This window comes from Anopheles ziemanni, chromosome 3, assembly GCF_943734765.1.
Source record: "Anopheles ziemanni chromosome 3, idAnoZiCoDA_A2_x.2, whole genome shotgun sequence".
Lineage (NCBI taxonomy): Eukaryota > Metazoa > Arthropoda > Insecta > Diptera > Culicidae > Anopheles > Anopheles ziemanni.
The window spans coordinates 27,482,045-27,626,223 of record NC_080706.1 but is presented as its reverse complement, the minus strand read 5'-3'; the positions used below and the strand labels follow the sequence as shown (position 1 = coordinate 27,626,223).

Here is a 144,179-nt window from a genome sequence, read left to right as displayed (position 1 = left end):
GCGCTTTTGTGTTTGTGTGTGTCCGTGTGTGTATGTGTGTAGATAGAACAGACGAACCCGGAGCATGCGGGTGGGGGGCGGTAATGATAGCAGATTTTGAGCACAGAATAATCTTCGAACGACCGGCGAAAATGACGCGCACGAAAGAAGGATTCGTTTCGTTGGCCTGAAAGAAGAGGTTCTTTGGCTTTTCGATATGCGATAAGAAGTGGCACTCATTTTCCTGGAAGCTGAGGAAGCTGGATTGGAGAATGGTTTGGCCGTTAGTGCTGAAGTCAGCAGGAATCTGCTCGAAATGACGGCACATGTTGTTTAGCTAGCACACAAACTCTGTTTTATATTTTGTCAAACACTTCCAGTGTGTGTATGTTTGCTAATTTAATAATTAAAACTTTAATTGTTGCTGGTTATATTTAAAAAAACTTTTTAATCATTTAAATTTACCTTATTTTAAAAATGTTTTCCACCAAAATCCACCGACTTTTGCATTCCGAACCATAATTGGCAATGACAGCTACTTAGTAAACAGCCCCCGGAAGCTACATCCGCACGAAATCATGGCGACATTGTTTGGTAACTATCCAGAACCACTGACGCCGTCAGCAGCTTTCCATCCCATTTTCCCCATTCCCCTTCTCCTAGTCATATCCCACACCCTCCTCCTCCGCCGCAAACATGACACGATTTTCACATTCGCTATTGATTGCTTGTTGCCAACATTCCACTCGAATTGCTGTCATCATGTCTTTCGCAAGTGCAATTAATCATGTCAAGATTCCTGTGTCATTAATTTTCACTTGTTCTTCGAGGCAAGCCTCTCCCGGATCGGTCCTCTCGCTGGCGTATTTTCGAGTCCTCGCAACAACGGGACCACTTTCAACATCTTTCGATGGGAAGCGTTTGTGATGCGGCCCCAAGGACGACCGAGGAGTGTGCCTCCCGATGCCCGAAAATATCGTTACATAATTTGCCTGCAAATGTGTACCAGCGACGGGGTTTTGCTTGCGTTCTGCCGATGTGTGCTGCCAACTGCCATCGTTTATCGTAGACGATGTAAGGACCTTCCGCTTGCCCCAAAAACGCCCGGCGTACCCGCGCGTGTGTGTATGTGTGTTCTTGTATGTCTGTGGGAAGCTGTTTGGCGGTGAATGATGATCGCAGTCCCATCAAACGACAATGCCCTTCGAATCGGCGAACCTTGGGATGGTGCCGGAACCGAAAGGACATCATTCGGGGAAATGGGGAATGAACCATCTTTTCGCAGCCCGTGTTGTCCCGATTTTCTTTGGCCTTTGGTTCGCTCGAATCGCTTTCAAAGAAGTTAAATCTTACGACGTCGCCCCATGCCGTCGGGATGGAGATGTACCAGTCGGTCGAGTTAGTTCGCGTAATCGATGGTGACAGTGACGGAAAACGGACGGAAATCTGACACAAGGTTACGTGGTCGGAGGCTAACGGTGGTCGGCCCGTGGCGAGGGAGAGAACGAGGGGCTAAGGACTGAACGAGACTCGTGTCGGAAATTTGAAGTATTTGGAAGGATGTTTTTCCGGTCCCCGGGATGAGTGGACAGATTTCTCATCCGCATAATTGAACGAAGGATTTGGTTGGAACTTCTTTTTGCCATACATTTTTGTAACACAATTGACTTAGCTGAAAATGTAAATTTAAACATTTTTAACTGCCTCAAGTCAATAAAAATTAAACGTGTTTAAACTTGCTCTTCACTACGATTTAAAATAATAAACAAATGGTTTGCAAAATGGTACTTTTTTTTGAAGTAAATTAAACGACACTTTTCTTAGATGTTATGATATGTTGCTACGGTTTAAATAACAATTGTTGCTACTGCAAACAATTAAGCTTCACAGCATTATCTACAACTACGCCAGGGACAGATTTGGATTTAATTTGAACAACTTACTTTCGTTGTACCACTTCCGGGAGCCCATGAAACCCCGTACGGGTTGGGAGTGGCCCGGCACGAACGCGTCACCTCCGGATGGCGCTGCTGGTTGTAGTAATTGAATTTTATCGCCCTCCCTTCAGCATAATTGCGTGTACATTGTCAGACCGGAAACGGGCCGCCAAGAACGCCCGGCCCATGGGCTTCTTGCGTGCGCTAGGTGCCGGCATTCCGCCACGGAGTCGACCACCGTCGGCGCCGAAGGATTAAGAAGCGAAGTGAATCGTCCTCCCTTCGGGCCAACTGCTCGAATCTGGCTAATCCTAATTTAATTGAGACTGATGGCACAACGGAACGTGACCACTTGGGGGCCGGGGGTAGGGTGGGCCAGTACCTCCGGGCCTCGAAAGCACGCGACACCGCCGGAATGAAGTTCTTGGCCGTATGTTGGTTGGAGTCGTGACTTTCTTTATGGCGCGTGCCGTCAAGCTTGCAGAGTTTTTGAAAGTGGCCTGATTGTCGGCGGATGTGCGTTTTTTTTAAAACCTGGTTCCCAACACAGCCACACAGAATTACCTTTTTGTGGGAGAAAAAAGTCTCTTCTTGCCAACACAAAAAAAAGGATTAAGCTTCCATACTGCCGGCTACCAAATGGTGGAAATTACTTCACTCGTTGCCATACATTATTCCATTTTTTTTTGTCTTGCTATGCTTTCCAGTCTCTGCAGAACACCATTCTAGTTGCGTCAACTGTTCCCGCGAAACCGGGAAGTGGAGGGTTCACTAAAATGCCACCGCACCGGGCGCATCCGATGGGCGTCAGATAAGCCAGCCAACCATCCAGGGTGGACGGTAAACGACGCCTTTTTAAGTGGAATTTATGCTGCGGTCAGGATGCCGTGCTGGAAGCGGATGTTTTGTGCATATTTGTTTTCTTTTGACCTCTCAACAAATTCACCACCCAACCGGACAGTTGTTGAATAGAAAGTTGTTTGTGGACAGTTTAGAATGGATTTTTTTTTTAAAGGGAGCGAAAACGAGGGAAGAGAAGGAAAAAACACTGCCCTCATGAAGTAAATGATTTACTCGGCTGCGAGGGCCGATGGTACGTGACTTTTCCCGAGATGGGCCATCTTTATGGGAAAATCTGCCGTGCTGTGGGCCTAATGCCTTCTTTCCCAAGCACACGCCAACGGGCCATCATTTTGCTTCGGGTCCTTTTTCCTCGAAAAAGCAACCGCTAAAGCGTGGCGTGGGAGTTTTCTGTAACTCCATAGCCAATTTTCATTCGACAGTAATCGGCTGTGATGTTAAAATAAATTTTCATTCCCAATAAAGTGGGTGTAAAATCCGAACATGGTATTTATGTAAGTTGATAATTGGAGTAAAATGTAAAATCAAGTAAAATCATGCTCGAAAAAGCAGAAGTTCAGGTAGGATAGTTTTAGAAATATTGTTTTCCCTTGTTATCATTCTAGAAATCTCCTTTTTATTATCAAAGGTCGTCCTTTGACGGAACCAGAAAGATTAAATGTATTGCTTGTTACAGCGAAATTTTTTTTTATTTTGAAACATGGCAAAGCTAAGATGACATTAGATGTAGATAATGATCAGATAATTAAACGTGAATTGAATGAAGGAGAAAATTTAATGGAAACTTGTTTTTATCTTTGGGTTTCAACCTACCCTTCGTTACAGGATGAAAATTCATGCTTATTTCTGGTTACAATAGTTTATGAAATGAAAAAAATAATTTCATCACCTCGTTTCGACAGTGTTTCATTTTGTACAACGCCGAAACGGTACCGATTCGATTACGCAAGAATCAATGTCAAACTTTGAGGCGCAAACAGAAAAAAGGCGTCGCCAATTTGATATGGCCCCCCAAAAACGAAAAACAAACGTCCCCCGGACAATCAAACAGGACACGAACGAGAGCAAATTCATTGCGCTCGGCTCGCTGGGTGGCTAATTTCATCGCCCTTGACCCATAAACTCTAACAAGTACGCTCTCCGAAATAAGTCCGCGCTCGATGGTTCGGCCGAAGTGGTGCTCAACAGTTGCCCATAATTGGCCGATTGCCAAACGAACCGGGTGGCGCCGGCCGGGGGAGCGTTTCCTCCGAACGCGCACTAGAAACCGGATGACCGGGAAAACTTTGGAAAGGGCTGGACTTTTTTTTTTTGGTTGGGCACTACGTTTCACGGCCGCTTTCCCGGGTTGTGCTCATTCTGGGACGAAACTAATTTCGGAATTAGCTAAAACCAATGGGGATGGGTGAAGCTAGAATCAGTTCAGCTTTGGCAATGCTTTTTCGAATTTAGTTGTCGGAATTGAAGTGAATGTTGCATAGAGCGACACGGTATGGTAAAGTATGTTTACACTTAAGCAGAAGAGAGTATTCAATGATGTACATTACAGGCTTTAACACCAAAATAATATGTATATTCTAATGAACCATTTTTATAAATGATTAACATAAAAGGATATCTGTTCAATTTTCCCAGGACACCAATTCTTCATCTTTCACAAAAAAAGGACAAAAAAGTCAATTGTATAACGATGGAAAGCGATTGTCATTACTGCATCATCTCTTGCTGCCAATCTGGCCTCAGCGTCCTTCAATCCTCTTGGGAGACCTCTCGTATGACGACTGGTACTCGTACCCCCTCAATGGCTCTGACGGCAAAGGGCGGGAACATTCAGTCTCAAGGTTACCGAACTAATCGTTCCTTCCGCTCGGCACAGAACTGCGTCAAAGTGCGTTTCCGGTGGAGGAAAACGACGACAGAATTACCGGAAATGCGTCCCAGCAGGCAGAAGTGTTGCCTGGTGAGGATAAAAGGAGTCGTTACGGGAAACACTTGTGCGCAGCAAGGAGGCCTTTGGAAAAAAAATGCGCGATAACTGTCCTCGTGGGTGTGTTGGGAAATCAGTGGGAAGAAAAAAAAATATTTTCTTCGTAAAAAAATCCTATCGAAGTGGTCCATGCTTTTCCCGACTTCGCTACGAGTTTACTTCAAGTTTCGGGCATCGACCGCAATTTAAAATAATCTTACGTCGTTTCGCCTTGCGGTAGGTACTTTTGAATTTTTCCCACCCCTTCCCCCCACCTGCGTTGTGTAATGATTTCCCGATGGTATTGATTTGAGACTGAGTCTGGAAGGAAATTCCGTTTCCGGGCCGACTAGTTAATTTTTTCCTCGAACCGCCCGTACCGATCAATAGAGGGCGCCACCTGCATAATGAACACTGGGTTTCTACGGAAACTACGAGGAAGCCGTTCTGTTTCGACTTTCCCTTTGTGCGTGTGTGTGTGTCTGTGTGTTTGTGTGTGTTAATTAATTTTTCGGGACTTCATACTTCCGAAGACCGATCGAAGGTTAGAAATTCATTAAAGCCCAACGAGCCGGCAGGGAAAGGCGAATGGGGAGACGGTGCACGCCGGGTTCGTTCCTTCGAGGGTCCTTTTCGTGCCCAAGGAGCAAAACTCACTTCCAAACCGGTGTGCACAAGGGTGTCGCCGGGAAAAAGCTTACGGGGCCCCATCAAACTTTGCCCATCCCATGTACAGCACGTCGTCGAAGAAAGGAAAACGGGGGCCATTCATCGTAAATTGAGATAAGTTTTAATGATCTGCTGCCTCGCCTTGTGTAACCACCGCCGGCTCGGTCGATGTGGCGTTGCAAAAAGGGGTTTTGCTGTTTGTATAATTTATTAACACTAACGTTGCTGCCGAAATGGAACTCAATTTCGATTGTTGATCAGTCAACGTCACTCCGTCCGGGGCCATCATAAATCATCCCCGGGTGAAAAGCGATTTGAAAACCGCCCCTGTAACACGGAAGCGGAAAATAAAGTACGAATAAGCTACAACAGGCCGGGTTTGCGTCCCACAATTATTTGCAATTGAATTTTTCAATGCAAATGAGCACAATTTTCCTCTTAAATCGTAGCGTGTGCACGTGTTTATAAAAGGTGCAAAATGGTTTATTCCACGTCATATATTTCCCTTTCGATCGGTGAATCTACTCCACCGTTTGCCCATTTCCCAATTTTGCCTTTCGTCCATTCGTCCTCGCGATCCACTTCCTATCGACCCGCAACCGTTCCCTTAGGATATGGTTATTTACTGTTTTCCGATACGACACGATGCGAATGAAACTATTCCTTCGTCGGAAACAACACAATACGAAGCGGAGGAAATTGGAATCCTTTCCTTCGCTTCCCCGCTGGTTGCGCTCCCTCCCTCCCCGCTGATGAAAGTGGTCGTGTTCGTGCTCCTCCTGGTGGATACCTTGGATGTTATACGAGCCCTTTTTCTGAATTTGTTTTCTCCCTCCCGTTCCGGTTCGCTTTTTCCGGTCGGCCAGTCCGTGTGCGCGCTTCCGCGCCGGGAAATCTATTTTCCACCGGCAGGGACTTTTCGCTCGGTGAAGAAAAAGTTGCTCCAGCTCGGATTGCGATTGCAAATGAATGGTGGTGCTGATTGAAGTTGCGACGGCGAGTTGAAGGACGTAGCATAAAAATGATATGCTCAGGTGTGCTCAACCTCCAGGCAGCTTCCGATGGAAAGGTCTGCTCAATCGGCACCTATATCGTCACGTTGAGCAACCGTTTCAAACGTTCGCGGTGTACAGTGTGATATGTATCGGGTAACAGCTGGAAAACCTATTTACGGGCCAAACCGCACAGTACAAATGGAACAAATAGTGAATTAATATTTGAGCATCCCATAATAGTTAATTTGTACGAGTTGATTGAGAGCATTGAGGCGCCACTGATTATCGCCGCATTACCTACCGTACCCCATTATCATTTATTGCACTGTTCGAAACCAGTCAACCCGAAGCGGTGGCTTACGAAAAATGTCCAATAGTTGCATCTTTATGTGGTTGTTGCGTTGGCGATGCGGGATCCGGTGCTTAATGATGTGAATAATTCCGCGCTGGATAGCTCGGCTCCATTTTGCCCGTATCACATGTCATGTAACGTTGGCTTTATGGTTATTTTTACGACTGTCATGTGCAATGTGCACCACCAGCGCCGTCGTTATAGAAAGCAGGTCCGCACCATCCGTGTTTGTGGCATTCGCACGGATAGAGTTTTATGTCACGCTGTTGGACCCGGTGTTGGGTGCTCCGCCGGTTTCGTTCGTTCGTTCGTTGCAGGATTTAAACCCCTTTCAATGTGTTGTTTGGTTGTGTGGTACGTCCGTGCACTTGAGCCACAATGGTGGAAAAAATCGTCGTGGGAAAACCGTCAGCCATCGCAAGTGACCGATCCTAACCTGTCAATCATGGGCCACATTTGTGGCATGCTTTTAAATTAAATGTATCAGATAAATTTTCAACAACATTTCCTTCATCAACAATGTATTTTTCGTGGCTTATTTATAAAACTGTTTTTTCTCTCTTTTATTTCAGGTGAGTGAACGCGTCGTCTAAAAATAACACGTGCTGTCAAATAACTCTCTAGCATGCTTTTGGTACGTTGGATGTTTTTTGTCTACTCTATGTTGTTGCTTACGTTCACTGTGAGCATGATGTCCTGGAGCATCAACGTAAGATAAAATAGCATTGCCTTAGTATCATTATATCTTCAGTCATTTCATCGTTTTTTCTTATCATTAGCCACACAAGTTGTTCATACAATGTTTAGAATTAAAATCATTTGAACTGAGTTACACCTTTTTGGTTATGTCTTCTTTAATTTAAGATATTTGTCATGGGAGAATATCCACCAGGTTGGTGTGGTATCAGTTTCCTAATATAATTGCATTCATGATGTTTATCTTTAAATGCAGTGTTTCAAACAAACAAAGTTACGGAATCGGTTTTTAGAAGTATTTTTATGAAAATCTTATGCAATAAGTAAAATGAGCAACGGAAAAATTATATCCGCATGATGACGGAATGCTTAAGGATGTTACTGGGTGGCTACACTTGTTCAAGGTTTCTGGCGGGACCTTGTTTATGGTTTCCATGTTCCCCATTACGTCCGTAACTGTTCATTTCAGATTCACATTGGCATCAGCTCGTAAGCATTCCGGCTAGCAGCAAACTTATGTTGAATCTAGTTTGGTTTATATACACAAATATTCAATCATACCATTCCGACCTTAAAGGTTTATTTGGTACACTACTACTATATGTGTTGCCAACATATAACCTTATTAACACGCATGACTTTTCTAAGCAAAATATATCAAATTTTTAACAATTTTTTTCGTAGTATCTCTTTCGATATCTTTCTATGATATTATTTCGTTTTTATTCAATCAAATTTACTCTTCGTATTAACAATTTCTATATTTACCTTACTATTGATTCTTTATTGTTCTTCAATATGTTTATATTACCTTGATCATTTTATACAACTTTGAAATATGTGTTATTCTTATCTGGTTCAACATAATAAAAATTTGAAGTTTGCAATGTACTTTAGAAGTTATAGTAGAAAAGTTCTTCTCAGCGAGAATTTCTTATCGCCATATTAACTGGCTGCACCGTAGAAAAGGACACACCCAGCTGTGCATTAAACTTCTCCACGAACTTTAGCTCCTTTCTGTCCATGTCTTCTGCACAAAGTGTTATCACGTACCGTCTCAGGACGGAATGGCCGAACCTAGATTTTCGTGTAAATAAACACTATACAACCCATTTCTACTGGTTGGGACGTATGCGTAATAGATTTTAACTCTGGTTATTTAATGGCACCTCCGACATACTGCTCACGAAACGATCGTTTTGGTTCATGCAACAGTTTGTTTTTGCCTTTGAGGAGGTGTTCCGTTTTATTGAATGTTTGTTTGTTCTCTTCTATGTATGTACATTTTGAATTTAATACTTTACCACTTGCTCTTGCGATTGATTTCCATATGAAATGTTTTCCTTTTTATTGACGTTCCTTAAACATTAACTAAATTTTAACAAATTTTTGTCTATTTTTCTCTTTGTCTTTTGGTTTTCTTCTCTTTCAATTTATTTGGAATTCTCCTTTCTTTCAGGACCGAACAATTGGCTACCGATTCCGATTGGGTTACCATTCGCGCAAAAAGAATTTAAAAACGTTCCCTTTGTGTTAACTTTCTGTACCAGGCAGTTGTGCCAAGGTATCGCTGCCCTTAAGTTACTTGCACCAAGAGCCACACGTGTTTATCTGATGAACATCGTTAGGGAAAAGAGAATGGGACAATTTGTTTGCTATTAACCAATATTGGTTGCTTTTCCTCTGTTGTATCGAATTATTGGATTGATATAATTAGACAAAATTCATCAACATTTTTCACCTATTAAACAAAGTGATTACGCTTTCATCCTGTGCACACTACACGTGACAACATAAACAAAGGAGGAAACAACGTTGATAACATTTTGTACCCTATACTTTAAGTCTGACGTCCATCGACAGTGTGTTTGAAATCGGCACAGGCAGGTCATTTGCGGGAGAAAAGAAAGCACTCGCGTTTATTCACAATCGACACCAGGCGCCTCCATCGATTCACTGCAGCATCCACAGATGTATGTGTTTCATTCCTCTTCTATCTCATTTTCTTATAATCAAAATCGTTCCATCCATAACCTTCTATCTTAAGTCGGAATTTACTTTCATCTTCAACATCTATTTACCATATCCTGATGCGAATTGTATCCGTTACGCTGTTTCTGCTTACTTGTTTAATTTTTAAACTGTGTCGTTGCCTTTGAATCTGTTATTTCACAGATTTGTTAAACACTCTTCTTCTCTTTCCTCTTTCCCTCCATCTTATACTTTCTATACTTCTCTTCCTCTATTTCATGTCTTCTATCTGTGCCTCTGGTATTGTTCTTTCGTGACTTTCGCTGAACACTGCCTCATCTTCGCTTTTCATTATTTGTGACGTTTTGCGGTTCACTTTCATTATCATTGGCATTTTGCTTCACTGCGCTTCGCCGGTTCGCCTATTGTTGCGTGCTGTACTTGTCTCGTGTTAGTGTTTTGTGTTGTATTCGTTTAGTCTTCGTACTTTATTTGAACTGGTTATGTTGCTTTCCGGTCACAGTTAATAATTGTGGCTCACTACTCCTGTCGAAAGTGTCATTTTTGTTGATCCAAATTCTGCCAGCTACTTCCCCCGGTTCAGAAGACGAAATTTACCGTCGCTGAACCGATTTGGACGTGTGACCTCTCGTATTCAGGGCTTTTTAGCGCACACAACTTGGTAGAAAATAAGATTTTCCCATCGGTTCTAGTTTTTGAGGAAATTAAGTGAATAGGCCTTTTAAGAAAAATAAGCGCCAAAAAGTATGCAAATGTATGTAATTGAATAGAAACGCCCAACAGTATGTAATCTTTTGTGCTGTTTTCGAACTTCATTTTCTTGAATTTGAAACCGAAACCGACTCAAGTTAACAGTTCCATTTCCTTTTCGCTTATTTGGTTGTGTCACGAAAGCGGTAATATTTCCATACAAACCGTTTAACTAATCAATGGAAATAATGCGATTAGAAAAGTTGTTCAATCAATTCCACTGTCGTTTCGTATGATGCATTACCGACGGGGCTTAGATCGTTGGATAATAGACGCTTCTATCCATGCCGGCCCGTTATCCTGTTTGTTTGTAAAAGTTTTCACATAACCACGTCGTTACGCTCCATCTCATACAAATGTGTATTCGCATTTCTTAGGCACAAAGTTTCTGTTAAAATGACTCTTTCATATCGATTCATTTCATTGTACGACAAAGCGACAAGGAATAGGCTCTTCCGACTTTCGAAGGAAATACATACTAGTTTTGAATTGTGGCTTTTTGTAACTGGTTAGTTTTCTTTCAGCAGAGCAATGTTTGTATTTTTGATTAAATGATCAAGTTGAGAATGAGATGGTATGAGACAGACGTTGTGAGACAGAGATCAAGACGTGTATTAAAATGCCGCTCGGGATATAACGCCCAGTTGAATCTTCCCATCCGAAGTGTTTACCGTAACTTGAGGTAGCTTATCTGCCGAAACGAGGACCGAAATAAAACCCATCTTACGGTAAGCATACAGACACGGTGTGCGTGTGATTGAACCCATTTTTTCACAGCCCAAGCTCATGCCCATGCTTTCCCACACCTTTGCTTCTCGGTATATCGGTATCCTTATTTCTGCGTGACGCCCCGCCGCACTCACCAGCTCGTCGGCGCCTCACCCCCACCACTCCCCGCTGCCTCCTTTATCCTGCCGCATCCGTTCGGGCATCTCGTGCCATCCAGTGCTAAGCTTCGCTTGGGAATTATACACACTTTCGCTCATCCGGCGGTGCTAAGCGGCCGGCCGGCCGATCCTTCATTCGCGCTTGGCCTCCCCATCCCTTTGGCCCTCCTCAGCCATGACAACGCCATCCCGCGACTGTTCGCCGAAGCAGCGCACGTTCAGTACGCACACCTCGTCCACCTCATCGCTCGCCTCGTCGACCGCGGGCAACGCTAACTCCATCGATTCTTCGCTTTCGTTCGCCAGCGGTACGTTTTGCTTGCCCCGTAGTTGTTCTTGTGTTCGGTAGAGGTTTTTTCTTGAGTATATTTTAGATATTTTTTTTCTTCCGTTCACAATTTTGTTCCTTTCGCTCAAGCGCATCTTTTCCCGTTTCATCGCCATCATCCATCGTTACGCATCGTGCCTTACGTTCCCTCGCCAATTTTCCCAGAGATGATTGCCAAAAGGCATTAAGCCATTTAGTTGCTTGCTATCTCCAGTTCATGCGCAGCAAATAAAAACAAATCCAGATGAGATGATTGTCCTTTCTTCTTTTTTCGAGAAACATGATTTGGCGTTGCAATTGTTTTACTAGCATGTTTCTGATACCGGGAAGTCACATTCCCTTGCCGCCCTTGTAGTGGAACCGGGATAAGAGGGTTCTTCATTTCATTTTTTAATGTGTCTGTCATGGTCAGACGTTGATAATGACATCCTTCATGCTCCATTTTTTTGTTAGATATTATTGTTTAAGAAAAACCGATCTACTCTCGTCTTCTGATGATGTGCTTGAAGAAGCAATCTTGACTGTGTTGTTTCCCCTTTCTTTTTGAGCCCTCACTGCTGTTCGGTGGAGAAGCGTGATTGATTTGGTGTTTTATGTTGTGTTTAATGCGTTATCGTTTTTTTTTTCACCCCTTTAACGTTGATTTTATTCCACATCGTTGCCGGTACCGGTACTCTTGTGATTGAATGGCTTCGATTGATGGAAAACAAATACCGCCACAAAACCCCCGCACACGCCAAACAACAACCACCTTACTTACGCCTGATCTCATCATCATTCGCAACATTCGCGTGCCCGGTTTCGCGTCGCCCCCCCCCCCCCCCCCCCCATCGCCTCCGTGTCCGTTGATGCATACATAAAACGAAAACCAAAAAACAACATTTCGCGTGTTCGGAAACCAAAAAAAAAAAAATGAATCCCTTGGACACGCCGAAACCGCCAACAACGCTCGCGCCACCACAACAGTCAGCGGTAGCCCGACGAAGCTATCACTCTTCGGTAGCAATAAAATGTCGACGACTGGCAGCCCACCGACGCTACCGACCGGGCCCGGGCCGAGCCGGCAGCGGTCCCTGCGAGATCGGCTGCGCGAGGGCATTACCGGAAGTCTCACCTGGCAGTAAGTTTTCCATTTTGTTTTCCGTTTTTTGTCGCTGTACATTTACTCCTTCACCCCCCACCGCACGCGTCTTATGACGTGCCGCACGTGGGGGGATGGGGGGAGTGGAACGTTAGAACTTGTAGAGCATTATTGCCGTAGTGCGAATAGAACACGAACATTTTTCTCTTCTCTTCTCGTTGTGTAATACTTGCATTTCACCGGTAGCACTTTTGCGCAGTACTCTTAGGTAGTAAATTATTTCAGGTAGCTCCAACGCGCGTGTGTGTGGGGCCATTCTGAGTGCCCGCGCGTTGATCGTTGTTTTAGTAGCAAATTTCTTAACATACCTAGTATATCATCCATCTGGCAGTCAATCTCGCAATGATGTGCTCGTATGCTCGGTGGAGGTAATGTTTTTTTTTGTGAATCTTCTTGATGGAACATTTTTGCACCGACATCTTTTGAGCACATTTAAATCTTTCACATTTACGCAGCGATATAGAATAGATTTGGAAACATTTTTCAACTTTATACAGTTTTGTCCATAGTTTCATCGTTAAGTTAGTAGCTTAACATGTTTTCTTCCGTAGTGGTTGTGGTTTTGAACGGAGCCGCCAAAAATCCACCATCGTAAAAGGGGGCCAATTCTGGGGATCACGTTCGGGTTACGATTTCACACTTCGTCTTCTGCTTTCACATTCATCGATCACCATTTGCGCCCATCAGGATAGGTGTGAACATTTCCAACAGCCTCGAAATTCACCACCCATTCCTCCCTTTTAACGATGAAATGTTTGATTGATTTGATTGGTTTTTATTTGTTTGTTCAACAGGAATCATCATGTTGCTTTGTACTGGCCGCGTGTTTTATACGGGCTTCTTGGGTGTATATTTGATTTTGATTTTTTGTTTTGCTAACGTCCAACGTTCTGGTATAATAAACCAGGTTTTATTTATCGTTTCCGATCGGATCGCGCAAAGCGTTATGCGTTCGAACCGTTCGGCTGTCTCTTGATGTGTTGATTTTTGCTTCCATTTCGATGTGCTTTCAACCCCTTAGAACCACTGTTGCCTGTGTATAGAGTTGTTTGTGTGTGTTTGCGTATGTTGATATTATGATCGCCAAATTTCATACCAGCGTATGCCAGCCTAGCATATGTGACGTCATGTACTAGCTGGTCACTGAATAATTATTTTGCTTTCCAACGCTCCAAGGTGTCACGAAAAAGTATCCATTTGTTTCATACCGTAATAACATGATCAACAGATTTAGACGTAAGTAAGTACATGCTATGTTTTAGTAAACGAAAAACAGATTGTTTTGGTACTATTGATGAATGTTTACAAATACAGGTTCGAGGTACGATGAAGAAGGGATTGACAATAGAGTTATGGTTTTAACTCTTTACATGAGTGTTATGATTTAATTTAATAGTTACGATAACGACATATTAAAAATGGTTGATATTTCATCGATTTCTCCGTGTTATATAAACCCTGTTGTACTACTTTGATGGATACACCTTGACATATGTGTATATGCTTGTTTTGTTTGTGTTGATAAAAGTTAGTTTCAACTGTAAAATTGAGGTGATTTTATGAAAAAAATAACGATCAAACAAATGTTCAACAACATCCGCAGTGCGTAAACAAAATCTATGGATTGTTTTAGAATCGACGGTCCAGTATTGGTCGAGGTTTTTAGTGTACACAAAACTCCATAAACTCCATGCATAAATAAAAGCTAAAATATGTAACAGATGAAAAGAAGAGTGTAGTAACATTTTATCAGCACATATAGCTGGTGTCAGCCACAAGCTTTGGGAAACAAGCGCCCGTCAACAAAGTGTTGAGTGAATCTATTGCATTCTACTTCAATTTAACCTCTGATATTAAAATAATCAAACAAAATTCAATCGTAACGTACTAGAATTTGGACTGTCTCATGTCCAATTTTGTGTTTCTGTCAAGTATTCCAGTGGTGTTTTACTATTGCCCCCTCCTTCGAGGTGGCGTAGTGCTTCCCCCGTCGTTCGAGACTGGTTCTTTGTTTTGCCTCCGACAACAACGTCTGCCGGAGAGATTTGCCACCCTTGACGCGATTGTAAGGGTGGCGCGTGTCAAAAGGATCGTTGCCGCACCCGTTGCTTGGTAGGAAGTGAGAAGCGTTTGTTTTTATTGACCAGCGTGATTGAAATATCATTTTCAATTTATCCTACCCTCAACCTCTGGCCCCTGGCAGAGGGCCGGGGAGGAAGACCAGCTTCTAAGGAGCTTCAAACAGGAGGAGGTAGTTGGGTGCAGTTTGCCAATTTTGTCCAATCAGCGAACCGGAGCTCGCGGGCCCGAAGTGCCCAACAATGTGCCCCCCTCGTTTGACGTTCCAACGCAATTCCATCGCTCAATTGAACTCGGCCAGAAGGTGCGTAGGGCGCAGGAACGGGGCCCGGGGGGGAATGGTTGTGTTTGTTTTTTTTATTTCGCCAATGTCCGCTGGATGAACGTGACTTGTCACATTTCGGTGACGCTCAAGTGACGCTCTCTAAACAATTCAAAGCAGACGAACCAGGAACTTAGAACGCACATCCGCGCTTGTGTGGGGAGTGTGTTTTTGTGATTTAAATTCCTCTCCAATCCTGTTCTTTGTGTCTTTTGCAGCGACCCGCGCTCGCATGGCACGCTTCTGCGTATGGGGTGGGTTTCGTTAATCGTGCGTGCCTGAAAAACACCGTGCACGCTAGAGTGATTAAGAATATTAAATCGGGCCCGCCATGACGGGAGCTCCGTCCGAAATTTACTACCGCGGGTTGATGACGTTGCATTTCAAACCGGCCTCACGCAATCCAGTTTGCGACACTTTGGCTAGCGAACGACAAAATTGGCTCAAGTCGACGACTGACGGTTGCTTTGACGCAAGGTATCCAAACGAGAAAACGGTTGGTATATTATTTTTTTCCTTTCTTCTGACATTTGCTAATCCGTTGTTTCCGTCAATCGACGAAGGGAAAAAAACTTCAAATCGCTGCAGTGATGTCTTCCGGTGCTCGGATCCCAGACTGAAAAGAACCCACCGGACGCATACGCGAACACCTCGGCCAACAATTTCAGCCAACAACGGTTGTCGACAGGTGGGTGGGTAACGGGACCGGCAACAAACGAACCCCGTTGTTGGCAATAACAAAAAGCTGAGCAACGGATCATTTTAAACTGACGTATCTGACTGTCACGCTGACGAAGGGTGAACAGGCGGTCGGCCACGCTAACGCCACGACCAAAGGATGTCCTTGACTAAAGCCCCAGCCAACCACGCCGGTATATGGGGGCCAGTAAGCCCTTTTGCGGTTCGCCCAACAATCTCGTTGGGCGCTGACAGAAATGAGTTTTGTGAACTCCTCAACGGATCTTGTTTTGTCTGTGCCGGGATGTCGATCGCGTCGAGTGCTCGCCGGTACGACATGATGCGGCAATCTTCAGTCCTCGCCTAAGCTCCCGATATCGCGTGATTGTCAAATTCTAATGCCCTTTTTCAATGCCAAGCGCACTCGGCGTAGGTTCACGGATGTAGGTTGAAGGGCTCGGAGTACTCTGTTGTGGTGGTTCTTTATGGCTCACGTTATGTTCCGTTTACCGCAACGGGGTTTGCAAGTGACAAAAAACCCCTTTAAGACTGAAATGAGCAGTCAATGCGAGGTCATTACACCACCGGAAGCAGAAGATGTTGCACGGTTGTTTTGATTAGCACCAGACTTCCAGTTCCTAGTTGTGTGTGTGTACAACACGTGGTAAAACTACATATATTTATTAACTTCGATGGTTTTGTGTGTGCGAATGATTCCCCGTGAATCATAACCACCCAAACGATTCATGAAACGTTCGTCGGAGATGAACGTCGTGATCATTAAATGGCATGGCACGTTAATTCATTTGTATGATCATTGTTACCTTACAGTCGTTGCCACCTATCTTTGCCTCCAACCCACCCATGATCGAAATAGTACATCAACGTCTGTCTCTAACACACCCGTGTTTGGCAATAACTCGTTAGGTTTTGTTACCCGATGGATATTTTGTCCCTATCTAAAATTTTGGTTAAGAATTAATATAAATATGAATATTTTTGTTCGTACTAAAAATAATTTTATAAAGCTACATAAAAAAGGAAATGAAACAAAATTATTAATAAACTAAAAACATATTACTTAACAAAAGTTTTAAAATATACGAAATGTTTGTAAACAAACAAAACAAGTGACGTTTAGCAGCTCAACAAGTGACGTTTAGCTTCTGCTAGCAGCAGAAGGCACCGCTTGTGTGTGAATTTCGCAATGGCCAAAGAAAATGTGTTTAAAAAAAGACACAAGTTAGTTTTAAAGCATTAATTAATCAATGTTTGTTGTTGGTATAGCGTAATAATTCAGGAAACCCATAATTATTCTTTTTATTTTCTTGTTTTTGACTAGAGACAAAACCTCATGAGTTAGAGACAAACCAAAATGCTTTAGAGACAAAAGTGGTTGCGCTATTCGAAAACTAGGTGCCTTTCGAGAAGTTTTGTGGCAACGGCTCTATTCCATTTGTATTAAAAAAAAAAACACCACCGACCCTGTGCTGTGTCGCTCTCAACGTTAATGTTATCCATAACGACAAGCAATAAACAATTCATATCCGGCCATAGCCGGATGAGTTCCGAGAGAGAAGGAGGGCTTTTTAAACGTCTCGTGCCATTTAATCTAAACCCTGGATTTATCGCTGCACAAACTACCCGTGACCTACGCTGAAATACAACCTCGCCTCGGTGGTTTGTGTTATTTTTCATTTGCATACGGATTGCACTTGAATCGTTTGCGGAAGGACAAAAAGGAACCAAACAGATGACCCACCGGGACCATTAAATCGTCTGTAAATTGTGGCGATAAGACGCGCTTTCTTGAAGATACTTTGCGTGGCATACTTTATAGCCGCTCCGAGATGTGCCAGCAGAACATGGATAAAATTGCATCTTACACGCGTTTACACCCAGCGTGAGGTGCCTTTTTTTCTTCCCAAACAGTCAGCGTTATGTTCCCTGGAGAGTTTGCATGTGTAGGCCAGAGTTTTTTGTAAAACCAAAACATATTCCCCTTTCCATTCGTGTCCTGATTCCATCGGATTTGCACGAACTGCAATGCCTGCATCCAGCCGGATTGAACACCGTCGGATGCGTGTAAAATCTGGAGCATAAACCAATTGACCTTTGGCTTCTTGGCTCGAACCGTTTCATTTGCCTTCCTCCCGTCTCCCCGGTACCATCGGGCGGTGACAGTGGGAATTACCGACAAGCCCTATCTGCGGTCGGCAGCGCCAATCACCGACGCCCGCGAATGATTTAAAGTTCAATGCAATTCATCGACCTTCGTCGTCCGTTCGGAACCAGAACAAAAATGCACTGCCCCGGCTGTGGGATGGTGGAAAAATGTTAATTTTCCCCTCGGCTCGATTACACGGCACTCTTTTATAAACCTCTTTAGGCATGCATTTCTTGTCGTGCCGCTGTTTTCGTCCTTTCGCACCATTGAACTCCCTGGGTTTCGCGTTGTAACTCGATCACCGATTTGCCACGATTATGCGATAACAATTACGGATTATTAGCATCATTGTTTGGTACTTTTCTGTTCTGTGCTTTGTTGTTTTGTTTATTTGCATGCTCTTTGTAACACTCAAGTGCCGTGGCGGATTGTGGCGCGGTAGTAGCCTTAAGGCACGATTTATGTGCGTGCTTCTTGAGCAGCAAAAGTAGTTAATCCTCGTGAATTCCAACCAATGCTGTCTGAGCGGTATCCTAAGTGGAAAATTGGAAGGCGCGATTGTTGGTAAAGGGCTACAAACGGGCCTTGTCACGTATAGATTATCCGTTATTATGAACAATCGAATGAAATAGGTTTAAGGACGTTAAAAATAGTGTAATGCAATAAAATTTATTATAAGTATACTCTTTATGATATTGTGTAAACCCTCGACAAGCTGTGTAACGAATATGTTTGATGCATATTTGGAACATTCACGAAATCGTTTACAGTATCCCGCGGGCACTAATTGTCGTTCTTATCTACGGCTGCCGGTCGAGTGCTCTTTCATTAGTCCGATGCAAAATTCCCCTGTAATTTGCGCGCCACTCGGATTTCCAACATAAAAGGCGATGCAGAAAGAGTGCGTATTGTAGGTTGGGGTGAGAAAACTCAACGGCTCGCAACCGCCGTGTCCTTCGGACCAATCGATCCATCGTATCGATCGATCAGTTCTGCGTACGGGCGTAAAACCAATCCGGTCCGGATAATAATCCATTTCCTTCCAATCAGAACCAGTGCGCGACCTGGTAAAATAAAATTATAACGCAAAGAAACTTTAAAAAAAAAATACCCTCAAACGAACGGCACCACCATCGCGACCTCGCGTTGCCCTCTGACCCCACACAGCCAGCACGTGGTGGACCTGCCGCGCCGCTGCACCGGGGAGGGTGGAAGGTCACCTACGGCGAGCCAGGTTGCGCGCCGGTTCATAACTTAATCAATTTCAATATTAACTTAACCATTATGGCCGTTGAATTATTCATAAGAGTCCCCCCGGTCGTGCGTCTCGCCGGTTGGCCAGGCTAGCGGGGGGAGCCGGGCGTGCGAGAGCATGTGTTTGCCATCGGAGTCGATTGGCGTGTCACGCCGGTGATCGTACTACTTGCGGGAAAATCTCGTTAAAATTGCATCGTCGCGTTCGGGTGGGAAGCTCGCTCGAGCGTCGAGTTCTTAGACGGTGTTGGGGGCAAAGGGACAAATGGGAGAACACGGGCGGGCACTAGGCTGCCAACAAGTTTAACATCGACCCCCAACCGTTTGCGATGCACAGGAATGTTGCGAAACTAGTACCCAGGAGAAGAAAAGTCCTTCCTTCGTTCAATAGAAAACCATCACCACAATGGGTTTTGTGCCTTCCTGGCCAACTATTGGCCCTAGGAAAATTTACCTCACCCCGCGTCACCATTGGGAAAATGTGCATCCCGCTCGGCTGGGAATAAAAAGTAGGGAAAACGTTATTCATACTCTGGAGCACATAATTTCAAATGTATTATGTTCGTACAGCAGTCGACAATAATTAGTTTTCCCAGCACGTGTTGTGTAATTATTTTAAGCTAGTTTGACAAGTCTTATACTGAAAATGAATCCTTGTTTGAAAAACGTTGTTTAGGAGATGAGCATCATGCATTGTTATTCTTTTTAGAAAAAAATACGAAACATGTTATGTAAAAATTAACTCCCAGAAATTTTTAAATAGAGGAAATGAAAATTTTTATCGAAAAATATATACATTCAGGCATGAGGAACGTGGATCGGTTATTATTATTATTTCATTATAGTTAAATATTAAAAACTAATCTTGCACAACTTCTCAAAATGCAGATTAATGGTCCTTTCAATAGGATTTACATGAAATGAAACTTTTCAGGTGCGCGATCGCATAACGAACGCTCCTTCCCGTAATGAACGAGAAAATCGAATTCAAAAGTCATCCTTCGTTAATGGCAACCAACCCAGTTCGCAGCGTGTCTACCTTTCAGGTCCGCGCACAGGACACATCTAGCGTTACTGATGATGATAATGCACTAAACCGACCTGTTGCTGCCTGAACGGGAAATTTCGCACTACGCTCCATTTATCCCGCAGAACATTTGACTTTCCAACTCCTCCTTCCCCACAAGGGGCAATGGTGTGGGTGGCCGATGGGAATGTTTTCCCAGGGTAGACGACACGGGCCTTCCACTCGGCGTAACGAAATTTGGTTGGCAATTAAATGCAGTGGCTTGGTCGGACGGAAAATGTCGCCCGGTGACCGCGACGATGCACACAAATCCCCGACGGCTTGCCAGCTTGCACCAGCATCATCCGCGTGGGCTGGATTAGATTGATGGACGTAATCAAATCAGATGGCTCGAACAAGACGCCCAACGTTGGTTCTTTTGTTACATTTTTTTCGTTTTTGCTTGTCTTTTAGCCCCAAATGTAGTGGGACTGTTGGTTTCGCAAGAAGAAATGCCCTGGTTAGCAGAAGGCCGTACGTCATCAGGTGGACACGCGCCCTGTTTCGATATAATTCCACGTCATTCCATGCCCACTCATCCAGCCGCAGAGTGCACTAAATAATGTTTGTGTCGGATTCAATTATGTCTGCCATTTTTCACGTCCAATTTACGCCGTTTGTTTCATTGGCGCTGGCGTTGTAGGTTTTTGTTTGACGACTACGAACGCACGGATATACGATTATTTCTTTTATTTGCACTTTTCAAATGTAAAATAAACATGAATACCTCGGTTGTGAAATAAAGGATATGCTATAAAAGTAAGGAAGGAAGGAAAGGAAGGTTACGTAATAAATTCAATTTAAACTCTTGGTATAATTTTAAGCCGAACCACGAGTTCCGTAGAGCCTCTCGAGCCCGTTTAGATCTTGATAGGAAAACATATTTCTGCCATCCAACCATTCGGCGAAATAGGATGGCACACGATTTCAAATCAAATCGCAATATTTGCGCCCCAACCGGGCACCAGGCTTTTTTGTGTGCAACCGTGTTTGAACCGTGTGTTTTAATACAAGTTCCCCGTGTGCGTTACCGGTCTCGGATGGTTTCGCATTTGGTCGGCATTCTTTTCGCCTTTTTTTGCATTTATTTCTCCGCCGATAGCGGTAACGCTCGTAACGAATACATTTGCATCTCATCAGGGCCTGGAAGTTGGATTGTTGTTCCGGTTCACCATCGGTTAGTTGGACGCGTCGTCGGGCCTAACTGCGCCATCCGACCAACATCGAAGAAATAACATTTTATGCTCGCACACCCCCTCGCATGCTCACCCTACCGACGCGTCGGCCGGATGTGTCAGCACCGGTGGCCGAGGGTGGACGATGACACACCCACCACCCGGCCTAATGACGGATAGAACGATGCGGTTATGCTGTTTTGTTGTTTCCTTTTGGTTTCGCTGGGTAACGCTCGTTTTATCTTTCCGGCTGTGCGCTCTGCGAGCCGCGCGCGGAATTCTAATTGCGCGCCCATAATCTGCCCGGCCACCAATCCTTCGCAACCCCGTCGACCGTTTCCACCGGCGAGGCGTGTTTGCATATACTTTAGATCCACCCTGGGGCGCAAGTAATTACGCACTCTACGTGTGGCAGAATGTGCAGCATTCGGTATCATCTGGGATGGGTCGTTTTTCCGTCCTCTTCGTGGTGGCACACTCTTGCTCCCAGCGGGTAAACGATGCTGCTCTGCTGCGCAATGCATTTAGAGGACATCGTTAGCTGCTCTACGTGGCGTCCGAACACTTATTGCTTATTGCGAACAGCTTTTTCATTGGAGGAATTCAAACATTTTCTGGGTAATCAAGGAACGAAATAAGAGATGGAAAATTATGTCCTGCTTACAGTGACCGCGAACCTCCAAGGGTCAAGTTCACAAGATTTATATTCAAACAAATATACTATAGAATGCTTCAGCATTGTTTAATGTTCGACGGGTAATACATTGGAACGGAGACAGTCGTAGAATAATGGGTAATTTTACTGTATCCTGTAAAAATCAATGCCATAACAAAATAATGTCCGGTATATAATCAGAGTCGAAGAGATTAAATAGTTTAATAGTAAATCGAAAGCAACAAACATGTATTTGCATCAAAACAACAAGGTTTTCGAAAACATCATTTTTAACATATTCTGTTAATTGTTGTCATACTTTTGAACCCATTCCGAATGAAAACAGTTATTCGTTCTAAAACTAGGTACTTAGTTAAACGAGTACTTTTAGTGGATCTTAATCGAGAAGTACATATAATGACATAATTTTCCTATCCTTTTCAATGAATAAGAATTGTTAGACAAAATTGGCAATATCAAATATCCCGTCGATGTTTGAAAACCACATGAAAATGTATTGCTTGTGGAAAAAAGGTATCATTGAATTTGTTGAAAACCATATAAGCATAGAAGCAAAGCAAGACGAAAATCTAAATACGAGGTAGAGTGTAAACCCGATAATTTAAATTGATTTTGTTTATTGTTTCAAAATAAACAACAGCAGGTTATTTAAAGAATCTAGCATATTTATTATTCAAACGGGCTGAAATATTTCGTATGAGAATGAATTTCATAAAATACATGAACATGTTCTAGTGTGGACAAAATTTAATCGAAAAATTAATGTTAATAACACAAGCAATTAAGCATGAAAATAGTTTAACCACTTGAAATAACCAATCATTTTTCTTCATAATTGATTTGAACTGGATGCGAAGCAGTCCGACTACGATCCTCATGCACAGATCAGGTCGGCTTAGTCGCCGCAACCACATGCGCTCATCCATGCGCACAAGGGCATCGGGGAAATTCTATACGCATTGCCTAACCCCACGCCCAGCCGACCTTGAGCCCTTGCTGAACCGCCTGGCGAGATGCACGGTGGGTTGCAACACTTTTCCTCCCGCCGAGAGCGAGAGTCAAGAAAAGCTTCCCCATCCCCGTCGGCGTCCCCGACGATGGATGCCCTCCGGCGGACGTTCACCCCGTGTATTCACGCACCCACCCGCCACCTTGTGCCACACCGCGCAGCCGAAGAAGGGTTGTTTTACACGGTGTGAACCCCGGGCGCGCACGCAAAAAGCCGGCGAAAACGGTCTCCGATCTCGATCCGTTGGAGACAAATCGTGTGCGACTGGTTTAAGATTGTTATACATTTCGTTTTGCGTGCATATTGCATCTTGTTTACGAACGGGCCACTGTCGTTCGCGGGCGACAGCAGGAGCGGTAACAAAACCACGCACTCGAAGAATGATAGTTACCCTTTCAACAGGAGTTTTACATGTAAATCAAATCAATGAACATTTTAATGGCGACAAAACCGACTCGTTTCATTAATGGTCGAAGGGTCCTTCTTCTTCCACCGCTTGGTTACTATCTTTATCGCCTTGGAAGCTACCAGTAACGATCGGTAAAATGCAAGGAAATTAATTATGTTTCGAAAACGAACGAGAGAACCCGATCGTTTTCGGCTGGTTGGAGTGTGATTGGTATTGATTGGGAACGCTGCTGTATAAGTAATCGAATAATCAATGTTCAAGTTCAGTATAAACCCTCAAATGTGAACAATTTTAGCTTATTGTATGTGCTTTATTAATCAAAATAATATTTAGTTTATTAACAATGTAATATTAAGAAGGAAACATTATAACGATTGGTCGTACAATTGGATTATGTAGTCCTATGTCAAACATATACCAAACTGTAAGGGTTAAACTGCACTTCAATTCACCTAGATCTGGGAATCCCTCAATGCTGGTCGAGTCAGTCGTTCTAGAATGTTAAGTTGTTTCGCTCCGATACTGGTTTAGTTCCGCCGGTCCTGAGGCAGACAGGAAGCTGTCGGAAATCGCGCAAACTTCGCGGCGTAATTAATTACGCACGTCGGCGTGCAGCATGGAATTACACGGCATTACTGAGAAGCGAGTGGCGAATTGCGCAGCTTCGAGACGGAATTACGTCGACGGTTTTGTTGAACCACAGCACCTTTTGATCCGGTGCAATGTGTATTGTAAATTGACCAAAAATTCTTGTTTTACGACAGTACGAAGTTTAATTGAAAAGATGAAGAATTTAATAAGCAGTCACCTGATCTCGCGTGTGACGCGTCCCATCTGAACAACAAGTGACGCAAATCATTAAAAAAAAGCGACCTCTCGTAACCTTTTCCGATTGCTAAGTCCAAGCCGGTCTATTTTATAGCTCAAAATTCGAAGCATTGGGGGTTAAAAGATGAAGAACCATAAAAACTCGTGCGCAATAGAAATGGTTCGCTTGCCGGCTTGATGGCGCAATACTTTGTAATCAAATTTAAGTTCAAAGTGGTTCACAAACAAACAACAGCCGAACCGTTACGGTTGTGGGGCACGCACGTGTTGAAAGCGTCCCCATTTAAAATCGTTCCAAACAACCGTGATTGGCACGTCGATTGCAAAGCGAACGTTAACTTGTTTATATTGTTTTTATTTTTTGTAGTTAACTTTTTTTCATATGTTGACCGGTGCGTTTACCACGACGATCTATTTCGTGTTCGATCAACCAATAGGGCTGGCATTTTCTTTGTGTGTTTCGAAGGGAACGGACGGCGTCCGGCCGGCTCGAAATAAATTGAAGTCGATCGAAACCGATCGCAACCCGCGTCAAGACACGATCGTGCTGCCCCCCCCCCCCCCCCCCCCCCTTTCGCCGATCGCAAACGAACCGTTGACAGTGAACATGAAAGATTGTTGTTAGCGAAAAGTGCATAGGTTGCGGCGCACGCACCGCGTTTCGCCCGGGCGGTCCGCGAAATCACGAAGTGCATCAGGGGGAGAGGGGGGACAGCATCGATCGCAAGGTTTATGCGCTCGTAAATCGTCCACCGCCGAAGGGACGGGAACCATTTTTCATCCCCCAATCGCCGTCGCCGCGCCCGAAAGAATTATGTCCGCGTCCACACGCCGGACACATTTATGATGGTCCGTTTAATTAAATCCGGTCCGCTCCCGTAACCCACGCCGTGGCCGCATCCATCCGAGTAAAGGGCCCCACCGGGTGATCGTCGCTCGAAGAAGGCCCATTAAAAAATAGAGCAAAAGTCAATGTCAAATGTTGAACTGCAAAAACCTTCGGCCATCCGGTGGGCTCTGCAGTTTTTCGTACTTCGCCCCCGTCACGTGTCACAGCAGCGTACAGCAGACGTACGCTAGAAGCTGACGATGCGACCTCGGCCGCGGCCGGTCGGAGAATTGAAACGGCTTTGCACCGGTTTGCCGGACCCTGGTGCCACCTTGAACCGGGCCGGGTTTTTCTTCACCAACAGGCAACACATCCTCCGACGGCGTCGCGCTGTGACGTCCGTCCGACCGGAAGACCTTTGGCTGCGTTCAGGGCCCCCCGAACTCGACAACGTCTCAGCAGCGCGCGCTGGTTGGATTAATTGATCGAAATTGTTTGGACAGCGCACACAAAAACTACCAAAGCCCAAAAGATGCTGCTGAACGGAAACGGAAAGAAGAAAATATAACATCACGTGCGCGAATGGTGGTGTTTGCGCCGAAATGCGGAACTGCTTGCCAGCTGGAGTCGGCGGCTTCCAATCGGCGCTTAATTGGTGACAAACCACAACAGAGCCTAATAAATGGCGGTCATAAATTGGATGCAATCAAACCTAACTATGTTGCGAATCGTCGCTCCGCGTACCTTGGGGCCTTTTTTCGAGTCAAAACAAATGCTTATTGGTGGTCGAAACATCTAAACTAGCTTTTTATGTACCTCGTCCAATGTTAATATTTGACGAAAGATTTGCTACCAAACTCAGTCACGATTTTTTGTGGTGGCAACCATCAAATCTCCATTTTAATTTTAATTTACTTTAATGACTTCAGAATACAAACCCTCTTAGAACGTGTGAACAACTAATTTTTATTAAAGCCCAACACGTTGTTAAAAAAAAATTAAGCAAGATTTTCAAATTGCTCATTTTTTTTGAACGATTTTTTTTTATCTCAGAAGTTCGCATTCTGCCTCCAAATTCTTCCAGTCCAATTAATCACTCGATGGATCAAGGCATTCAAGGTGTGCGACCGGATTGTTTGTCACCGAGAAAACCATCTTTCGCACCACCATCTCCCGGTTTAAAAAACCGTTCACCTACACGAGAGACGTTGTTTGTTGTTTACCACCACCATTCACCTCGGTGACAACGCTGACAAAGACCTGTCCACGCGGGGCCCGTTCGCCGGCTTAGATTAATCCCGCTGAACAAAATGTTTCGTCCTTGAACTCACGTGTCACACGGTGCCTGCTACTGCTTGCTCTATGTACTGGGGAGGGGGGTAGCTAGAAAACATTACGATAGTGAATGACGGGGCGAAGGCAGGTTGACGGAGGCTGGAAAAGGACCACAGAGTATGGTATAAGGCGACAGCCCGCACGATTCACTACGAATTGCTCCAGTAAAAGGCTGGCACATTTTGCGTGGTACGATGATTATTTGTAACCGGTGCTCGCAGCGCCATCTGCTACGGAGTGGTGGGAAGTGGAGGGGAGAGAAAGAAAGAAATCCGAACGACCATGTGCCGGACGGACGGATTCCTTCGCAATGATGATCAAAAGCTTTGCGAGGTGTCGCTTCCGGGGAGACAAGCCTGGCTGTCATTCCGCCGAGCTTCCAACCGACCGCATGGAAGCAAAACAGGATGCCATACGGAGGAGAGGTTGGTGGTGGTACCACAAACCCGGCCACGGTTCCATTTCCGACATTCCGACAAAGACACACAAAGACCGGTGAGAGTGCGTGCCATGGATGGGGGAGGCGCTCACACAAGACCAAGGTGAAGCAATGGCGGCATTCGAAAGGAGTAGTTCTGGTACCCGTGCGGGGATAGCCCCCGGTGGAGTGTTCTGGTGTGGAGGAGTTCCCGCGAGGTGACTATTGTTTGGGGTGGCAGAATAATCATATGCAAAGCGTATGCATCCGCTCCGGCGCAAGCGACATACTTTTGCATACATTAATAAATCGATTTGTCCGACCCGTTGGCTGAGGAGCTGACGGATGTCGGAGGACTTAGCGCTTCAGTTCTACCGAGTGCCGGAGAGCTGGAAACGGGGCAAAGGCCTGGTGGATGGTGTGGATGAGAATTACCATACCTTTCCTTTCGCGCAACAACAACAACACACTTCGAAACTCCACCACAACCGCCACATCGGAGTTCGGAGGGCAACCCCATCTGTCGACCCGGCTGTGATTCGGTCTCGTGGGGCTTTTAGTCAGACCGCTGGAAGGGCGGTCAGGGTTATGATTCCAGGAAACGAATAAAAAGCAAGTAGCCTGACCCTGCCACGGCTCCAGGAATCATTACCAGTGCGTCGCCAAAGGAAGCCTGTGGAAGGGAGTTTTTATTTCTACGAAGGAGAGATGCCTCTTAAGTAACGGACGGCGTCCGACGATGCCGCACGTGTCCTTGAGTGTTGAGTTGGACTAAAACTTTGGAAGAACGTTGTTTTGCTCTTGGGGTAGGGGGGGATTAACTTTTGCACGAGGATAGAATCGCATGCTACAATTAGCCCATCGGAAGGATTACTCAAGTTTTAAGACACGTGCAGATCCCTGAGCTCTCTTTAATGGACGAGAGACTAAAAGGCAGTTCCGTGTTGGGGAATCCAACCATAATCTTTATCGGAACTACGTAAAAGAATCTGCACAAATGCTGTTTTAATGTACTTGTTAATTGCACTTGGAAGAGAATTCCGTTGTTGGTTATAGGCATCTTTATACCCATTAACTCATCGACCTTTATCCCAATATCTTGTTCCTCCTCCCAAGATTTCGTGCTATTTCGATCGCGAATTCGTACGCGATACACATCCCGTGCCGATGGAGATAAGGGAAACGAAATCCCAGAATGCTACCTTGCTTATTGCGTGCACTTGCGAGGATTACTCAGAAGAAGTGCGCACGTGACCAACCACCACCTCCACCGGCCCGATACGATTCGTCGTTCGGCGGTTTGAATGTCACGGCAATTAATCACACACGGGGCGGATTCGGAAGAGGTGGCGGCCAGTCGCGACTTCTCCACATTGTTCCTCGCTCCGGATCGCTCGATCAAACTCCGCTCGTCATATCGCTCGGTGATCTTTATCCAGGGTTACCGTCGCCGATCCTACCATCGATCATCGGCGGCCTGCCACGGCAGGTGCGCGTCCCTCACCTCACCTCTCCCCCCCCCCCCCCCCCCGCGACCATTCCGGCGAGATGAAATCACGGTTCGGTCGACAAGGTTTTCCGGGGACCACGGAGACGCTGGATCGCGCGCAGACCTTGCGTAGGCGCAAAGCCGCCCTGATCCTCGACCTGCACCGGGGGTTTCATTCAACTCCGACGCAGCTCCGGATCGACCGATACGAACGGGCTTTGGAAGTGTTGAACGCTTCTCTAGGTCAACCTCAACCTCTAAGTGTATGCAGGTCTGTGTGTGTGTGTACCTTCACTAGGACCACCGGAATCGTAAAGGGTGCTGTCATAATTTGATCAAGGATATGTGCTTTAGCTATCTCAAACCGACTACACCTCCACATCAGACTCTCCAGAGACACCACCTCCTTCCTCAGACCCTAAGACGTCTCTCAGGACAAGTGTCAGGTGTTATTTGCGAATCGCAGAATCGTACCAAATTGCTGTCTCCTCCCCCCATTCCGCCTGGAGCAGGTTCCATTCTAGTACGTTCGCGATTGTGCGAACACGCTCCGCACCGCGTGCGTTATTGAAACCACTTCCGACTGTTTAACGTCACGGATTAAAGAGGTAAATAATTATCTGCTCATTAATCACCTTGTCGATCGGGTTGGATATATGGATTCGTTTGTTTTTCCCCTTCATTGAGCCATTAAGATATCTTTTTATTGCGTTGCAAATTGATAAATTAAATGTCATTCACTTTAGATTGGCGAATGTCCTACAGACACCTGAAACACTGGTTGTTGTAGGAGTTTTACATTTAAAGTTAGTTATTATGATTTTGTAGCAGAGGAATTCATTAGAAATCTCAATATGGAGCAGATGCATTCAAAACAGGGAGAAATGTTACCTTTTCAAAACTTCTCTTAAAGATCTGGTTAACGAATACCCATCCGGCGTAGCTTTGGGTTGGAATAGGACACACTACCACTGAGCGCGATTACGTCAGGCGTTGTTTGGTCATGGTTTTCCTTTTCTTCCCGCTAGTAATCGCTTCGTTTAATCTCTTCCAAAACTCTTTTCTCCGCAACCGCGAAGTTCAACAAACGATTCGCCACACCAAAGGGTTTCCAATGGGCTGTCGAAGCTCATAATGTCTGTCAAATATGGCGTCCCGGCAAAGGTGTCGAGTGGCTCGTTGTACCATTAAACACCACGAAAAACCGTTACACAAATCGATTACCCCCGCTATTTTCATTCCACCCCTTGGCAAGCCAACCGGTGACAAACATTTGTCATTGCGAAACCCAGCACACTCACACACACACACATAATCGTACGCAAGTGGCCAACATTAAAATCGATCGCTTGATGACCGCGTTCCGCGATCGGTTACGGTTTTTTTTTCCTCCGTTACCTTCCGGCCTGCCGTTAGCCTTCCGTGTGTCGGCCGAGGGTGCCGGCGGAGGGCTCGTAAAACCGTCTGACATAATTATGGCCGCGCTTTGCGCCCCGTGCACCGCATGACTCCCACCCCCGTGCGCGAGTGTCGTAATTGATTTGATTTTATAATTAATTTATCGCCGAACGTTAGCCGAAGGTGGACTGTCGGGAAATTATTGCTGGCGATTTTTAACTTTTTACGCACCGTACGACCGAAACGTACGCCGAGGTGATTGAACTTCAGGAGTCGGCAAGGCCATCCGAAAGAGGACCCTACAGGGAATAGTTTGTCCACCACATTTACGGGTAGCAGCGTAGGTAAACAACCCCGTGACGTCGTTTCAGTGTTATACAAGTTTTTCCCTTTTCCTTGTTCGTCAACGTTTGCCATCACGTACGAAACACTGTAAAAACAAACCGCGAGCTTCCGAACAGTTTATAACCGAATGAACTCTCAAATGTGGGGCAAGTGTGAGCCAAGTCGGTCCTGACGATGCAACAGATGCACGAAACCCGTGAGTCAATTTGAGCAATGTTGTTGCCAAAATTCCGCGGAGGGACAAAACCCATACTGCACTCTACTGATAAGGTGAGCCTTCGAAAACACCGGGCTAGAACAATGATTTATTGCAATGTACGAAAACAAGAAAGAAAAAACTGGAACCCCAAATAGGCAAATTCATAAGTTTAATATGTACAGGCGTCGGAAAAGATATCCACGAGCTGCTCTAAATAATCTGCAACTGTCATACGAAGGCTTTCGCCATACTGCAAACATTAAAGCTCCACGCGTAGGATCCCTGTCTTCCTTCCCCTGTAGCGTCCGGTTTTGCAAACGGTGGAGCCCTTTTTCTCGCGCCGCTCGCTTTTCCTTCTCATCGTGCATCTGCGCGGGGTGGTAGTGTGTGTTCTGTTTGCCGGGTTGATTGAAATGATTGATTGGCCGCAGGGATGTTGACTGATGAGTCGTCGCTCTTCCACCAAGCACCCCTTCTTCCCGCGTGGTGCGCAAATACGCACTCCGTCACGCCACCCCATTGAGGGGTGGTTTTATTTGCGCTCATATAACGAGAAATTGCAACTGCTGCCAATTGCCGTGGGCAGTGGGTGTGAGCTGTGTGCAACCCTGCTGCGAGGGAGGGTGCGAAGGGGAATTGGCACATCTTTGCAGAGGCTGGTAAAATATTGAACCATCCCGGACCGTAAGGGCCACTACAGCTCCTCTGTATCAGCAGGAGACGAGACACCGGCCACGATGGTGGTGGTACAAAGTGCTGCACCACGTGCGCGGAACCGTATCGGAACGCAAATGGTTTGCAACGTTTCCGGTATGACTTTCTTGCGCCACGAATCAATCAAGCGATGAATTCCGCCCTGCCATGTTGCTATTGACGGCAATTCGTTTGGTGCGAGACGTTCGGTGCACATTGTTGGTCAATCAATAAAAGCAATAATCGAATGAATGGATGGAAGTATCTTATCAAATTTCTCATTGGGCACTTGAACCGCAGCACTCGTTGAATAAAGCGAAGCAAAACTAGAGAATGTTTTCGAACAATCGCATCTTACATAACTTCGCTAAACTATATATATTTTAATCTGGTCTATCAACTCCAAACGTTGCCTTCATATAAACCATAGTCCAGGTGTTTATGAGAAAAATTCTGTCACATAATCTGTAGAAAACAATAATTGTTTTTATGTAGGACGACATCCTTTAATGGGACAAGAGCGAAGAGAACGCTTTCTGTGACCGAAAAACGGTATATAGATCGGTAGTTAGCCGTTCGTAATACCGGAAGGGTGCCAGACTCGAGATTCGATCCCACACCTGTGGCGTGATGTTTCCTCGCTCTACCGCTGCGCCATGGGCACCCTCAGAAAACAAAAAATATTTACCTTTTAATATACTGCTGATGATAATGTAATTAATTAATTGATGTAATTAATCTCACAAAAAAGGATCAATTTTAGACGCTTACCTTTATTTGACTGTGTTTAATGCTCCCACTTTTAACTGATTTATTAATTAAAATTATTTAACTTTTCTACTGTCCCTTCCGCCCTCTTAATCACCAAAGTGATCAACTATAATTATCTAAAGCAATCCGTTTTATAGGGTTTGTAGTTCGTTTTGCTTCCTCCTTAAAGTCAGATACCAAAAAAAAAAAATACTGTCGCATGCTCGGCAGAAGTGAAAACGCTAAATTGTAATTTACTGCCTTAAATACCAAGTGTTCGTCGTGCGTCTAAATCTAATCAACAGTAGCTTGTCGACAGAGAGGTGCCATATAACCTCATTAGGACTAATGCTAATGCTCGCTCAGGATGATCCTTGTGGTTCAGTAAATTGTACAAACAACGGCTGAGAAATACTTCTCCCGATCGTCCTTCACTGAGTCGGAAGCCAACATTAGTTAGTAAAGAGGCAAGTACCCACTTGCCAAGGACAACGAGCATAATGTGTCCGTTTTCCGATCGCCACGATCGCGTTTGTTCGCCAGAGTCCGCGCATTACGCATGCGAAACACGAGCGCACGCGTACTTCTCCAATGCTAACAACATAATCATGCGCCAGTGCGACCAGCCAGCTTCCCGCGCGACTGTAGGAAATAAGTTCCAGCTAGTGGAAGAACGACCAGACAAAAGCTTAACCACTGTCCGCGCCCTTCCTTCCCCCTTTTTACCTACGCCAATGAGGAACGGGCGGTCAGAAAGTGCAACCATCATGTCATTACCATCGCGTAAGTAATCGCCAGTCTGACTGATTGCTCCTGCATTACCATAATTGATAATTTGATCGTATTCTATAAATTTTGCACCCTCTGCGGCTGCCAAAATGCCGCCCTTTCCCCGCCGTTTCGTCGCTAAGGCGCCGGAAGTTGGCTTAATTTATGTTATTAATGTCCTCCGACCGCCATTAGTAGGGATACATTAATCGTTTGCATCCAATTCTGGCGTATCAATTACAGAAGCAGAAACCTTAAAGGTTCAGTTAGTTTCTACTCAGTACACGTGGCAGACACACGTTAAGGGGTTTTATCTTAAAGGTCCAACTTTAGTTACAAACATCGTCAAGGGAGCTATACAATCGATGAGTTAGTTTCCGTACCCCGAGCTACTCACCGCAGCGACTTACATTGGTCCACTACAGAAGTCAAAACGAGATTGAGCACGTCCATTTATCAACGCCAGTGCGACTCGCTTGACCCAAATGTGTAATGCAAATAGTCGTGTATCAAGGATTCCGGTCCCCGGGACATAAACGGGGCGGGACGGGACGGTTCCCTCCACCCCGGATATGGGAGGTGGTTTCCCGAGCGCAACTGTTTGTTTGTGCACTCCTCGAAGCCATATCGGCCGCGGTACCGATGCTACTTGCCACCTTCAACCGGTATCTGTTCGCACGAGGGCTTTACTTTAGCTCGAGTGTCTGACCAAGAAGGGAGGATGGGGAGGGGTGGAGGGAAGCCGTGTCCATAGCACAAAGTAGATCGACACCGCACGACAGCCCGTGGACCGTGGTCGCGCGTTTCACCCGGATGACCTTATGACCGGCTCTCTCCGTCGGCCCTCCCGAAGTCGATCTCTACCCTCCCGACCGTATCCCTTTTCACCGGGGGCCGGGGTTGGTTTTTGCTTTTTCCTCGCGTGCGCATGCCCTTTGCTTGTGCTTGCTCCAAGCATTCGTTTCGTGCGCCGGAGGTGAAGGTCGTATCCTCCAGGTCGGTCGCTCGAGCCGGGTTACACCAGCATTACGCTGCCATCGTTGAGGTATTGGGTTCCTTATGCAAGGATTTGATGTTCATATGCGTTGAGAGCTGTGTTGTAATTCTAAATGTAATTTTAGAAGTACCAGTAGCACATTTTCTTGTTTTATTACAACTCCGAAATGACTTAAACCATCTTTTATATATAATATATTTCTCGGAATTTGAACATGATCATACGATGAGGAACATGTGAACATTCACGTGAACATCAACAACGCTATGTGCCCCACCAGACGATGTTTAAGGCTTCAAAACATATTTCATGGCATGTAGTTATTTTGGTACAATATGTCTCAATATATAGTAAAAACAAATGGTAACTAGTTAACATTACAAAAGTGAAAACAACGAGTGGAATGATAATAAAACTGAGCCAACACTTGTCCAAATGCAGTTGATGTTCACATTATTCATTGGCCTGAGGATCCTCCAGGATATAGCTTAGCCTCGTCAACATTGCTCGTCAATCTATTAAGCTTATCCATCGATCCATGGATAGCTTGTCAATTCGTTCGTCCATCCATAGATAGCTTGTCAAAGAAATCGTGCACGTATACGGTAAACGTCAACATTGCCAAAAAGATTGCCATCGTTTGGCGGAACTTTATCATAAGCTAGGAAAACTACTTTACAAATTTCTCTCAAATCTTGAAAAATTCATACCAAAAAATGACCTCCGTCGGGTGTAGCAGACTGCCAGACGTTGCATAAAATGGCGAGAATCGCCACAAACAGAAACCCTGTGATGCAGTGCACAACTAAACCCATTCGCAGACGCGCTCCACCCTTTTCGCTCGAAGCGAACTTTGTGCCTGCTTACGGCTACATGTGCTACGGCTTACGTGTACCCTCAGAATGCACCCTAAGATCCATTGCCGCCGGGTTGGTGGGCCACCCGTTGTTGTCGGTGTGTTGTGTCCGCCAACTACTCACCCCCAACTCCTACCCCACCGAACTGCAGGCACGTTTCTCGAAGATATAAATATTGCACCGTGGCAAAAAACAGAGACACGGTGCGGTCGGACGATGGTGTAGCTGCACGGACCAGCGAACAAATGTTCTACCACGTTGGCGCGACACGAGCATTTCAGCATTCTACCACCGTGTTGGGGTGGAGGTGATTTTCACCCTTTCTCCACTACACGAATTATTTTTAAACCCCGCTCAACCGGCGGAACATTAGAAAAGCAACGAAGTAGATGATAAACAAACGTAGGAAAATGTAATGAGGATTCTATTTGAATCCTTGTTGGGTTTTACCGTGGAAATCGACCCGGTCTTTCCTCGTATTCCTCAAAAAAAAAAGATTACCGTCTCGGTGGTTTGAACTGGTATTTTATTTGACCGTAATCGTGTGGTAATGTAAAGTTGTCATGTTTCACTATGGGACTTAAATAGTTACTTATCGCCCTACCGACACAATGTGTAGAACCCATTCCCGATCCTTTGCAATTCAACTTGTATTGTCACCAATTTTTAAAACCCGATTTAAAAACTGCTCATAAAAAATCGCAAACAAATAAAAACCCCATTCCGGTGTCATAAATTCGCTCGGTCTTCAGAGGACAAGCGAAACATATCCAGTCCGCTTTGGTAGCAGCACGCTTTACTATTTGTTCGAAAAATCCGTCCATTTCGGTCGATAAAAGGGCGGGCGGGGAGGTGAAAAACAAAAACATTCATAAACGAACCGAACCGAAATGCAACCGTCTCCGGCGAACGCCCCGGACATGCATACACCCCGCAGGGTGCAGGGTTGCAGTAGCGCACGGGGAAAGTGGAGAAATATTACGTTACAAGTGTGTTCGGTGGTTCGGTGCGGTTGGCTCATGGAGCAAGCAAATCGGGGACAGCGAAAGCGGAGAAGGCGATTGGAGGGAGCTTTAAATGGCAATAGTGGCATACCGAAAATACTTCAACTTGCAACCCGAGCTGCCGTTGCCTTTTCCCACCCTCCTGTCCGTCTACCTCTCAGTGTTTCAGGGTCGACGGGAGTGCTATCAACGTAAAAACCCTGGTACGGAGTTTAACACGAGTCCATTGATCGAAAATTCCCCTGCCGAAACCGAAACAACGGCCCTCCGGTGTCCATTATTTTCGTTTGGACCATCGGAAGGAGAAGAGTTACTCCTGCTGCTGCTGATGACGATGATGTTGATGATGCACCATTGCAACCCATCGGCACGTTTGTTTATTGTGTGAAAATGCCCATAAAAGCCACGCTTGGCGTACCTCTCGAGTGGATCTCGAGTCGAAAAACAAAACACCCCGGGAGAGAGAGAGCGAGGTGGTTGGAGGATGGTCAGCGTGATTATGTGGCGCATATTTAAGACAACAGCCACTTGCATTTGCTGTGAGTCCCACGGTCGAGTAGTGGACCGTTGAGAAAAAAAAAAAACAACTAGATAACATACGGACGCATTTTTTGGTGATTGTTTTCTTCTTCGGTTTTGCCTTCATGCTGTCCAACCGGTAGCTGTAATTCTGTAAGACCAGCTTTAAAGTACTGCTACCCCGTGGATGGGGATTTACAGCGACGGGGGTTTACACTCCTGGCGATGGGAATTCCATACGAGTCGAGAACATATTGCCCCGCCCTTACGTGGTTCGGACCATTCGGTACGAACCCATGGTTTCGGTTCCCTGACAGATGGACAAGATTTATGACCCCGGCGGACCAATGGGCAACTCCTGCCCGGGGGTCTTATCCATGCAGAATCTATACACACCATGGTCCGCTGGGAGCCGTGCAGTTGATGCAGTTTAGTTGCAGCAGTAACACGATTCGAGTCCCCTCGCGTGTCCCCGCTGGACCGTCGGAAGGCGGAACGGAAGGAGAAGAAAATTCTGCATTACCACCGGAAACACTGATGCACTTGCCAGCTCAACAGCCGGAGGTTGGTGCTCCGTCGCACGCTTTACGACCTGCTGAACCCGCTCAACTGCTGGCCGAATAATTTATCGACTTTCGCCGACCGACGGTGGTAGAATATTTCTTGACATGTTTTTCAGGAAGAAATTATTTATTACAGTCAACCCTCCTAATCTCTTTTTAGTTTAGTTGGTTACGGAGTGTGGAGGAAAATAAGTGTGGTTGATGTTTCAAAAACACTAGCACGCATGGACGAAGCCTTAAATTGACCGTTCTGTTATGGTTACTGTTAGGTTACGTTTGTAACCTGCTTGGTCTGTAACCTTGTAACTAATTAGGGAACGCGACTAGAGCGACATATGGTAGATATAATGGCAATGAGTTTCCACCGGAAAACGGATAAGATCTTTTTCACACCTTGGTCGAGATCGGGTTGTTCCGGTGGCTATCGAGAAATTTGTCGCACAATCAAAGGACACATCACTCACTCCGCATGCCTGTACTCTACATTGACGAACACTGTACGGCACTTTGAGCATCGGCTGTGGTCAGGTAGGAAGCTGGCCCGGTGAGGAGTCGTGAAAACGCAAACACTATTAATCACCGCACCGTGAAGCGCGTTGTGCGCGTGCCACATAAGCCACGTTGCCTGCACACACACACACACACACCGGAGGTTCGCATCGTGATCGTCACGAGTCCCGTGCCGTTGGCACGTTGGGGTTCGTGCTCTTCCTGGCGTTCGAGTTTATTTAACGCTCCAATCAAGTGTGACCTTTACGGAAGTAAAGGAACGCATGGAAAATTGCAAAACAAAAAATAAAACAAACAAACAAAAGTAACGCATATCTCAGCCGACTGAAGTGGCTGAACGAAATAATAATCATCATCGTCGGCATCGTTGCCGACTTCGGAGGGTGCATCCTCCGGGAGCCGGGAGAGGACGTGCACGTGCAGGGATGTTATTTATCGTTCAAGGATCAAGGGTACGATCATCGCCGGGCTCCCGCCATTGGCCTTTTCAGCGCACTGCCCCACCAGGCCCCACGAGAGGGTGCATCGTATTTTTAGCACCGGTAATCACCGGATGATAGCACGTTTTGCATTTTACAACCTGTTCGTTGCGGTGACCTCCGTCCCGGTGCATTTTAATGTTATTGTTTATCGGTCGTTGCAAAAACAAACAATTGCACAAAATGACTGTATTATTGCCGCCGTTGTTTCGTGGCTCGTGAAACGCGCCGATGGTTCAGAGCATAATCGATCGATAAGACATTTTATACAAATTCTTTCGAGCACACATCTCGCTTTTATCTCATCTCGCGGCAACTTATAATGGCCTCGCAAATCGGGTCCATCGTGCAGCGAAGTGTATGATTATGAAGCAATCAAAGGGTCACCCCGAACATGATTCGTTACAATCTTTCATCTGCTAATGTTGCGATTGGTGAAACCCTTCTCGAGAGAACCAAGTCCCGTCTAAACAAACTCTCGGACAGTACTTGCATGGCCGGCCTATTTTGAACCGTTCTTGCCCGGGGTTAGGTTGTTCGAAAAGTTTGACACATTCCTCTCAGTTGTAGCACCTGAAGGGAGCTGCACTTTGCCGTGGCAAGGGATCGGAACCCGCTTTTCTGACAACCTCCTCCAACCGTTGTGCTATAAATTGGTCGCTCAGAAGTGACAAGCTGCCAGCGGTTTGAAGCGTTTAGCTTAACAAAGTTAGCCAGCCCCGCCTTCGCCCCCTCCCCTAACGCGCACATGGGTGAGAAGTGTGCCGGCCCACGGACGGGTCCGCCTTAGATCACGTACACGAGCGCACGGCACAAGCGGTGGAAGCTCACGATTGAGGCGAACAAATTGCACAAATTTGCGTGAGAACAACAACACTCCACCACCTGGGTGCAGCGTTATGGGTAATAACCAACACCGTCCGCTTCCAAACGGATTGGGGGGGAGCTGAGTGGGGTAGATGCTAATAATGGAGGGTATTGGGGTGGAAACTAGGTTTTTGCATAGGTGGCGCCTTCTACTGTCTGCCGCTGCACCGTTGTTGCACCGAAGCATCTACGAGCACTAGAAATATGGTCAGAGGTAAAGTGACCGTCTCTGTCTGGTGGCCACGTGAACCTACCTTTCACTTTCCGGCCAGCGCACACGGGCAATAGAGGGCGCAACGCACGAAGCCTGCAGAACACTGGCCGGCGCATGCATCTATAGTTCAAAGTCCGCCGACTACTTGTTGGAACTTGTTGTCTAGACACAAAAAACAGACCCATTTAGAAAAGAATGCTCGATACACCTCCAGGTAACAATGTTGTACAACTGATCGAAGATTTTCTTTAAAGCACGACGGCAAGAGTTCTCGACCCCGCCACCAAGGTGACCCAACAGGTGACCGGACCATTCCACCCCGAGGGAAAACACTTAATTGACCCTTTTGTCCTGACCGAAGCGATAAGTTGTGATATAGTTCGAAAGCACTACAATGTTATGATGCTAAATGATACATTTCATCAGAATAACCATTTCGAAAGCAAACTGAACATGAAATATAGTTTTGACGCAAAGGTCGTTAAATAAATGTGCCAACTATTTTTAGTAAGATGATTTAAAATCAATTAGAAATAGCTATCACGATAAAAAGCTTTTCTCAGGTTTAATACAAAGACAAAGATCGTGATAACTCTCTGACCATTTACACAATTTTAGACTTACCTGAGTCGTTTTAAAATATAGACAATCACAAACAAAGAACATCTTGGGTCACCAAAACTCCAGGGAGCAAACAAATAATTTATGTATGCAATGATGATTGAAATTAAAAATGTAAACGACACAGCAAACCATCATGAGCATGAGTTATCTGCATACAACGCAGATAAAACAGTACCAGACAACAGTACAATAGAACAACGTATGAGTTGTTTACTCATCACACGATCGTAACAATCAGTGCGTTTAAACGATGAGATTACTTCAAACGTAAAAGTTTGCGATCACTGATCCCGGTGTTATCAAGCTGCATTAAATTGCGGTCGAGATCTGCACGCTTTGGCGGCGACCCGCGTTGGGGCAGGGTGAGTGAACGATCACATGAGAGTACACGCAGCGCCGTACGTGGTACCGCGCAGCATCCGCAACAAAACAAAACAACAAACAAAAAGGAAAAAAATCGTTTTAAGCGATCGCACTCAAAAGCTCCCCATGAGGGCCCCTCCGAACCGTGAGTGCGCGTTGGGGCGCGCACCGCGAGTTCTCCGAATCGCGCGAAGCTTTTATCCCCCCGTGGCGCGGTGAGTTCCGCGAAGAACCGATCGTGGGCCGATCTTCGCCTTCGTGTCTTGCGTCTTGTGCCGCCTTCACGCGGGCGCCCCGCTCCACCGGGCAAGATCGAGTGCGGCGTTCGGGCTATTAAACATTTTCGAACGGCAGCGGCACCGTTTAGTGTCCAACCAGTTGCCCGACCGAACGCAGGCGCTAGCAAAAGGCTCTCTCTACCTCTTTGGCTGTCAGTTGGTTTTTTTTTGTTTAATTATTTTTCCTATCCCCCTCGCTCCTCCGATCTCCGGCGGGAGGCTTGTGTGTCCTGCCAGTGGTTCACCAAAAAAAGTTGTGTGGCGACGGAATCTATCGACTTCCGTGGCCCGATCCGCAAACGCAATGCAAACCGTGGAGTAACAAATCGAAACAGCGCAACCTCGCCCGTGTGGCGCTTCCTTTGCCGTGCGTGCGCCCGGTGTGTCGTTCCGGTAAATGACCAGAGTTTGCAGAAGGAGGGGAAACAAAATACCCAACGTGAAGATCGGTACGTGCGTGGCCGCGCGTGTCCAGTTCGTAATCAAAGTGCAAAACGAGAGGCTTGTGTTTTTTTTTGCCGCTTCTGTTCACCAGCCTTCAGCTGGTATCCGGCTGGCGGAAGTGTCGGTTTGGTTCGCCGTCCGGATATCGTGTGCGTGTTGTGTGCGTTCCGACTCATCGGTGAAGCTGTCAAGGCGTGTGTACTACTGGCCGAAAGTGGATCCAGTGCCGTTCTCAACGGACTACTGATGATCGTGGCTTCATTTTTCATCTGTCAAATTTGTGTGGCAAACCCGAAACCGTAGCACCGTTGCCTCAAAAATGGACCTTTGTGCGATGGAGCCGCCTTTGTTGGCCGGGCGAGTGGTTAACAGCAGGTTTTCATCTCAGTTTCTATATTTGTACTTTTTTTTCGATGTCAGTGACAGCTAGCGGGACCCCGGTTTCACGCGTAGACACGGGTACGCCTGGTCGGATTGCAGTTTACCCACGGCCCGACGATCCCAGCCAGCGTTGTTGCGTCCAACGACTTCTGGCTGTCGGAATGTTTTCGTTATCGTAGTGCGGCATGAAGAGAGCACGTCCGTTGAGCCATCACCGACGTGTATCGGTGCCGCTGGGAGGGGGGCCGTTTTGCAGACTGCTGCTGGCCACTCTTTTGCAAGTGAAAGTTAGATGGGCATGAGATGGGGCCACGCAGTTTGCCTGTCGCGCACGGCGGTGGAGGCTTCTCCGGCCTGGCGGCGCTGGTGTGTGAGTGTGTGGTTTTTCATGCGCGGCCGCATGCCGATCATCATGGTTCTTTTTCAAACCGATATCTTTCGCGCTCGCTTTCGAGCGCTCCGATATCAGCACGAATACATGTTGCGCCTGTTGTGCAGAAGGGCGAAGATAGACGTAGCTGCAGCCATGGCTTAGGTGTGGTACGCCAGCGTACTCTCAGATGTAGTAGAAGAGGCAGAAACAGTTCTTGAGCCCGGTGCGAAAGCTGGATCCGAACAGCCACGAGGAGTTCGATCTGGTGTACAAATGTAAGCTTTGGGCAACTTATGTCAAACTTCTGCAGTGTAGTTACGAACTCTTCGTTGCGAGAACCATTTCTTTCTATTAGGACTTCTTTTGAGACTTGAATTAACGTACATCGTCAAAAGGTCGGTTTCTTACTCTTTCACAAGAAAGTGTAATAATTTTTCTTGTTTCCTCACACAGTGCAAAGAAAACCAACAAATGATTACTAGTGCAATGTGACTGCCAACACCAACATACTAACGTAAAAAAAAAAGAAATTCGACTGGCCCTTTTGTGCCACGAAAAGTGTCCCTCCAACTTCGACGCCGCCACTTTTATACTAATTAGGAGTGTGTGCAAGAGTGTTATCCCGATTTTGTGCTAGTGTGCACGTTTGAATTGTATTTTGTGTGTGTCTGAATTTGTGTGCCCGTCTACCATCTTCTGGCATCCTAGCCACGAGGGTGTAGGTCGGTGTGTGGATCCTTCCACACTTCGTGTCCGTGTTCGAAAATACAGTGAATGCAGTGGCCGGTGACATCCAAAACAGCCGAACGCCATTTGTAACACGTTGATCGCAGCAGGCTAGGACGACCATTTACGATACCCGATCCTGACCTAACCAACCTTATTGCTGCCGTGTCTTATCTGTGTGTTCTGTGTGCCATACTGCGACGAAACGTCACCATCCTCACCAACGTCAAACATCCTTCGATACGGAGCAGACAGCATCCACTTTTGAAAACGAAATCGACGAATACACTAACCACGAGCTGTCGAATACCAGTCAAGCTCCTGAGAAGTGAAGACCGCATCCGTACGTTTTCAACTTGACCGAACCGTTAATTGTTTCCTTTGTCTGTGACACCGAACCGGCGATACATCGTCCAGCGTAGATAGTGACCGATCTTCGAACTCGGAGTGTTTCATTTGTTTAACTGAAGTGAGTTTTTGGTTATACATTAAGTGTGCAATTTTATGTATTTTTATTTTACATAATACATCGATAATGCTCCAACGTTACAGCTGCAAACGATCGTACTTTAATTCTTTCGAACGAATTTTATTGTGAAAAATGATGCTAGGGTATACAGTTTTATGTTCCGATAGATAAGGAGATTCCGCAAACGACCGAATCCTTCCTGGCCTTCCTTTTGGGGGAATACATTCCGAGCACTTTTCAAATACAAAATAAATCAACCTCTAACCCGTACAATCGGATTTCATTTGCCTCGTTCAGCTGTTCAGCAGCCTGACGACGTCACCTTAAGCGAACATCTGATTGCCAGGCGCGAGTAGAAAGCCAGCCCCGGATGGTATTGGTACCCTTCACAGGTCGGCTAATAAACTCACACATCCCAACGACTTTTGCCGGTTAAGTATTACACTTACCAACGAGCCTGCGCAAGAGCCCCGCTCCGCAGCACGAGACTTCGGTCCCGTGACGCAAAGTGATCGCGTGGAGCTACCCGACCGGGTCCGAGATCCGTCCGGCTGGAAAAGGGAGGAAAGTCCATCCGTCTAACGCCGTGGCACGCACAGTGTCCGGATCAATCCGGTCTGTGTCTCTCGGGGGATGAAATTAACGGTGGATGGCCCGACGAGTTGGCTAGCGCGGACGAGCGCAGATCGTGACCAGTTTCCGATGGGGCTCGTTTCGTTCCCTGCGAGTGGCCTGCGATCTGAAGAACACGATGAGCATACGGGCCTTAAATATTTCCATTTCGAAAGAGAGGGTGAACGTGTTCTATATAATATATTTGCCAGAATATCTCCAGAGTGGCATATTTGAAATTTTCTACCGCTGGTTAGGTTGTTAATCTTTATGTCCTGATTTGAATGCTGTCTATCTTAACTACTTTTCAAACATAGACCATGTGTATGGCATTCCGATTCTCTCATTATCATAGTTTGGCAATTAATTTAAAATCAATCTTAACATTTTCTAGCCGAAGTTCATTCTAATCGTGTCTATTCTGCACACACTGGACTGGACTATACGCCACCCAATAGTGCACGGATCGGTAGACATCGCAACTCAACGACGCGCGTTAACTTAATCTGGACACATTTGAAAGCAGGTTTTCGTCTACTGCTCCAACCTGCCTGCTTTCCGTACTCAGCTGCGTAGTCCGTTCGCTCGGTTATGTACGGTGCGATTTGTTGTTTGGTTTTTGCTCCTTCTTCCTGTTTGCTGCACGGTTTCGCAGGGTCGGTCCACTAGAAACCGCCAAACCGTGTGTTTCAACGCACCGCATCGCCGTTTGGAGCCGGGCCCCGCGAGAAATTAAAGCAAAGAAAAACAACCCCATTCCCTCCCACGAGACGCACGAAAACCTGTTGCCGTGCGGTAGTTTCGGTCCGATTCGATGCCGAAATAACATCCCTAGTGTGGCTAGTTGTCTTCTTTTTCCCGCACGAGAAAACGCACGTGGAAATCTTGAACACACGGGCACACCATGCGCGCGCTTCGTCACGCCCGGCCGGTTGGTGTGTTGGTGAAATCGGTCGATTTACCGATATCTTCGAGACGGGTGGTGCGCATTGTGGCGATGGCATCAGGAGGTTCTTGTACACAAAGAATCGAGTTTGGTTTGGAACCGGCCCCGCGAGACCACATCCGCGAACGAAAGGTCAGCCTGCAGTCGTAGTTTAACGAGTTTTAAACTACCTCTCGCGGAGGCCGGAACGATCGTCGTCAGATCGTGTAGTAAGCGCTCCGTCTCGGATGTGTCCATCGGTGGAGTGTCTGGCTAGATCAACATTCCTCGACTGAGAAGCACTCCAGCGGGGAGGTCGAGAATCTTCAGCAATACATTCAATGCCGCATGAGGAGTTTAGAGGCGTGTGTAAGGTGCATAGCTCCTCAAAAATTTTGAACAGATCTCATACTTGTATATATGGAGTTGAATTGACACGGAGTTCCGTTGCTTATGATGTGGTCATCGTTCGTGCTTCGTGGCGTCCAGTAGTTCATTTGAAGGTTGAGTATTCAACTACACGCTGATGGAACGAGGAATTTGAGACAAACAAATCGTTATGCATCATCGGATGATACTGAAAGACCACAGATTGGTTTCAAAAGGGATGCTGTACATAGGTACACCTGCTCAACCAAATGATGTACGATGAAGAAAAAGAAGGGTGCGATGGTGCGATTCGATTGCTTTTTCGATTCCGTACGGCAGATTACGACTGCAGTCGTTGAACGGGCAGCAAATGCCATTCGTTACACCAGTGAGAACAAACACTGAGTGACGCAGAGTCTTAGTGATTTTTTTTTCGAGATCACTGCGAAGTCGGCAACCACCGACTTAGCAGGGATCAAGTTTTTCGACGTCATCACAGGTTCCTTCTTACTGTATAAGAATAAACTTCGTTCGACTTCGATTTCATTTCACTTTATTTAATATGGATCACAGGGGTTCCTTCAATAATACCTCTGCTCCATGTCCCTGTTTATAACGTCTGAATATTAATGATGCACACTAGTTCTAACACCAACGGGATTATTGAATAATCCTTACCTTAATCGTATCCAAGAAAGATCGCTCAGCGCTTCACGGCCATACAGCTTGGACATTTCGAATGGCTTAAAAGGGGATGGCCAGCATGTTGAAATTTGTCACTCCCATCAGAACCGATGACGTAAACAACGTGGAAGATTGAAAAGAAAGGCTCCAGAGAAAATCCCCTATCAAACCTTTGCGGTCGGTGCCCTTGGGCTGGGTGATTCCCTATCCGAGTCATAGTTTTCAAAGTTGAATTCTGCGTTATGACTGCTTGCCTGTCTCCAGCGGTGACGCTTAAGCTTTTGGGAACAGAACTTTTATTTTAGAACTTTTGTTTTAGAACACAACTCCACTAATACTAGATCACACTCCCTTAAATGACCCTTAACATCGCTACGAGCCATGGCGATTAGCACGGTACGCTTCACTTTCGACGGAGGGCGCTCGAGACAAAGTGGCTGACCCTTGGCAGAAGGTGTGCAACCTTCACGTGCCTCAATTCCAATGCATACCACCCGACTCGCCATAGATACCAGCTCGCGTACCTGGTCGTGCCACAAGTAGCAGCAATTGCGACGCTCAAAGTATCACGGTGTTCGCACCGATCGACAGAACCTGATGACGTCCGGTGACAATAAGAGCACGGCCTAACGTGCGCACGCATATTGAACTCGCGATGTCTATATCCACAAGCTCTCGTGCGTCGTGCGACCATCCGATCCGCAAAGCAAAGTGGCGACAAACCGTGCACCTCGCTGGTCCCAGGTCAGGTGCAGTAATCCGTGGCCACGGAAATAAATCCGCGTATAGGCGCGCATGCCCGTGTATGCGTGTGTGTCTGTCGCGATGAACTGAACTTTTACTGCGGGGCCACTAATTAGCACCGGTTAGCGTTAATTATCGCTTCCTGGCTTGCGGGGCAAGGAACGCGCCCGCACTGAAGAGAGATACAAATAAGGTCTCATATTGGCCTACGGAGTGGAACGACGCACACTGAACCGCACAGAGATGAAAATATCACCCCATTAGCACACTCCCGGCCGCATGGGGGAAACCCTTACCCGATGGGCTACAAAATCTGTCCAGTTCGAACCAAACCACCGGCGGGCACTCGACTTCGGTGTTTGCGCTGATGATGAGACGGTTAGCGCACCCGACGGCAATCGAAAGCGAAAGGACAACCACATCTCTCCATTCGAGGCTGAGCGGGTCATTTAAGTCCGTTTGGATTTTACTGCCGCGCTCGGTGCGCTTCTCGTGTCCTTTGTTCTCGGTCAACTCACTAAGCGGGATTGGTGGGTTTTTGAAAAATGGATTCCAATTTGCGAAAGCACACCACCATACTGTTGTCTGTACAGCAGTATCGCAACCTGCTCGTCCTCGAGCAAACTAACATTGAACCGTCAGGGACGGACATTAGACATACTTTGTTGGATTTAAATCCCAAAATTATTCAGAGGGCTTGGCCATAGCCAGGATTCGATCATCTAGTCGCTGCAGCAACGCTCACATGGTGTAGAATATTTCTTCAAACCTGTTCCATGACAAAGACATTCGTAATGCCTTCATTAAACCGCACACCAGTACTCCCAAAGTGCAGACCAACGGTACCATTCGGAGCATGATGAATCCATAAACAGTATTTTCTTCCCACGCCGAGGAGGGGTGGGACGGTTGTAAATATCAGGCAAAGGATGCTGAACTTTACTACAACCAATAAGCAGTTTAAATTCACTTAAATCCAACCTTGAACGACCCGCCAATGGTTGGCGAACAACTGCTCGAATCGCGCTCGACCAGCCTGGCGCGCTCCATAAAGTAGTCGCTTGCAGTCGTAAAGTATGACTTTAAGGTGCATATTATTTCCATGGATATATTGAGCTGCAGGGATCCCCACGACGCGCCCGCAAACTGTTGCGCCCCTTCCGCAATCGCGTCATACTGTGGTGGACCAGAAGTACCGTTACCTCTACGCTTGTGCTCCCACCTACCCTTTAGGTGGACGAACTCAAAACCCCCCAATGTCAGGTGTGGAAAATAAACCCCATACAGCCGGTAAACCACAAATCCGACCCCGAGAGGACGCTCCGGTTGCCGGTACGAGCCCGTTTCCACCAGGTTGCGCTTGTTCTTTTTACCCCACACGAAAGAGGTAGTGAACGGGAGGGGAAGTTCTCGCGATCGCGCCCTCGATTAGCGGTTCCGCGGAAATATGAAGCCGGCCGTTACCTTGAAAAGTGCAGCGACAGCAGTTTGCCGACTCGTTCTTTCGGATCGGTCTGCGTCGGTTCGAGCACGGTTTTAATTGATCCGCGCGACTACGGTATGAATTTATCGATCTGCGATACGTACCTCCAAGCATCCTATAGACCTAGCTTGCCCATCAAACCCGAGCGCAACCGAACCGGTGACCGGAAAAGGAAAAGACCTAACTCTAGGGTGAGCTTTAAAATCGCCATCAAAAACCAAAACTGCTGCCCCCCCGGGTGATTCCGGTGTCCGATAAATCCATCCACTTCGATAGGGCACTTGAATTTTATCGATTTATTTTCATTAATCTTAACTGACAACCGTGTCGAAATTGGAAATGAGCTAGTGTGTTCCGTCCTGGGGGCAAATGTTCACCTAATGACATTTATCCACAAGAGCAACACCTCCCGCCGCGTCGGGGGGCAGACATTGATTTTATCTCCGCCGAATTGGTATGCTGGATTTCGTGTTGTTTTTTTCTTGTTCATTAGCCGGTGCGTGATTAGAATGTGACGATTTTTGAAACCGTTGGAAGGTGAAAAACATTTGTTAATCAGAGGGTTGTGCACAATAAAACATAGATTTAAAAATCATAAAAGATATCTCTATCTTAGGTTGGTTCAGCAAACGAATAAATGTTTGATTTGACTAAGCCGTTTTTTGCAAATTAAAACCGAATGTTTGTCGTTCACATGGTGGAGGTAAACAAAATGTTCCGCTCGATCGGACGGTGTTTGTGTTTGTCTTACGACGAGTGGTTCGTGGTCACCTCTTGGCATCTTCCCACACGCTCGGCCGTCTCGTGATCGTCACCGTCACACAACACGACACACCCTACTGGCAACGGAATGCTGTTTCTGCTGCAGCAGGTAACAAACAACACCACGGTCCGGTGCAGAACCACCACCGAACGTGCTATCACGACAGCTCTTAACGCTTAGTGCATGGTACTACCACAGGCGGGCCCTTTTGACCACTACCGATACGAAGTGCAGCGGTGCATCGGGGGTTGTGAGTCGCTTTTTTTTTTTTTTGCACAGTCCGGCAATCGACGGCGATCACGTGTTAGCCTTGACGCCGGACCTGAGCCAACACTCCAGGTTGTTCTGGGGGCAGCCGACCCAAACGCTCGGCCACGTTTGAGCGCGCGATTCGCGTTCTCGCCGGTGCGCAAAAGGAAACGCAACGGCAAGCCATATCCGTTCTGGGGAGCCCACCGTAAAACACACACACACACACACCCTCTGTCGCCGCCAACACGCCGATGATTGGCACACGTAAATCGAAATGTTTCGAATCAAAAAAACCGGTCCTCGGTGCCGGCGCGAACGTAGTGTGGTAGTACCCCGTGCTGCACAGCAACGCCGTAGGACCACGCAGGTGCCTTGGTTGCGTTCTGGTTGCACAAGTCGTGTAGGTAACATTCTGGTTTGCAATATTACATGGTCTGATCTTATTTCGTTTCCAAAGAGACGGTGCTATAAAATTGATTTTTATATCATAGAAGTAACACTATAATAATCGTTCAAAATCGAAGACATTTTTCAGAAGAACCGAAACGGTGCATCATAATTCAAAGAAGAAAAGCTTAAAGTCGTAAACCGTTTCATGTGGGCCGCTCCCAAAGTGGCAACGCGCACCGATGGGAGCTTCCAGCAACGGAAAACCACCCTCTGCTTGCTCTGGCAGAAAACCGTAAATATTATTGTTGGCTCAACAGCTTCAGCAAAGGTTCTTTACCGACGGAATGTACGCAGTTTCTCGGTGGTACGATTTATGACTCTTTTTGTCGACTCTAAGGAGGGCGATGACAGTGTAAAGAATATCTATATTTCTCTAACGCCATCGTTAGTCCGTTTAATTAGTCTTGGAAAAATTCAACGCCCGTCCCTGTGGTACGCACGATTCTAGGACGCAAAAAAAGCACGCAGATAACAAGATAACGTTTGGTGCGTGGTCCAAGCACAGCTGATTTGCAAGCAAATTACACTCATACCTTCTGCATCAAGAGACGAAGATAAAGTTGTTTTTGATGTTCCTGATTTGTTTCTGTACGAACGAATGAATTAAAAACGATCAAAATTGTGTTCAGTTAAAACAAATTTTTCTGCCTTTTCTCTCATATATTTCAATTCTTGTGCTTATTTATTCTCGATGGCAGGAACAGCACGCAACGACGCATTAAATGATAAACCTTTTTTCATCATACTCACCCCGCATATTAGAGAGTCGCTGCCAGTGCGCACCGGTTTTAGAGCTCTACCCTATTCCCACGTGGCGTGTCCTCGGCGAAGGTGGCAGTTAGGTGACAATTAAAACCGGAACGTGTTGCGCTCGATTTTTTTTGCGCCCCACCAACCCCGTTGTGTGCGGTTGAGATGGTCCGGTTTTAATATTTCATTTGAATATGTTTGCATCAGGAATACCTACATCTGGATATAAAAGTCAGGCTGATGGCAAAGTTGGAGAACTCTCTCAGAGGGATCAAAGTCTGCGGTACCAAACGTTACCCCAGCAGTGTTGTAGTATTTCTCTCGGCCTGCCCCTCACGGCGACCATCGTGCAGCCTCCATTCCGACGCAGGTTCTGATTGACAGAGACCTGCTTTTTTAAAAGGTCTTGCAGAAGGTGGTCTTTGCGGACTCGTTACAATTTTGCCACTTTAGTTTTGCTTATTTTTTTTGCTAATGCCGGTGTCTTTTTTTGCTGACAGAATACCATCCAGCAGTACCACTGACGTTGACTGGCGCAAACCTTGAGCGCTAGACAAGATGGTAGGGAGACCGGATTGTTTTAGATTTGCTAAAAAAAAAATAAACAGTATATGTTTAAGCCATAAAGCAGCGGCCATTTGTGCGGCGAATGTTTGCATTCTCGCGCCACCACCACACGACTCGAGAGTACATGCCTGCTCTGTTCACTAAGAGCACTCGTCGAAATGGAATGAAAACATGATCCTATCCAGTTTTGGCCGCGGTTTGACCTTTGAGTTCGAACTTACCTACTCCCAACGAGACACATTTTTAGCACACACACCCTTCATTCGGGCTCGGTTCAGACGTGAAACCGTCAAACATTAATTTATGTGCTTTAGATCGAACGGATTTTATGGAGCTTTGAATCCTCGAACCTAAACTTTTCACCCACACGGGGTGGATTGGTCCTGGGAGGGGTTGTACAGCGGTAGCGTATGGGGGAGTGTGATAGAGACGGAATGGTTTTACGGTACTTCGGGAACCGGGACGAACCGGATTTACAGGCGAGAATATAAAATAGACTGTAATTAAACTGATATCGTATTTTTATCACCGTCTACATTCACGTTCGTGGCGCGGTCGAGGGTTGACCGAACGGAAGTGGTAGCGTGTGTGTTGGTGGGGGGAAGGTTTTGCGGTAAGCGTTGATCATAAAATGTGTGCCCCCTGTCCCCTCCATGCGCCCTCCATTGCGAGTTTGGATACAAAACTCTCGTTATCCCGAACGCCAAAAAGATTCGTGTAGCTTTATGTGTTGTGTTTTTAATTCTTTGCCCATAAAAAGAACATTATTTCTGCCTCGAAATGGTATGTTTTAGATTTTGTACTGTTGTTTCCTTCCATCCTTTCCATTGACGGTGGGAATGGATTACAAAATCAAGCAAGATTCCCACGTCGTCATGGAAAAAGAACGGCGTAATTTCGTTCGATTTCCTAACGCGCCACAAGGTGTCGGTGAGTCACCACCCGTTTTGGTTGCGATGGTCCTCATCCGGGGCTCTTCTGAGCGCGAACCGAATCCATCATCCCGATGGGTGCATCATGCAGCTCACGTTTACTTTCACGACCCGTCGCCAATCCGGTAATGTATGAGCGGCACCTGCTGTTTCTGCTGCCTTCGAGGATGCCGATGATAAACACACCCCCCTGTGGGAGAGACGGAGTGGGAAGGGTGAAGTGCAAGGGGACTTAAAAATACGCTTACGATGTGCCGCCATGCATCGTGCGCGCACGGTGTGAATGCACTTGTTTCCCCACTGCAGGAGGTACTGTACCGGCACGGTGGTTGTTGCACGGTACAACTACCTGGCCGTCGGCCAAACGTTGACCGGTGTTGTGCACTGTGCGGCAGGACAGCGGCTCTTGCGGGCGTGAGATCACACCGTAGGAAAATGCAAAAGCGAAAACAAACGCCTTCTGCCGAATGGAGGAAAAGTGACAACTTTGCTTGTTTCCGTCTGGCACCCCCAGCCGTTTGGGGCAGAGAAATCTTGGCGCGGTTTACAACAACGAAAAAGAAAAGGGAAAGTACATCCCCAAATGATACGCCGCCGAACATAGGGTGGCGAAAGGAAAGTATGTTTGTGTATGCTTTTCCGCATGCTTAATCCCAAAAGAAAATATGTTTATCGTATCTTGCGGAAGTGATAATGTAATTCTTGCATTATTGGTCCCTATCCGCGTTTTTTAGAACGAAACACTGGGGAACTGACGCAATTTACATGTATTAGCGGAACATTACAGATTTCAGAGATATTGAACACAAGTTTATCTATTCTAGTGTGGATACTCAGCAGGTTTAGAAGAGAATATTGGTTATTCTTCTGCTTCGTATGATATCTGTAAACAGACAAACATTTAGATTTTTTCATTTCAAAGAACCCCCAAAAAAAAAAGAACTCGACTTTGTAGCGTAAAGTATTAGGCCAAAATTGAGAATCAGTAATAGTTCAACATAATAAAACAAGTGAACATCGGAAGATAGACAAGTACTTTGATCTTTTGATTTAAATAAGGCTTTGAATCTTTCGTTGCTGTCTTACCTTTAGGCTCAGAAGAACAAAAAACGAACTCCCTTGCAATTGCTACATACAAAAAGGAAACGAAGAGTGCTTCGAGCGTAACTACATGTGACAGGCTGTCAAACCAGAGACTCCCCAAGTGAGCCATTACTGGGTGTCCTGTAATCGCCTTCATCCATCGATGGCCGCTTTCTTCGCCACCGAGCCGAGTGGATGCCTTCGGGGCCTTCTGACAGCGTATCCTTTGAGGTTTGTTGCACCAAATCGGTCAGCAATTTGCCTTACTATTATTTTTTTCCGTTTAATTCCAATTCCCAGCGTTTGGAGGGACTTGTGGTGTGCGGTGCAGAGCGCCAGGGGGTGAACCAGATATAACGACTTCTTTCGGGCACGCCAAACACGAAACGGTGCGGACTAGAGTAGGCCTGCTGAAGCTGTCCAGCACCGACCGGTTGCAAAATCCTTCGAAGGGCCATGCCCGAAGGTTACGTCGGAAAGTGGAACGGAAATGAAGGGCCGCTTGGAGACACCTCCGCGCGCGTGTTCACGTGTGTTTATGAACGTGGGGCGATGGCTATTTCTCCGTCAACTGGCCGGAGGGAGCGGTGGGAGGACCACATGGTGGATTGTAATCTACGTGATTACTTTTTTCGCTAGTATTATTACAGTTTCGTCCGGTTAATCAGCACCACCTTAGCTCCGGGTGTCGTTTTGGTTCTGTGTCCCATCCCTTTCGGGAGTAGGTATGCGAGGTACAAAATGGGCCATTTCGTGTGGAATTCTCTTCTAATTGGCGTCATTTTCCAATTAAACGTGACTGCTTTATCAACTGTCCCCGCTATCTGCCAATTTTACCTTTTTCGATCACGAGAACTTCGAGGCTATATACTCTAAAATTTAGTGTCTGCTTACATCATTCCCGACACTGTTTTGTTTTTTAACGGTTTCACTTACATCCCATTTTAGTTTTCCGCTGTAGTTTAATGTTGTTAACATTCGGAGACAAAAGTTGTTGTATTTTGGAATTACAATAACCCCAGGTAATCGGATGATGTAACTGAACTGGTACATTAGAGGCTCCGACTTGTTGGTTATATCGTAAGTACAATAAATCCAGTCATACAGGCAATGGTACATCAGGACACATTACCTGTTAACCATCAGATAAAACCCTCCTGAAGACACACACGTTAGGCCCTTAATGAATGGTCATATATCAACGAGGCCGAAGCATTAGCCTCTCTGGTTGGCCCCTTCAGCTTAATGCGCCACGAACGTTCAAGTGTGCGCACACTTTGCATTACGATTGATGTGGTGTGCACCATTGTTGGGCAGCCGGGATATTTCATACCCAGTGACGGCTCGAGCCTTCCTTTTTATTTGCTACCTCATCCGATGCCGATCCGATATTTGGGCTCTCACTGCGCTTCTGGTGGTAACGGCCATGTGCAGCCACAACAAACCACGGCAACAAACGCAATCCGGGAATGATGCAATGGACGGGCACCTCGTGCCACGCCACGGCGCGGGCCAAGATTAATCAGTACTTACACAATTTATGGTATTTCGTAATTTTCATATTTTCCTCCACGCGTGTCAGTTCGAGCGCTTGGCGTGCATAACGGCATCGGCTGTGCAAGCATCGAAATCCTACTCCGGACGGACGGTTGCTGCACCTGCATCGGTCGATCGCGCGGCCGCTGGTTCGCGAGGGCAAAATTGCAAATGTGTGTTTTAGTCTTTTCCTTCTGCCTTGATGGTTTTTCAACGTACCCGTTTCCCTCGTGAGCAGTCGGAAAAGTGTGGTGAAATTTGGTTTTATCTTTCAACTGTCCAATAAAAGGGCGTATGATCCGTCGGGGTGATCGTGCAGATTTTTTAGAAAAGGAGAAAGAATATTAGAATGGTTGATAGCTGGAAATGTTTTCCTATTTTTCTCACTGAACTATTCCAAGTGGCCTATATTGTAGACAACTTCGATCGTCAAGAGCTTTCTTGAACAACTTGTATAGGATACATTTACCTCGTATAACATTTCTTTTACATTTTTGTCCATAATCGATGACGCTACAAACACTCCCAGCAAGTCTTTTGCAACGAATCCTTGGTGCATCGATTCAACACACATCTGGAACGATCCTGAGGTAGTTTTCTAGTGGTCGCAATCGGAAGAAGGTTCCAAACGATGCGTTCGAAAACACGATGGCATCGTGTTGCAACGAACGTTTATAACGCTACCACGCGACCACACAACAAACGCAATCGCTTTGTTTCAGTTCCATCTATCGTCAAGTTCGATCAATAACTTCTTCCATTTTTTACCACAACAACAATGTTGGAATTTAATGAATTCGAAACATCTCTGAAATTGATGGTACGTACTTAAAAACAAAGTCACCACTTTATGCTTGATGATAAACTTGTTGCTATAAATGTGCGTAAGCTAGGCCTACAAACAGTAAAACAAATGAAATATTACACCTCGTAATTTATTTTAATTGCCAACAAATTGGATTTATATATGGCTTACGATTTCTTCATTCCCGCCCAGTCCGTCGTCCACTTTTGAGTCGCGAATTGAAGCACCGTGCGTACTGTTTTTATTGCCCATTTTTTCTGCTACCGTCCTCCCCAACTCTTGCCAATGTGAAATAATATTGCTCGTTACGATTAGCATAAAACCCATCGCGAACGATCCATCCGTCTCTAATATGATTTACGAAACCGGTTAGGCCGAATAATAAAGCGCCCGGCCGATGGATAGTTCATAAATTTACATTATGATTCCGTCTGCACCGGCGTACATTAAGCGGGGATTACATTCATTGCATTTTGATGCTATGGTGTTGCTTTGATCTCATCGCTATCGGTTGCAGTAAAATTAAAAAGAAGGGGGAAACGCATGGCAGTTTATTGCGATTTTTCTCCCATAGTATGACCACAAACTTTACTATCGAGCGATGAGGAAGTGATGGTAAAACATAAAATTAACCCCGTTCGCTATTTCACGCACCATTGGCGATCGGTAGATCTGGTCAAACCATAAAGAAACTATGTGGCTATCGGAGCTCTCAACGAAGCAATCATTACTGCAACCACTGAACCGGACGGTAATTGACTGGACATTCATATTCTACACCGTACAGCATCTATCGATTGCTTTTACGCAGTTGTTTTCCAGCAAAGGGCACTACTAATTCATTTACGACGGAACGAAGGCGCCGTGCTGAAAAGATGCACTTGATGCGACGATCGTATGCATCGCCTGGACCGGGCTGCCCCGAATAACATTTGACGGGATGTTTCTTCAACTGTTTCCAACGGGTTTTGCTCATTTTCATAATTGATCACTTGATCGATCGATCGACTGACGTTGCGGAAACAAATGTGCGCACACGCGTGCACGGACAATTAGCGTTTCCATATCCCCTTTCCCATCCCACAACCCCACCCGCTGTGGAGGCGATTAGAACGTCATTCGACCGACTTCGTTCGATAATGGAAATGCAGCCTCCCCGTTTTCTGCGCGCACCGTGCTCGATGCAGATGAAAATTGGCGATCAATTACTTTCCTAATTATTGCCAACGAACGAGGAAATGGCTCAATAGAATGGCTTGCACGCGGATCGGCTTGGCTTTTTCGGTAGAAGTTGGCCATAGTCACGTATCAGCTCGATGCGGAAAATACTTCGTGCAGAAACGGTGGCGGGGAAAAAAACGGCATAAACAACTATGAAATCAACAACGGAGACATCTGTACATTCATGAAATTAGATTGTTTTAACGATAAATTTGCTACATTTAAATTACGTGTTTTTGAGCACCTGCTATGAATCCCATGTTTTGCATCGAACATATGTCTATAATACGCCGTTTTTGGATAACATTAGGATTCCACCAACCCTATTTCCATTGCCAAAGTCACCGACTCACCACCTCTCCTAGTTTTTGACACATCAAAGCGCGAAATCGAATCGATTATGAGCCACCCAACAAGCCCCCGTATCATAGTTTTCCCATTGATACGCTAGCAGCGCATTCGAGTTGCGACTGTGATTGCATATCCTATTGTGTTACATTTTGTTACAACAATTTCATTTTCTCTCTCTCCAACTGCCTTTGATCGTCTCTTGGCCGCACGGTGCTCCACCGCTATTTAATTGGCTCGTGGGACCATCCACTACCATAATATTCCGCGACCGCGGACAAAAATATATCAATAGGGGGCTGAAGAGTGCACACAAAAAAAAATGCATCGGCCAGACAAATAGCTCGGGGTGGGTAACAAGTAAACGCAGAAAAACCCCGGACCAACATTTGGAAACGGCTGATGCGGTGACACGGAAGGGAAACTGTGTGTGGTTTCCAATTACACGTATCGAGAGACTCCATTGGTGTGCATGCGAACCAATTCGCAATGTAAAACGAAAATTTGGTTTTTAATCAACGTTCAATGGCCGCAAATTTGAGGGGTGGCTGACGGTGTGTCGTTCTTTGTGTGTGTTATTGTATGTGTCCAAAAATCCATATGGTATATTGAAGTAAAATGATTGTTCATTTCCAAACGGTAGATTGTTCGCAAATACTAAAATATTGACATTGACGCGAATACTAAAAGATGTGGACACTATAATTTGGAGGATTGTACTTCAAGAATCAAAATTAAAAACATCTATTCCCTCGTATTGGGAATAGTTCAAATAAAAAGCTGGGTAAAGAAGAATGTATTTTGTGGAAAATGAACCGATTATAAGACTCTCCTTTTCAAAATACGATATCAGAAGTAAAACACTAACGTGTCTGAAAAGACGTTCAACTATCATCTGATACACCCGATTGATAGCTCGTGAAGCTAACAAGAGAAAAAAGTATTTATCAACCGCAAAGCGCCACCTCGACCTAGCGCGCGCGTTACTTGCGCATCAGTTGTTCAAACACCGTCTGACAAGATCTTAAATGGAAATCGAAAGCACCCATTCCAGTCGGCGGTTCGTAATGATTGCTCCGCGAATGCGGGCCGGCACGATCAGCGAGATTACCGGCGGCTGCAATCTAGCGACGATTATCCACCGATGAAGATAGCACTTGCCGTGCGAACACCCCCGGGACCGTTTAACCGACGTCCCGGCCCGTCGTCATTTGACAACAAGAAGCCGTTCGCACGACGGCAGTGTGTGCGATATGTGTACGCCACACGTTCATTATGTTTTAATGGTTGCCCATTTCGTCGCTGCTGCTGCCACCGCGATTAAAATTAACCGTCTCGAGCCGGAGCCTTTTCTCGGTTCCGGTGGCCTCACTCGGAAGCGAATGGAACAATTTGATGGAGTATAGAAGTCCCGTCGAGGTTACGGCGGTTTGACACGATAGGAGCAGAGCAAAAAAAAATGGGAAAATATCCTCTCAAGGTCACGGACAACCCACCGCCCCATGTTTTCCCACGCATTTGATTTTCCCAAAGGCTTTCAGCGTTAGAATGGGTGCATAATGGCGGCACCAGGAGCACCATCACACCAGCGCAACAACGCGCACGCCCACGTGGAGATGATAAATTAATTATTTATATGCCGCGCCTTGCGACAAGCGTCATCTACGGTATGCCGCAGTTCCTCGATGGGACCAGTTTCATTTTTGCTCGAACATTTAAGTGAAACCAGTGAGGAAGAGGCGCGACCAAAGCTGGACTTGGCTGGGGGGCACGACAACCTTGATCATGAAACGGCGCCCCGCTGTAAGCGTGTGCACACATTCTCTCTCTCAACAGCGACAAACGCGACGTTGCGACTTATCAGAAACAAAACGTGACCGCTTAAGAAAGCGAGTACGTGCTGTATAATAGCGGCTGCTACTGTAATGAAGCTGCTTTGGGGTCCGAACGAGTATCGTAAGGTGCCATTTGAGTTGGGGTCTATTTTAATAAAACGTTTAAACGTGTTATTTTCGGGAAGGTGTTATACGCTATCTGGTTTTTCGTAGTGGCGCGCTTTTAATGTAAAAGTTAGACGTGAGGAAATCTGATACCTTATCTTGAACGACTCTGGCACCATTGATTAAGGAAGAGACTTAATTTGGCAGGATCGGATTAAGATTTATGTTCATCATGTCTATACGCCTTTGACATGCAGCTAGCTGTCCAAAGCTTGATATAACAATCTCCAAACATGCATGGTTATGGTCATGGTAAGCCGAAGACTTCCCATCCCTGAACTAGACTTAATTTAATCGGTGACTAAGCTATATCGGATGCTTTAGATTAGCCTTGGTGGATAATCCTCAGGGTGTTATTTTTCGATTACACACCCCTAGAGTTGGATTATTTTTGTTTTTATTTTTATTTTCTCGGGGCTGTATTTTAAACATTAATACTATCTGCAAATGACCTTAGGTTTACTCGATATTAGAGGCGTAAATCTAAACTGCCCATACAGGCGCTCCAAGAGGGATATTTCACTGTCCCGTCCACGACAGGGATCTTCTGACCAAGAGTAGGATTATGCGATTGGGGATAATCCTGGAGAATGAGGGAATTTTTAAATAACTCAGCGAGTTGGATAGTAATCACAGTTCGACCACAATATAGCTGTCGTCACCGTCTAGGGGAGGGAGAAAAGTACGATCGTTTGCAAGCGTTTGCAGCATTATCGATGGACAGGTTTCACCTAACCGCCGAAGGAGAACTTCCTAGTGTGAAAAAACCACTTGACTCAACTGTTTCTTCTATTCACTCTTCAAAAACATTCTCAACCACAGCCCGTAACGCCTTGTGACGTAGCCGATCAGCAAACCACTATGACCAGTATACTGTCTGCGCCGGGGAAATACCGGTCGCGGAAGGACATCAGCACCGGCTCGATCCCGACGCTAGTGTCGCTGGATGAAGAATCTAGTCTATCGACCACTACGACGACCTCCGTCAGCAGTGACACGGTGCTGTTGCAGAGTCTGCGGGCCGCTGCCAGCCCGAGTGCGGGAAGCGCAAACAGTGCCGCAAGCAGCAGCAGTAGCCATCTGAATATCAAAAATGGTCTGGCAAGCAAACCGCCCCGGCGTAGCTCACTCGGACTAGCACTCCTCGGTGGTGGTGGCGGTTCCCGTAGCTCCAGCAGCTCCGAGAAGGGCAACAAACGACGCAGCTCCATAGCGGTCGTGTTTCTCGGCGGAGGTCGCAAGGACTCGAAAACAACACCTTCCCCAGTGGCAGCTAACGGCGGTAGCCAACAGCATCACCACCATCACCACCACAACCAAAACCACAACAGCCATCACCATCATCACAATGGCCATTCGATCAGCACGATCCCGGAGAAGTACATCAAGACGGGCGAGTCGGACATCGAGAACGATTCGCCGAACACGGACACATTCACCATGCTCTCGCCGGGGCTGGCCCTCGGTGATGGGTCAGTCGGTGAGGGCCTCGATTCTTACGGTGCCAGCGGGGGCAGCGGTGGTGGGTACGACAAGAAGCGCCGCCGTTCGTCCTCCTGGCAGACGAAGCTGGAACGAAGGCGCCGCAAGGGTATGATGGCGCTGGACGGTGGTGACCCGATGCCGCAGGACTCGGCCAGCTTCAGTAGCTTCGGGTCGGCCAACGGGCTCGACACGTCACCGTACGCGAGTGGATCCGGTGGAAAATATGGACGGGAGAAGCGTCACTCCTGGTGGAACATCTTCGTGCCGGACAATCTCAAGCAAAGGTCAGGATCTTTCACGAACCCTTTGAGGGTGAACTCGTCTGCTCTTTGTGACTACGAGCCACAGTAAATGGTTGTTGAAATATTTGCTTACTAACGAATGTCTGGATCTTCTTCAGTCGGCCGCATATCTAACAAAAAGCGGATAAAGAAATGCACCAGGTTGATGACTTTGTTTACCATCATCCAGTTTGCCAATTCCTGTTCATATTATCACAGCACGACCGGTGCTAATTATCACATCTGGAGTTCAGAGTATACATCCAACAACTGTTCTTGGGTCTGGAGACAAAACAAAAAACGAACGAAAAAGAAAGAGTGTAAATCATTGCTCCGTCGGTCAGTCTCGTTCCTACAAATATTTACAGTTTTCCTTACAATCTTAAGCCGGTTAATCATCTTTAGGCCTTGGGGGAGAACTGTGTGTAGACAAAGCGCGAAGGAGATGTCTAGTTTTATCTCCCTGCGGGTTTATAGAGATTTCTCTGCCATTGTGATAACTTGCCTTAGCTCACCACAATAGTAGTCTTATCAACAGCATTGCAACATTGGAATGGCAGCAATAGCCCCAAGAAGGGGGAAGTTATGGAGATACCTTTTGTGTGATGCACCGTCCACTGAAGAGAGATTGTGTATACCCATCGGACCATGACCTACATTACACGCCTAGGAATTTACATTCTGCTATGGTGTTACGCGTCCGCTTTATGTCCATAATCTAGTTCCATTTAAATCGAGCTCCAGAATCGTTGCTGGACATCTCCGATTCGTGGAACTTCCGGAAGCCACACAACCGCTTTGTATTTGTTTGTTTACACAGCCGATCGATGTTCGATTTTGAATTTATACTTGACGCGTGAAAAATACAAACACGTGCAAACTTTGGTAGCCGGTTCCTGCAGAGAGTCACGTACCAGTTCCTCCATCGACGAAGCGGGAATAACATTCACGGCTTGCTCTAGCACCAGATTCGTGAGACTTCAAATTGGATACGGGCGATGTGTTGAAGCATTCGTTGACCTTTTGACCATGTTGCAACGATATCGCCGTATATTCTTGGCGTCGTCAGCGTCTGACGGTTCTTCAATTATTTTCCGTTTGTTACTTCTCGTTCCAATATCCATCATTCACCTTCGATGGAGCTTGTAGCAGCCTCCACACGTTGTTTGATGTCGGCGGCGTCATCGTTGAGGGCTACGTGACTGGGTACAGGCAGCGTGTGCGTGTGACGACGCGTGACATCATGCCATTGATCCGCAGAGCTCAGAACCCCTCCCCCACAGGAGCCAGGATATGATCAGCGACGGAATTGATGCTATTTTTAACATCGGATGCCACGACGTAGACACTAGAATGGAGCGAAGCAGGCTGTTGAATTGTTATGGAATACGCAAGGGCAACTTACAAGCGTCTGTTCTGCTGGTAGATGCGTTTTTGAAGAACACTAGCTGCACAAAATGTGTGTTGTGTTCGCCAGCGTACAACCTATGGAGATAAAGGATTATGCAAACACTTTTTGCTAGTTCACACGTTCGGAGTACAACACGTATCTTTTCGCTCCCTTTTGAAGCCGCCACTATCGTATGCACATAACGATAAAATAAATCTCATAAAACTCGCTCAACACGGTCTTCGGTAGTTATTCCACACTGCCGACGGACGGTTAAGCTGGCAAAAGTAAACACAACCATTCGGCCAACCGATCCAGTTGCACTAGAATAGTTCCACTGATAGGCACTGGTCCAATAAAACTGCGCTCCATTCACGACCTGTCGCTTGGCTTTGGACGCAATCGAAAAATCGATGAGTACTCGATGTGAATGCGGCGGGCATTTTCTTCAAGTGCTCGGTAGGTTTTGCGCAAAGCTAGAGTGGGATCAAAGGTAGGTTAAAAGGGGATAACATTGACATCGATGACTTCCAATTGATGACACTTGCGTTGATGAGTGTCTCGGGTGGTATGGAATCTCCGAACGGTGGCATTCCCTGTAGAAGAAAAAAAAAACGGGGAAATCTTTAAATCCGTAAAGGAAGTCTTTAAAGCACACCACTTGATGTGGAACGTAGCACGTCATGCCGTTATCCATGTGTACAACACGCGGTCACTACCAACTGTTACGTTGCCTGTAGACGCAACTGAATAAATAGCTATTTGCGTGCAGAATAAAGCGGAAACCTTGTGGACATTTTCTTGCCGGGAAAGGATGCCATAACAGTGTGCCGCGATACTTCCCGGACTGCTCGGTAAATCGGTCCAAGGTCAGGTGCAAGTTATTGGTTTGGAACAACGCTAGGCTTATGATGCAACAAACTGAGTAACGTATTGGAACCTTGCCTGGGATTAGACCAGATGCCGTCGGTTTCGGTTTCCGATACGCGGCTGCTTACCCGTTTCTAATCAATCACCCCGCGTGTGTCAGCATTTTTCTCTTCCTTCGTTTTTTCATCTTTAAAGCCAGCCTCCAATTTTTCCCGCACGCCCTTATCTGGCGGCCTTCGGCCGAAAACGATAAATCAAATCAACGGACAACAAACAGTCAGTATACCTACGCGGGTCCCTGCTTGCGTTCGTGAATCACTGTTTGTCGAACTGTTTACATCGTGTCCGTCGGCTGGATTCTGCTGAAAAGAGCGCAAAAACAATCATCGCACCCCCCGCCACAACCGCCACCAACGTCGACTCCGACGGTCTGGTTGAGTGGCGGAAACGGCGAAACTTGTTTTACACCGTAGCCTACATATTGCTATCTATTGTTTCTAAAGCTCCGTTCTGGCCACGACCGGTCCCTGATAAAGGTCCGACTGGGCGGCGATGACTAATAGACAAATATTGTATGACCCCAGAGCGTACAATCTGGGACCAGGGATTAGACAGCGACAGGCAGCCGAGTCTGTCGCCCCCTGTACACGTCCACCAGCCCGGAAACCCAGTGGAGTGCGTTAATGGAAGCTCAAGGGGCAAAAGTAAAACCAGAATCGGCTACTCAACTTCAGAGCAAACAAAGCATCAAACCTAATCTGCACGTAATACAAGGTCCTTCATAAAAGGATTACGAGTACACTCTCTAGGTGGGCCGTAAGTACATGCGAATGTGTGTGTCAACACTAGTCCCAGCCGTATGCCGACGGTGTGAACCGCATCGATCCGCTATCAGTAGATGTCACGTGACGCTGGGAGTTTTCAGGCGCAACCAGACCATGGACTCGTGGAGCAGGTGAACGTACGGGATATTCGAGAAACTGGAAGCTAGTGATAGGCGTTGTGGAAGACTTCAAGACGTTCGATAAAATAAGAAACACACGCTGCACGCACACTCATCTGATGCGTTTTTTTTTCTCGCATCATCTTGACACCGCCGTCGTATGCGGCCAGCATTATTATCGCCGACGCTCGGGAACGCCCGGATGGTCGGCGCGGCGATAAGCGCCCGAAGTGGTGGCACACACAGTGCAGGAATCAATATTTGGAAACCAACCCGATATCCCTTGGTCAACCATTCCATCCCCTCCTGCTCTTCCCTTTCGGGTCGTTCAGAGCTTGTGAGCTTTGATGCGATAGTGAAGTGTGGACGACTAAATCTTACCCAAACCAGCGGTATGGCCGTTAGAGGCGAGGGCAGCGAGACTTATCAGTCAGACTGGCTGAGCTTGATGGTTCCCCACCGCGGCCTAAGGGCTACCGGGGGGCTCCTACCTGTATGCACCATCGTGACCACCACGATGTGTGTGTGTGTGGGTTAGTTTTCTCCTGCTCGCTCCTTCTCGTGCGAGCTTTGCGCCACCACTGCCATCGGCGCTTATCGGTAACCGGTGGCATTTTCGGGCCGGCTCACCATCGACGCACTATCACACGGCACCGCGCTAGGAACGGGGTCGACCATTTGTGCGATGCTGCATCCCGCTAATAGGTGCTGCTGACCAGTTTGACCGAGCGAGAGTTACGTGACACTATTGGTGTCCAGCGGGAACAGTGCGCGCCTTCCTTCGGCTGGCGGATTGCAGTAAAGAAAGATAGATTGCAAGGTTATTAAAGAAAACGTGGATTAATGTTGACTGTGTCGCCGAACGAAAAAGGCAAAGTTTTCCTGAAACGTGTCGTCAGCAAAAGTTGACTAGTGACAAAAAGATAATATTATGAAACAAATCAGTAAAGTGCGAACACTGTATTCGTAGCAATCCATGAAAACATATTTTGTTAGCGGGGAAAGATTAAACAATTCCGTGTGTGAATCTATTTGAACGTGTGTGTCTGTTAGTGTGTTTTATGTGATCAGTTTGAATGTGCATTGATCCTGATTGTGCCACAAAGCCACACACATCATCATGGAGCAACCGAACGAAAAGTCTGGAAAATCTAAAAAATTGAAAAATCATTTATCAAAGTTTAAGGAGAACTACTGGTAAGAAAGGAGAACTACTGGTGGCGTGGTTGGCCACCGAGCATCCTATCATACGATAGTGTTCATATCAATGAATGATACGAAAAAAAAAAACCCGGCGTCTCATCAACATAAATCTTGATGAATTTGTTTTGCGAGAGATACAAAGTGTTGCGTAAATCAAAATAGGATGATTTTTAATCATCGTTTGCACAAACGCACACACCTATGCACAATCGCACAGATCGATTTCGGTGGTTTCGCATCGTTGGGGAAAAATGTTTGTTTGTAGGGAAAAATAATTAAATAAATCACAAATCTTTTCGTATTGTGTTCGTTCGCTTATCGCAGACATTCATGCAAAAGGGGTAGGTGGGGTGGAAAAAAGCGGCGGAGGTGAAAGATTAAAAACAAATCGTATCTACGCAGGTTTCGGTAGGGTGGAATGAAAATGCTCAACAGATTGTCACCTCACCTCGTCTAGTCTGTAGTCATCACTGTTGCATAATGGTGACGTAGTGATGACTTCCCACTTTAAAACGTTGGAAACGTAATAAGTACTGTACGGTTGTTTCTTGATTGTTTTACATTCCGTATTTTTCAGCTTCTTTTGAATTTTAATTCATACCTTATTTTCTTGTTGGCTATTTTGGTTATTATTAATTTTAGTATGAACGGTCAGGCCATCCGTGTTGGTTTATGTGAGGCTAATAATATGAATTATTTGTCATATTTTTACACATAATTGTTTCTACATGCACTTACATAACATTCTCTACACTTTTGAAATTTTTCATTTAGTTTTATTAACAGGTTTATGTTAGTTAATTTTCCTCACAATCCATTTAAATCGCCAAGCTACGTTTTGCCAATTTTAAGTTATTAATTTCTCTTCATTTCTGTTCTGTTTTCTTTCCGTTCTTTCATTTTCGTTCCCGATCTCCATCTACTGCGCACGTGCTCGTATGTTGTGTCTGACCTGTTTATCGTGATTTATCCTGCTCACTCTGCTCCTGCCTGGACGCGTGAAACCAAACCTGTTAATCCTGAATCCGATCAAACCCAATTCCTGTTGCAACCACGTGCTCCTAATGGCACGCCGTACGTTGGTTTTTTTTCACCGAATCGCACCATCCACCGTATACTGACCTCGACCTTGGTTTTCATCGCGAGACCCGCAGGACTCGTAGAGCTAGTCAGGATGTGATACTATCGAAAAGTTCGGACACGCTCAGTAGCCCACCCTACAGAAGGTTAGTTAATTTTTATTGTTTTTTTTCTATTTTTTATTTAGTTTAAGTTTGTATGTTTTAACCCTAGGTTATCGGTTCGCTGCTGGTATTACTTATGCTAAGTTCGTTTGTTTTCAGTTTATATTCCTTATGGACTGTTCCACCGTGTTCCAAAGTTGGACTATTTTTTCCGCTCTGCCAATTGATTTATTTACTCCCGCTTCCTCACTTACCGTGGAAGATTGATCAGGTATTATTAGTCGCGCACCACGGCGTCCAGTGTCAAGTTCAGCGCCTAACGGCTTCACGATAATTTGCGATCATAAATTCGTCCAACGCCTCGTATTCGTCGTGAGCCCGTTGAAGGCGGCTGTCATGAAGGGTCACGAAAACATCGGTATTTAGATGGATTGGATAAATAGTGGCTGCTCGTTTCGGTGCTAGGTTGTAATTTTTATTTTATGTTGTTTGATTAAGCACTTGACCCTTCGACAAAAGAAAAAAAAAACAAATAAAACAGCTTTTGTTTTTCGGTGAATGGCTTGCGCTCGCTAACAGTTCTCCAGTTCTATTTTTATCTATCAAATCTCGAGTGGCCGTACGGAAGACAAGCCGATTTCATTCACGGGCCTCCCGGGTGTTGTTGTTTTGAGTGGTGAGCTCTCGGCCCAACAGGACGGCCCTTTTGTCGACTGGATGGGCGCCGTTTTGCGCACTGCTGTGTGCAAGACACCCCATCGTCAGTCGGTCAGCACGGTTTCACCTCCCTCCCCCTGACCTTCACCTGAAGTGATTCCGTAATAATAATAATAAGCCCTTGTGTCCGGCGAGCGAAAGGGAAGGGTTCCGTTTGTCAAAACCTTGTGCGTGTTATGTGATCGCGGCACCATTCGCCGCTGATATTCTACCAAGCTCCAAGTGTTACCAGCTACTGTGTGTGCGTGTTGTGTGTTTATTTCCTTCGACTGCCTTCCGCTTCCTTCGTATCGAGCCGAATCACCATCTTGGTCTTGGACCTTTAATGATTGAACCTGTGCGCCCTACTAGTGGAATATTTATTGCTATGGTGTCCCAATCAGATGGATCCAAATCGATTGACGGTCAGCTGTTGGCGGTCAAATATTTTGACTCTTCACACGCCGTCCATCACGCCGCGGCTCCTTCTCGCGGCTTGTTGACAGTCGAAATATTGGTGCCCGTACACGTGCCCTGCCCCACTCGAGGGCCCCTTTGCCCAGCAGCATCGATTGTTTACATTCTGTCGATACTTTGTCCGATCGGGTACAGGTGAAACAGCTAACAACTACCACGACTGCTGGATGGTATGCCGCGTTGTTCCATGTTGTTGACAGCGTGTATTCTGTAATAATTTACGCCCGTTAATTAAAGCAACATTGTGAGAACATATGCTTCTGACTACTTTCAATAAAAATGTTCTCAGACGTGAGTTCCCTTGACATGTGAACTAAGAACAACCCGTTAGATAAAAGAAAAGTTATCACATTTACTTGAAATTTAGATTTAGTACTTAAAATGATTTTTGGATGGTATGACTGCTGGATGGTATGCCGCGTTGTTCCATGTTGTTGACAGCGTGTATTCTGTAATAATTTACGCCCGTTAATTAAAGCAACATTGTGAGAACATATGCTTCTGACTACTTTCAATAAAAATGTTCTCAGACGTGAGTTCCCTTGACATGTGAACTAAGAACAACCCGTTAGATAAAAGAAAAGTTATCACATTTACTTGAAATTTAGATTTAGTACTTAAAATGATTTTTAACAAAGTCACCTGCTTGACTTTCAAGGCATTACTTAATTTGATTTTTTTTATGGCCTGCGTACTAGTTGCCCCAGCTCTTTGCCTCAAAATCGGCAACGGTCCCCGATACGTTTGCCCAAGGCCGCCATTGCGTAACGTGCGTTACTTTGGCGTTGAGGTTACTAAATATTTGAAAAAAAAAAGTACTTTCCCCTATGGCGTCCGCTCTACATGGGGCGAAATCGACCCCACTGTACCAACTCTCAACCCCCTCCCATGCCCTGGAAATGATAAAAGCGACGAGACGGCCGAATTTAAAGGGAATCTTTCCACCTTGGAGTGCGCCCGGTCACCTTGACACACACAACGCGACAATCGAACCGCGGTGCGTAGCTGGAACTAATCCAAAACAATTGCAACCTCTCCGAGCAGCATCGGCAAATGTTGCGGGAAGAAACGTGTACTTAAATAAAAAAATTTAAAAAAAAAACTATCAGGGCACCCCAAAATGGCAGCACACGCTGGCAAAGACCTTCAGTGGTGGTTTTTCGGTTTCAATGACGGGATGGGATATGGCACGCCATCGGAACCCTGATGCATGACTAATTAATGGTTTTGAAATCGTATGAAAAGGCACCGTACTACCCAATGGGCGGTAATGTATATAGTTTTTAAATTTCAAAAAACCGTCAACATCGACGAATTTGCCTTTCTACCGGATGAGTGGCAGCTAGTATTCCTTTCAACCGGATGATTGGAAGATAAACCTGCAGTTGAATGGTGTTCGATGTCGATACTAGGAAACCGAGACAAAATACAATAATCTCTCGTCAATTGGGAAACTCTACTGCTGGCAGTGAAGTTCAAAAGGCAGTTCCAATCCAATGGATATAAAGGGCTTCTCCGTAAGGCATCCAATATTGTCTACCCAACGGCTCTTGGCCGTCACAAAGGTTCATTAATTATCGATCATATTCTCCTATGATCATGTCCCACGGAACCAACCCCTCGGGCGAACGTGGCGTTGCGATGATGATACAATTTAACTACCCACCCTGTAGTGAATTTTCCAACCTTTCGTCAGTCTCATTAATCCGCCGGAACATGGAATTAAACTTGGATCGCACAGGCCACAATTATGTTGAAGGCTTGTTGAGCTTGATAAATAGGCGGTAGCTCGAGTACGATGTGTTCGGTGGGCTTTGTCAGTGAACAGTAAGGACAAGTCTGTACAAAGTCAAGTAAAAGACAAATCGAAAGTTCCCTTGCTGCTTTTATGTGATAAAGCTTTTTAATCGTCATAGAAACAGAGGATGGTAGTCGATACGTCTAACCACTAGGCCGAAAAAAAGAAAGATTAATAAGAGGGCAATCGTACCGACAAGAATTTCACTACCTTCGTTTTCTATTGATCGAGTAGAGAAGAGTTCCAAATGCGTCCAAAACCAACTGTAGAATTTCAATACCTGCTATGGAAGAGAGCTTCCATGAAAGGTAAAACACAACTCATCCTAAAGAACACTCATTGAACCGTTGGTATACCGATAAAATTAATTTCATTTTTTCGCTATTGATATATTTTTGCTTCCCTTCATCAAATTTCTGCCACTTGTTTTTTGCACAATGGTTGATGATTATCTCATGACCTCGCAGCATCTGCTACATAAAACAGTGAGCATGGAAGCAACCGGCAACCGTCACATCACCACCATCGTGTCCAATCATGGTCTCGTTTCCGATGGCCATGAATTCTATGGCCGTATCACATGCGTTTCTTCGGTGCACTGTTCCGAAATGGGAAACAAAATGAGAACGGATTATGTTTTCTTCTTTTATCATGTTCGACGGCAGTCCAGTTCCATCCCGTGGTCACTCTCCTGACCCTGTTTAGTCTAGAAAGAGCCGGTTAAGACTGCATGCGCGCGTATCCATACGTAGAGGCCTATGGATCCATTGACGTCAAAGCGGTTGATCATTTACATTCGAATGATTACCGTAAAATGTAGCGTTAAGTTCGTTGTATTGGCATACGGAGAAATTTCACTTAAATTGTAGAGTTTTAAAATTAGTTTTATCAGGTTGAGGCTTAAGGGAATAAAAATACATTGTGTTTGATGGTATACCAAGTTCTGCAACTGCAATTTCATCTTCTCTGGATCTCGTCCACTGGAGCTTGCTTGGTGCACAACTAAGGACACGAAACTGGAACATCTCCCCCAAGGGATTTGAGTGTCAGCCTAAGTGGATTCGCTAAAAATTGCTACCGGCTCGAAAGCCACCCAAAACCCAACCGCAAACTGCCAATCAATGGAAGCCAGACGGAATACCAAAGGAAAGCCCTCCGGTGAAACAGAATTGCCAAGTCCTCCCCTCTGCTTCGCTCCTCCAATATGGAGTGAAATGATCGCAACAGGACTTCTCGGGGCAACCAGTTGCGCCAGTGCGACGGATCTGACTCCGGAAATGGGTCACCACAATTTCCGAACGGCGAGTGTCTGCCACGGGGTTCAGCTGGTTTGCCGATGCTCCTGCGTTCCTTGATGTAAACCATCGGCCTTCACTCTTGGTATCTGGAATCATCCTTTCGGCAAAGAAAGAGGGTATAATGCCAAACGCTTTTGCATGAAAAAGCTGTGCCACTTGCTTCATTGACTTCGACATACCTAAGCCTAGGGCTCTCGTGGTCGGATGGGTTCAATAATGTCCGGAGTTGTGGTTTTACCGTGAGCGAAAGGGAAAGACTGGCATTTCGATTGCGTTCGATAGCCGTCTTTGGCAGCCAAACTAGATCAATCGATTGAGGCGATTGAAGTCCAATCCGGGTTTGCTATTAAAGCGATGACCGGAAGAAACGTTTGCGCAAACGGTGCCGGAGCGATTGGGTACTTTGAACTTGAAATTCTTCAGCTAGCTACTCGTAACACGCCGTGCGCGTGCATACATGTGGTCGAGGTAATCGCTGGTTCGCTGAGAGTGGTAAACGCAGCTCGTGCAAAACATACTCGTACCCCCAACTTCCTGGCATGCCAGGACTGCAATCATGCGGAACCATCATGGCAAACCGTACCGCCAAAGACGCAAATACTACATCTCCATACCGTACGAGCACATACCCGACCGGTGGCAGCAATGACACTCACCGAGCGCGTTCAGTGTCCTCTACGGCCCTATGGGTTGAACAAGTCTTACGACAAAACTAAAACTCCCTTCCGATCCGTACCGAATTGGGACTCAAACATGGTGAATCGACGAAGTGACAGATTTATCGAGTCTATAATTTAATTATATGGCAACCGATCTTGCGCGCGACCTCAAAGGGGGGACACACTGTCAAGCCGATCGCTTTTAGTGTCAGGTGATAAGATCTTTCTCCTTAATCAATACCTTCCCTCCCGGGGCCTAGGGCACCGCGTAGCCATACCGAACCGAGTCTCAAGCAAGTCAATCTCTACAGCCATCTCCCGCAGTTCGTCTCTCTTTCGCACTTGTTTTATGCCGCTTTTGGTTGGCCGTTAAGTGCTGAACTCGTGGGATCCCTTGTGCAGGTCAGAGCTCTAAAAATATGTTCCACTGCATGTGGATACGGCAACAGAAGGGAGGCTAGGTGTGTAGGTAGTATCGGTTGCGTTACCGGTAGGGTACTGAGGACTACTATGGCACACGACCACCACACCAGCCTACACTAGCCTTCAACAACGGAGTAGTGGCGATCACACTCAAAGCAACATCGAGCAGGTTTCGTGGACAAGCATGTCCATCGGTTCTGCGCCCGCCTATACATCACATGGTATCGGTAGCTACCGATCGTGTCAAATTTGTGTTATAATTATCTTGATCCACGCCGAACTGTTCGTATCGGTTGTGTGTGTGGTTATATGTAACAGTGTTGTTGCCAATGGCGGAGGCCTACAACCAAAGTAGTACCATATGCACAACCCTCCCCGGTTGGTCGATCACATCGCACCGCATCTACGGCCATCTCTTTGCTTATCGGTTGCCTTACCGGCGGGTAAATAAGTGTCGCTGAACGAGAATGGCTGCAGGAGATGTAAAGCAACACCATGGCACGCCACGCGAACCTTTTGCAACCCATGCCTGCCAGTAGTTGGTCCGCTTGCCACTGCTGACCCCGCCGGCACCGCTGAGCGCACGACAAGTTAATCGTACCGTACCGGAAGCATAAATCTGGTTTAATGTGTGCAACATTTTTCCTTGGTGGCCAGCCCCCCTCCGCGTATGGGATGTGTTGCTACTTTCCTCTCACGTGCTCGCCTCATGGCGTTCCTCCGTTCAAAACGCACGGTGACCGCGAAACGGTCGCAACAGGTCACTGGCTTACACGCGACTAATAGTGCTTCTAACTCCGGTCCAGTAGTGCTTTGCTTTGCTACTCCGACAGGTGTGAGCATTTGCTAACGGATGGAGTACAACCCGGGAGAAGTCACGATCGTCATCGAATGTGGCGCGATCGGTTTTGTTATCGACGTGGAGAAGGAAATAGGACCTTCACGATCACGTGTGTAAGGTGCCTTTGACCCGATCGATTCGCCATTTTTCGCGCCATGAAATAGCAAGCATTTCTCTCGCGTAGCCACGACCCCGCGAGTGAGCGTGAGTTGGTGTGCCGATGATTTATGAACCTCCCGGTGAGGGAGACACACTGCTCCACACAGTGGGGGTCTCGGTGGCCAAACGGAGTATCACCGGCTTTGCTCTTCCATTGCATCTCAAAGGCGGCCGCTGCTGTCAAAGGGCTACCCTACCGTATTTACTGTTCGCGGAGAGCACTGTTCAATTCGCTTGTCCCTGAGGGGCAGCGGCAGTAGCATCAGCATAACATAAATCAAATCGGCGAACAAAGTTGGTCCCAATCCAATGCACGGCCCTGTTTAAAGATCGGTGAAACGAACTTTACCATTCATCATGGGAGCATCATCTCGAAAAGCGAAACAAAAAAAATTGCCATCCAACACTTGTTCCACTTGACTCGAGGAAGAAAACGTAGGCATCGGCTGCTAGGATCATGTTTCGATTTGGCGAATCACGACTGCAAACCGCGCGCCGCATGGAGAATGCGAGCCGGAGTTCCTTCTCCGGTAGCCTTCGGGGAAGTGCTGGAGTGACAGCCCGACCCAATCAATGTCAAATAACTGCGTGTCAAATGCACCCCCGTGAATGGCAGTTTTCCATTGGAATGGATCCGATTTTGTTTGTCTATTTAAAGGCATTAGTAGTGACACATTGGTGTTGGGCAGCGTGATCCTCTCGTGTTGTGCGATTGCGAGGTATCATAGTATTTCAACGATAGAGTCCCTATGGTGTGGTTGATTCTCGAAGCTACAGTAATAAAATGGCTTGCGCCACACGAGACCTGTTAACATTACAATCTTTTCAACAATAAATCATATCATGCAAACGCGTTACTGATTCCAAGTAGTCCAACGAAGCGAATGGAGCGTCCGACGATAAACTCGTTTCCGACGCTTGAATCATTCCATGCGACCTTCGCGGAGAACGAATTCCGGAAATAATCACGCTTCAGGCATGCTGTCATCTTGTATAAAAAAAAAGAATGGTTTTCGATAAGCAAGTCGAGTCCACAAAATAACATAATACTTTTTACAGACAGCAGGATCGAAGGTACGTTGATTGGTATTCGCTACCCAAAAATGCAGAGGCGCTAGGTACACGGCAATCCTCACAGTGAATGGTGTTGACCGCAATCAAGATTCGCCCATGTGCTCGCCGTTCGCTTCCGAGTCGATAATCTCCAATCGACGCGACAGTCCTCTGTCCTTCTGTCAATCTGCAGAAAACAAGTGGATTGTTACCTTGCTTGCAGAGTGTTGTCAGTTGCCCATGTCTTATGTTTTTACTCCGGGATACGCCAATTACCAGAATTCTATCACCTTAAAAGGGCGATCGATCGTGAGATCTTGTGCCGGTGGTAAAAGAATTCCAGTCGTTACAAATTCGCAAGCGCAATGGCAAAACACTGCCGAACACGTTAAAGCCCTCAGTCCAGGGCATAGTTGGACCCTGCAATTATCCAATTAGCGAATGGTGTTCTGCTTTCGCGATCGACAGCCAACATTTGCACACCGCGGACCACAGGGTGCTAAAGCTTCCGTTTTCGCACCTGATAAAAATAGAAATCAAAAACAAGACGACATCTTAATTCAGCAAGACGGTGACAAAAACGTCCAAACAAACACCCAAAATGTTGTTTGTCCAGACAATACAACTGGTTGCAAATAAATGTTAATGAAACCAGATTGTTCGCATGCGGGATAAACTTGACTCCAGTTGTGTTGATGAACGTTAATTGTTTTCGCTAATTGACATGACTACTAAATTAAGCAAATAAATTAGGAATCGGGCGAGTTTCTCCGTAACGTCCATCCAATGAATAAGGTAAAATATCGGAATCACCGAAAAAAAATTTTGCATTATTTAGCTCACGGTTTATTTTAAGACGATCTAAAAATTAATTAATCAAACGTGTCAGGTAAGTTATAGCTGTATGATATTGTACAACGGTTTTGCATATGAGCTTCAGCTTAACTCTAAGCACGTAGGATCTTTTGCGGAACGTGTGCATGCAATTACTGTTCTTTGATGCTATCTAGTGTGTCCTCTTTCTCCAACAGGTTTTGGAATTCTTCCCACCACACAGTAAAATAGCCAAGATTACTTTTATTACCCATTTAAGTAGCTTATAATTACGTTTACGACTCCTACAACGTGCCTGCGGGATCGTTGGAGGCATCGTATTTGAATTCTGTCGTTATGGACAACTTTTAAGCGAATTTTTTCTTCTCTACTTTTTTTCCCCCGAAATCAGGAGCAAATCCAGAAGTGTAGATCATGGGCTAGCCGCACCATTCGATTTGGATTCGCTGCGCTCGAAGGTAGAGGGCCGGTTCGAAAGCATCGATCGACTATCAAAAGGTAAACACTGAAGATTCCGGGGATGGTGGCGTACGTAAATGTTGAGTAAAACGTATCAAGGGTTTGCCTAGTTTGAGAACTAGAACAATATTCTTTCCATCGCCAACAATGTAACAAAATGTTGATGAAACATGAGCTCGTCCCGGCTGTCGAACAGTCAAGAGGGTATAGTTTAAGCCGGATACTTTGTTGTTCCTTTTTCTTGCCGATCAGCGTATTACGAACATAAACCATAAGACCACTTGCATGCCAGATGATCTTTTTCCCAGCTCGCCAGACAATAAGTTCTGTTGCTTGTTTTCTTCGTTGAGAGGCGCACTGATTGGGCACTTCATTTTGGAATAAGATTTGTCTCCATTGGCAATAATAATGGTGGCCTTATCGTCTTTGTTTATAAATATTATTCCTTTGCCCTTATGTGAACGTTTCAATGTACTTAACAAACAAATGAAAAAATGTCTGGATCAGCATATTTTACAAATCTCTACATTCATACAATGTCCGTAGGCTCTCTGCGGCGTGGCATTGGTCATCAAGCTAGGTCGCTAGCTTCAGATGTCAGAAGATGTGTTGCGTTTGTTGAGTGCAGACCTAGTCGGTTTCTCCGTCGAGTACGATGAGTGGATCAAGTTTATACAATTTAAAAAAAGACGCGCCATATCGAAAGTGTATCTACATTTTGTGTCGGCGTGAGAAACCGTTGCTCAAGTACAACTTTGTCGTTGTTTACTCGAAGTGTTCTGGCATACAGAAAGTGTTTAACATTGATATTTCGTACGACGCACTAAAGTACACAGATTCAAAGAGCCATGGTATACCTGCGAATGGGGAAAACATATCTTAATCTCCAGCATTGAAATTCGAATCTGATCCCTATTTCCAGATGGCGAAAAGAAACGCTCGATGCCAACCATACCCACCATAACGTACACAGTGAAGGACCGGGACACGCTGACGTCCGTGGCGGCGCGCTTCGATACAACCCCATCGGAACTAACCCAGCTGAACCGTCTGGCCAGTTCGTTCATCTACTCCGGCCAGCAGCTGCTGGTGCCGGACAAAAATGCCAAATCGGCCGCGGACGGTGAGTCCGACGCCAGCACGGAACGTTCCTCCAACAGCCCCACCGACGGCCGCCGCAAAGGTTCCCAGGAAGATTTGTCACAGGATGAGAAAGGTAAAGTAATTTTGTCCGATCTTCTCTGTTCTTTCCAGGATAGAAAAGGAAACAAGTTTTTTCTTTAATTTTATGGGCGACCGTTAGGTGTGCATAAAAATGTCTATAATGGAATGTGTAATTATTTCACGGCAGTCACGGAGCAGATTCAAGAAGGCTTGCTCACAGATGGCGCTGCAATCTACTTCCAGCATAGCTTCGTTGGAGCAGTCTTGTTTCAAAATAATTGTTACATCGTGTGATTTTAAAATCGAGAAAAGATGGAACAATGTTATTTTTACAAAGTTATTTGCCTCAAAAAGACTATTCAACGAAGAGGCTAATTGTTAAAATCGGTTCAGGGTATGAAAAGGTTTTCAAAAATTTCGCAATTATTTCAACTTTGACAACCTTTGACAACTTCATGGTTGAAGCTTTGTGCTAGCAATCTTGGGCAAAATGTAAATATTTTGCTACACTGTCAAGAAGCCAAGAACCAGCTGGCACTCGATACTTGCAAAAGTGAATTCAATGTGCAATTTCCAGTTTGTAGTGCATTCTTTTCCCAATTGTCCTCGTGATACTCCGTCAATGTTATCAGCAGTCAGTCAATGTTGTGCAGATGGCTGAAACGATAGAAATATACCATCGAAAGTGTGCGGTATAACTGTTTGATGCAATGATGAAAACGGCAGTGTTTTGCAAAAACGGAGGTAAGCGTGTAATGTGAAGTGTATATCGTCGTTTTGCGGCATTTAGTGACATTTTTTATGCATTCTTAATCTGATGATAGATTTTCTTATCGTTGATCGATAACATATGGGGATATCGATTACCTCCTTTGTGCTGCGCGGATACGCCGCAATACATGCCATGCCGCTTGTCGGTTTATAAATTAGCGATCAGGTGTTGATGTTTCAAATAAACTTTGTTGCTTTTGGTATTTACCATCCACCTGCAATGAATTTTAAACTGAAAGTTATATTCGGCCAGTATCAGTAAATTTCAATTAAGTGCGCGAAAACATAACACAGAAGGTAGTACAAAATAGTTTCAGTATGTAGTGTTACTGACCACGTTATAACTACGACCATAGTTATTAATAACGCCACGTTTTGTGCGGAAGTAAGCTGATGTGTGCTTTAGTTCCGGTTTAGCAAATCAACAATGAGAAAAGAGCAGATTTGTAATTACCACCTAAAGGCTGATCTTAGTCAAACGATCACTGGTGCCACTAACCACTGTCAAGTAATCTTTACCGGCAAATGGTCGTTTATTAAAATGACTGCCATAGCCCCTACCTGCCGGCTGTGTATATGGTTTGTTGATGAAAACAGCCCGTAGGCTTGTAGTACAATTGCTTCTCTACAGATATATTGTACGGCACTGTAGTACATGATAAGAAAAAAGCTCATATCGTTGTCACAAACACAAAACCATCCGTACTGCGGTCTGCTGGATGTGTTAATAAGTATTCTTTACGGCCACGAAGCAGCCAGACGGACGGGGATTGTTGCGACCGGTGGCACAAATCGAAGTGCCCTGGCATGTGTGATAAGGGGCCGTGTAAGGAAAACGCACAGCAGCAAACAACTGTGACAATCTGTTCGCTACTTCTACGTACAAACTGGCAATCAAATGAGCTCACAAACGGAAGTTCTAGTTTCACGATACGACAAGAGCATAAATAGCGATCATAGCGTGGAAGTTTTTCCGGAGCGTGTAGTGTGACGATCGTATCTGCAGTAATGCAATCGTGGACCAGAGACTTCGGCGCTATGTTTTTGCGTGATAAACTGACAGGTTCGTGGTTTGGAACAGCAGGGTTTCGTCGGTGTTTACTTTTTGCTGACGACATTGGCTGTGGTATAGCCATGTTAGTTACGGCATGAATAACACGTACGGCTCGCTTTACGTTTTGTTCGGATCGTCTAGCTATAAATTGTTAATGTTAATCATAATTTTTAACAAAATATTTGTTTTTTATTATTCTAGATTTACTGGAAGGGCTGCGCCCTGGATCACCAAAACCGGGTCACATCGAGCGTGTTGCCTCGCCGAACACACAGAGTGGTGGTGGTGGAGGCGGAGGAGGAGGAGGTTCGACTGGCAATGCGGCCACCGGCGGTGACGAGGACGATCCCGTCACTATACAACGCTTTTTGAAGATCAATGTGCGACACATTACCGACGGACAGGGGGTGGTCGGAGGTGTCCTGCTCGTCACACCGAACGCCGTCATGTTCGACCCGAACGTGTCGGACCCGCTAGTCATCGAGCACGGACCGGAAAGTTACGGCGTGATCGCACCGATGGAGTTCATAGTGAACGCGGCCATCTTCAACGATATCGCACACATGCGCGTGCAGGGTGCGGCCGGCGGTAACGAGACGGCTGAGAAGGCCGAGATCTACCACCCGGTTCCGGTGGAAAAGCCATGCTCGCGCTGCGACACGCACTCGCCCGGCAAGGATTCGCTGCTGGTGAAGGATGAAACGTTCCCGGAGCTCGGTGTCGGCTCGGTGGAAGGATGCGACGACCAGGAATCGATCTGCTCGAGCAATGAGCGCGATGGCGATGCGTTCCCGAAGGCGTTCGAGCGGGATCTAGTGACGCCAAACAATCTGCAGCGCTTGCACGGCGATTCGACCGAGAGCGGCGGTAGTTCGGTGGAGCCGAAAGCGTCGTCGGCGGAACCGCCTATGTTTCTGTCGTACGATCGTGACTCGTCCCAATCGCACACACCGAACTCGCTCGACAACAGCGCGACCGGGGCGGCGGCAGATCAACAGGCGTCGAAGTCCGGTGGCGATAAGACTGACCAAACCAAGACCAACAGTATCTTAGAGGATCCCACCATGCGCTCCCTGGAGGAACGACGGAGAAGTCTGCTGGATCAGCACTGGGCCATCCCAAGCAAGGACAGGTTAGCACGTGTGCCAAGCTCTCACTCTTTAAGTACTTTGTATTCATTTCACCCTCCTGACAACTCACACGCCATTGCATGCAATCATCTGAAATTTACTAACAAACTTGTCTCAAAAAGGCTTTACTTTTGTATAGGAAATATTAAAATTGTGTGACAGATACTAACCAATTTCACTTTTTGCTGTTGATATTGTTTAAAGTTTAAGTAAAGTTTCACCAATTGCAATATCAAAACAACACAATAGATATTTTGTGGATCAGGTGAAATCTAACGGATTTAATTAATAATAGAGAATGTTAGTAAATTTCACTATAATCTTTGTTTTATATTATGTTTTGCTTTTATTTTGGAAATACCGCTTCATGTTTCCATTGTGACCTGTCCTGAACCTATCTATTCCAAACTGGTCCATCCCGCGATCCCATTGCTTCATTCATGTTCACCGACGTCCGCCTCCGCCCGCGGAGAGTAGACTGAAATGTAATTGCGATCAATCGTCATCCCGAAGATCTTTGGACGACGAGGAAGCGGCCAGCACGGGCAGTGGAGCCACGGCGGCATCCTCTTCAACGGCTGGGGCGAGCTCGATCGGTGCTGGCCATCACGTTCCACCGATCGCTCCGATCGCCGAGGTCGCTGTTGGTGGCGATGGACAGCTGGTGAAGCAATCGTGCCACGACTCGGGTATCGACATCCGCGACCCGGGAGCATCCGGTGTGGCGGCTGGTGGTCATGGGGCTCTACTAGGCCTCGGTGGAGCAACCGGTGGAAGCGGTAGCAGTGCAGCCAGTTCCGTCGCCAGCATTCCGATTGTGGCTCCGATCGCCACTAAGAAAGTATACAGCGATGCGGATATCGTGCTGAGCGCGGATTGGGTGCCACCGTTGACGATTGCACCGACACATCTGCACGACAGTTCACCCCGCAGTAGCAGCTCGCTCGTTTCCTCGTCCCAGCACGGCTCTACCACTCTGTCGACGGTGACGTCCGATGCTGGCGGGCGCAAGAAAACATCCAGTGTTAGTTTCAGCGTGGATGAGCACGACCCACACGGTGCTGCCGGTCCGGCCGGTTCCGGATCGTTCGAGAAGGGAGCTGGTGAAACGAAGAAAAACAAGGTATTTTCATTGAACCTTTCACCCTATTGCGATAAAAATACTTACTCCATTTGATCTCCGTTTTAGATGCTTAAACGACTCTCCTACCCGCTTGCATGGGTTGAAGGATTGACCGGTGAAGGCGGTAGCAGTCACAAGTCGGACTCGATCGAATCCGCACCGAATACGGGCGACTCGAATCAGAGCGTCTTCTCAAAAGTATTTTCCAGGTAAGTTTCGGCATCCATTTGGGCTATCGTTTAGTGAAAAGATACAAACCGAATATGCAATGGTTGCGATAAATTTAATCTCAAGTTTACGCACCTTTATAAACTGCACAATTTATGGATTTTCCTTGGTTTTCGTTTTTGGTCTGCTTGAGTTAGATCTGTTCACTTCACAGCTGTCTCGCGAGGCGAGACAGGTTTTGGAAAAGGGAATGAATCTTTTCTCGCCAACGTTCGTTTAACAATTGAAATTTGAAAAAGCCTTTTGGTTTTGACACACGACGTACACGTTTTGTTTCAAAGATTACATTATACCCTTTAGTTGATATGGTTTGATATGATTTCCAAACGCACCCTTGCTCGATATAGCATCTAAGTTTGTAAAACTAACGCGCAGCGATTAGAGCAGCAAACTAATCCGTAAACCTGTCACTTTACTCAAACTATCCCGCCGGCCCTCTTATCGTACCTTCGCCATCCCCGCAAAAAAAAAACACAAATCAAATAAACACATCAAAAACAGCTCCCCCATCACATTGGTCTCGGAGCTGGGTGGAAATTTGTTTTTGTCCAAAACCCCGTCGGAAGACTCCGGAGGCTCGCCAGTTCCACCGCTGACACCGCACGAATCGCAGGCAGGGGGGTCGGTTGCGGCCGGGTAAGGATTCGCAAGCTCACCCAAATACCAGCAAAGGGAAAAGCCATCCCGCCTTCTTTCACGGCGCACTCTGTGCTGTGCATTTCTATCACGAACTCCTCTATCCCTCTGTCTTACTCTCACTCTATCACTTTTCTATCACTGTGTTTGTAATAAGGATGTTCTGATATTGTAATTTGTTCGCTATACTTTAATTTCGCCAACCACAACGTGCCGAGGCAATCGTGGATATATATATATATTTTTTTTTTCATTTTGGTTCACTTGATCTTTCCATTGTACTGTACTTTATGCAAAAGTGTGTACATATGTTTGGTTATGTTATTCATCCCTGTTGCCATAGAAATAAGTGTACCCTAATCGTGCCAGGGGACATAAAATTTTTAATTTCGCTTCATAACCTGATCAATAGGATCAAACCTGTAACAGTTCATTATTTTCGGTTTGCTGATATTAAATCTTTTAACCTGTAAACGATATGCATCGGAAGCTGTTGCTATCTTTGGCATTTTCTTTACCCTCTGATACAATTTCTTTTTGACGATCGTATCCTTTTGTGTTAATTCTGTTGATGTTCGTTGATGTTAAAAAAAGGAGGATGAAAGAGAATATTGAGTTTCCATTTCTTAAGCGAATTAGACCACTAGACACACAGTAGAAAACTAGAGCTCCTGCACCTCAACACTTGCGACTTCGCGTAGTGTGAAAGTACTCTTCCTGTGTAGTGAATGTTGTTAGACGGATACCCGTTGATGCCGCGTATAATGGATGTATTTGTTATGCCTGTAGAGAGTGAGACTGCCTGTCTCCGCTCGAATTAACGATCGATATCTTCGACGAGTAACATGATTCCTTTGCTATTCACAGGCGGTCGTCCATCGGTACCTTCATTCGGCCGCATCCCTCCGAAGGAAGCGCCCATAAGCAGAAACAGGCGCCACCCAAGCTCGACTACCGCTCGATGGTGTCCATCGATGACATGCCGACCTTATTCGTTAGTTTCGACAGTAAGTATCCTGCGGTAGTTCCGGCCACGGCGGCTTATCGCACCACTGAATTTTGAATGCCTGTTGTTTACTTACGAAAGTTCATACATTAATGTTGGTTCTTTTAAGAGTGAACAGAATTTCTTTTTATCTTTTAACTAATTGTTTGGATTGATACATTCATAATTTTTATTTGTTCTACAATTAAGCAAATTTGTATTGGAAAAACGACGGTTAAGATTATTTCCCCTTCAAAGGGAACTGTTCATTTTAGATTATTATCACTTAGGATAGATCGTTGTTACTTCTTAATATTTCAAACGCTGGATAAATTACTGTTTTTCTTACCTATTTCAACCACTAATTGCCGAGTTAAAGTAGTCCTTTTACTAAGCTAACCAATAGAAATATCGCAGTTTCTTGTATAAAGCGCTACAAATTAATTCAATCGCACCTCGAAATGTAGTTGCCACTCATTTAGGATTTAGCTGTAGATACTTAGACGCACTCTTTAGCGAATTAAGTGGCGCTACTTATTAGAATTGCTGCGGAAGACAGGAACATTCCATGATAAATATGTTTCACATTTCACACTAGACAGAGATGTGAGAGAGGGTATTTTGATTTATACAACTCTCTGTTTCGTTGTTTCATTGTCGTTTTGACTGTTCTGTTCTAGATGTAAATTTATAATTTGGATTCTTTCTTTTCTTCGGATGTTTCTTTCTTCTCTCACTTTTTCTATTCTTCTATCCATTGTCATTTACGCGCTGCGCTCGCTCACGATTCCAATCGATAACTTCTTTACCACAAACATAAATCATTTTATTCCCACCTGCTTTACCACAAACATAAATCACTTGCGTTTCAACATCAACCACTATTTTCAACTACTACAACAATCCTATCTACAACCGCTCGTCATGAACCAACAACATCTACAACATAATGTACAACAAAACGATTCCAAACAACCAACTTCTTCTACTCGCACCCAGTGAAGGCACCATTGTTTCCTCAGCTTGAGAAACTTGGTAGGTTGCGCGCGCGTGAATGTGTGTGTGTGTGTGTATGGGTGAGGGTGTGTGTATACAGACCAAACAAAAATACTGTGTTTTGTAAACAGTGATCATTCTATACAGCATCCATCCGTTGATCATTTCATTTCTCTTTAATATTCATCACAATACACCTTCTATCAAGCAAATGCGTGTAATCGTCTGAGGTTCAAATTGGTTTCATGTGTACAGTTTTGGATTGTAAATAAATCCTTCACCTCCGTCTGCATCGTCAATGTGGGTTTTGTTGTCGTTGTTGTTTCAAGTATCTTGCCACTATCTTTCATGGTTCCGTTCGGTCGCGATCGAAATGGTAAATGTTAGCCCTGCTAGCATCTTTTTTCTTTTCTCCATCAAATTAGATGTTCTTAGATAAATATAATTTAAGTTCTGTATCGTTTCAATAGGTGTATCCTTTTTCGGGCTTATATAGGGGGTTAATTGTGCTTCTCTTGATCTCTATATAGTAAATAATTCTTCTTGGAAGGTGTAACAATTAATATTTCTGCTGTAATTTATTGTTTTTTTTTTATAATCTAATGCTGGTTTGCATGTCAGCTTTCATTCGAGTTGCAATAATTTACTGTTCATATGCTTAAAAAACGTATGAAAGTTATTGATTGGTTGTGTGTAATAACCTTACTTATATATAAGTGCTAAATTTTCGAAAACAGATAAAAGATTTAAACGCAATCAAACGGTACACGTTTGTGTTACTCGATGCTTTCCTACAGTGTTTAATGCAATAATTCTACCCAATGCGGCACGTAACAGTTTGGCAGTGCATGATACTCGTGCTAAATGTTTCTAGTTCAATGTCTAACCAAAACAACGGACTCAAAAACAAGCCCACCCTGATCTCATTCTGGCTTGTTGCTCTCCCGTTTGCTTTCATTTCATCTACTTCCCCCCGTGAACAGAGCTCATTCCGCGACCGGCACGAGCCTGCCCGGATCCGCCGATGTACCTGCGGTTGCGCATGGGACGTAAGATCGGCAAAAATACACCCCTTCCGACGACAGTGATGTCCTACGGCAAGAACAAGCTACGGCCCGAGTATTGGTTCAGCATTCCCAAGAACAAGTAAGAGCGAGATGATAACGGACTCGCGGGTTTTGATCGTAGATGATTACCTATCTTTTCCCACGCTATGTCTGTTGCAGGGTGGATGAGTTGTACCGCTTCCTCAACGCATGGGTGCAGCATCTGTACGGCGAGCTGGACGAAGCTGCCATCAAGGAGCGAGGCTTCGAACTAATCCAGATCGACACCGAATGGTCAGCGAAATCTGGCAGCCCGTCGAAGGTAATATTTTGTACAGCATGAATCCATCTTGGAAGGGACTTTATTTTAATTTCCTCTTTTTTAAAATCATTTTTAGGACGGTCGTTCCGCTAGTGAAGGAGAAATCTCCGAGTATACACGCGAATCGTGGGAGGTAAGTGTGTTGTGGCAATTCATTTATGCTGCCTAAATGTTTATATCATATTGAAACAAATTGTTAATGTTTTACGAGACTCAAAAACGACCCAGATGGTCAATCTCAGTATGTCTAGTTTCTTTCTCATCTACAATCGTCGATTAAGTGCCTGTATATCTACCGAAATGGAAGGATATCGTATAATTAATCCATCTTTTCGTCTTATCTCTCCTTGTCTCTCTCTCCCGTTTGTTTGATTATTTCTGTGTATTGATTTTCGTTTTTCTATACCTTCCCGACCCTCGCCCGGGGCTGTTCCTTCGTCCTGCCCCAAAACAGCTGCTAAAGGCACCGTTCGTTAAAACCTACAATATAATCAAAAGTCAAACGGGATCCAACGATTTGGACGGCTGTGAGGTTAGAGCTGAAAGCAATTAAATCTTACTAGTCACAAACAATTTCAATGAAACACTCACAGCTACTTTACCCCCCCAAAAACACTGTTGCTATCTAGCGACTCCCTCTCCACCACTCGTACAAATTACAAAAATATCCTCCCTTTATTAGGCTCTGCTGCTCACTATCTGTACACACTGCCAATGTATTTTCGTAACCGTAGTAGAACCCCCGTTACCGTCACACAAACTGTCACACATACATAGACATGTTCTACGTTTTATACATCTCTCGATTTCTCTCTAGTCTTCTTGCCTATACTACCTGCTCGACTGTAGTGTATATTCATACTTTAGCGAACAGTTAATAGAACGGTTGCTGTGTATTGTTATCTGGAAATAGTATGTATGTTACATCTGTCTATTTCCCTATCCGTACTATTCGTTTGTTAGATACTTCATTCAAGCCGCAAAGAAAAGGATTTGAATTTTTGAGATAGAAAATATCTTTGTTGAATCATATACCGAATTTGCATTTTGTTATCCACCCAGAATCTTGTGAATCTCTAAACGTTTCGCATGTTAAATTACCATTTTTTGCCAACACAAGCAGAACGTGTTTGGCCCACACGAGGATACAATTTCTACGGCTAGAGATTTCTGGAAATCTATAATAGAGAATTTTTTTATTTTGCATTTTTGTTGTTGTTTTGTTTTTGTTTTTATCGAAATATAATCTAGTTTGCCTTTATTCTTCGAAATTGGAGTATCATAATAAGCTAATTTAGACAACTAAACAAAAACTATACTTTGAAAAAAAGACACACAATATGATGCCATATTTTGTGCGTGTTATGCCATTCATTCTAATGTTACTCGTTCGGTCTATGTTAATCGCAAAATTGCATCCTTAGTTCACGCTGGTATGTGTTCAATGTTTAGGCCACTTATTCTATCTCCTTTTTGGCAGTTAGCTTTTATGATTGTGATTTAGTTGCTACTGCTTGTTTTCTTAGCAATTAGCCCGCGTAAGGACACGAGTAGGATTCGAAACAGTTGTTGTTGTTAGTAGGATTCAAACTTCTCAAAACTTTACTACAAACAAATTATTCTCGACCATGTTTCTCCTGTGTCCATGTCCCAAACACATCGTGCTGTGAAACATATCTGTTCTTAAAATAACTGTTATAGTACTAGTTCATAAGTCTGATAAACGTGGATCGCAAACGATTCTGATTCGCAAACGAACTTATTATCTCGCAACTTATAAAACATTAAATTCTGTATTCTCGACATTAAGAGGGCATTACAGCTAGCAAATATTCAAGTTCAACAATCGGTGCTATTTTTCGAACATCTGTTTGTAAACTTCTGTACCTCGTGTGCCGGAATTAATGCAAACATGGTGTGATGTAAGTACCTTGAAGAAAAAACAACATTGAACGAATCTCACATTGAGGTCAACGAAACTGCCTACAAGAAGCAAGATTATTCAATCTTACACTACTGGTCGAATCGCGTTTGTTTACTCAAATCGTCTCGCCCATGCCCTTTCCATTCTAGTATTCCAGTTATTTGTTTAAATTTGCGAGCAAAAGAAGAAATGATAAGAAAAAATCAACACCATCGTTTGTTCCATCGTCTGGCATGTTTCGTTGATAGAGGAGCAAACATCACACTCGTCACGCCAAAAATATACAGACGATCGTGTGCCGGCTAAATGAAGTGTACGCTCGCGCGTGGTTTTAATTTTGGAAGAAGAAAAAAAACAACCCAAACAATTCATCATCAGTAAAACGGTGACATAATCTATGTTCGTGCCGTCCACTAGCGAATTGTTGACCGTTCTCGCTGCGGTAGTTGAAAAGGTTATCGCAATAGTCTTCTTCGTCTAGCCAATTGGGCGAATGCTCCAATTTAGCGGATCAATTGCGTCGCGATCAATGGAAGACAAGTTTTCCTGACCGGTGCAAAAGTTTGGTATGAAAAGCTAATATGACAATACATACCAAAATTGTCAATCTTTCACTCATGGGAAAAACAACATTTGTGCGTGCCAGCAAGCCCCTACACAACTCTTCTTCTTCATCGTGAATCCTTTTTTCTCCTGCAACAGCATCATAATGACATACATTATCTTGCCATTGTACGCCATGCAAACCTGTTTATTTGGCGAAAAAACACATCACATACCCATAAAAGGGGTTGAGTAAAGGAAGGAAACGAATGAATCCAAAAACAGGCCTCTTCTCTTCCAAAGCAATTTGTGGTCTAAAAATAGCGTTCGTGCGAAAATACCGGTTTTTTCGGCAGGTTCGATCGGGTAGAGGAGGGGTAATTCTGAAGACGTGACATCCAAGCACCGCCAATGATCGTCTTGTCGCACTCAAGACGTGCACGTTTGCCGCCGTACTCAAGAAAGCCTTCCGTTTTATCGTCTTGCAGCAGCGATGGGAACTGAACTTTGGGTGTTTTTTTTATTAATTTGACTTTTGTTACTTTATACGAAACGCGCCAAATGTTCGTAGTGCTGTCAACAACAATTCGTACATAGATAGGGAAAGGAGGGATTCACCTTCAGAAGGACGTTCGGTCACGGAATTCGCCTTGCGACCGCAAGCGTCAGCAGAAATCCAAGCATCAGGCACGATCGCGTGACTCGGCTACAGTGATGCCACGTGAGGAACTCACCACCGTCTTGGCGATAGGAAAGGGAATGAGCCACCCATATCTCCACCGTCTTCCAAGGACCTACTACACCGATCGTTGTACAGATTTTGATCGCCAATTGCTTGTCGTTGGAATGAGAACAGAATGCATGCTCTCGACTTTGGAACCAAGGTTCGTTTTCCATCCTACGGGGTTCTTAACACTGTCCGAAGGACATACCGGAGGAGACCGTTCCTTTCTCAGCAGGATTCGCTTCTGTTTCAGATAACTCTTCCAACGATGATGCAGTTGTCTTTTCATTTCCCTACTCCAAACATGGCTATCAATCGCGCCTTCTGTCGTGTGGTGAGGTGCGTAAACGACACCCGGGCACGAAGTTGTAGCACCAAACTCGAAACCCCTAGCCGCCAGACTAGAGGCGATCGCAACAGTAGCAACAGCAACATGCGCAGCACACGGGCACATTTGGTTCGAAAGTCACCATCCTTGATACACCGAGCAAAACTTCTTCCATGCCGATTTCTGGCCCGCTTCCTGTATCTCATCTGTCCTTCACCGTCTGGTGTCGATTTCGACGGTACCGCTGGGCAGATCATCTTGCAATGTGTTGTGGTCGTGGTGTAGTTTTTTTTTTTCTTACTCCATGTTTGCAGTTGAACTTAAAATCAAAACAACCCTTATCACGTGTTGATGCAAGTTATTCCACCATGCGCCGGTTATTTCGAGATATCAAGGTTAATATAGCGATCGTATCACCGGTGAGCAACGAAATACATCAAACCTACAACATACGATGAGTTATTTTAGAAAGTTCATGAAGGACACGCAAATCGAATCTTTTGCCTGCTTCTGTTTTTGAACATGGTTCTAGCATACTTGAACGATTCATGGATGATACCACCCTTCAATCGTCACCTAAACGATGACCCCTCGAAACGTGCACTAACCGTACCAACCGTAAGAAAGATGATGATCATCATCGATAGTCAAAAGTTTCAGCCACAATAACAAAAAACAACAGGTCCACATTAAGGTTACAGCATAGGAAAACTACGAACAGCCGGCGGGAACTTGTCCCTTTTTGCCCCGCGGCCAAGGTAGTTTTCCTCTGACAAACAATTTGAGAGCTACCCACGACCGATCAACAGACTTAGGGTTTCGGTTGGATTCCGGTCTTCCGGGTCCACGTTAAGGGTATTCATCCCTGACCGGTTCTGAAACTGTACTGTTTGTGTTGTTATTTGGTCATTAGAACACTAAATTCCCTGTTTGACTGCTACACAGAAGGTGCATCTTTTATCGTACCATCGGTGGCGTCGTTTGAATTGGAAAAAAGTGCCCCTGTTTTCGCCCGAGCCAGAAGTTGGAAGAAGGAGAAGGTTGCCGGACATGCGGCGAGGTTCGGGTGGTTTGTTGTTGTTTTGCGCTACGATTGCGCGATCACCTTGAAAACGCCACAACATTCGCACCCGGACGGCGGCACCCCCCAGATACGTTGGAATTTGAACGGGTCAGAATGTTTTCACTCACGTTTCTGGCCGCCATTTTTGTTTACCCCTCCGCCGAGCGCGCCCGCCGGTAGTAATTTCCCGTGGCCAGCGTACAGCAGTCGCCGGGCGCTTGTTGAGAAAGTGGCCGCAATGAGCTGCACAGTTGAACCCCAGTGTGTTTTCCTTCTATTGCTATGAACCGCCAAATGTGGTGTTGTTTTCCATTCTCGCATTCCATTGTGGCGAAAAATTGTAAATGGGGTGCAACCACGGCTACACAAAGAAGTCTTTTTCGTCCAACCATCCGCGGATGGTCGGAAAACAGCAACACACACACACACACACATACACCCAGCCAACAAAGGTGAGCTGCAGAAGAAATCGCGCATTCGCCTCTCACCGGGACCGTGATATTCCGCGCGGTTCCGCTGGCGATCCGCTGGCGGGTGGGGGTTTTTATAGTTTGGTGGTACTATGGTAACCGCGATCACCTTGCCCACGCACACACACACACTCGCATTGTACGCAGTGAAGAGGCAAGGCGACGCAGACTTTCTCACAAGTCGTCCCCGCGACGAACGTCGATCGTCGTCCGCCTGGCCTAACCGTCCCCTGGCGGCATGGACCATTTCATTCTGCCATCCGCTGCGACGGACGACACGCAGAACTTTTTCCTCCACCGAAGCACACGGTTTGGAAGCTGTGGTGATGGGTGCGTTGTTATCGAATTGAGTTTGGTTCGTGTGTGAGCGGATCGATTGGATTTATTATACTTAGTGTACTACAAACATGTCGAGTCCCAGCGTTGAAGAAGCGGTGTAAAACAAGCATCAAACCCAACTTTGCTTCCAAAAGTGCAACTATTACAAAGGGCCTTCCGTGTGAGGTGTCTTGTGTGAATAACGTGTAGTTTTTGGATTTTCTGAAAAAGAAAAACATTACTTTGTGTCGAGAAAATATACACCGTGTTTTTTTCACAATTAGTTTGGAAAACCCCTGGTTGGAAGGGGTCACAGGTGCGCCAGTGAGAAAAAAACGAATATTCCATTTCTATGCCACCGAAACCCAGTGATTCACCGGGTTACGGTTGGCTGTTTACCCGAAAAACGGACGAGTCTTTCTCAAACGTAGTCAGTCAACGTGTGCCACAGTGTACTTGCGCACGCGCGCGCTCGTTTTTGAACTGATTTCCTTTCGACCAAACCACCGGCACACGATCGCCATCGTTAATCATCGCCTCAGCGCGCAGTGTAAAGTGGCTGTAACGGTGCATGAGTTTATTTTTCGGATCATCGAAAACAACGATCGCACACTCAAAAAAAAAAAACTAATCTTTGTTGTTGGTACCATTTCTCTCTGCCCGCCATCGCCGGATGGATGCCTCTGTGAAGCTGCGATCTTCGCGTCTGCATGATCGCGCTCTCGCCGTTGTGGTGGATCGCGACCGCCAAAGAAAAGAGTCGAAACGATCTTCCTAATCATTCGCGCAGCTCTCCACTGTTGGCCGCGATCCGCGCTTTCCACTGCTCCGCTGTCCGTTTGGTGGGGAAAGCTAAGCTCACAATAAAAAAAACTAGTAGTAGTATACTGTCCCAATAACGCTTACATCCAACCGTACGTTCCCGCTCTTTCTCTCTATCTCTCTGTCTCAGTGCATACTGGTTTTCTTCTGTGTAAAAACGTGTGCAGATCAGTTACATCGGCGACCCCGGATCATCCACCAGCGCACTACGGAAACTGTCGATCGAAAAACATCCCGTAACGAGATTCCGTTCAATTCCATCCCCTCCCCAATACGGTTCGAACCATCCCGATTGGCCCGGTTTTTAGTGACAGTCCGGTCCTGTCATCGGACGGAATAGGTTTTGCGACCTACCAAAGAAAACGCTCGACGACGCGAGTAGTAGAGGAAAAAAGTAGCATCAAGGAGCTGTACCGAAATCTGTACACTATTGAGGTTGTTCGAGTGTGCGTGTGCGTTTGTGTGTGTGTTTCTAGGCCGAATTAATGCCAATCACGCTAATCTTCTTTCGCCGTGTCCACTGTGTGGTGTGTTGATCTGCAGTAACGGTGGTCAGTCGTACGCTCTCTTCCTCGCTGGACGGGACGATCCCATCTCGAACGTGTGCTCTCTTTTAGTTTTGTAAATTTATATTTCATCGAAAGTAGTAGGCCATTTACCAATTTCGACACACTTATCTAGTGACAGGCGGGAACTGTCAACATCAAAATCCTGCATCCTGATCGACGTACCTGAAACTGTGTCGAGAGAAAACGGGAAAACTAAGCCACCACTAATCGAATTTCTCTGTGCTGTGATATAATTTTGGTTTCAATTGCAACGATATACTCAAATACCCCTCTCTCTCGTGATTGTATTACCGATTGCCGATCTGCATACCGTATGGTGATAACTCCGTTGGCGTGTTTTATCAGTTTATTTATTGACCGGTTGTAGTGTATTCGTGTGTGTCCTTTTCTTGAACCCGACGATCTTCGGCTACCGAAGCTGTTTGTTATCTTATCGCCACTGATAATCAATCCGAGCGCAAATGATGTCGAAATCGAAAATCAACAAATTGACGAAGTATTTAAAGACGAAGGTAAAAATTTGGTTTTTTTACATTAACTTTTGTTCGTAACTTTTACCCCATGGCGGGCAATGCTGCATATTTGTAGCACTCATAGTACTTATCATATTATTTTAGCTTCAAAGTGCCAATTGAAACGTATCATCATGATCAATTGTTCAACGTGGAAAGCAACTAAGCTATAAATAGAATCATTTAACTTCCCACAAGATGGCGCAAGTTTGTTTACACATTAGACCAAATAAAGTGGGGTGGCAAATATCAGCAGGCTTTGCCTAATAAAGCGGTTCCACCTGTGCTGCTGCTCGTAGGTGCCAAGAAAATGCTAATCATCCTAGACCTTCCACGCACATAGTTCAATTCACGTTAAGGCAAACCCGCTCCTGCCCGTCGTAAAAATTAAAAAAAATGCGACATGGAACCGACCCGTGTTTTATACCTTCGACAGGATTGTGAACAAACTGTTGTGTACATAGCATGCTCAACGTGTTGTTGGTTCTTTTTTTCTCTCTTGCAGTTAATATTATTCACAAGCACGTCGTCTAATTACACTGACTGAAGTGAGGGCCCGTGCGGTCATTGGTCAAATTCTGTGCAAAAAGGAATTGATAGATCCGGTCCCTCTCGCCCGGGCACATTGTGCTGTAATGGAACCGACGGGAAGGAAGCTCACGTTTACGACCATGACCGGCTCCTGATCGGTTCCGTCGATTATGATGATGTTCGCTTCGATCGACGGACTACAGTGTGCCCTTTTATAAGATTTTTTTTCCATCTTTGCTATGGTCACGTATCTGCCAGAGCCTAAATTCTAATCTATAGCTAGTGCAGGCTCGGTGAATGTTCCGGTTTATCCTCGATAAGGTCATCTAGCATACAAAATTTTGAAGAATGATGGAAAAGATACAATTGGTTCTTGAGCTTACGATTAAAAATAGTTCGCCTCATTAACTAGGTAATATCGAAGCATACTTTGATGTGCATAAAATATCGAAGTGAGTTTCATATAGTAGAACCAAAACAGGAAAATATTCATTTAAAAATGTCATCGCTTTTTCGCTAAACCAAATGTATCATTTGATCCTGTGGTTAAACTGAGCGCGAGTTTTTTGGTGCGAAAATACTACCCCTGCCCAATGGCAATGCAAATGAAATTCACCCTTGCCCACACGTGGACGTTAATGGTCAGTGGGAGGAACATTCCAAAAGCGACCATGCTGCTGTCCCCCGGCTGAATATTCATTTGCCATGGTCGTATTTCGATTCATTTGCTTGCTCGTCACACATTCGTACGTTCGTTCCCACAGCAAGCCACCGCCACCCCCTTCGTAAAACACCCTCCGTATGCAACCGAGGGAGTGTCTCCGTTGCATTAAGTGAGTGGTTTTTTTTTATTACGATCCTAACGATCATCATGATGATGCGGCTGGCTTGTGATCACAGTTGCGTTGGGTTGGTTGAAAAGTACCAGCCATAGTAAAGTAAAACTTATATAGTGTCTAAATACAGGCTAAAATCATATTCAAATGTTATTTAAAAAATATCAAAATTCATCGTCATTAATTGCTATGACCGTTTATGAATAGAAAAGCTTAATTTTGCCAGCGACGCATGTTTATTCGTCCTTCACTCTCGTGTAAAACCGCCGAAAACTGGACCATCGAAGGGGTGCTTCGGTCCACACCGTCCTTACCACCCGGCGAAAGAGTGGAAACGAAAAGCGAACGTCTATGTTGACCTTCATGCAGCACACAGGTTGCATCCATAGAAAGGATTTTGAAATTTAAACCTGATACATTTTTTTGCCTTCGAAACATACTTAAGAATATGACTGTTATTTTTTACATCCTCTTATCAACTTTCACCAGGCGATAACGGAAACCCGCGATAGTGGTAGTGTATGTCTAAACACGTGTTGATTGTCACGTGCTCTAGAGGAACGTAAAGGAACTTTTGGGGGGAACAAACTTCTAAAGCTACGTGCAACCTAAACCGCTTGCAAAAGCTCATCTAACGAAGGAGCAAAAGCTCGCTGGCGTTATAACTATGTCAACGACCTTGCCCTGCACACGCATGCATTTTTCTGCAGGCCCACGGGATATCCCCCCTTGCTTCGACCCAGCCCTTTGCCGGATGATGGTGGTCTATGCTCCATGTCTCCCCTACACAAACATAACGACACCATAATCTCAGGCACATGCGCATAAGGAGATGGCGCCTCCAAACGACGCACACCTTCCTGCGTATCTTCGATCCGTGCACCATAAGCCAGTGTGCGTTCCATCGTTGCTCCGTGTTCAGGTCGCGAGTCCGCGGGGTCTCCCTTTTTCGCTGTGTGTGCGCCAGGTGGAGCCGCTGGTGGTATGGACTGTCAAAAGCCGTGTCCTCCTTTCCAGTTCGGTCGGCGGCGGTTTGCGTGTCGGTGGCTTTATCCGCTGCGATTGCTCTGTGACACAAGGCCGAGACAGCTACCAATCTGTGGCCATATTCCGTTGCTCACATTCGAACTCTCGTTGGGCTGAAGTTTATTCTGTTCTTTTTAAAATCCACACAGAAGCACCAATTGTTAAACTTTGTGCCTTTAATGTCGGAAACTTGTGCACCGTTCGTAAAGTCGCGTTACGAGTGTAAATAAAACCGGTGATAGATGATGTCAACATGCAATCTGATGCACTGAATTAGACATTTTCGAACTCGAATTTTGGCTTGCGCAAAAGTGAATGTGCTGTAGTTTTCAACCAGTGTTGCTGCAACTAAATAATACCGGTTCTGCAAGACTCTCGTCGGACGGCAAGAGCGAAAAAAAGGCGGCTCACTATCGACCGTAAATGTCACGAGACCATCGGAGCCAGTGTGTGGCGTAGCGCACCGACGACAACAACACAGCCAATCCGTGTGAAGCGAACACATCCCACCCCTTGCGATGGCACCACACAACAGTCAGCGATATTTTTAAGCCCTCCACACACGAACCCCTTTCCGGTGCGGTTTATGTTTACTGTTCAGAAGCAAAAAAAAACCACACATCACTGTATCACGAACGACGCATACACACTCGTACCTTTCCCCCCAGAGGACTGTGGGCGGCCAAAGCCAAAAAGGTCTCCCCACCGGAGATACATCTCTGTGTTGACGGGGTTGCGATGTAAGAAAGCAATCTAACAGCACCACACTACCACCAGCAGGAAAACGACACGCCGGAATCGGTTGGGTTCCGATAACCGTTCCGACATCGCAACACGAATACCATCTCCGTCGTACTTCGAGCCAAAGTGTTGGTACTACGGGCGTCGGTGCGCGTGATCGCCCGCGGAGCATAAACATAAACATTAAAACATAACCGCTACACGCCGGTAGTGCTTTGCTGGTGCTTTTTCTGCACGCCATCTCGCAAGCTTACGTGTATCCCCCGGAGCTCCATTTACCAACGGAGCAACAAGTTGCCGTTGCAGGTGGTTTGGGAAAAAAGTATCTCTAAAGACGAACCACAGATAAATTAAGTTCCGCTACAATGTGGTACCTCGTGCTGGTGGTCGCCTCGGCCGCCATTTACTTCGCGTCTCGACGTTGGGGCCGAACCCTGTACTACCGATGGGGGCGCCTAATACCGTTTCGCCGGACGATCGTTAGCAAGTCCCGCCCACCGACACCACCGCTCATCGAAACCTCCATTCCGCTGACCGGTGCATCCGGGATCGACGGGGAAGGTGGCTTTCTTCTGCAGACGAACAGCAAGGAGGAGTACGATGACGATCGATTGCACACGGTAGGAAAGGGCGGGAAGTGTGACGTGTTTCCTTTCATTCAAGGGGGTTGTTGTATTTGATATTTTGTTGCATCCATGACATTTTTCTTGCAATGTTGAGGTAAGATGATTGTAATAAAAAAATTACGTTTAACGTGTTAAAGTTTTTTTAAACATCACAAATCTCATTAAAATAGTTTGTCTGGCATATCAGTAAAAAATAATGATTTTCATGATGCATGCATCAAAATGGAATAGAATGTGGAATGATGAATTCTTATAAATAGGTCCTTCCTTTATCGCGCGTGTATGCGAAGGAGGATTGCAAGGGGAATGGGACGATCTTTCTTTCTTCTGTACATTTTATGTGTTCAAAAATGCCTCGTAAACCTTTTCTCTAGAAAAACGGTTGATGGGAACAAGCGTCACATCTTTGTCCTCTGCCGCCTTACCGGAACAGGTGATTCTAGGAACAGTACTATCAGCATTTCCATCTTGCACTTAGTAACACAGAAGTTTCCTATATAAATTAAAACACATTGATAAGCAGAAACATGAATCAACACGCGGCAGGGTGCAGTGTAAACAAATCCTTTACCAAGAAAAAATATGCAGTGAAGGAAGAGTTGTTGCTATACTTACACTTTCCCTTGCGGGAGACATGCGTGCCTTTGAGGGTTAACACATCCGTAGCACCGTCCATCTTCCGTGCCACCCTCTTCATGGCGATAACGTGTACCGGAATGGGCGAGTAACCCTTCAATCACCCAGATGGCTTTCGTCACTGATAAACGTGACAGCTGTTCGTGGGGGCCATCTTCCTGACCTAGGCCATCAGTCAATGCGATCCGCCAACGAACTGGCCGTGGAAGGAATTTTCCACTGTCCACTAGCAAAGAAATGGGAATGCATTCTGTACTGTAGGTCGATACTGTTTGCATGTCGGGAGTCGCGATCACTGAAAGACCCGTTACATAACCGGTGTGAATGAACTGCCTTGTGGTGGGGTCACACTCACTCTGTCCGCCGATCGAGCCTGTTAGTTTTCAGTTGTTCTTGTTGTCGTCGACGTCCGCTAGCCTGTCAAGCGCTTGTTCACGATGACAACAAGGTTAAATCTGAAGCCCTCGTCTATTGCCTCCGATAAGAGCGATCAGATCAGATGATCAATTAACTCCTAATGACTGCCGAACCAGGCGTGAGGTGCCAGTAGTGCTGTGGAAGTATGGATAAGTCATCTTGTTTATGGCGTTGCGGTAATGTCGATCGTCATCGTTGGTTTCCGACAGCACGCGACACTTGCCCACGTCCTTATGGCGTCCGGTGTGTGATCCAATTAATAAAATCAAAATCGTCTCGATCAGAGAAATATTTTCTCAAACACATGCAACGCCGGACCGGCTAGACGCTTTCAGGCTCAAGTCCACCGGAGAGCCACATCCAAAGTGGAACTGATGGAGCAATCGTGTCAGGAGGTCGATAAGGAAGTACCGCATCGCTGTCAGGAACTCCAGCCAACTGAGGGGAGTCTGGTGGAGAACTCCTACCTTGCCAAATAAATCACACGGCATATACGGCGTTCGCCACACAACCTACCGTTTGGCGCAAGGATCAGCGTCGATATGTGAAGTACAACCTGAGGGTGATGCAATTGGTCGATTCGCGCTACTCAACAGCAGGCGTTTCTGAAGGGCGGCGCGCCGGCACGATTGATAAACGGTCTGTGTACAAAATTTCAACTAACTGTAACTAGTAGGGCCGCAGACCACATGTGCATTAGAATTTGCCACACCGCCAATGTGTGTGGAAAAATGGCGCACAATGTCTGAGCCGCTTTGGAGAGGTAGCTAGCCTGCCAAGGAGGAAACCATTTTTAATGCACGGAAAAACCTGTTCCCACCAAGGCCAAGAGAGAGAGCAACCGTGCACGGTGTACGCAACTGCGGGGATATAGGATATTCCATGGTCACCGTGGTTTGGTGTACCGCGCACACACACCTACAGTGTCCGGGTGTGTTCCCTTGCGTGCGTACGTCGCCTCTAGTGGGCAATGTATTTTATCAACTTCAAGCTGCTCTAGGAACTCACGATCATCAGACACGGGTAGATAGGGTGTGATGACGTCTCGGTGTATAGTCCCACTGTTCACTGAGGATTCGTCAGACCCCTCAGGCCCACGGAGATAGTATCGCACATCAGCTTCCTATTTAGCTGGCGTCTATTCGCTCCACAATAGACAGTCGCGCATACTCATGTGATCGTTCAGGTATTCCCACCGCTACGTCAGTGGAGAAGCGTCAGCTCAATGGGTCTTTCAATCAAGACCCGACGCGTCCCGGAGATCATCCGCTGGACTCCACATATCTCCCATCCGTGCGCAGTCAAGCTGTAACCAATTCGACGAATGCTCTCTACCTCGACAGTGCGATCAGATTAAGCAAGATCAACTGTTTATGCATCAGCTCCCCTTGTCACAATACATCTCGGCTTTATCTCCGAACTACCCTGCGGGTGAATCAGTAGTGGCTGGTGACGTGTGTAACCTGACGCATGGCATACATGATGGTGGGGCGGATTTAGTTCGCAAAACGCATCTATTAACTCACTTCCGGCGGATTAACGGCTATCTTACATCTGGAGTGCGAACTAACTGCATTACCTCATGCGCCGCGGTGATGATTGTTTTTTGCTCCCCTTTTTATGCATCATGTTTAGTCATTTGCAGATTCCGGCTTAGTTGGGCTAGTACATGAAATAAAAACTGTCCTATTATTTGTATAGTCTTACCTTGTTGAAAACGATTCCCTATCGAGTAAGACATCAATCACTGGCATATTAATTTCAAGAAAAAACAATAGCTCTGGCTAGTATTTGGCTTATTTTTTCAAACAATTAACATTCATGTTACTTCGCTCGAATTTGGTCATTCAACAAAATGGCAAATGATTCGTCAATTCATCTGTTCCGCCTCCTTTTGGCATTAGCGCCGGGGAGGTTCCTCGTTAGCACCTCCAGTTGCTAAGCTACGACTCCAAAGTGAGCCTAAGCCCCGAAAACTACACGTGCGTTGGTACTCAACTGTTTGCAAGAGAAGATCACCGTCTCATTCGTGACGGGTTCGTGAGTCTCTTAATAGTGTCTTCCCTCGATGAAAATTAGCCATCGCAGTGTGCCTTGTGCGCTGTCCATCTCCATCGTCTATCAGTCACGGGTGGCGCTTTTTTGCCTATCATTTTGTCAATGCCAGGTCCCGTACCTTACCGTACATTTCTGGCGATGGCCGATCACCTGGCCTGTTTCCGGTCCATGCTCTGTTGTTAAGCTGTCGCGCGATCATCCTGTCAAAGAGGGGTGCTCTGCTGTTCGCGATATTTGCCATAAGTATTCACAGTGCTTTGATTGCACAGTGTCGAGGCAATATCTCCACAACGATGGAGCAGATGTTCTGCTGGGGCGCTGGAGTGTGATAAAGTGTCGACATTAATTTCCTAAGTACTTTCGACTAGTGCAAGGATCTTATGCCGTAATCTTCTATGGGTGATCTGCTAAGTATTTCTTAAATATTCTGAATTCACACTCGACAAAGACATGATAAATAATCGCTATCCAGATCTGTCGAGACGCGTTTACAGGTCCCGTTTGGATTTTGTACTCGAAAGTAACGAACCATGGCACGAGAAGTAACTTGCCTCGCCCGACTCGCGAATGTGTGTGCATATGGGCACACAAACACCGTCTGACATCGTCTGACCAAGATTGTACCTTGAACGCGCTCTGACCGATTCCACCAGGCACTGCAAACCCGACCGACCCCAACCCGGCGCGCTGGGGAAACCAGTACACAAAGCGTTTACGCGCAGAGCGTTCTGTTAGTTTGGCGCGAGACTTCCACCGGACTGGAAGTGTGAAACGACGCCTGGTGTCTGCGCTTGCGGTCAGTAAAAAGTGTAGTTGAACCAAGTGAGGTGTGAAATTTTGTACGCACAAACATCCATTGGCGCGCAGTGTTGTTAACGCTTGTCGGTTATTAGGGTGTGCCGCATGTTTTCGAAGCGATCTACATGTTGAACGTTTTCATAGCACATCCTCGAACGTGCTTCACCTTTGCGGGGTTCATCAAAACAACTAAAGTGTTTTCCCATCACACTGTGACGCGAGGGCGAGATCATTGTGCGTAAATAGTAATTAAACTGGACTCGCAACCTTCTCAACTCACCTCTCAGGGTGCGAGAGCGGATCAGTAGCTTGAGATAAATGCAAGAAGACTGTCCTGTCGCCTTGTGTGTGTGTAAGTGGCTTTGCTAGAAGCACAACAGTGCGTTGCCACCGCGCGTCCTGTATTTTATCCGCTGATTGTGCAGTGTGTAAAGTTTTGTGAAAACATTCAACCTACACAAAACGTAACGTGTATGTTTCAGTGACATATCGTACCCTAGGTACCTCCTGATACCAAGATCCTTTGTCGCCTCTACGCCAAACGGCCGTTGAACCAACGATTCAAACCAACCGCGGAACCATGTGCGAACTACTCAATATGGCACCGTACGGGGACAAGGTTATTATTATGATGTTTTATTTTATAAGCACTCTACACGGAACATTTAAAAACTACCACTTAATGAAATTTTGCGAACTTTTGTAATTGGCCATACCTCTAAAATATTTTTCTGGTGGAATGAACAAGAATGAATAAAGAATAATTCATCGGTAGCGCGATCACACTTCGTAGTTACACAGTTGCTTTAAAATAGGCAACAGTCTTTTGGAAAACCATCCACTTAGCTTACTCAGCATTATGCCAAAAACAATCCTTTCGTCGATTCACTACGCCGAATTAAAAGCAAAATAAATCGCTCGAAAAACATACTCTGCCGTAGCAAATTATTCTTACTCGACCATGAACACACATGAACCCTTGATGGGCGAAGCACCACCGAGCGACAATTGTGTTTACTATTGTTAACGCTCGAGTGCATTACAAAATTATCTTCGCCAATTTGTTTTTCCTTCTCTCCATTCCGATGTGACTTTGTTTTCTATGTGCGCTTGTGCGATTGTTCCAGCAGGCATCATCATTAGCATGGCGCGGATGCAACGGCCATCGCCAAGTGGGATGGACCGTAATAGAAGCTACAATTGGGAGGATGACTGCTTCGTAGCGGCCGCGGCAGTCAATTATCTGATTATCTCGCATCACACAGAATATTCGAGAATTTGGAGCAATTTTCATTGGAGAGGTGTGGGGTTCAAGCCAATTTCAAGCTATGTCAATTGCGGGTCGATTCCAGATAGTATGAAAATTGGTCTGATTCACCACGAAATCGACAAATCACATTCCTGATTTGCGGGAGAGTTTAGTAATAGCTTCATATTCTTTCCCTCAAAATGAGGCTCATCTATTATGAATTTTCAGCATACCAATGATCATTAAATTTAAGTTTGGATCATGTCTGGATTAAAGAGGCTCCTAATAATATTTTTGAACCTCTTGAAAATACAAAACAAAACAAATTAATCAGTTACACTTTGCTCATGTGTAGGTTTGTTGTTCATTCTTTTCATACAAACTGACTAATTGCGTTCCAGTAGGTCGTTCAGATTAGAGATCACAATGTTAGCATACAATTGCACAACGTTGTTACCATGTATCGTATGACGCGCTGCTCGGCGGCATTGTAGAATCATTGAACATCAAATTCATCCCTCGCAACATCGTCTCCCCCCTCTACCCCCTGGCCCGCTACATAACGAGCCTGCCGTCCAACTATAACCCTCCCCACCGGTCAGTTCTCACGCCGACGATACGCAAATCACGTTTCGCGCCCTCAGCTCAGCTGTGGTGTGTGGCCTCATCACCGGTTGCGGTTGTTTGTTCATCTCCAGTAAACCAGGCCATTCGGCGGCAACAAAATTGAAAAGCCCCCACGCATTCGCTTTTCTACGCATTTACATGGGTTTAAAAAACCACCTCGACGCGCACGTGATCTTGGATATCAGATCCGCAAGGCTCTGGCGATGCGCTTGACACTATCACTATCTTTCGCTGGGAAGTACGGCAATATAGGCCCTGTTAACGGTATCGGCCTTAACGAATGTAATCTGCTTGGTTGGAGAGAGAGAGATATCGAGAAGGAGCTCCCTTGGCACAAGGGGACGGTGTGAATAGTCTAGAAACTTAAAACTTGCCAAGTTCTTCTTGCATCCACCTGACCTTAGTTCTCTTTGAACCTACCCAAGATGCATCCTCCACCGGCTAAGAATACATACATCGTATTGCCTTAGCGACGCGGGAAACATTCGCGGAATTCCAAAATAAACCTTCTTCTTCCTAAACGTAGACGATCGCAAACTCATTCTTCTCGGTTGCCGCAGCTGTTGTTACCGTTTTGTAATCTGGGAAATGGTGTTGAAACAGTCGGTGATTAACGTGCGGACAGCTTAAGCTGCCCTAAGATATACAACCGCGCTACTGTCCGCTCGAACTCGGTGGCGTTTCCGCAACAAGACTTTGTACATTTGAGTTGCTCTACTAGTTTGAGGGAAAAAGGGCCTGGCAATTTCAGAATAGTTTGTTCTTTAGCAATACGCTATTCTAATCTGCGGAATCTTTATGGTTCTATCACTCACGTGTTCTAAAGCCAAGCAGAATCTATATGGTTCTATTTTAGATTCCAAATTTTACCTAACCTTGTATGCGATTAGCATTCATAAAAATTCAAAAGTAAATGCATAACAAAAATACGTTGGAAACATTATATGAAGGGCTAATTAAATACAGAGGATATGTTTATGGCATAACCTACCCTTAGACATACGTTTGATGTTACAATGTGCTTCCGCCCATGTCATAAAAAATGTTTGAACATATTTCTCATCCGATGTACAACCTTTTGTCATCTATTCCCTTCCCCCTATTCTTGTCTATATTTATATATGCAGCAGCGAAAATACACGATCGTCCCGTTACAAACATATCAATATACAAATATGCTCGTAAATATTCTCACAGTTTGCTATAGAATGAATGTTTTAATCGTCGTTATCGTTTGTAGTGAGAACAATGTTTAAGACCACAAAACATCGTTTTATTATTTGACGTTTTTACACCCTAAGTTTATGGCCTGCGAGGTGTGCGTAGCCTGTCCGTTAGCCTTTAGCGTGTTTGACACCTAGTAGTATCTCAAGTATCGTCCTTTTAAATTCCTCCTTCTCCTTCCACCTTCCCCCCACTCCCCGCCACACTCACGTAAGCGTAAATGCCAGTATTTTTGGTTTGTTTATGGTTTTTACTTTTATACCGCACCCTGTGCAAGCCTTGTGTAGAGAGCCTATTCCCTATCCCCCACTGATACCCGGCTGAACGATTAGTAGTCAGTAGTCAGGAGTCAACTGTTGCACGGACACTAATGCCGCCTTGTTTCGTCCCATTCGTTACCTCCCCGTGCAGGTCCTGTCGATGAGCACAGATGACTACCGAAAGGCGACACTGTTTGCATCCGGTTCGTTCGACCAGGACTTCCAGATTCCGGACCTGATTGGGCAGACAGAAATCCTCAGCGAAGAGCACAGGTAAGGGTGTTCGCTGGTGCCCATGTTTACTGATACTTCAAACCCTTGGCTAATATCAACTTGTGTTTTAGGGAAAAACTATGCGCCCACCTGCCGGCCCGTGCCGAGGGCTACTCCTGGTCCCTCGTGTTCAGCACCTCACAGCATGGCTTCTCGCTGAACTCCCTCTACCGGAAGATGCATAAGCTCGAGAGCCCGATCCTGATCGTGATAGAGGATACGGACCATAACGTAAGTGATCGGTCTTTTGCAAGCCACATCTGCATCTTCCCAGCATGAAACCGTAATCGAGGCTCGTTTGGTTTATCCTTTCGCAGGTTTTCGGTGCCCTGACGTCCTGCTCGTTGCACGTGTCGGACCATTTCTATGGCACCGGCGAGTCGCTGCTGTACAAGTTCAACCCGCACTTCAAAGTGTTCCACTGGAGCGGCGAGAACCTGTACTTCATCAAGGGCAACCCGGAGAGTCTGGCGATCGGTGCTGGAGAGTAAGTGATCGTAAACAAAATTCCGTAGAAATGAATTTCCCTGTTTTTCCATTCCCCCACCAAACACTCTTTGTCAGATGTTCGTTGTGATAAGGGTGTGTTATTCATTCGACCACCCTTTGGCTGAGGAAAATAATGAGGAATGATAGAAAAAGTGTAACTACGCGACATACATTCTACGCCGTGTAGAATGCGGCGTAGTTGGTGCATTAGTCAGTCGAGGAAGCTTACAAGAACTGGAGCATTTGGTGGGATGTTTTTGTTTGTGATCCTCCAGTGTTTCATCGTCATAGATCACGCGATCGTTCCAAGGTGTGTGATAGAAGGAGACATTGCATGCGACACGCTGATAAGAGAGGCCTGTCAGGTTGATTTGAGCATCAACCGGTTCTACTAATGAGATGGCACGGAACGCGCATCCCCCTGTGACACCCAGTGACTCAGAACTTCGGTACGCCGAGTTCGGTGTTACTGGCGTTTACATTTGTGTACAACTTAAAACAATGTGACCCACTATTACCCTCCTACATTCCTTTAGTTTTAAATAACCTGCTAGAAATTCACCTGCAACTCGACTGCTTGTTCGCTAACCTCCTTCCACTTTACTTCCTCCTTGCAGTGGAAAGTTTGGCCTCTGGCTGGACGGTGACCTGAACCAGGGTCGATCACAGCACTGCAGCACGTACTCGAACGAACCGCTGGCGCCGCAGGAGGATTTTGTCATCAAAACGCTCGAATGCTGGGCCTTCGTCTAAGTCGCCATCCTCGTGCCCCACCCGCCGTCCCTCTCCCCTCCCAAGTGTGTAGTAGTCGCGGGCGATGAATGGAGCGTGTTGTGTGTACTGCATGTGTGTGCTCTGCAACAAGTGCCCGGCTCACCGGCAAGTGTTGAATCCTGTATCCCAAACATCGGCCAACATCGGCAACAAACAATTCCGGCTAGCCACAGGGCTCCATCGTGCGTGTAGCTGCGTATCAACATAGCATCATATTTTTTCAGTTCTTGGTTGGAAGCGAAAACCGTGTGATGATGGTGCAGTGCAGTGCACGGCGGCGACCAAAGGCCAAACGTGATGTGATGTGATTGCAAGGGTTTTATTGCGCTGCTCGGAGAGATTCACGACACGGGATTGGGTGTCATAAACACGTGGACGACGCTAGAGCCTCGTGCTAGGGTAGGCCTCGTCGGCGTCGGTTCAACTTAGCTCGGGACGCATTTGGCAATGTGTGGCTAGGCCTTCGCACCGATCATTGGTACGATTCATTCGGATCAGTTTAGTTTACAAAAAAAAAAAAAAAAACAAACAAACAAACAAACAAACAAACGGTGCAAGGCGGTGTACTGTGTAGAATGTAAAAAACCTGTGGCAGAAGTAAACAAGAAATAAGTTTAAATTTTAGGTGGTCGAGTCGAAGAGAGAGCATACTTTTACCATAGCAGCAGCATGTGGGACTAAACGAAACAAACAAACAAAACACAAAAAAACACACTCACACACAAAGTAAATGTTGTTATAGTCTAGTGCGCATGGCATACTAAGTTAGCGAAGGGTAAGCGATCGGGCTTCAAAGGGCAAAGAACGCGAGCGAGGAGCCTAGGGAATGTTGAGCAGAAAACAGAAAAAAAAACCAAACGGAAGTTTATCTATATATATATATATTTAAAAAGAAAACAAACTGAAGAAAATTGTAATCAAGAGTATCTAATATGTGCGCGTGTATTCGAGTAGTTAACGCAGCGAAATGAAAACCAACAATTGTTTTGCAAAAGAAACAAACTGCTATACCAATTATCATCCCGAGCCTGTGTTCCAGGATCGTAGGCGAGGGGAACCGATCATTAAGCATACAATCACACGCGTGCAACATCAGCGGTTGAACTACAGACAAAAGGATATGAAAATAACGGGCATGTTTGAAAGCGGTGTAGACTAACGGTGTATGCATATGCGACGGCTCTCGATCGCTGCAAAGATCGGTAAGAAGATCGTTCGAATTCTAAACTAACGTAGATATATATATTCATATATATATTTATCCCTGCGTTAATCCGGTTTGTCCTTAGAGCTAGTAGTTGAAAACAAAACAGCAAACGACAGGAAAGCAGCGCGCGGGTTCATGCGGACAATGTCATACCGCTGTGCAAACATGGCTTAGCAAATCTGGCATATTGTCTTTAGATGGTGCTTTTTTAGGGAGTAGTTAAACCGGGTGGCACTCTGTAGTCTGTCTGTCTAATTGTCCGTTTATGAGAGAACCGATAGGAAGAAAGTTGGTCTCTCGTCGTGTGTTTTTTTTTTCTATCCCGGACAAACGCACGAACAACGAACGCTTCGTGTGCCACACATCCTCAAACGCAAAATCTAACTCTATGCAGCTATATACCTGTATTGCAAACCGTTCCAACCGCCATCAAAGCGAAGCATTCGATTGTGGCGTTGAATGGGGCAGGGAGTGGGATGATGAGGATCGAGAAGATGAAAACTCACACATACACGACCGCAGCACACACCCACATTCACAGCAAAAGGATGATCCTCGTCAGTCAATCATCCATTTTTGACGTGCAGTGTTTGGTGCTTTGGATCTGGCGGTAGATGAGCCATGAGCCTCTCTAGGACGGTTGAGACCATATTTCCATTTTTAAGGGCAGTGGCTTACCGCCGCCCTGCACCCCTCACTCCACGTTATCACATACACACGCGAACATTACTTCACAAAAACATTACATCAAAAGTATCTAGTAACCATAGTGCACTCCGTAAGCGATAAGTAATGTTACGTGTGGGCTGGATAAGGAATGTGGCAAAGAAACATCGTGTGAAGATGAAGTAAAATATACATGCACGCGTAGATTAGAAACTGTCCAGGAAAACACAGCATCCCAAATTAGCTATCCAATTAACAATGGGATCGCGGAACCCAGCCGCGTGTGCATGTGAGCGTGGACCGAAGACAGGACGCTCGAAGGAAATCATTGATTGATTGCCGGCATGTTCGATGAGACTGTTTGCTGCTGACCGTTTTTTGTTCAGTTTTGTTTCATTATTTATTTACTTGCCTTGGGTTTTCCTGTATCAATCAGTACACTCACTCAGTGTCTCACACTGCGATGATGTGTGAATGGTTTTGCTCTTCTAATTTGTGGACGGAAAAAATACTAAAGCAGTACAAACACCACAATACATATTTGTGGGGAGTAATACAGTGATCGGGGAACTGACTCATTTTTGGGGTACTTTTTCCCTGCCTCAATTGCAAGGTTTTCTTTTTTAGTAACATTTTCCATACGAAGTGCGCTCGCGTGTGATGTGTGTGTGTGTGTGTGTTATGATTGGATGGTGGAGAAGGATGTAAGGTTTTGGTTGAAGAACTGTATCAGTAGTGCATTGTTTGTCCAAGCTTCTACTCTTTCTCGTCCCATGAACATGTGCAAATGCAAATAGATGTAACACATTATATTTGCAATCTTACAAAAACCTCCTTTCATTCGATACCTTGTGATATCTTGATCATTTGTTTTTACACGTTAAAAAAAAAGTATCACCATGATGTTGAAACCCCTGTAGTAGTCGATAGGGAAGCGACTGAAGGAAGATTGTTACGTATTTTTGTTTTACCTTTTTTTTTTTGCTCCATTCCTTACTCTTTGCTTCAGTATGTTTATCCTTTTCCTCCCGGAAAGGAAACTTCGCAAACTTTGTTTTATTTATTAAATCTCCAGTGTTTTTTTTTCGTGTATCATTCATATCTTTTAAGTTAATTATATTTACAAATAATAAACATTTTATTATAAATCGAACTAGTGATCGCGCATTGGCGGATGAATATTTTTATTTGTCCAGCGAGATTTGTTCACGAACATCCTTCTGTTTTTCTTTCTTCCGATGATAATGTCAACCCTAAATGTTATTTTTTCAGGAAGGCGGTAAGCAGTCTTTTGGTAAACGCAAAAATTACTATCTTTACGCATCGTGAGTCAATTCAGCTTCCAACACATTCACGTTGGATCTCGGATGGTAGGGCAATCCGTACATTTTATTTTTAAACGACCTTATTCTTTGCTAGCAAGCGATTTATGATAGGTAAAACACCATAATGAATTAAAGTGTAACGTTAATCGACGTGGCGAAGCGCGGAGGGTGAGCATATAGAGTAACTCTTAATTGATACAAAAAGTGAAGCTAGTTTTATATGTTTGTTGTAATAACTTATATAAAAAAGAGAGTGGGAGGGGCAGAAATCGTTGCTGAAACAAGAAAGCTCAGATGCTAATTAATGGAACGGAAAAACTATTTTGTAGGAGCTATTACAAAAAATGAATGGAATTTAATATCCCACATGCACTAAAAAAACATTTGAATTGCGCAAGCAATTAATAAAATGTAATGCTATAGCACATTTTTTGGATTTTTGTTGGAGTTCTAATTGTTTTCTGTTTGGTTTTTTAAAAATATTTTTAAAGTTATTGCGTGTTTGGGATTTTTATTTTCATGTGTGTCCATCACAAAGCACGCACATACGATCGAAAGAACACATTACGTACCGATATGTTATGTATTTTTTTATTTTCTCCATATCATCACTACCATTATATTTTTCATTTATTTCTTTTATTTCAGCACAACACTATAGGTGAGCACGACACACATAAAACGAAAATTAACACTCGTTAAATCGTACGGGCCTTCTCTTGCGACGCCGTTCGGTAGCAAGAAGGACCTGTAAAACAAAAGACACAACACTTGATCGAGGTTAGCAGCGTGTTCCGTCGTCTGCCACAGAGAATCGAACGGGTAGATGGTCCATGATGCTCTCCTACCCAGTGAGGTTTTGCTTTCCCTAATGTTGGCTAGGGATTTGCTAGGGAAGAAGCAATGAAAATGTAGCGAAATGATAACACATATGGCTGTTAAGAAACAAGTAAAGAAAATATTATAAGATGAACAATATATTATACAACACTTATCCCCAACCTTTACTCATCATGTTAGTAGCAAAACCCTTAATCGACCGTAGAGGCGCACTAGAGATATACCGAAAGCGAAACTATATAATTGGTAGAAAGAGAGGAATTAAAAGAAGAAGAAAACAAACTACGACACATATAAGATGAAAAGTAAACAAAACCGTTTCCCGTTTAGTAAAGTTTGTAACATTTTTAGAGAAATTTATCGAACACTCCGAACACACAGTGTAGAAGGAGAAGACCGAAAAAGGGGGAACGAGCGGAAACACTAAACCCGAAACACTACAAAACTAATCAACAGAAGGAAACAGAAACACAGGACAGGAAAGCAGAATGAAAAGGATGAACAGGATATGAAACACGGCTAGTTTGACGCAACAAATGCTTTAAACACTATGATACTTATCCATCCCGGCTTATGAACACTTTTCTGCTTCGTGCTGGAAAGGGAATCAAATCTTTAAAGAAAAAAGGGAGGACGATAATTTATCGAATGCTCTTTGGAAGGCAACAAAAAACGTGTTTGTACTTTGTATTGAAAGGCGCGTGCTAAAGGCGAACAAGTGTAATACAGCACTATCTGTATGCGGCACGACTTATTCTAACCGTTTGACCAACTGTCTGGGGGAGCTGCAAAAATCTAAAAACACTGGGGAGAACATGAACCTCATGGTCGCTTTCGAAAACGGGTTCGGGCAAACACGCAACATCCCCGATGAAAAAGGGAATGTCAACGAGGTTTGTAACATTTTGCATTGCTTCTAGAACCCTTGTGGAAGCGCCCCCGGATGTGTTCCGGGTAGGAACTCCGGATTTTCTTACACAACCACTTTATATCGCTCGAAGAACCGAGGAGCGCACAGAAGGACTCGGAAGGGCACTATCGAATTTATCGCAAGACGCAGACAAGTTTGACAAAAGATACACAGGCAATGGCAGCAAAGGCTTGAACCAAGAAACTAACGAACAACAAAACACTGTACAGCTCCACCGTCGACGGACACTGTGGAATATAGAATCAATTCAAAATCAGTGCTACGGCAAGCTCACAACACACTTCTGAAGAGGAAGTCTATCGTAATGGCATTCAAACTACTTTACAATCGTACAACTTTCGACCAATTTGCGAACCAAAGTAAATCCCGTACTGGATTGATGGATGATCGTAGGGAAAGGGATCGCGCCTTTTTTTTAAAGAAGAAAAGGAAACGTTGTTCATCAGAAACACATTTATTTCTCTACCCTCTTTTCCTCAAACTACAAATTATTTACCTACGAAAGTTAGCTAAAGGAAATTATATAAAATAGAAAGAACACTGTTTTGGTGTGACCGTTTGTAGGAAAACCAAAAAAAACAACTAAACAACTAAACCAATTAAACTATCGCGGGTGTGGTTTGGTTGTGTTTCTCTTCACCTATACGATACACGAACGTATACCGATCAAACTTCATAAAACGTTCAGGCATGGCGTGCCACACGCGTGAGAAAAGAAATCGATTCTGCAAAACAAAAAAGAAAACAGAATTTAACTACTCCTATATGATATCCTTCATAATTGTGAACATCTTATGCGAATAGAAACCAACACACAGATACACAGACTAAGTAACAACATTGAAAAAAAAAATCAAAAGTAAACAACACACGTACGTAACCGCTCAATGGCCAAAGACAGCAACAAGAGGTCAGCGAACATTTGGAGTGCTTACTGAACTGGAAAGCTTACGCTGAATTGGCGACATCACAGTAAAGGGCATTAAAACCATTAACCGACATACAGTTGAACAAATCACAGACATACACATATACACACCCTCAGTAGCGAGTGTATAAGAACAATGAAAGTAGTCAACATAAATTGTACTTCATATAAGAAAAGTGTTAGTGAATGTTATATAAATGAAAGGAAGGGGGTAATTATCAAAAAAGAAAAAAAACATGTTAAATTATATAAAAGAGAACCATTTAAATAAAACTAAAAGAAAAATGAACAGATTAAACATTCCCAGTGGCTAGCGACAAGCGAAAACGAACGTACCGCGGACGAAGAAGCAAACTTCTGTCAATTACAAATGTAGAGACTGGAATAATGTTAAAAATTAAATGGAACAAAACCAACACAGACACATACACACACAAACACACAGATCGCTACTAAAGACTACATTCACTAGCACAAACTCAGAGGTGCGTATGAATCGCAACAGCTGATGATGAAAGAGATCTTGCAGAGGAAGGAGTAAAATGAATGTTTGAAGAGGTCCTCGTTGTGAATGGGCAGAGGAGAAAAGCCGAAGCATTCGTAAGCGCACGTAAGTGAAAGTATATGTAACGGAAAAAAAAACATTAAGAGCGAAACAAAAACAACTCATATAAAAGCTTACCTATGTACACATAGAAAAGAGTGAATGCAGTATATGCGTATTAAAAAGGACAAAATAACCAAAAGTATAAAACCGACTCATGACATAAGCAAGCAAAGCAGCATTTGTACGCTTATATTTGTTGCTGGTGTTTTTGTTAATAAATGTGACCCCGTGCATGTGTATGTTGGGCGCCAAAGCACACAAAAAACATACACACACTTTACACAATGGCCCGAATGGACAACAATTATTTTGTTGGTTGACAAGAGCATGGCGAAACCGGAAGTCACTCAACATTGTTACTGCTAGCGAGGGCGGCGAGAAGATGTTGCTTTTTTAGAAGCGATTTATGTTGCTTCATCCTTTGTGTCCGTTCGTATGTGTGAGTGTGTATGTGCTGCTTGGTCGTCAAACACACCGGCTCGTTGTGAATGACCTGATCGTACGTTAGTGACTCTCCCCCGAAGCCGGGAGGGGGAGGATTAGGATCGAGAGGATAAATTAGATGGTTGATTGTAGACAGGAAGAAGTCCAAAGTGAACTGGTTTGTTTGTTTGTGACACAAATTTGAATTAAAAAAAAACATGCAACACACTATACAGGATAACGAGAATCAAATGCAACCTTGTTTGAAACCCAATTCCCTGCTATCCGTTAACAGCGAATGCGCTCTGGCGTGGAGGAGGCGAAGAAAAGGGTCCGCCGTTTGATGGAAGGATTTTTATCAGGGAATCATCACTATTGTTTCTAGATTAACTGATTTCAGCAACCATCGAGCATATGTTTAGCAACTTGTTCATATTTTATTTAATGTTACATACATGTATTTAAAAAGGAGAAAAAATAAAACAGCAAAAACTGAGCAAATGGAGTAAATGGGGAAGACGTCTCGAAAGAAACTGGTTCTTCCGGAAGTTACGTAATTTTATAAATGAGATTATTTTTTGAGTTAATGAGGAAATTAAATAAAGAAATGGAATGGTAATTTCGACGATTCATCAAAGCTCAATCATTTTAAATCTTATCAGGTAAGAAAGAAACATTGTTGCGCTAAAATCGTCTGACTAGAGGTTCCATTTTTAAAGTACTCATGCGTACGCAGAAAGTTTGCGCTGGAAGATTTGCGGCAATTTCTGCGAGGAGTTTCGAGGCCCAAACCGCTCCAAATTTTTCGATCTACCACCAGGGTCGCAGGATTACAGAGAGGTAGCCCAAACCCGTTGGGTAGACTGGACCCTAGACCAATCAGTGCTTAGGACTGGGAGTGCAATTGCTAATAAGGGGAAGGGGCAACGCTTGGTATCCAATCGTTATCAGTTGGGCATCGTGTCGCCGGTGGGACAAGGCAAGGTAGATCGAGCCCCACCAGTGCGTAGCGAATTAGAAAGAGATGTTTATGACGCGCTAATTGCAGCGAATCCAAATGAGGGCTAGCGCTTGCTAGTTCTGGTCTCCTGTTAATGAGAGTTGCATTTCTCGAATGGGGCTCGTCGGCGGCAGTTCGTGTCAGATCCACCTCGACGCTCCAGATTGACTGCCGGGAGGGGGAGGATTAGGATCGAGAGGAAACTCAGCGTATTCGCATAATTCTACTTTCCTTTTATTGTGCATAACATCAGGTATACAAGATAAAACAAATGTTGTTTGGACGGTGAAACAAATGAAAATCTTTTACAAAGGTTTGTTTTTCTATAAACACAAAGTTGTACTGTTAATTTTCTATATCGTATCGTACCAAATGATGCTTGTACTGAACACTGGTATATAATATCGTTTATACTGTTTTTCGTTCTTTTATCGATTGCCTATTATAATGATTATCTTCATCGACATTGCACTAAACACATTCCGCGACTCAACAAATGCTAAACACAGTCTTTGATAACCTAGGTAGGCTTTGCGCAGAAATGGAATTTTAATTTGAATATACCGTTATTTACCATATTTTTAATTTGGTTTCGATATAAAAATGTTTTGTTTGTCCAATCGAAATCTGTTCACTTTATAGGGCTATAGAAAAGCATAGCAAATATGGTTGTTTTTCGATATTTAGAAGTGTTTTTCCTCCTCATCACCGTCGATCATTGTGGTGTTAAATGGACGAAATATGTGCCAAACAATTAATACTTATTTGTCCTTCTTAGTATCCTTTTCGTCGACTTTCCGTTCTGCCGAATCGTCCTCCTTGCCTAGCAGCGCACGCTCGTCCTCATCGATACGGCTCTTATCAACGGGGTACAACCTTTAGCCGTGGGGGAAAACAAAACAATGGTTATTGGTTGATCAGTTTTTCTATACCATCGCATTCACTCACCATCGTTGGTAGAGATACACCAGAAACACAATATCGTCCCGGAAGCAGGCAAACCGGTGGGCCGTTGGCATCGTAATGATGAAAGCGAACACGTCGTCGATGAACGTGTTGAACGCCTTGTACATGAAAACGCGCCACGGAAGGGCGGCGACCGATTTGAGCTTGTAGTTGATGAATAGTTGGGGCAGCATAAACAGAAACCCGAACGCGTACACACCGTTCGCCATCGAGCTTATCGTCCACGAGTACCAACTGTAGGACAGAAAAGAGATAGTTAGTTTCAATAGTGCCCCGGGAATGTCCGTTCCTTCCTCGTGTACCTCTTGTGGGGCAAATAGAGCAACGAATAAAAGGCACCACCGATGCACAGCGGGTAGAGGACGTAACATAGATACTGCATGGCCTGCTTGTCAAGTTGCAGCGTGTTCTGTTCCTGCGTATGGATCGACTCGTTGCCTGCTTCGTTTGATCGGAATCGAATTCCTCCGCGGATGCTCACATCGAGCTTGAGGATTTTCTTCGCCTTCCACATCTCGATCAGCGTTCCGATGCCGGTTGGTATCAGGATGAGCAGCGACGTTTCTTCGTCCATCAGATAGAGGAAGATAATGATGTGGCTGAATGTACGCCACAGTGTGCTTCGCAGCGATAAACCGGCGTAGTGTCGCTTACGTTTCCAGAAAAGAATATCGTTCTTGAAGGATAGGAAGTCGATCAGCAGCTGGAAGGACAAGGTACACCAGTCAATTGATAAAAGGTTTCTACTAAAACGATGTGCGTAAGTGCACTTACATGCACACTGCTGATTATTATCGTTCCACACAGAAGGTAAACGTTGGTGTCCGAAAAGATTGATTTTACCTAGAATCAAACGAAATCAAATCAAGTTGCGCTATAGGATGCCTTTGCTACCATTCACAGCGGTTCACCTCATCGATGTCCTTCTCGCTGAAGCCCAACTTGGTAAGGTCTGCCATGGCCCGTTCGATCTGGGCCAACATTTTGATCTTTCCGACCGAGCTTGGTGCGTAGTGGATCGTCACGGTAGCCTCCAGCGTCTTCGGGTCGATTTCGACCAAATCGGCCAGCTTTTCCTTCGAAAAATCATTCCGAATGATTGGCATAACCAGATTGTCCGGCGTGATGCGAATGTCTCGCGCTAGCTCGGCCGGTACGTCACGCGGTGACACGGAAAATTCCTCCGTTATTATATGGAGGAACACATTTTGTCGTATATGCGCGACACGTTTCTGGTTCAGTGATTTGTGAGGCTTTTTCAAGGTGGTCTAACAAAAAGCAAAACAAGATGTTGAATAATATATTCAAATCAACGGGCAATAATAGCACCTACCTTATCGTTCAACAGATTAATTGTGGCCGTTTTCGGCACCATGTAGTGCGTGAGGGGTAGCTTTTTGATTACCGAAGTGCTTTGGCTTCGCACAGCGTCCCATTCGAGTGATTTGGCCCCTTTGGTGAGCACTGCGAACATGTACAGCGTACCATTGGAGCGTGTTTCTTTCGGCAGGGTTATGGTGTACGTTCTGAAAGAAAATTTGATAGTACCTTAACACTGTTTCCTAATTATCTAACAAGAGTTGCAAGATTTACCTATCTAGATCTAGGAACGGATCGAATGGATTGACGGTTCCCAGCTTGGTCACCTTTGCTCCGTTCGGAGGATTGCCCAGTGGAGAGGTGTACAGCGAAAGCTGCAGAAACTTTCCCTTGGTCAGCTGGGACCGATAGCAGGGCGTGTCGGTGCATTGCGGAGCCCGGAACAAAATGTACAGTGTGTACGTGGAATGTAAAACATAGCACAGAAAGACAAGCCCAAACAGCGAGGTGAACGATAACAGCTTCATTCTCGATCTATCGCAGATGGACTGGAATGGGTTTACTGAACTTGGGTCTGTGGAAGTGATGTGGAGCTTTACCGGCACACCATTCCTATTATCACAGAACTCGTTAATGCAATCAAATTAGTTGCTAATCGCCTAACTAATCTGCCACGGACAAAATTAAGGGTCCGGCCGGGTCAGATTTTGACAACAAGAATCATTTATTTGTTTACACTAGTGTCGGGAGCATCGGGATTCGGAAGATTCGAAGACTAGATACCGGTCTACCGGATTGGATCCAATTTGACGGACTCGAACCAGATTTGAGTCATTTGATTGGCTTGGTATCGCGGTAACAAGGATTTTCGGAACATTCTTCTTCTTCGATGATCTACATCAGCAGCATTATTAAATCCAGCTTCCTGGGCATATGGAAATGAATCTGGTGATATAGAGCTCTACTAATTTTAGCACCGACTGCTAATGACATCGAACATATCCGATCAAACCGGTGCTGAGGCTGTATATGTCCTTCGGAACATTAAGTTTATAAGAGGAATATGAGCACAGTAGTGCTACCCGGAGGGTGAACATTGTTAGCAAGAAAATTCAACATGGCTTGCCAAAAGGATACTCAAATTGGCCATATTCGCTTCAGAAACAGAAATGACATCGCTTAGTACGATTAAAATTAGTATTGCTAATAGATCCGGTTCGTGAGGGTTTTAATTGTTCCACCACTATTTTACACGTTTCAAAATCGTCGAATCGGTTGAACCGGTTAACATTTATATTTTTTGACGAAGGTTGCGCTATCCCGGTGAAAAAGATACAAGTTATTCCAGTAAGTCGTAATGACAGCACAGAAAAAAACATTGTGAATCATTTCTTTACAAAATCACAACAAATTCATTGGTTGGTAAGTATCGAAACATACTTTTCCACCATAAAGGCCCTAGCAATCCCGAGTGAAGGTTAAAATTTTCTAGATCAAAGGCATCGGTAGCACTGCACCATGGGGAACAAGCAAGTTAAGCAACATTTTGAAACAGCGAAGAAAACGGGGGTGCTAAAGATCTCTTTGTTGCGCCTGGATGAATTCCCTTCGGCACTGAAAACATTCCCGAACGTACTGAAGACACTTGATATTTCTGAAAATCGATTCAGTGTTTTGCCGGACGACATAGCTAAATTTACACTCCTGAAGCACCTAAACGCCAGTGGAAACAAAATAGCCTCGGTACCCGAATGCATCGGTTTGCTGGTAAAGCTGGAAACCTTAAACATGATGAACAATCTGCTTACCAGCGTACCGAGGAGCCTTGCATCCTGCACTCATCTCAAGCAAGTTATTCTCAGCAACAATCAGATCAATGCGTTCCCAACGGTGTTTTGCGAATTGAAACAACTAGACCTGCTTGACCTCTCGCGGAACAAAATAACTGAAATACCACCGGAGGTGAAATCGCTGCAAGTGACGGAGCTAAACCTGAACCAAAACCAAATCACCATTGTCGCGGAGGAGATTGCCGACTGCCCGAAACTGAAAACCTTGCGACTGGAGGAAAACTGTCTCCAAATATCGGCAATCCATCCGAAAATTCTCATGGAATCCAAAGTGTGTAACCTTTGCATCGATGGGAATTTGTTCAACTCGAAACAGTTCACGGAGCTACAAGGATATGATGCGTACATGGAACGATATACTGCAGTTAGGAAAAAGATTTCGTAAGATTATTCTCTTGTAGTTTATTTAAAACATGTTTGTTGCACGAGGATTTACGTTTCCTTCACCGTTTTTGAACGAATTTCAAGCAACGATATTCTTATACACTGTTTGTGAAAAGATTCTTATTTTTATTCGTTTTATAAGGCATTGCTAGCGAAATAAACACATCTTATTACCCATAGTATACATATTATTATGTATTTCTTTGTAAAAATAAGAGAAACATAAAGTTTATCAACTTGAAAAAATGAAATGCTGATGAAATTTCCGGACAAATCAGATAATGATTGAAAGGTAATAGTTCGAGTGTTAAACAGAAGATTCTTCTGTAATTTGACCCCCCTACTACAGACGAACATTTAATTCGGATTATTTTTAAATGATTTACTCGACTTTTTGATTAAAATTTTTTGAAGACGTTTGCAGAATTTTGAATAAAAATTTAAAATGGCGGACTGCTTAAATGTGCCGAATTCACCTCGCCATTGTAAACATCTCTCGGGTTAGTGTTGGGAAATTTGTTTTTCATCAATAAAATAGTAGTGAAATTATCAACGTAACTTAACAATTTGTTTTCTTGGTCTTAAGATGCCATTTCTTCAAAAAAATTGTGCAAATCACTCAAAAACTTAAACAAAATTGGTAGCAAATTGACAACATTGGACCTCATCAAGAATTTTTACCAAGGTTCTTCAATGAAGCAATGTCTGCTTCAACAGGTTGGGCCATCACTGCTTTTGCAGTCTCGTTATGCTTTTTTTGCCAAGTGCAAAAACATTCGAGAGAAGTGTTCATTTAAATTTTTAAAAATTCCTCATCAAAATAGAATCCAGAAATGTTAAAATAATTGTATACTTGAAGAATTTAATGGAATAAATGTTTGTTTTCGGACGAGCGATCCCTATCTTGCGTTGTACCTTGCAGTCAAGTACTCGTAAGGAGATAACCTACTCAAGCAAAATTGCTTCGTTCTAGTAATCCTGCTCGCGACTGTTAGTTGACGAATAGCTTTCAAGGAGAACGGACGACGGCTTCGGTAGCTGAGGCTTGGTTGGCATCTTTGTTTTAATAAAATTTTAGCATTTCAATTGATCATTTTGAGGATAATTTACAGTGCAAGTGAAAGGCAAGAAAAAAGTGTATGAATTGATGAATTGTGATCCGAATTAGTTGTTTCATATCGCGAAGTTGCTCAAACAAAGTTCTGTGTTAGCCGTGTCTTGACTATAAAGAAAATCTTAGGAATTTTTTCACGTTTCTAGTGTTTAATTGTTATTGTTTGCTCACGACACTAATGATAGATCGTCTGCAGGATCCTCTTTGCGCGGCTTTTGATCCATGAAATTGGGTCAGGTCGACAAAAGGCAACTAAAATTGTGCGTTGTTTTTACCCCCTGTCTTTCTCCATAGCGACGCGTTTTCTGTTTGTGTGAGTGTGCGTGTGTTCAGATTATGCTGTATGCTGCGCGTTTATAGTTCCCCGTACATGATTTAACATTGTATCGCGCGACTCCGAGAGTGGTGTATTTGACCGTTTGTTCATTTTCGACAAAGTATTAGCATAACCGACCGGCATCATGTTTGATGTATTCGGATCCGTGAAGGGTCTACTGAAGTTAGACCAGGTGTGCATCGATAACAACATCTTTCGGCTGCACTACAAGGCTACCGTGATCATCTTGATCGCGTTCTCGTTGCTGGTCACCTCGCGCCAGTACATCGGCGACCCGATCGACTGCATCGTCGACGAAATTCCGCTCAACGTGATGGACACCTACTGCTGGATCTACTCGACCTTCACCATCCCGAACCGACTAACGGGAGTGGCCGGCAAGGACATCGTCCAGCCCGGTGTGGCGAGCCACGTGGACGGACACGACGAGGTCAAGTACCACAAGTACTATCAGTGGGTCTGCTTCGTGCTCTTCTTCCAAGCCATGCTGTTCTACGTGCCCCGCTATCTGTGGAAGACGTGGGAAGGTGGCCGCATCAAGATGCTGGTGCTCGATCTCAACATGCCGATCATGAACGACGACGCGAAGGAGCGCAAGAAGATCCTGGTGGACTACTTTGCCGACAACATCAAGGGCCACAACTTTTACGCGATGCGGTTCTTCTTCTGCGAGGCGTTGAACTTTGTCAACGTGCTCGGCCAGATCTACTTCATGGACTTCTTCCTCGACGGGGAGTTCTCGACGTACGGTAGCGACGTGGTGCGCTTCACCGAGATGGAGCCGGAGGAGCGCGGCGACCCGATGGCGCGGGTGTTCCCAAAAGTCACCAAGTGTACCTTCCACAAGTATGGTGCGTCCGGAAGCGTGCAGAAGTTCGACGGCCTGTGCGTGCTGCCGCTGAACATTGTCAACGAGAAGATCTACGTGTTCCTGTGGTTCTGGTTCATCCTGCTCACCATCCTGACCGGCATCTCGCTGGTGTACCGTGCCGCCGTGATCCTCATGCCGAAACTGCGCCTGCTGATGCTGCGCGCTCGCTCGCGCCTCTCACCGCACGACGAGGTGGAATTGATCGCGTCCAAGTGCCAGCTGGGCGACTGGTTCATCCTGTACCAGCTGGGCAAGAATATCGATCCGCTGATCTACAAGGAGATCATTTGCGATCTGGCGCAAAAGGTGGAAGGCAAGGAGATAGTCTAATCGATCGTCCCACTTCGCACCACGGGCGCACTCCCGAGAGTCTCAGTTGGCGCAGCGGAGTTTGCTGAACGCCAACCCCATGGACAACCGTGACTTTTGACGCGATGTGAATCACATTGTACCCGGTTTCCTACACCCCTCCCCCATACCGATCCAATCCTCCAAAATCGACGATACCCCCTAGCATTTCGGAGCCTAATCACTACACACAACAGCGCTCTGATATCCGCACCGAAGCCGTTCTTTTTGCACCCATCATCATCACCGTCATTCTCCTCCTTCCCTACCTATAAGTATAAAACTTTTCCCTTCCGGACCAGCTAGATGGTGCACCATCTTCGAATCTGATCCCTTCCGTATACACTACAGAACAAAAATGCCGAATGAATCATTGAACCTGAACCTACTCCATCGCCCGTTCCGGCATGCACGGAAGGAGCAGAATAAAGACCAAGCAACGACGAAGCAAGTACTGGAAGAAAAGGAGCAACATCGTCCAGCATTTCTCAGCAGAGCAGCCAACGCAAAGTGTGGCAAAGATTCCGGTATGCAAGGAAGGCGAAGCAGCATCGTTTGCGATTCGCGCGCACGTTGAAATCGTTCGAAGATCGTTGCGCCTTTCCTGTGTGTGCTTGATTGCGAAGAAGAAAAGCGGGAAGCAAAGCCAAGAAACAAACTCATCATCGATCCACGCGCGTACCTCCATGCATCCACCACCGGAGCCCAGGTGGATGGACCAACAACAGATGTCCGTGTCTCGCTGTCTCTCTTCATTTCGATACTCATCGCTGTTGCCGTGCGGGATAGATCTCACTACAGGTAAGCATAAAACACCACCACTTTCCCTCTTCCCCAACGATGCTTCCTTTGTCCATCCTCTGCCGTAGGATTCGAAGGCGCAGGAAATGGATTTCTTCGCTAATGGTGGGTGGCAGCATACCCCGTCTGGGTTTAGTCTGTTCCACTTCAATGTTCTGTTCTCTTCCATAAGAAGTAAAAATTGGCAATTCGATCTGGTTCAATATTGAAAATTTTGAATAGGCATCTCCGAACCTGTGTAAATGAAAATCGAAAGGGTCTTGTTCGATTTTTACGAAACACTTTGCTTTTCCGTGTCTGCTTTACGGTTAAATGGTTTATCAAATCAATTGAAGATCGCGAGATCGTTTTCCTTTCAAAAATATTAACGTCAAATTGCTTGAAAAGGATCTTGCCGATTTTTTAAGAGGAATAATTTAATCATCAATGTTGTTGAAAGCGACGTTAACTTCGTTTTCCAGTGCACTTGAAGTCATTGTTATAGAGCTTTCGAGAAGATTTAAAAATATCCAAATGATAATGTTTGCTGATCAAAGTGAACGCATATATAGCAGGTAAATAAGAGAAGAATCCGGGCGTCCCGCCTGTGGCCTGATCGGTTCCCATAGCGGCCATAAACCGGAGCCGTCCACCCGGTGGTTGGCTGTGGTTGAGTTCTCTCGCGCAGTTTCCGCAGATCTCCGGCTCAGATGAGTAGGATGAGTTATTGGCGTCCGCTTTTCACCGTCTTTCGATCGTTTGTCTTTTTTTTATGGTGGCGATGGTCCATTCCCTCTTCCCCTGTGCTCTCTTCCAAACTCTAGGGACAGATAAATATATTCGTGGCTGTGTATTCTAACGATTTCCATCAATCGCGATTGTCGATGATGTTCGTCGAACGAGGCAGCGAGTAAAGGAATGAGTGTGGTGGCATGATTGCTTTATTTGGTGAAATCCGGAAGGGAGAAAACATTCCCGAATGATTCACGCGAGCCTATCGCGACGAGCATACATTTGAATGTCGAATGATGACGCACATGATTCATGGCGAACTTTGGGACCATTTATGCATTCCGCCCAGGAGACATTCCCGGCTCGAGCTGGCTGCCGTGGTGTAGTGGCAAAACAGGTCATCGTTACCGTGGTGTACCGCCATCATCATTGATTGTAACCGACACTTGAAAAAAGTGAAGACTTGTCGATTTATCAGTAAAGGAATAGTTGAAGTATTCCACAAAATAAAACACTTTACCGACCGATGAGGTGAGAAAACCTCATCGAGAACAGATTAACCGCTCATGATGTCGATAAGATAAAGTGCATCAAAAGCATGTCTGATGCAACCCATCTGCAACAAAGGTTTTCGAAGATACTCCATCCACCCACCACGCCTTGTGGGGAATGAATCGATGAAGGAATGTAATCGATCATCCAACTGGGTGACGTAGGGTGGTATTCACCATACCGAGAAGCAGCCACTCATCTCCCTCGTGAAGGATTCGGTCTTTGTTACTTTATTTTGTCGTCTTAAAGTAGCAATTCCAAATACCCGCTTGCAGAATCGTTGTTGTCAGCCGGAACTATTGTGGCTTCCAGTGGCCACCAAATGCGGGACTCTCCGGCATGATGCTCCGTACTCACCCGTAACTATCGCGTGCGCAAACTATCACCTCCACCGCTTTGGGAGTGCGCTGTTGCCGTCATTTTTATGACCATTCCCAAAACCCACCACAAGTCCCCGCGGAGGGCGCGAAAGAAAATGAAGAAATCGACGGACGCATTCGACAGCCACAAGCAGCAGCAGCAGCAGCAGCGGCGACGCCGTCGTCGTCGTGGTCGTCGTCTTGGTCGTCGTCTTGAGATGAATTTCGTGCGAACGGTGGAGAGCAGGCCACTTACTAAGAACACGCGTTTTACACCGCGGGAACGGGTTGGGTTGGCGGGATGCGTTCTCCGGTCGGCGCTGTCACGGGGACCGCTTGTTATGCGCTTCTTACCCGGTTCGTTCTTTTACCCTTTGAGAGCATCATGTGAGCCACCACCACCACCAACCCCGCCACGAGGTGATGGCGTTGACTCTCGCCGTTGCAGCCAGAGTTGGTTGAAGCCGTCGGAGAGGTAGAACGGCGAGGAAAAACAACAACACAACGTCAAACCACCGCCACCGCCGCCGCCACCAGCCTCCGTTTGCCGATCGCGAAGACGCGCAGCAGTCGAACGATCGCGGGAAAGGCAGAGCGTGATAGGAAGATCGACCAAGAAAGTGGGATCGGAGAGAGAGGGAGAGAGAAAGCAGGAGGAGGAATACACACGTCAACGTTCGGCTGTTGTTGGTTCCCATGGAGCCGTTGTTCCTGTTTTATTTTTTTTTTGTTGTCTTTTTAACCCCGCGGAGACTCTTCTTCTCCAAACCTTTAAGGGTTCTTTTTCACTCTCGGAGTGTGTGTGTGTGTAAGCTCCTCGCGTCGTATGCACTGCTGCTGCCTTTTGGGCTCCGCGGGTCGGTTGTGTGCATCGATTGGTGTTATGCGCATGTTGTGTGTGCGTCTATGCTAGCCTCTAACCAGCACCTCACGCCTACTAACGGGGGGCGGTGGGCTTCTCCGGTGACTGCCGGGTTTGGGTCTTCTCTCCACCGGCTTTTGTTGACTTAAGCGCCCCCCTAGGGGAGGGGAAAGACAAATCAACTACCCCCGAGTGATGGATACACGTACACTACCTAACTCCCTGCTCGTTTGGTTATGTGCAGCATCGATACCCAGCGAAGGCGAAGCATCGGGTGGCGCACAGCATGATCGCATTTCGTCTGTCTGTCTGTCTGTCTGTGTGTGCCAGTGAGCCTCCTTTCTTCTCCGCTGCTACCTGCGTCGCGGAAAGATGCAGAAGAAGGATGGGGTGGGCCTTTTATTTTTGCCCTTCGATGCTGAATTTCTACCCTCTTTCGGTGTGCACCGTCTTGGACACGTCTGTCGCACGGTTTTTACGGCTCACGACAACGCACCGCGATCGACAACCATTTTAAAAGGCTTCGTTAGGGTGCTCGGGGGCAAGATGGAACGTTTACCAAATGTTGATGCGTTGAGAATTAGTGAAGATTTTTGTACACACTTTATCTCATCAAATGGTAGTGTAAAGTAACATAAATAGGCGTAAGATAAATTCAGGCATTAAAAGGAGGGCTATTCGATATTCATTCTTCCAGGATTCAGCCAAATGAAATTTCCATGCTTCTTACGTGGAAATAAGAATTACTCAAGATTTAACAAACACAGAACAAACGTTACTTATGTACATTAATCTCATCTGAATTTTTAAGCGATGAAGCAGATATGCTTCATATATGGTGTTCATCAAACAAAGGCAAACTTCGTTTATTTTGTCATCAAATTAATCAATGGCCATCAATCGTTTTATATTTCGTTTCGAACAAATTAGCCTAAAGCGGGAAACCTGCACCAAGTCGTTTATTATTAGTCCGTGTTCGAATCTTCTGTCATCTTCTTCTTCTTGGCGTAAACGACCTTGTTGGTTTTGCTTACCCGTTAAGGGCTTACTAGACTTTTACCCTATGTGTACGTGTACATTCAGTCCTCTCGTACAGGGGAGGGTTCAGTCTCGGTTGAGATTCGAACCTACGCCGTCGAGGTGGTGGGCCGAGATCAGTAACGGAAAAAGTACTTATTTTTACTTCACAGAGAACGTATTTCATGTTAACCATTAACTTAATATAAATTTCATTTTTAACTTTTTGGTTTACATAAAACCAGATCCGATCAGTAAAGATTGAATCTCAAACTTGCTTCAGTGCTATTTGCAAATTTATTCACCAGAAAAAGTGACACTTTTAATCGTCATAAAGGAACGAAAATCCACAGCAGAGCGATTTTATGTTTACCTATTCCACTCGTACAGTGTTCTGCTTTTTTTCCATCGAGTTTTGCACTTGTGGTTCAGTTTACCCCGAATGCCCCTACACTGCTGCACTGTTCAGTGATGGCTACTTGAGTTGTGCTGTTTCCAGCGCTTTTCCAGCATGTCATCGGTTTGGAATGTACCCCCCTCCTTCCGGAGCCTGCTTCTTACATCGATTCCCTCGCCTCTTTATGGTTGTGTGTCAGTTCTGTGCACTGTTGCACGTTCGCAGATTGTGGATGGTGGCAAGGTTTTTTCGTTGGCTTGGTTGGTGGTTGGTTTTTTTTGTTTGTTGTTTGGTCCCGTATATGCTACCGTGGTCTCGTGTGTCACGTGTCCAGGCATAATTTTGCTTATGACTCGAACCTCCCCTCTCTTCTGTTCTGCACTCGATCGGTTGTCTCCTTCGTTCCTTCCTGTGAACAGCTTCGTTTTTCATCGTTTCTACCGTTGCTCCGTCCCTGTTACCCCCTTCCCCTTGGGGCGGCTTTGCAATAAGTGGACTCCACAGATTTTATGCTTCGTTGTCACTTTGGTCGGCGGTCCGTTGGTTACTGCCCCCCGCTACCCAAACTCTTCCCTTTGGAGCCTTTCCGCTGAATTTCAAACCGGGTTGCAAAGCGCAATGCCGAACAACAGAAACCCTCCAACAAGGGTGCGAGAGGTTGGCAGCCGGGGGAGACTTGGGGCCTGGCACATGGACGGATGGATGGATGAATGGATGGGACGGAGATGAGTTAACATTGAATTGACCCTTTCGGTCAGTTGCCGCTGTCGTTGTTGTTCTTTTTTGTCGTCGTTGTTGTTGTGTTGTTGCGTTGTCAGGAACCTCTGTCGTCGTTCCACTGTGTCCCCCACATCGTTTGCGTCGTTCGGTCGTGCACGGTGGACGAAATCCACCGGGAATGAGATGATGGGATTGGCTTAAATTCGGATTCAACCAATTGCTACTGCGTTGTTTGCTGCTTGCCAGGCCCGGCCCGTCTCGGCTACTGGAACGGTTCCTCCCGTAGGGGTGTTTCACTTAATGTTACCTTCCAGTCGATCTGGCTCGATCTTTTTTTTTTGTAAATCAGATAATGGGTCAAATTACGACTGCCCCGAGTCCGACAGTGAGCCAGTTGGAGGCATAATGATCGCAAAGTGCACGCGCAGCATTACCTTTAAAAGCATACACCCCCTTATCCCTAACCCCTGCACCAGACAGTCAAGGTGCAGGTGAGGTTTTGAACTGGGGCGAGAAGTGATGTTCCGTAAGGAACCGGTGAGTTTTGAGAAGCTTCCAGAAGAGAAGGGTACTTGTTCCCACGAAGGATCCGTGTAATTTGAATTGCCAAACTCCCGACATCAGTCTAGCGATCGTCTGCTTTTCGCAAACCGATCGATCGTCTTGTCGCTGCTCGTGTCTTTCGCCTGGTGTTAATCGTTGCGATTAACATAAAAATAAAACAGAAGGCTTGCTGCAAGTAATGTCAGAGGGGTATCGCTTGCCTGGCAGGCCGAAGGGCAAGTAGTTGGCAAATTGAATAACCTAGTTGCCGCAGCCTCCCCGTAATGATTCTCTGGGTTCTTGTGTATGTGTGGGTATGCAAAGGTGCGGCTTGCAACAGCAACAACAACAAAAAAAAGCGTCATACATACAAACTGCACGACGTCGCACGGAATGCTGTAGTCTGCCGTCCGGATGGTAATAAATAAAAAGAAAAGACAGGCACTCTCCTTTTGAAGCGTGGTGGAAGGCCGTGTTGCGGTGGTGTCCACGACGACAACGAGTTGTGTCCGTCGTCGATTGGAGGCTGGTTAAAACCGGCTTCTTCAACCTGATTCTTATGTTTCACCGCAGCACTCGCATCTCTCGCTCTCGGGCACTGTTTTCACGTTTCCCCCTGGCCCCGGCGGTCGCTCTCCATCATTATTATGCACAACTTTCAATGCGACACGTTGTTTAATTTGCCGCTTCAATATTCGCGGTTTAACCGCCGCTGTAAGCGAGAGCGAGGCCTTTGGCTTTTCTCCCCGGCCCCGTTTAAGGGAATCGATAAATTTTCCTCTGCTGATGAATGCTGGTGCTACTGGCCACCGTAAGCCGCTCGAACCGTCGATGTCGTTAAAGGTAAAAAGGTGCACGGGTGTGTGTGTGTCTGCGGTTTTCTACAATCTTTTGATCGATCGTAACATTGGGGGTAGCGCATCGATCAACTGGTAAAATGGGGTGTGGTTTTCTTCCCCCTTTTCCGTGCAGCGTTGCACTTTTTGTGCACATAGGGCTCCATTTCCATCCGCGCGCCGGTTTTAAATAACACTGCATCCTCCGAAGCCGCCAAGCCCGAAGGTGACCCGCAACCTTTCTCCGTTTCGCGTGACGATGGTAAACTGTTTCGTCAGCCAAAGAGGTAGAGAAAGTGTCAAGTTTGGTATGCCCGGCTGCGGGCGACCCTCAGGTTGGAGTCTTCTGTTGTGGTGGTATTTTAACTTGGAGAGCAATAAACGAGCAAAAGGAGGCCTCCGGATTGCCATCGAAATGGGAAATGCGGTCGCCATTAAAGTAGTAAGGAGTAAATATTTAACTACATTCCTATCACGCATGATCATGAAATAAATGTTTTCGATGGAAGTTTTATAGCTTTCATGATTCATCGCTGTCTCATGTACAGCTTCGAACGAAATGTTGTGAAATTGACCAGATGATGGATTATTCGGCGATCCATTACCTTGTGACGGTACCGACCGGCTGGAAGGATGGTCCCGTACGCCGTGTGCCATTAAAGATTTTTGCGACCAATGTCAATTCGGGATCACATTCCACCCAATTGAGCGCCGCCCGGAGGAATTAGTCTTCCTCTTGCGGAGAAGACATTTTAATTACAATTGGAAGCCGTAAATAATGTTTCATTTGGCTTTCATTCGACTCGAGAGAGTCGCTGAGATCGTGAAGGCGCTTGAAATCGTCTTTGACAGCACTCGCCACGGCATATTGCGCAACGGCAACGAGGGGCCACTGGAGTGAAAAACCTCCTAACTAACTCCCCCCCGTGAGGTGGAGCGAATTCCCGATCCGGGGCCCACGTGTTTGACAATCAGTTTGCACATTCATCTTGCTACTTTTGCGCAGACGGCTCGGTGTGAGGGTGGTGGCCGGTAGCGGTGGTTTGGTTATGATTAAAAGGTTTCTCCTGTCGCCCGAGAAGGGCAAACAAAGACCTTCGGTTGCGTTTAAACGGCGCGCGAAGGGAGAAGTGCGGGAGCGCAGTAAGATGGCAGTTCTCGTTCGGTGGGATCACAACCGACCGCCATCGAAACAGAGTGGATCGCAAATCTTGCCGAGTGTGGACCTAGCACACACCACCACTAGCACAAGCATACAGGGCGTCGTGTGCGTGGACCTGCTTAGTTGACCCAGTTGAAGCATAACGACGACGTGGCTCTGGGTTGCGACGTTGGGCCGCAGACCCCAACCGGTGGACGCGGAACAGTGTGTCTTAATTGACGCCTACTGTCCTTCGCCCCCCCCACCACCTTCGTTAGCATCTTTGCCTTGTTTTCCCCAAACGCGAGTGCGCGTGCTTCTGCCGAGAAGGGGTCATATGGGAAGTTATCAATTATTTACTCATTCCCCTCCGATCCAATCCGTTTTGCTGGGAAGCTGTTGGCGAGCCGTAGCAAAACGGATGATACCAGCATGGACAGCTGCGCTAAATGGAAAAAAATAAACAATTCTCTTCACTTTGTTTTTCAAAGCAATCGCAACGCGTTTTACTACGCCAAGGAACCGAACGCTTCATTAATCTTTATTTAAATGAATTGGAGCTAATAGGGCACGGATTGCGCACGTACGACGATTTTAAGACTCTTTTCAAATCCGCTCGGCAAGCAAATCAAAAAGTTGCCACATTAAGTTTGGCCGAACGGTGCATTTATGAATTTAAAGACCACAGATGGTCAAGTGGCACTGAATACGTTCGATCAGCATGTTATGGTTCTATGCAGGCTTGGCTAGAATCGACTAGAACTGTGTGGGCACAGTTACAGGTGGTTTAAATTGCTCGAAATGGGAATTGAGTCATAGAAATTAAACAAAATGTAAACTAGTTACCGGTAGAGAAGCACAAATCGAAATGTAATCGGTACCTTTTATCGATGTTGTTGAGTAAAATAAAAACATTGAAACGAGCAGAACCCAGCATGATTATATAACATTCTCTGTTGCATCAGTTTCAAGAAAAATATGCTAAAAAGAAACTCGTTTCCTCTAACGAATTCCATGAAACATGACGTTGAATTCTTGATTAAACACTTTGCTCGCAAGGGAAACGTGAAAACAGCATCGTTTATATTTCATCCGAACACTCAGACGAGATAATAAAGACAACAGCAAATTACCCTTGAAGGGGGGCTTTTTTTCTTTTTTGCTGATACTGTGTGTTCTTGGAACAGAGAAATCAATATGATTACTGTCATATTGTACTCCTTATCGCAACGCTTTCAACCGCCGCACGCGGTAGTGTTTACTCAGTTTACGCTTTCTGCAACCGTTTGGATGGAGAAATTGCGTGTGTTTGTTCTCTTTCTTTACCCCTTTTTTCTGTAAGGGCAGTTTAATGTGTAATCATTTCTGATAACATTGCACATTTTGGTCCGGTTCGGTGTTGTTCCGTCTTTGGCATCGAGGGGGTAAGTCAAACAGATCAATAAAAAGTAACCACAACGCTACGTCACGTTTGTTTATCATATACGTAAGCGGAGCAGTTTGCGTTGGGTTGTGTTTTCTTTCTTTTCTCTATGTTGCAAACACACATTACTGACGTCTTATCGTAAAAGGAATTCCTCGGCCACCGGTCGGTTTGTGTAACACGGGCAACATTGTCGGAGTGGCCGATTGGCGTTTTTTTCTGCAGTCTGCAGAGATCAGATTGTGCGATGATCAGATTATTCGAACGCTTACGTGCCCTTTAACACATATTTTCTTACCTTTTTTTGTACCTTTACCTTCACTCGTCTGGCCCCTTATCAACCGTTGGACCTTCAAACGGCCCAGGGAGCAGTCAGCTTGTCGTAGTCGGCCAGTCGTCATCGTTAAGCCACCACCACCCTGGTCGTATCTTATCACCGGATCTTTCCATTTTTGTCTCCGATGGCTCGATAACCGGCGCAGTTCAGGGTTTTTTATTGCTCTACGTGAGGAATAATTACACCTCCTCCTCAACATCTTCCCCTGCGCTCGTGTGAGATTTTAAGGAAGTGAAGTTTTATGGTTCCATGGCGAAATGGCATTTGGCCAATCTCTAGCAAAAAAAAACCCCGTGCCTCTAGGGAGAGTTACGTTGCATTTCTCACGTGTTTTTTTTACCCACTCCCCAAACCATGCAGGATGAGTAATGTAAGCATGTACCTCACACCAAGACGCCACGGTGTGATGAGGTGGTCTTTTGTCAAAACACTGGGGTTTCCTAACGTTTATGATGGTGCGTTTAACCCTCGCTCTCAAGCTCAGGAGCTCAAATTTGTCAACCGGAATTCAGCGGAACCGGCATGATGGGCTTGTGCAACTCAACGGTAATGATGGCGTCAGCCGCTGTTATCATACAGAACGCCCGCGTGAAACAGGTGCAAAAAAAAAACAAAAAAATTAACCGCTATCGTATGTTTGTTTGCAAAAAGTTCAAATAATCCATCGCGCGTGTTTTATCCTACCCTGCACCACAAAGCCACCTAAAGCCCTGTAACTAAAATCTTACCATTTCTCCTTTGTTTTTTGCAGATTATCTCCTTAGCGCGAGCTTTAGTCATCCCTATGGCGAAGAAAATGCTGCTGCGTTGTCTGCGGTCTCCGTACCTTAGCTTAGTGCTGGCCGGCCTGCGAATAATCTCAACGCATTTTATCAACCTGGACGAACGCATGGCGCATGACGAGCTCAATGTCCAACGTGGATGCACTACGGGCCCAGACTAACAGTAATCAAATTGTCTTGTTTTAGTGCTACGCGAACGACCTGCAGTTAAACAATGATTTATGGCACATTGGAGGATGTGTGGATGCTGGAAAGATCAAACGAGACGCACGTTTAATCGTTCGTAAAACGAATTTTCGACCGAACTCCATCACCTTCGGAGACTGTCATCATCTTGACAATCCTCACGAAACGGACACTAACAGCATAGAGTGGAGAGGAGAGGACGACCCCGATAAAAAAAAACGTTCAGGTTCTAATGAGTCAGATAAAAATAGTAAGAAAGGCAGCGCGTACTGAAGATCCGGCAATTTTGAGTGAGATAAGATAATGGCGCGCCAATCGATGTTCAACTAAGCACATTCCGATATTGAAACAAACGAAATTACTCATTGACTGCGTAACGATGATGATAGATGTTTTTTTTCCCCGCCCGATGTGCTCTTCCAATCGCATGCTGAAGATATATACTGCCTTTTGACACTTTTTTCTCTACAAATGCTAAAACACAAACACGCTATTTTTGATAAGGATATATAAATAGGCTTAAGTTTAAATTGCGGAAGGGTAGAACGCAGCGTAGTGAAATGTACGAGAATAGATAGAGAAACAAACAAGCAAAAACAATACTTTACATGAAAGTAAGAGGATAGTGTTAGTAGTTAGCGCAGCACGTAACACGAAACGCAATCTCTCGCACCGATGCGGCATGAATAGGTAGTGTAGTGTGACCATGTGAGCAAGCAAACGGATTTCCATCTTTTAAACGGGCGATACCTGACGGTGTCGTCACTATTACGAAAGTACTACCATGCCATAAGGAAGGAACGACCCGCATGATGGCGACCGGAGGAAAGTAATATTTGCAACATGATTTATTTTATCCACCGGATTAAAACTTGTATGACCATTTGGTGGGAAGCCACGGCAACAGAAAGACGCATAACCTACGAGTATAGTAAAACGGATAAACTCGCGCGCAAAGCAACAAGTAGCCATTTTGATATGCATTCAGTAACATTTAAGGTGCAACAGCTGTGTAAGAGGACAGACGGAAGCTCTTAGCGTTAAAAACTCTTCGGTGCAAAGCAAAACAATCCCTTTTTATATTCATCTCCCGGGTAGCTACCGGACGACGCAACCATACGACGTCATGATCGGGTGTCCCTCTGTGTGTGTATGTGTGCTGTAGTGTGTAACGTATTTGAAATGGAAGTGAATTTTAATCGGTTTTTAATTTAATATTTACTCTTAATGCCCATTTCGATCGATCTTGGAGACTTTATTTGACGTTCCGTCGACAAAATTACCCCCTCCCAAGCGCGGCTTTTGATTGTTCTGCGCGAAAATTTTCGGAAGATAGAGTAACAATCTCGCCCTCAGACTACATCCGGCTGACATGTTGGCGCTACGCGGAGGCCAGAGTCCTAAATCCTAAAGGTAGAAACAAGGTTGGCATTTATTATTTCCTAATGGGTATCCCCCGGCATCGAGGTATCAATCCAGTTTTAATCGAATATGCTTCCACCATATCCGCCGGCAATGGCGCCGGGAGAGTTGGCGATAGGATACGATGGAAGCTATCGGAAGCTAAATTTTTAAGCTCGACGGACAGAAATAAGAGTTTCTTGTGATAAACGTATAAATTATAGATTGTAAAAGAAGGGGGCAGTAGCATATTTTCCTGCCAAACCCCTAAGCTTTTTATCCTTTTTTTTCTGTATCATTCTGCATACCCCGAGCCCACTTATTCCGATGGAAAGATCGAGAGCACGTGAAGGATTTTTTGTTTCCATTCGAGTCGTGTCCAAAATGAAGATAAGATATAATTTTCGAAGCAAAACAATACGACGTAAGAGTCCTAACCTAGTAGCGACGAGTGTAAAGTGTGTTATTTGAATCGAAATTATCAGGCAGTCCTTCCATATTCATACAATAAAACAAACAGTTAGATCTATTTCCTTTAGTTGTTAGACGACGGACCGGGATTCGGTCAGATCTGTTTTCATCATCATTCCAGTAGGCACTTCGAGATAGGGCGGAGGCGCATTTAAAACAAAAATAAAAGCAAACTATAGTGGTATCTATTTTATACACTTTTATTAACTCGCCAAAATTACAGAAAGCGCACGCAGATTATAGAATAAACAGAGAGATACACAAAGGGTCCAAGGTGCAGTTAATGGTTGTCGAATTACACAGAGATCCCTACCCCTCTCCGGGGCCAAGCTGTGCCAAACGGAAATGCCATCGTATCGAGCATTTAACGGCCACAGGATTATCGCACGACAATGCTCCGGAAGATTTATATCATTTGTTTTACCCCCCCCTGCGCACGTGTAATAAAGCAGGGGCGGAATATATTTAGCGAGACATTATACTAAATTTTATAAAAGTTTTATACAACCCCTTTACGAGAGCACAATATAGGTATTTTGTACTAAACGATAAAGTTTAAAGAAATAAAAACAAAAGGCAAAAAGACAATCATTTTAAGGCAACGAAAAACTCTTGTAAACTTTCGATGATGAGGTAACTATAGGAATGGAACAAACATGTAAAGAACCTACACAGCACAAGCGTCATCAATCGGGGGAACACGAGCGTGTAGAAAGTGGCGTGACTTTCGCTCGAACCCGAACTACTCTTCTCTCACAGTGCCTTTGGATTTGGAGATAGATTTTGCTTAAATAAAACTCACGTATGCTATTGCAAACTTTGATGTTATTTGATAAAATGAAAGAAATGTACTCGAGCGATTCTAATCTGAGTTTAGAGGCTGTACGTAAAGTGACAGGTTGGACCTGAATAGTAACCGGGATGTCTATAATCCCTGCCCGACCATTAACACTCATGAAATATTGCCCCGTGCTGTTTGCGTTTAACGTTCGTCCATCAACCGATCCATCCCAACGAAAACTTTTCCTATATAACTCTGGTTACCAAGATGGGGTTGTTAAAAAACTGTAGACTTTTGTTGACAGTTGATAACCTGATACGAGGCAAAATTATGTGGCTCGACCAAGATAGTGTACGGCTATGCCGCAGCAATTCGGCGCGCTGTCCCGGTTTGTACTTCATCAAAATGCTTAACGATGATGGGCATGAAATGGATGGGAGGTAATAAATACGGTTGCTTTATGGCTACGCTGACTTGAGCTCTTACGTTTTCATTAGGAAAAGAAAGTGGAGCGTCACAGGTTGGGTTCGGGTGGCTTGGGAGGTGAAGGAACATCATGAAAAGAAGTCAATTTACAATAAATTGGTTAGTGTAATGTGGCTTGAAACAAGTTGAACCGTTTTTTATGGTGCTCCACGCGGAAGCAAAGTAAATCGGTCGTTTTGTGAAGTTTGCTTAGAACGGAGTGATAGAATGCGTTTGTATTTTTATTGCTTAACAACTAAGTGTACGAAAACCTGGAAGAACTTTATTGGTCATTAGTTTTTTTCATTCGTTGAATCCAGCAAAATCTCTATCGAGAAGGCGAAGGCCTCATTCTACACAACAAATCATCGTAATGTTGATCGCCTAATGTATGTTATTGTGACCTCTTCAATAAATAAAGAAGAATATTTCCACCGAACACGGGAGCAAAAAATTGTTTATGTCGTTCCTCTTATGGTACTTCACCCCTGCTGGCAAAAGGTCCCGTGGAAGTGCACGATACTTACTCCCTGGCCAGTATTAGACAGAGTAAGTTCAGGTGTTTCATCTTGCTTGTTTTTTCTCCCCCATCCAAACCTCACGTACCTTTGCAAAGGACGACATGAAAAGCTCAATTGTTTGTTTATTATTTTTATCTTCAAGTGGATGGAAAAATGGCGACCCGTCGGCAGGTGACTTTGTTCCACCATTCGTACCCAGAAGCCCTCGAATGGAGTCGGTACCGTCGAGTGCGAGAAGCGGAAAAATAAATTGAAAAAAAAACGTAAAAAAGCGGAAAAAAGCACACTCGTTCCGGAAAAGCGAAAACAGCTTTTGCCAGCGATTGTTGTCACAGTTAAGGGGATATTAGTATTACTCTCGAGAACGAACGGTGCGAGGGAACACCAGCATTGTTGGGCCATTTTCGGGCGTGGGAGCGGTCCACGCGGCACGCAAAGGTAGTGGTGGGTTCGGGTTGAGCAACTTTTGAAAATATTGTACCATCCCCGGAGATGGGAACGTCACGGTGCCCTGCCAGCAAGACCCGGTTGTTGGCCGGGGGTTGCGTTGTATACACGTTGGGTCCCATTTCCGTGAACCAAAACCGTCCACCTGCAAACGCCGCTCCGAGAGAAGGGATGCAAAAAGGAAAAACGGACGGGCAGGAAGGAATCTGTTTTTACAATAGCGCTTGCTACAAGTGTAGGCACTTGTAAAGGTGAGGGTAGAGAATAGGCACAATATAAAAAAAACAGAAATGGTGGAAACCACACGATGGAACGTATAATGAAATCATCTTTATGATCTCTTTTTTCTTTCCCCGGTTCTAATCTGTACTTCGTTCTTTACCGCATGCAAAGCCGATGATGGTCGGTAAGACGATAAAGTCGAGCCGGAGGAGTGGAACCGAATTGATGCGAAATGCGTTTAAGCGGGAAGGAAAGGTCGCGTCGTCCGATGCTCACTTTTCTCCGCTCGATTTCTGCCTGTCGATTCAAGGCGACTTGGAAACGTGGTCTGGCGTGAAGTGGATGAAGGTGAAGCTGCAGGGACATCCCAGGGTAAAAGGGGTGTTGTGAGTCGAGGAGTGTGTCCTGGGAGGGTGGGGGAACGGGGAAGGACAAGCGACACAAAGCTTGGAGCCACACAAACCCCGTACCCGTCAGGGGCGAGTCAAGTGTCAACCGACGGAGTGGTAGACGAACGGGGTCACCAGTGGGATGGGTGGTGGCAAGGGATGCGAGGGGAACGGGGTAACGTGCCCGAGACAAGTGGCAATTGTGTTTCGAAGCTAATTTCATGCTTTCTTCCACGACAATGCGCCTCTGGTGGGGCGTTCTATGTATTTTTTGTTCTGTCTTTCGCAAACGTCCTTTATTTTTTCGCTCTGCCTTTTTCTGTCGTCGTACCTTCCTGTTCCGGAGGGACAGCATTCGCTGGGACCGGCTTGTCGTGCATGCTCGGGGGCAAGTACCTTTTTCCTGCAACGTTTTTTTTTGTTTTTTTTTGCTTTTGTCGCCGTGTAGTTTCCCTCCCATCCCATTCCGTTTGCCATATTTCGTTGTTTTCAATTTAAGCCCGCCAAGCCTACTTTTCAATCCCGCCTTTTGCGTATGTCGGGTGCTGCCGTTTGCGCCCGTTTGGCTGCAAGCCGCACGACACCAAACCGTGCGCGACTGGTTCACTGCAAAGAGATCATCGCACAGTGGGTCAAGCGATGGCAGTTGCGGGCGGTAATTTAAGGCTTGATATTTGTAAGTAGTGTTTGTTTAACTTACCACCACAACGAATTACAGAAGGTGCCACGCGCGACTTTGTATAATCTAAATAAAGTAGTTTAATAATTCATATCTTCCAGTTTTAATTTCTAAAATTGTTTTGACATGTTGACGTCCTTGCGCTCTTTTGCCGCACCTTTGATTCTGTAATAAATACAATAAGTATTTCAATTCGCGTGTTGCCGGCTGTTTTGTCGTGCTCTGTTTCTTTCCCAATTCGTGACATAACGAACAAACCCCAATTATTGTATTTTCCTAATGAACTGATTAAACACAACAAATCATCTAAATATGTACGTTGAGGTAAAATCGCGTTGAAACTAAAACAAACTATTTATACTACACCGATAGTTCTGTCATCGCTTCAATATGATGTGATTGGCTGCATCAATCAGTGCGTTTTTAAGGTCTCCAATCCAGGAGGATTAAACGTTTTAGGGGCCCAAGCAGCTATAAGTTGAAGGCCCCAAAAACATTCACCATTCAATTTTATATTTCCGAATTTATAATGTTTCAATTTTGATAAAACCACACATTTTTAATAAGGTATCGAATTAAACTTGCAGTAAAATTTTCTTTAATATTATTTCATTGGAATGTTTTCATTGCCAAAAGCCTGACTTGCAAAGCCTTATTTATTGTATGTAAGAAAGTATAAAGTGTGAATGAAGAAATGTTAAAAGGTTATGTAAAACATTATGTTAACAACAACCCACCAGCCAAAGAATGGTCACTCAGAAACTTATAGCAGTTGCAAACTTTTGCACCACTTCAGAAACTGTTTTAAAGTGTGAAAAGCATATTATTCTGGAGTAATCGTTCTCATTGTAAAGTGTTCCATCCAGCAGACCACTCGCTGGGCCAGTGTGCAGCATAGACACTTTTCCTTCATGCCATTTCACTTGCGCGTTTTTATTTTCTTTTCGATCTGTGCGTTTTACCTACAGTTTGCCCTTTTCCGCTCCCAGTGTGACGCTCCGGGGCGGTGGTCCCACTTTTCCACTTTCTTCGCACTGGATCAGGTTTCTCCCCGGTGCCGCTTCCGGGATGCGTTCCCCACGGAGACGTCTCCCCGTTCCCACCCTCCCGCACACGCACAGATGACCGTTTAAGTGCTTGACGAAATGGCGTTACCTTTTTTGCCGTTGTTTTTCTTTTCGTGGATCGCAAACGGCAACGTTTATTGATCTTACCGTTGTTTCGTTGCCGTGTGTTTTTTTTACTGTTGCCCGTAGTTTGTTTGGTTTCTTCTAACTTCTTCCTGTGCTCCTTGTTTAATGGCTTTTTTTATTCTATCTTTTTCCCGTTGCGTTTCCATTTGTCTTTTTTTTCTCCTTTCGTGGCCTTTCGTTGTTTAAACCCACACGACGTACACGGCGCGGGATGGTGGGATGATTTGAAATGGCCATCTCAAGATGGGATGGTTTTGATTTTTATTTCATACCGTCCCACGTCTCCTCCTTGAGATTCTTTTATTTTCGGTCAGCCTCGGAATAAATCATTTTAGAGGAGTTCTCAAGTGCCCTAATGCGAATGGGAGGGTTTGACCTTTTTTTTTTGTTCCTTCCCGTTTCTCCAGAACCGTGTGGTGCGTGTGCGTGTGTGTTTGATTTTCTTTTCATTCATTCCTGCCTTCCTTTCTTGCCCGCCACCCGATCAACGGTTCGGGCTCTGACAAGCCAATAGCTTAAGGGCTGCTTAGATAATTTTTCATGAGCGTCGTAACTTAAAGCACCAAACGCTGGCCTATGAATAAAGCACCGTGGAATTTATGATATCAATTGAAGGATGAATAAATTTTGACAATTCCTTTTGACGTGCACCTTTGCACCGGCCAGGTGAGAGAGGTGAAATAAACATGTTTTTCTCCGGTGAAATTTTTTGTACCGCCCGTGTTTATCTTTTATGCGGTACAATTCACGTGAAACGGCCGTTTCCAGGGATCGGCTCGCTGTTTGGAAAGCTCCCGAAATGGGATCGGCGCAATATAAATCAAATTCCGCCGAAAAGATTCGATCGTTTCGCAGGAGGGTTTGATGCTCATGTAAAACGTTGCTTTATTGCATCGACCATCAAACTTCTCTCCACCCCGGGTCCTGGTCGTATTGACGGACCGGGGATCCATTATGGAGCATGTTGAATTGACCCCGGCTCGGAATCAAATCAGCTCCGGCTGCTGGGGGATCAATGGGAAGTCTTACCGATTGGATTATTTATTTATTAAATCATTTTTAAGTGCTTGATACGACCCATCGAACGTGGCTAATCTCGTTCGGTTTGATGCCGGCGATGGGGGCTAAATGTCCGATGAAGAAAAGCTACCGAAACGAACGTATTAAGCAGCTTTCATTGGATTACCCCCTCACTCGGTATGGTGCTCGGCACGGGATCAAAATCGACGTCTTAATCCAAAGGGCGAGGACAGGGGACAGTTTTTCTCACGACATTCGATTTTCATCAATCATAAAACTCGCACACACACACACATACACACTCACACAGTGTGAAGTTGGTTCGCGGTTGCGAAGTCGCTAATCACGGCGCGGCCCTTGAAACATTACCCGGGAGGAACCCGGGGCCAGCCGGTGTGGGTGAGGGGGCCGTGTTACGATGGAAACACGCCGGCGCTCGCTGATGGTCGAACGTTTGATCGTCCTTCATGGAGACGCCCGGTTGCTCAAGCGCCGCTCATCCGAGCATATAAAAGCGAACGGATGGAGGCGCCTGGTGGTTGGTGGATGGTGGCCGGGTTTTTGCGCCCATTAGGATGGCATTATTGGATATTCGTCTAATCTCTCCCCGTGGGTGCTGGTGTTTCAGCTCCCAAGGGGTGGCCCGATAGTCAATTCCATCCATCGGCACGCCAAACGCTCATCAAGCGTGCGCTGAAATGGAAACAATTTTTAGAAATGATTCTATTTACGATCCGGCCGGTTTCACCGCCGGTTGCGGTCCGATGATTTACCGCTCGGGATGGAATCTTGACGAGGCTGTTGCGTGCCGCTAGCTCGGGTGGGATCGCGGCCTTCCCCGTGCCGTACGTCAGCGACGCTCGGAATGACGTGGCACACCGGGGCCGTGGATGCTGTGGACCATTTCGACCCACTTCAAAGGTCCGCAAGGTGAGGAAAAATGGGTGTTCCACTGTTAAACACCACCTCCGGCGTGTAACCTTCGTCCGAATCGCCGTCGGTGGCTTGGAAGAATTAAAACGGGTCGAAAAGTTTGACCCGATTGCCAGCAATTTCCAATCCTCGGGCGGCGTATCGGCGATACCGCTTCACTTAACCTTCACCACGTCGAGCGTCGGAAAACCTCTCGAGGGACTAATTTATTTCACTTAAGGCCAGCACAGCATCCCCACCCTTGTGTGCTCGTCCCCCCTCGGGGAAGTGAATTGAATTTTAACAGCCCGGAGGCCACATTTAAATAAATTTCCCAAACCCTAAGCCAACCCGCGACCCGCGCCCCGACGCACCTGGTGCTCCATAAACAATGATCGTTATTAATGTGCTCCTCCGCCACCGGCACGACGATCACGAGCGATCGTGTCACGACCTGGAAGGTCATTTTTCGTTGAAACCGTTGGCGTGGGTGGGGGTGGTGAATGGTAAGATAAAACGTCCTCTCAAACACACACACACACACATTCACGCCCCGGGGCGAAACAGGTGGGCGATCTGTTATTTTCGGGTGAAAACAAATGAATTATTACGGCGTTACCGCTCGAAAGAAAAAATCTGTTTTTCCGTGGTACGCGGTTTGGGCCCTTCCAAACTCTCCCACCCCAATGCCCTTCTACCTCATCGCAACGTGGGTGGGTTTTGGGTGTGCGAAGGTTAACGGTTTCACTTTCACACCGCGCACGGCACTCGGAATGTGAACGTACGGTGGCCGCGTCCCCAAGTGGTTGGAAGGTGAATGTGTATGTATGTGTGTGTAATTGTGTGCGCGTGTTTGTATGAATCGGTTACGATGGGACCACTTTTCTCCGAATGTTTTTTTTCCCTTGCGTTTTACTCTCATTCTTCCATTCTAACCGCAATCTTAAGGCAACCGACCAGCCAGCTTTCCGCCATTCTGACGCGTACGAGCCCCAACCGCAGCCGGACGGCGGTCGGGTAAAGCGAGACGGAAAACCGCAATAAATTCCACATTGTCTGTGGTTCTCGCACCGGACGCCGTGCATTGAGTGCGGGGTGGGTTGGGGGAAAGTGGCTATTTTCTCGAAATGGCTTGAAGGAAGCTGAGCGGTAGCCTTTACGCCACCTGCGGCCCCAACAAACACACACACACACACACACATACTTTAGACGTCCGATTGGTTCACGGACCGGAATAGTTCGCCACCTAGACGGACAGGAACTGACTCTCCGTTTTTTCCTCACTTAAGCCCACACGCAAAGAAAAGTTGGGTCGAAAGAAACGATTCGGAACGCCGGAGAATGGTGTGCGAGATAGAACGCAATTGGAAAGGAAAACACACACCCCCACCGCAACGCTGGTACGGAACGGTTGGGATGGTGGCCGTTACGAGGATTTCGTGTCAAGGATTCTGGAAAGAAAATCCCCCTCCCCCGTGCATTTTTTCTCCAATTTTTTACCTCTTCTTCACACTCGCGGTTGGTCTGACGAAAAGAACATCAGACACATCGAGCGACCTCGGGATGACGAAGGAAACGAATCCTTCCGGCATCCATTCGCATCAGGACGCATCGATCCAGGGTTTTCCCTTTTTTTCGTCCAGGGAGCGGGGGAAAACCCCGAAAGAGTAACATCCCAGAAGGCACTTCAATCAGGACTCCGAACGAGGAAAACGAGAAAAGAAAAATGACAGAACCGGGTAAGACATTTTTTACACGCTTGTCTCCCGGCGACGACGACGACGAGAACGACGTGCTTTTCCTTCCAAGAAGGTCTGCATTTTCCGCAAACCGTTGCCCGGTGCGTCGCTTTCTACGCCTTTTCTTGCTGTGGCTCGCGAACGGAGTTTTCCGTTGTTATGATTTTGTTGCGGTCGCGCCTCCCGCTCGCACTTTCAACATCGCATGGGATGCGTCCAATGTCCTTTTTACCACCTCCCTTCCCCGCCGATCCATTCCCAACTCCTCCGTGGGACCACATTTGCATCGGAATGGGCCATCGGCGATCCCGCACGAACGCACGAACGCACGGAAGCACGGGCGCATTTATGTGTGTGTGTATGGAGGGGGGAGTGTGTAGTGTAGTGCCACCAATAAAAGCACAACTTGCTCGAAAAGGAAAACTAGATGGGGAAGGAAGGGGAAGATAGGAGGTAAGGGAGCAACTTGGGAGGAAAGAAAAGCATGACATTAAATAAACAGACCGAGTCGTTCGGGTGCTTCGGCATAAAGGGGCACGAAGCGGAAGGCTGATCAGCAAACCAGCCGCCGGAAGTGTCGTGGCATGGATCGCTACGGACGCGTTTCCTCTGCATTCGCCTTCGCTTTCTTTCTCTGATATTCTCTCTCTGTCACTCCCACTCTTTCTTCCTCTTTGTTGCTAAACTGCACGGGAAAATTGCGCATGTCGATGTGAAGCTTGTGGTGGTGATCGTTCCAGAGCAGAAGAGCATAATGAGTCCCAGTGAATGCACATGATGTTCTGTTCGTGGCAGAGAAAGAGAACCCCAGGTTAGAGGAGTTTGAAAGATGGAGTTTAGAAAAAAAAAACAAACATACATCGTGACGAAAGGGAACGCGCAGGAGGGAGCGGGATAGAGTGGCTCGTTGGTTGATGAAGAGGTTTAATGCTCCGAGCGTAGTGCGTGTAGTAAAAGCCTCCTCGAAGCCCACTTCCCGCAGGATGTGACGGGGTTTTTGCAGACAAAAGCGAAACACTCAGCGAGGAGCGTGTCCCGGAGCACCAACACCATCCAATAACTGGCGAGTGGCTGGCATGTTGGGCTGCCCAGGCCTTCCTCCTTTCTTCCTTCGCTCCCAATCGGCGTTGACGATAGTTATATCTTTACTGCTTGTAAATTGCAGTTTTCCTTTGCTTTACTAACTTCGTTTCCGCCACCTGGTGCCCGCAGTCGGTACTAGCGAGTGAGAAGGCCACCAAAGTAGGCGTAGAGAAGAGGGAGGGTAGAAAGGGGAGAGACGGGAGGAACTGATGGTACCCAATGCACCCTTCGGGGCTGCTTTGTACATACATGGGCCTGCTACTTCTTCTTCTTCAGAGCGCTGAAAGAAAATTGCGGGGAAAACGTGGTGGTAAAATTTTGGCACATGTTTCTTCCGTTTGCAAGGAAAACTCGTTTGGAGATTTTTCCGTTTGTTTTTTGTGACGCATTGAGCCGGAGCGGCCGGAGCGGCGCAGCTGGGGAAAAAAGCCGGAGAAAAACTACCCGGATGCGGATGCACTCTGCACTCTGGGGTCATGCAACTCCGCAAACCGTCTAATGACGTCAACGATGACGTTGGACGCCAACAATGACGTGTTGGGTTGGGCGGTGGGGTCTTGTGGTGGATGTTTCCTTTGTTTTTCCATGGGAATGTAAAATGAAATGCTAGAACTCTCCGTGTTACCCCTGGAAAGGGAGTGAAAAGGGCTGGGGATCAAAGTTTTTCATAATTTTAACCACACAGTGGTAGCACTTTGGTGCAGACTGAGTCAGAGGAAAAACCCGACCGACTGAAGTAAATTTGATAAACGATGTCTAGTGTACTAATCGTAGTTCTGCTCGTATGGAGAAGGTTTTTATGGACTCAAGAGAGTGTGTGGAGTGAAAGGAAAATTAGTTCTGGTTAGCTAGCTATTTATGCTTATTATATTTCTTCGCATCACTCCTCGGTTTGGTAGCGAAGAACAGTTGCTAGGCTTGGCTTTTGCGAGCGAAACTAAATTCTTATGGGATGTTTTGTATTTTAAGTACGTATTGTTGCACGTTTTATCGTATTTGAAGAATAACAAAGCGAATTAAATCATTCGAACGGAATTGAGGATCAACAATAAACAACGTCAGTTTAGTATTTTTAGTTCAAGATGAATTTGTTAAAGATCCAACCTAGAAAGAGAATGGAATCCTAGGAAAACAAATGGTTTAAATATGCTTCCTTTTTAAAAAAAAACTTCTCTCAACTGAAGCAAACGTTAAGGGATCAAAAACATCAAGCGAAATGGTATCTTAAGAAAATTGTCAAAGATAAGTACTTTAAAAAACAGTCATTGTAAAAAGAAAATTCACCGAATCGTATCAGAATGTTACCCCGTTATTATCCAAGTTAATTTTTAAAAACATTTTACTAAAATTGTGAATAAGTTTAATTTATTGCTGGAACATGCTAAACCTCAGCCTGATGATTAGAAATACCGACTAATATTTTTTTGTTGATCACCTTTAAACACCCGTTCACCCTCACTTGCCTTACGAGCGGCTTTGAAATCCATTATCCTTGTTGCCTTTTTTTTGTCTGCAGCCTCCGTTCTCAGGCCACCATTTTACAACCACAAAAAAAGTGCTCGGTACACCGGATAACTTCACCACAGTACAATAGCGACCATCCGAGGCTGCTGCGACCGGCGGCGTAAAAGGCGAACGACCTTAATTTTAGTAATTTTTTAACAATTACGATGCAAAGGGAGCAAAAGAATGGCGCGGGAAAAAAACAATCATGGTAGGGAATAAGTGTGTGAAGAAAATTCGAGCGAAGGTGGGCAGCAGCAGCAGCGGAAGCAAACATGCATGATCCAGCGAAATGGAAAATGTTGGAAAAATCGCACGAGCCCAAGGCCCGGCGTGTCGAAGGCGGCGTGGAAGTCATCACAAACGAGCGAACGGGGAGTTGCATTAATGTACAAACGCCGCGTAATCACTGGCAGGTACACTCCCACACGTACACTCCCCCGTACCTCGTGGCCGGAGGGTTTGGCGGGGGGAGGGGGGAAAATGCCAAACGTTAGGCCAAGAATTGTTATTAAAGGAAGGCAGAAAAAAAACACAAAGGAAAGGAAACCTGAGCGCGAATTTTTAACGTACACAAACACTCGTATGTGCGAGCCCTCCGTATGAAGATAGCGTTGTTGATATGCGTGTGTGATGCGGGGTATAAGCGGAAAGAAAAAGTGAGGGGGAGAGAGGTCATGAGAGTCGAGATAAAACGAGATTTTAAATCCCGCAGGAGGCAGAAAAAAAGGGGGCCAAGCTGCGGAAAATACAGGTGATGGGAAAACAACAACATCCCCACGAAACATTGGCCGCAACCCGCATGCCGAGGTCACACGTAGAGGTTCAGTCCCCTCACCCACCTTGCTCTTCCTTGCATCCTCCACCCTCCGTCGTATGGAAGAACGGTGTTCCACTTTTGCTGTGTCCCTACTCCTCTCGCCCCGCCTCGTATCCTTTCTTCATTTTTGGACATTTGCATATGATCGGTCGAGTTTTCGAGACTCGGTTTGGACACAACGGCAGCATTACGCTGTCGGAGGTAGTTTTCTTTCGCTTGTTTTGTGTGCTTGTTTATCTCGTGCCACGGAAATTGTTTAGAGGAAAGAAAAAGGAGAACACAAACACGACCGGATCCGTTGAAGGTGAAAAGATCATTCGCTGGTAGCTCCGGCGGAACATCCTGCCAACGGTTCCTGGAGGTTCCTTTCCAGCGGGAAAAAAAGAAAAAGTAAGAAAAAGTATTTGCACCGGAGGATAATTCCGGTGTCCGTGTTCGTGAGGGGTAAGGGTGTGCATCACCGGGCGGGGCAACTAAGCGGGAAACATATCGATGAATACGAGAGAAGCGTTCGAATCCGGAGCTTCGTTTCAAATTTCATTCCCGACATTTGAAAGTTTTTCCACCGATGATCCAAATCCGGGACATCCGATCTTCTACGGGTAGGAGGGAAACAGAAGGAAAAAAAACAATACGAGCAAAGAACAAACACAGATGTTCATTTGGCGCGGTGGGATGACAATTTCCACCATGCTTTTCGAGCGTGCTTGCATTTTCTTGCGTGCCGTTCGTGAGGCGTTTTTTCGTTTGTTGGGTTTTTCGCACACGTATGAGTTTTCCCGTACGTACGAGCCGTCGTTCCAACCAGCTGGGGTTAATGGGAGTGCTCAGGAATGTGATGAAGGGTAGTTGGGAGCAGGTGGTGTATGATATCCTGGCATGGGGGATGGGGGAGGTGATGTGGAAGGAGGATAACATCAAACAGCGTTTAATAATCGTTCGTTCTGTTGTTTTGCACCGTTTCTTCGACCCTTCTTCACGCTAGCGAGGTAGGATGGGAGTAGGAAGGGGACTAAGGGTATTGTGTTGGGGTTGGTATGCTTGTATCTTTGTGTGTAGATGCATGACTGGTGTTTTACATACATTAAATGAGTGAAAAATAAAATTAAAAATTGAATTTCATCTCCTGCACACGCTTCAACGGGGACGAAGTTTAACAAACCTGTAAAAATACTCAAATAACCGGTGATGGTTAGCTTAAAATGCAAACGTTTTAAATAACTAATCCTGTGTTTGAATTGAAGGAACTTTGCGTTATGAAACAACTTGGTAAACCGTCTGTTTCAAATGGTTTTGAAATTTCTTAATCGTAAATGTTTTGTAGCACAAATTTAAAATCAGTGACTAAATATCCTTGTAAATATATAAATTAAGTGCTAAATTTTAGTGTCAAAGAAATGACATAATAACAACATATTTTTTCTAAGTACATATTTCACGATCCTTCTTTAAATTGAAATTAGCAAATTGAGAAAGAAAAGAAGATATGAATAAAATAAACCACGTATTCATTAACTGACAAAGTAGTAGAAAGATATTGAAAACCACAACTTTAACTCGTTGCCCAAATCCTGAGTATGAAGATGAAAAACAAAAAGTAGAATAAAATAGTAAGTGAGATATCGCAGTAAGAAAAAGTATCTAACCTACTTCAAGCGCGCACGTGAGGCGGAAAACGTTTTACGCTACCATCAGCAATTACCAGCAGCTCACGGTCGGTTGTTCCCGAACCGGAAAAGTTAGACTCTCACTTGCAGTTACTTTTGGTAGC

At 45.5% G+C, this 144,179-nt stretch overlaps 4 protein-coding genes across 7 annotated transcripts; 3 read left to right on the top strand and 1 right to left on the bottom strand.

Annotated features, from left to right (window-relative positions):
- The first annotated feature begins 58,465 nt into the window (after positions 1 to 58,465).
- LOC131286161 (TLD domain-containing protein 2) lies at positions 58,466 to 103,035 on the top strand. 4 transcript variants are annotated; one of them, XM_058315054.1, is made up of 18 exons: positions 58,466 to 59,401; positions 64,959 to 65,030; positions 73,618 to 73,724; positions 74,608 to 74,901; positions 76,876 to 77,806; positions 78,282 to 78,927; positions 78,994 to 79,136; positions 79,657 to 79,791; positions 80,659 to 80,798; positions 81,776 to 81,811; positions 82,756 to 82,918; positions 82,999 to 83,140; positions 83,217 to 83,273; positions 83,595 to 83,672; positions 101,594 to 101,715; positions 101,787 to 101,946; positions 102,033 to 102,202; positions 102,822 to 103,035. In XM_058315054.1, the coding sequence occupies exons 1-18, from the start codon at positions 58,494 to 58,496 to the stop codon at positions 102,955 to 102,957; spliced, it is 4,440 nt and encodes a 1,479-aa protein (XP_058171037.1). In that variant the 5' UTR covers positions 58,466 to 58,493; the 3' UTR covers positions 102,958 to 103,035. The 4 variants fall into 4 exon arrangements, with proteins under 4 accessions (XP_058171037.1, XP_058171036.1, XP_058171038.1 ...); XM_058315053.1 differs by lacking the exon at positions 81,776 to 81,811; XM_058315055.1 differs by lacking the exons at positions 79,657 to 79,791; positions 81,776 to 81,811; positions 83,595 to 83,672 and having other exon boundaries at positions 58,988 to 59,401.
- Positions 103,036 to 111,428: 8,393 nt separating this feature from the next.
- Positions 111,429 to 113,856, bottom strand: LOC131286915 (lipid scramblase CLPTM1L). Its single transcript, XM_058315925.1, has 7 exons — positions 113,465 to 113,856; positions 113,205 to 113,397; positions 112,783 to 113,139; positions 112,646 to 112,714; positions 112,174 to 112,574; positions 111,854 to 112,105; positions 111,429 to 111,781 (listed from the first exon to the last, which is right to left on the bottom strand). The coding sequence occupies exons 1-7, from the start codon at positions 113,716 to 113,718 to the stop codon at positions 111,667 to 111,669; spliced, it is 1,641 nt and encodes a 546-aa protein (XP_058171908.1). The 5' UTR covers positions 113,719 to 113,856; the 3' UTR covers positions 111,429 to 111,666.
- Positions 113,857 to 114,548: 692 nt separating this feature from the next.
- LOC131287899 (leucine-rich repeat-containing protein 57) lies at positions 114,549 to 115,460 on the top strand. Its single transcript, XM_058316992.1, has 2 exons — positions 114,549 to 114,613; positions 114,684 to 115,460. The coding sequence occupies exon 2, from the start codon at positions 114,710 to 114,712 to the stop codon at positions 115,424 to 115,426; it is 717 nt and encodes a 238-aa protein (XP_058172975.1). The 5' UTR covers positions 114,549 to 114,613; positions 114,684 to 114,709; the 3' UTR covers positions 115,427 to 115,460.
- Positions 115,461 to 116,874: 1,414 nt separating this feature from the next.
- Positions 116,875 to 128,575, top strand: LOC131288568 (innexin inx2). The gene is made up of 2 exons (XM_058317711.1): positions 116,875 to 118,896; positions 128,546 to 128,575. The coding sequence occupies exon 1, from the start codon at positions 117,001 to 117,003 to the stop codon at positions 118,075 to 118,077; it is 1,077 nt and encodes a 358-aa protein (XP_058173694.1). The 5' UTR covers positions 116,875 to 117,000; the 3' UTR covers positions 118,078 to 118,896; positions 128,546 to 128,575.
- The last annotated feature ends 15,604 nt before the right edge of the window (positions 128,576 to 144,179 follow it).

Coding starts and splice junctions, on each gene's coding strand:
- LOC131286161 (XM_058315054.1), top strand. CDS start 58,494: ATGACCAGTATACTGTCTGCGCCGGGGAAATACCGGTCGCGGAAGGAC. Junction 81,812..82,755: donor TCCTCAGCTTGAGAAACTTG/GTAGGTTGCGCG, acceptor CCCCGTGAACAG/AGCTCATTCCGCGACCGGCA. Junction 101,716..101,786: donor ATCCTCAGCGAAGAGCACAG/GTAAGGGTGTTC, acceptor CTTGTGTTTTAG/GGAAAAACTATGCGCCCACC.
- LOC131288568 (XM_058317711.1), top strand. CDS start 117,001: ATGTTTGATGTATTCGGATCCGTGAAGGGTCTACTGAAGTTAGACCAG.
- LOC131286915 (XM_058315925.1), bottom strand. CDS start 113,718: ATGAAGCTGTTATCGTTCACCTCGCTGTTTGGGCTTGTCTTTCTGTGC. Junction 112,575..112,645: donor TAATAATCAGCAGTGTGCAT/GTAAGTGCACTT, acceptor TTGTCCTTCCAG/CTGCTGATCGACTTCCTATC. Junction 111,782..111,853: donor GTGTATCTCTACCAACGATG/GTGAGTGAATGC, acceptor CCACGGCTAAAG/GTTGTACCCCGTTGATAAGA.
- LOC131287899 (XM_058316992.1), top strand. CDS start 114,710: ATGGGGAACAAGCAAGTTAAGCAACATTTTGAAACAGCGAAGAAAACG.